This window comes from Corvus moneduloides, chromosome 1, assembly GCF_009650955.1.
Source record: "Corvus moneduloides isolate bCorMon1 chromosome 1, bCorMon1.pri, whole genome shotgun sequence".
NCBI lineage: Eukaryota > Metazoa > Chordata > Aves > Passeriformes > Corvidae > Corvus > Corvus moneduloides.
Genome location: NC_045476.1, coordinates 128,199,760 through 128,321,655, shown reverse-complemented (window position 1 = coordinate 128,321,655; position 121,896 = coordinate 128,199,760). Strand labels below are relative to the sequence as shown.

Genomic DNA, 121,896 nt, shown 5'->3' with positions numbered 1-121,896 from the left:
CCGTAAGAGCGCTGGGTGGATGATGGATGAGACCCGCGCTTCCCGCTCCTCAAGCACGCGAGCAACCACAGGGCAAGGATTTTCCGGCAAGGAAGGGAGGCGGGAAGCGCTGCCCTCGTACGCCGGGAAAGCTCGCGCCCGGCGCGGGAGCGAGATGGGCCGAGAGCACTTCGCCCCCTGCGCTGACGGATCCACCGGCAGTAGGGCCGAGGGTGCGGGAGGCGCCGCTGGACTTTTGGGCCGCTCGTAGATCCATGTCTCCGTCCCGAGCGCGTCTCTATGCTCCAGCTGTTCCCGGGAAGGGAATTCCAACACTAGTTACGGCGTACATCACCGGTGGCACCGCCAAGAAAGGCTTTATACCGTGCAGCCAGCCCCCTCCCCAGCTCCCTTCGATAGCTCAGCTGGTAGAGCGGAGGACTGTAGAGGCGCGGCCCGCGGGAATCCTTAGGTCGCTGGTTCGATTCCGGCTCGAAGGAGACGCTCGGTTTTGCCGCGCGGGGGCGGCCCCACCGTTACCTTTTCATTCTTTTGCCGTCGGGAGCCGCCGCCGTTGCCGCCGGCGCGGGGGCGGCTCGCGGGTGCTCGCGGCGGGGCGTTGCGGGGCCACCCCGCTCCCCCCGCCCCGGCCCCGTCACATCGCCCGCCGCCGGCGCGAGGCCCCGCCCCCTCCCGCCCGGCGCGCGGAGCCGCGTGCGGTCGGAGGCGGCCAATGGGGCGTCAGTCCGCCTGCGCAGATTCAAACGGCGGCTCGCGGGGGGGAGGCTGCGCGCGAGATTCGGGCGGCACCGGCCGAGCGCGCCGCGAGCGCCGGCGGCTGAGCCCGAGCGGCGGTGGCGGCCGGTGCGCGGTGGGGGCCGGGCGGGCACAGGGCAGGGCAGCGGAGCAAAGCGGCCCGCAGACGGAGGGAAGGAGGGCGGCGGGTGCCGCCGGAACCCGCGGCAACTCTGACAGCATCGGAGAGCGAGGCACAGTAGGGGCGAGAAAGGGGCCGCTGCGCGCCCCGTCCTTGCGGGCAGCGGCCAGGCCGAGCCATGCCTGACGCGCCGGGGCCGGGCCGGGGCTGAGGGCGGCCGCCGGGGCGCTGCAGGCACCGCAGGGAGCAGCGGGCCCTGGGAGGATCCCTGCCCGGCTCGAGCCTTTCTGAGCCGCCGGTGCCCCGCTACGTCCCCTGCCCTGCTGTGAGAAAGGGAGCCCGGGCGGCTCGGGGGCTCTGTACTGCGCCCCGCGGCCGTGGCGGCCCCCCCTATGGTGCGCGCCGAGGATGGCGGAGAGACGGCGCAGGTGAGTGCGGGACCGGGGCGCTCTGCGCTTTCTGTCTCCCATCCCCTCCCGGGCAGTGCTGCCTTCCACGCCGCTGCCGCGAGTCCCGGTGCCCCCCCCGCGCCCCGGGATCCTGGCCAGGTGCTCCCCCCGCGCCCCGGGATCCCGGCCAGGTGCCGCCCCGCCCCTCACCGCTGCTCTCGGCCTCCTACCACTGCCCCGGCGTCGGCTGTCACTGCCCACCTCCCTCCCCCCTCCGGCACTCTCGCAGGTATCTCTTCTCTCGGACTTCTGGGCACCACCTCTTGGGTACAGATCCCGCCTTTGCCCTGGCAGCCGCCCTCATTTCTGCGCTTTCGCTCAGGTCGTCTTTGTTGTAACTTACCTGGGCAACTGAGCTTGTCAGTAACAGCTACGTTGTCTCCGCAGTAGCTTTCCGTGCTGGTTATTTTCCTTCTGGTGGAGTAACCCTTTCTCCTTTTCACCTCCCAAGTGGCTTTGGCACAGCCTTGATGTAAAGTTTGGGCCTGTTGAGTTTTCCCAATGTCTTCAGTGCGCCTACTTTCTCTCGTCTGACATATTCTTTGATTGAAGATGTCATAATCTAGCCTGAAATATTCCTGAGAGATAATGTTCTGCTCAAGAGCTCCAGCAGCTGCCCTAGATGGCTTTCCTACATCTTTTTGTTTTATTGATACGAAAATGGGTGTGTCTTTGCTTTGTATTCAGAAGGTGGGTCTTGGAGAACTGTTTTGTCGCAATGGTTAGTCTTGTCTTAAATCGGTTTCTGAAAAGCGATAAAGAAATGTAAGAGAAGGATTAGTACTGAGAAAGGAAAGGATACCCGGTGAGTTATCTATGGTATCTGGGGTTTATTGTGGATGCATACTTTTAATGGAGTTGGGGGTGGTTTCAAAGTTACACATATTAAAACTGCTTCTGCGTTTTCCTCTGACATGGAAAAAATTATAAGAGAATATTTTTCTGCAAAGCTGCAGCTAAAACAAGAAAGAAATGCTTTGGTGTTCTAGTTGTGTAAGCTGCAAAGGGCTTTGCTTGCAGAGGCTGACTGCTGAAGCTGTGTTTGGCTGTCTCAAAGAATAGCTCGGAGATAGTGTGTTTCTTGGCACTCCTAATCGGCATTTTGTAGTTTAAGGGACTTTCACCTGTGGTATTATAAGCAGTAGTTTCATTTTTGTCAAGCTTAACTTGTATTATCTCACATGGCTGTGGAGAGCCTTGGTTTCATGATTGAAAATACAACGGGTTGTGGATAGCAGAGGAAGCTTTGGTTAGAGACTGACAGCCCAAGGCGCATGCTGTGTCAGTGTCTGATGATGGTATCTCCAAAACTAAATTACTGAAGCTATGAGGTTACATAAAAGTGACTTCAAGACTTTTAATCTAGATGTGGAGTAAGGAGAAAGTGTAATAACTTTGCACGAAATGGTATTAAATTTAATCTTATATTCGTTTTATGTTAAACTGCTCTTGGTTGTTGCATTTGGAAGCTTGATTTTTTTCCTTTAATGGTTCTCAACTCAGAATTGCAAGGACAGCTAGAACAGATCTCACAAAATACGTACTTTATTGTCCCAGATGTCTTATTTGATGAAACTTGGTGGCTGCCTTCCACTTTGGTGCTGTATTTTAGCACAGTTTCATAACTGCAAAAGAATTGTCAAATGAGCTATAACAACTCCACATTTAAAAATCTTGTCTTTTTAATTGAAAGCTTAAAGTAGTAGTCCCAGCCATTCATCTGTATTTGATTTATAGTCTGTTGTAGCACTATTCTAAACAAGACTCAGGACTAGGTGGTTGTTCAGGTGGAATCGAGGTGCAGGAGAGGTTAGTGCCTGCTTGGTGCACAGAGGCACTGTCGGCTGCGGCGGTTTGGCTGTGGGATGCCAGAGCGTTCCCAGTGCAGGGCTCTAAACTGCAGCTGCCCGTGGGGCCCCCACGTTGTCTGGCACCGGCGCTCTCACCAGTGTCACTGGCGTGTATATGGAGCCCCTTCTCCTCTTCTAAATCCCCGTGAGTGTTCACGTAACTGGAGACTGCTCATGAGCTAGTTTGCTGTGTGCTGGGTAAGGAGGTTGTGTTGACAAAGGGCTTAACAAGAAGGCCAGATTTTAGTTATAAGTGAACTGTATGGCTTGCTTGGTATGAAATGGTATTATGAGAAACATATTTTGGTGTTACAATCCTAAAATATATCCCTGAAGTTTGTCAGATACCTGTGGACAAAAGAAAAAAAAAGAGGTGGTAGGGGGAAGAAAACAGTTACTTCTGAGTTTAAGTTCTCTTTTTGTAAGTCTTAAGCCACTTAATGCAAACCTCTTATAGTCATTGTGTTTGCAGCTCATTTTTTTTGAAAGTACAGTGAAGAACTTGCTGTTGGCCTTTCCACAAGTCTACTGCCTTGTCTTTCAGCAATTCAGCAGAGTTTTCATATGTTTATGTTTAACTGCTGCATCATGAAGCTAAGTAGGGCAAATGAACATATGGTGTAGGACATAGAAGCAAGTCTGCAAGAGTTGGGCACTTGCTATCCTGTGGTAATGCTTTTGAGTAAAGTATGTTCTCTGTGGCTAACAGGAGCAGACTTAATGGGAAATAACAAATAATGTGTAAGTGGTTAATCAGCATGCTGTGCTGATCATTGCGTGTTTTGGAAAATAATGGAGAGATCTCCAATCTAATCTGTTCTTAGGACACCAGCACAGGTTAATTTCATTACTGGGGAAGGAGTTTTTTTATACTTGTGGTTGAAAAATTGAAGTAACTGTCAAGGATGAGCACAACTAATACGTTTTGTTTTGAACCTGAATTTATTATATTTTTAGTGTGCTTTGTACCAATAATAAAATGGAGAAAAAATTGCACTGTGAAACTGATTTTAATTTAAGCAGTGTATTTGGATGGGAGTCCCTTCTTTGGGCCTTTGGTATAATTAATGCGGGGGCACTGCAGGCCTTGTTGTTAGACCTAGGTTTCCACATGTGTTTGAATTTATGCTAACATGAGTCACTGACACACGAGTTTTAGCGATGATTCCATGAAACACTTCCCTGTGCCGCCTGTTTGGAAGGCTTTGTTTATCCAGGCTGTGGAGTTCCGCATTTCTCCAGTAGATGGAGCGTCATCTACGTGGAGTCTCAGGGGTGCCTGGCTGCCTGCCCCTCTGGGTCCGCACTTTGAGGCTCAGCGCTGATGTCGAAGTTATTTCTTCTGGAACGTATCTGTCTTCAGAGATTTGTATCTAATTCCTGTAACACTGAGGCAACGCTTTTAGTCAAGTCAGGAGCCCACTTAAAATCTCAAATTGACGTTTACTTATTTGACATTCTTGTTGTGTTTGTTTCAGTCATGGAGGTGGATCATGAATGTGTTTTGCAGCCTAACAAACCACTCTGTTAGCTCATTCATGTAAAAGAAAGATGAAAAAATGTGTTACAAATTCACGAATCCTAAAAAGTAGTTTTTACTTCAAATTTAAGTCTCAACTTGGAATGAGTTATCTGTCCAATGTGTGGCCTTGAAATTAAAATGAATTCTGTACTTTGACATGATGAACTGCTGGAGGCAGACCTTGATATCATGCAAATCCCATATATAATTTTAGAACAATATGTACAGATTGGTAAAAAGGTACAAGTAATTAGAAAAAATAGGTTATTCAGAGGTATTTTAAACTCTCTTTTGATCTTCTTCACTCTTCTGTTGTACTTTGCAGTGAGGAAGACGATGATTTTCAATATATGGATCATGACTATGAAGTACCACAGCAAAAAGGTTTGAAGAAGATATGTAGCAAGGTGAAATGGACCCGTGAAGAGGTAATACTTTTTTTTTTTTTTTTTTGCTTTAGTCTGATCCCTACCTAATCTTCTTAGCTCATGAAATATGTTATTATTGTATTGGGGTAGCATGTAAAATTTATTGGCTGAGATTATGTCTTAACAGGATGAAAGGCTAAAGAAGCTGGTGGAACAAAATGGTACAGATGATTGGGCTTTCATTGCTAGTCATCTACAAGTAAGTTGAATCTCTGTTTCAGTTAAGTTCTCTTAATATTTATTTACTTTGGTCATATGTCTAGCTGGGAAATGAGGTGGAATAGATCAGAAGCACGTAACAGTAAAAACTATTTTAGAGGATGCTTCTAAAATAGACTTGAGATCTAGCTCAGACCCTGAAGAACCTTATTGGCACTGTCTTCAGTGACAGTCTGAAATGATCAGAAATGCTTTCTGTTCACACTTGCTATTTGTTTTCATTATGGAATATATTCCTGTACCTTACTGGTTCCATTACTTGTGGTGGCTATATCCAGAATTCACAGGTTGCTTCTGAGGCAGTTAGAAGAGTGGGTTGCATTTGAATGATTGCTTGAAAGGAGCAGGATGAATTTCTTGAACACCATAGGCAAGAGGGTGCATGTGTTTATTTACTTGTATGTGTTTTTTGGAGTTTTTTTGTTTGTTTGGATTTGATTTTTTTTTTCAGTGATCACTGCTTCTGTGAGGTAATGGTAGAAAGTACCTACAACTAGAATTGATGGTGTTTATGTCTCTTCTGAACAAATGTTATAAAATGCCTGCTGTAAAAATATAGTAGAATCTAAGGCTGAAATCACTTCCTAGAAGTGGCGTCAAATATTAGAAATCAAAAAATTACACCTCCTCCTACCGTTGAGGTTCTTACAATATTGTCTGGGATGATGTGGTTGTATGAAATTCCATTGTAAGGTAAAAAAAGACTTGAATTCTAAATGCTGAACAACTCTAACTTTGCATTGTTCTCATCATATTTTTGTGCAACTGTGATGCTTCTGATTTTTTTTCCAAGTGGCAAAATATAGATATCAGGGAATAAACTCAAAGCTTCTAAATTTAAGTCATGTATAAGCAAATCCATATTCCTTACATGTATGTTATTCCCTAATAAAAATCAGTGAAATAAGTGAATGGCAGAGGAGAATCAAAAAGCTTTTATATTAAGCTGTTTAAAAATACATTTGGTGATACTGATATGCAGGTGTAGTATGAATTTGCATTTAACAGATCTAACAGTTTAATAAAAACTTCTTCAGCTGAAAGCAAAATAATTTGTTCTGGAGACAAAAAAAATGTTGTTCAGTTGGGCTCAAGTGAAGTTGAAAAAACATTCCACAGTTATCATAGGAAACTTGCATGATCAGGTTGCCTACTGCAGAATCATTGATGTTGGAAGGAACTTCTCTAGGTCATCTGGTTCATGGCCCCTACTCAAACAAGGTCAGCTGGAGCAAGCTGCCCAGGACAGTGTCTGTTTGGGTTTGGATATCTCCATGGATGGAGACTGCACAGCCTCTTTAGGCAACCTATTGCAACAGCCAGATAATAGAGGCTGGCATAATTCGCTCTTACCTTGTTACTGATGATCTTTTGCTAGGAAAACCAAGGGTATCTCAAACTGCTGTGTTTTCAAACCCTCATTTCCTTGCTGGACTGGGCACAGGTAAACCTTCCCTCCATTCTGCCCCAAAAAAGTGAAGATGGCTTCAAGGTGGCTCTCAAGAGTGGGAGTGTAGCTTGTAATCACGTTCAGGTTTTTTTTTGTGGCTAAGGCAGACTGAAACGATTATACTGGATCATCCCATCATTTGTTTTGCTTTTCTCTCCAAATCATATTATGATTTCAGAAATGTCTGGAAGATAAAAGCACTAAAAGGCCACAATTTAAAATGTTTTTCTTTTGTCAAAATAGTAACAGCTATTCTATATTGAGTCTTTTACAGCTTGTCTTCACCAGGAAATGATGATGTTTTGTAAAAAAAACTGTAGTGTGCTTTTAATCATAGAGTTACTACTTGTAATTAGCTTGAAGATACTGTGAACAGTGTAATTTCAGGTGTTAGTGTTCTGGGTGTTTTTTCTGGTTCTATAGACTGCTGCTTTGTTAACTTGATCTTAGCATGGTAACACCTTTACTTGGCAGACAAGACCAGCAAAACCTTGCAATTGGTATTTGCTATCCAACAGCTTGTACTGAAGCAAGTAAATAACCATGTCCCAGTAAAAAAGTATGCTGTCCTGGGTCAGGCTCTCAGCTGCATATTTCTAAGCATCGGACCAACCCTTTCATATAGATAGTTTCTAGGAGGCTAAGTGAAAGTTACTTCTCTTTCGTAACTGGGAACAATATTTCAAAAGATCCTTAGTGAAGCTACAGAAAAGCACCATCTGTCCTGACCAGCAAAAGCAATGGTGTTTAATTAGTATGTGTTAACTAAATTTGATATGAATCTGTTTTCCTTAACACTCAAGTAAAGAGCTGAGAATACATTAATTTGGGATTTAGCAAAAAGTGTATTCTTTTATTTGAAAGAAAAAGTATTTCCTTAAAAAGTTTCTCCACTTATTTAAGTTACAGATAATATCAAAAATAGATCAACCACAAAGGTTAGAGAAAGTGTGGAGTAATAAGGGCAAAAATAAATGCACATTTTTCTTTAAAGAGAGTAAGTTCTGAATTTGGTTATCAAGTTAGTACATTGAAGTAATTAGATTAGAGCTTCATGCAAGGTTGTTTTTTTCTGGAGAAGAGTTTTTATAAGCAAATGGAATAAGAAATAATAAGGGAGAATTTAACTATTATACTTAGAACAAAGTTCTAAATAAGTCCTTTAATTTGAAATAAGCTAATAATTCATGCTAGAATATATTTACAGCTTTATGTATTCAAGAGTTTAACAGCTACACTGGTCTTCTAAAACTCTTTCAGAATCGTTCAGATTTTCAGTGCCAGCATCGATGGCAGAAGGTACTAAACCCAGAATTGATTAAAGGTCCCTGGACTAAAGAAGAAGATCAGAGGGTAACAAAAACTAATTGATACTCTGCTCTTTAATAAAATTGGCATATGGCTGCTAAGAATGTGTACTTTTTCTTGGGTTTCATTCCCGTTTAGCTGATGTCTCATAGGTCTTGTGACATGGATACTTATGTTGCATTATGATGTATGAGAAGAAAAAAGTTCTCTCTTAAGTAGATGGAATGTCAGGACTGCTCAAGAATTTCATTTCCCATTAGTGAGAGTCCTGGCTGAATTATTCTAGCTTACCAAGTAGGGGGGATCTCTTTGTAGCACTAAAGATCAAAGGTCTCGTTTACATCTTTTGTTCCTCAAACCCACCAGACTTGAAGGGATTGGGAATAAGGGAAATTATTTCATAATCTATTGTTACAACCCTGAGATCAGCTCATTTGGTTAGAGCATGGTCCTAATAATGCCAAGGTTGTGAGTTTGATCCCTCTATGGGCCATTGGACTCGATGGTCCTTCTGGGTTCTTTCCAACTTGGAATGTTCTGGGAAACCATTTATTTCTGTAAAGAAGCTATCACAATGTTTTAGGCTCCTTTTTTACCCCACTGTTGTTAATCTGTATTGCAGCCTTTTGCCTGCAAAACCTGGACTGCCTGATAGGGAGGTGCAAATACAGCTTTCCTGTGGTATTTCAAATATGTTTCTTGTTCCTACTGTTTAAAACTGTTCTAAGATGTTTTAAATTACTATTTGTCAATTTATGAATATGGTCTTCCTAATCTATTTTTTTCACAGTTCTCATTAGTTTTTTAAGGAAAAGCTTCTAATTTGTAAAAACTCCCAACTTCCATTCCATTTCTAGGTGTAGAAGTGTGGGTTTTTCTTCGTATGTATGTTGATGAAAATAGTCAAATGAAATATCTTTACCGGTTTCTTTTTTGGCCTTTCATAATGTCAGCTTCTGCAGTGCATGACAGAAAGGAAACTTCCAAATGTATGTTTTCATCAATATACACTTATATTCTAAACACAGAAAATTTGGAGTTAGTAATGTTTTGATTTCTTGAAAAATCATTTTTAAACCCCCAAGTCACTGTCTGCCTCCTTAGGCCTAATATCAGTTGACTATTATAATGCTATTCTAAAATGTGAGTTTATCAGTGTTCTCAGCCTTTGATTAGGTAAAATAGGTTTTGAAATTTAAATGTGCTTTCATCTGTATTCCAGGTTATTGAATTAGTTCAGAAGTATGGTCCAAAGCGCTGGTCTCTAATTGCAAAACACCTGAAAGGAAGAATAGGCAAGCAATGCAGAGAAAGATGGCATAACCATCTCAATCCTGAGGTAAAAAAGTCTTCATGGACAGAAGAAGAGGACAGAATAATCTATGAAGCTCACAAGCGTTTGGGAAACCGATGGGCTGAAATAGCAAAACTTCTTCCTGGAAGGTGCTTTTCAACTCTATTTGTGTTAAATGTTGGAATTTGAAGAGTGGTCATCTCAGTACCCTTTCAAATCTTAACTTGTTAGTCAGGGAGTATCTGTTGAAACTTATTATATTATGATATATTTTATTATATTATTATTATATTATATTATGATATTATTAACTTATTTATCTTGATAGATGCTAAAAATCTTTTGAATTTGGTATATATTCTTAAAAAGACATAAAACCCATAGAAAGACCTCTAACACTTTAGAGATATCTTCAAATTCCTCCTGATCACTTAAAAACCCTCTGTAATAGAGTTGAACTGAATTAACTGCAAGTAGTAGTAGAAGAATGATTTGATATCAAACTTGATATCAAAGGGTTTTCATTAATGTGTATTTGAGGGTGACTTTCCTGGTTTAAGATGTGATTTTTTTTTTTTTTGTGTAGCACTCGTTGAACTGGACACTTGTAAAAGAAAGTCTTAGTAACCTTCAAAAGTCCAGGCTTAGGAGTCAAGCATTGCAAAGTTAGTTGGTTATCATGAAGTCTCTAAGTTGAGTGAATCGTATGCATTGTTCGCCTTCTATTTCTTTCAAGTTTGACTTCCAATTTCTATGGTTGTGGAAAACAAAATTTTAGTGTGTGAAGAGTTTAATGAAATAATTCTTTTACCTTGTACTGTTAATTGAAATTCAGTGTTAAGGTTTCTGAATTCAGTTTGTGTGTTCAAGAGGTGACTGTCTAGCTGTGCCTAAGGAATGTCAACATTTGTTATCTTGGCATAATGAGAGATGTGCGCGTAAAAAATTTGCATTTTGATTAAGTGCACAATCCATGGCTCATAGTAAATCCTTCGGAGGAATGAGATGGTTGCATCTAAATAGAATTTCAGAGAGGGAAGATGAGTTTGACAGAAGAATTCCTATTTAGCTTGTTTGTTGTCAACAAATCTGAGACTTAGCTAAAAAGTGCTAAAGATCACAGACCTAGAAGATTTGTAGAGTCCAACACTAGTGGGATGAAAAAGGGGAATACTTCTTGGAGTTCATCTTAAATGAAAAATGGGGCTTTAACCAATTTTTGTTCCTACGTACCTCTACCTGAGGCTGGGAATAATAATGCTAGTATTTTAGACAGTAATGCAGTTATAGTCTACTTTTGCCTTAATGTTTGTTTAGTGTTAAAAGTGATTTCAGCGTGCTTGTCAAAATGCCATGCCTGTTTTATCCTATCCATGATCAAGGGCATGAAGAGATAGTAGGATGTTCTCCCACAAAGCTGCACATAAAACACAGAGTGGGGGTTGCAGGCTGTCAATTTTAGAAGAGATATCTTCCAGTGGCAAACACCAGCCAGAGTGCCTTTATTATGCTGTGGGACAGTAGGGTGATTGTCTTACCTACATGTACTGCAAATTTATAGCAGAGGGGTAAATAACCTTGTGTCCACTATGTTATTCCACATATCTAAGAAAAAAGGTTCCCCCTCATGATTACAGTCAGAACCCATAGAAAGACCTCTAACACTTTGGAGGTATCTTCAAATTCCTCCCGATCACTTAAAAGCCCTCTGTAATAGAGTTGAACTGAATTTAATTTTAATTTCCGGCACACTTGAAGTTTAGTAGAAGGAAGTTTTAAAAAGGGTAGCTTTCTAGTCATTAAGCCAAAACCCCACTGATAATAGAACTTTCAGTTTAAGCTGCTGGAGCTTTCTGGATATGTGGCTTCAGATTAACCTACTCTACAAACCCTGTAAATTGTGTCATATATTAAAATTTGAGATATGGAAGCCAGTCACTGTTTTATACTTTCATTTTAGGACTGATAATTCAATTAAAAATCACTGGAATTCAACAATGCGAAGAAAGGTGGAACAGGAAGGATATTTGCAAAGTGTTATAAAGTCTGAAAGCGCTAGTTCTGCTGAACTTCAGCCCCAACCTTGCCTGACTATGGAACACTTGCACACTCAGAATCAATTTTATGTGCCTGTTCAGACACATGTAAGTTCAAAATTTAGAATAATTAGTATTTCCCAGTTTCAAATAATTGATTTGGTTTGAAATGAGAAACAAACCTGAAAGATTGAAGATCTGTTGAGTATTTTTGTGATTTTATGGCAACTTAGGATTTGTAAATCATGAATAGTTTATGTATAATAAACTAGTAATAATTTTATAGCCTCCTTTTGTTGAGGGTTTGTAAAATGTTTTATGTCTTTTTAGATTCCAGCATATCAGTATGCCTCACCAGAAGGCAGCTGTCTAGAACATGCTCCATCTTCTTCCAACATAGTTCAGGTAAATTGTTAACATCCTTTGTAAATTAAGGAGAATTTACTGCATATTATACAGTAAAATAAATAGATGTGTATCTTCAAAATGTCTGTTAGTCTTTCACTCACCTAAATTTACATAGCTTCCTCTGTAAGTAAGCTTGCTAGTGTAGTTGGTAGTTTTAGGTAGGAAAAATGAAGCCCTCTTTATAAATCCCAGAAACATGATGTTTGTGCTTATTTCTGACAGAAATATGGCTTAAAACATAGTTTACTTGTTAAATCTGGAGGCTAAATCGTGACCTATATTAGTATTACCTAGCTTATGAGAGATTTAAAGACAAGACTTTACTATTTACGTATATAGAATAAGTATAACTCTGTCTGAAAAACTCAGCCTACTGTGACTTGTACTTCTGACTGTGCTTTTTTGTTCTCATTAGGTTTTATTTCTTTCTCACTGATAAACATCTTTCAATCAATTGAAGATGCTCTTTTGCAGCATTCTAAATGCTGAAGAATTAAGAAAATTTAAAGCAAATAGAAGTTGGACATATTATTTCCTTTTGCTTCTTTGGGTTCACTTGGGATATATCTGAAATTCATTATGTGATGCAGAATGAATGTAGATCTTGGTTTCTAATATGACTCCTTGGAAGAATTTTTGTGAATTTGGAATTAGTAAAAAAATGTATTTTGACACAGGGAATAATACACGTTGTGTTTCTGTTAGATAGGGGAGTTCTGTAGAGCTCTACCTAACCTGAAGTTTCCCCATGCAGGTCATCTGTTTCATGTTGCATTTTCTTTCCTGATTTGGTATAAGAATACAAGTCACAACAAAGCCTCATATGGCTTTTGACACTTCGGATTGCCCTACACAGAAAAGTATAAGATACTTTCTGCTCCTTGAAGTACTCTCTAAATTGAGGATAGTGTATATCCTTCCCTATATTTATAGCAATAATGGAAAGTGTTAAGGAGGTTAAGAGCAAACAAACCAATCAAAACCACTTCTTTAATTTTCTTTTCTGATAGTAGTGGTGGGATTGCTTATATAGATACTGTGTCAGCAAATGCTGAGTTGAAACACTTTCTTGCACACTTAGTGAGGATAAATAACACAAAATTTTAGAAGGCATGTGAAAACACAAGCACATAAACCAGTGTGCCGAGGCTTGGTTCTGTTAAAGACAGAATGTAGTGACTTTAGTTTAGAAAGTGTTTTAGCATGCTGATAACTTACAGGCCATATTAGAATCCAGTTAAAATACCACCTTACACACCACTTTTACATCAGATCCATCTCCTGGTTATTGGAGTTGTTTTGCTTGTGAGTGACTTCTGTACTACAAAATATGATACAACCTGAACAGTTCTGTTCACTCTATGTGTGGATTCCTGTTAAAAGTACAGCTGTGTTAAAATATAGAGTCTTTACCGTGAAGGGGTGGTGGAAGTGAAAAATAGTAATGGCTTCTTTCTTAAATTTTTCAGCAGCCATTTATTGATGATGATCCTGATAAAGAAAAGAAAATAAAGGAACTTGAATTGCTACTTATGTCAGCAGAGAATGAAATCAGAAGAAAACAAATGTCTTCTGTAAGAAATGTAAATTTCTCTAAATATTTGAATATGCATTACTGAGGTTAATCCTCAGAAATTCAGTAACGGTTGTTTGGTTTAGTGTGGTATTTTTTTCACCCGACCGTCTAAAATCAAACCTATGGCTGTTGCATTGTAAAACAAAAATCTATGTATTAGAGCTGAGAGAACTTATTTTTAGTGCAGTTTTCTAAACTGTGAAGGCAGCAGAAATATGACCAGCAATTTGGCAGTTCCTAACACCCAGTATTTTAATCCTCTTGAAGATGTAACACATTTTATATCACTGCCATTCAGTTTTATAGATCAGTAATATTGATCATCTGCTTAGTAGAGAAAGGTGAAAAATACATAGGTTTTGCCCCATTTGATTTTGAAATGTCCTGTAGATTATATTTTCCTCAAACTTCAGTGTGAGTGCTTGCAATACTTAATATCCACATTTGGACATGATGAACAGTAAATAAATATTCACTGCACACAAATTGTGTGTAAATTCAGTGGAATTTCCCTAATTCTGTAGAATTAGGGTAACTTGCAGATGACAGTCACTGACTTCCTCAGAGAGCTCTGCATATCAGACACCTAACTAACCCAACCATATTGATCCCTAGTTTAGAATACAGGTGAACTTGAGATTTTATGTGGTGCAGTTATTCCTGGCATTCTTTTGAAACGGTGCAGTGTTCTACTTATCTAGTAGAATCTGGTTTGCTTCTAGATTTCCAGTGAAAATTAAAATTTGTTTCTTGGGTACTAAGCAGGCTACTGAAATGGAATAGCCTTTTAGAAGTTTACTAAACTATTAATGCAAAATCTGCATTAAAAAAACCCAGATCAAACAACTAGTATTTCACGCTCTAGAAACATTTTCTAATCTTAAAATTTACCTATGTTCTGTATTGAAGATGACTTCATAATATATTGGTGTTCAGGTACGCAGGAAACTTGCATCAGAGATGGCTTCCAATACAGCCCATAATTACCTAAGTTATGAGTGTGTATAAGATATGAATGTGAGGTAAGATAAAAATCTTACGCAATTTGAGAATGTTGAGTATGTTAATGTAAAGAGAAGACTAACTGCATTAATTGAAACAGATAATTGGTATTTAAAAATGCCAAAATTAATAGTTATGCTTAGTCTTTCCACACACTACTTTTTTTTTCCACCCTGCAGTCACGTAATTGACTCTTTTCAACCTCTAAGTTGAATAAAATTAACATGTTTCTTCATAACTTTTTAGCAAGCTGGAAGCTTGTCTTGTTGGTCTGGAAATTTTATCATGGAGGATTGTATGCCTAATACACTAAGTAGCCTTGAGGAACAAACAAGTGATTTCTACAGCATGGACGAGACCCGCATCACACCTGTTCAGCAGAATTCACCACCTAAGTATTTGGGTGTAGAAGCAAACAGAATGTTAACACCTCTACAAACCATTCCGGAATTTGCAGAGACACTAGACCTTATGGAAATTGTAAGTTTGTATTCCTTCTTAAAAAGAAGTGTTTAATTAGGAATGACAATTTACACAATATGTGTAAGGTACTGTTAAAATTGCCTTATTTTGTATTTGTCTATAATTTCCACCTTATCAAGTGATTTATTGCCTTTTTAAAAACAATTTTGTTTTAAAATATTCAGTATTTTATGATTGTATGAAAGACACGGGGAGAATAATTTGGGAAGAATATATGGCTTGTGGAGCTAGAGGGCTGATAGATTATCTTGGACATTGTGAAGTTATCTTGGATAAGCCTGCCTGTGTTTTGCATCTTGCCTCATAGGATCCGGTAGCGTGGAGTGATACCTGTTTTGAGCTTTCAGAGGCTGTTGTATCCCCTGTCAAGCCGGCTCCAGTAAAACTAATGCGGCTTCAACACAGTGAAGGGGCTGCTGAGTGCCAGTATAATGTCGGTATTATGCTTGATGGCAAAAACCACAGCAGCATCAGTGGGGATGAGGAAACAATTTTTTCAACAACCTCAAACTTAACTAAGTTCAGCAATCCACCTGCTATCCTGAGAAAGAAGAAGAGATTGCGTGTTGGGCAGTCCCCGGTGACTGATCTGAACGATGGCCTGTGTAACGATGCTGTCAATGTTGCACTCAAGCGGACGCCAGTGAAAACACTACCATTTTCTCCATCACAGGTGAGTGCATCTTTAAATATGGCTAAATGTGAAGACTGTAGTGGGTGGGTTATAAATTATAAGTAGTTTCTTCCCTAGAAGTACGTTGTAGCCTAAATAAATATGTCAAACTAACTTCTTACAGCATCTGCATAAGAGTAAGTATCTTAAAAATAAATCATTAAACAACCTCTGTTTTGAAGACTGATGGGGAGGGTGGCAGCAGCAGTGACAACCTGTGTCTCAGCTCACACTTTCTCATGCGAATAATTGTTGATAGAGACCTTTTGTCTCTGTGACTTAAGTAAGTAGTAGGGATTTTAAGAAGAAAATCAAGGTTTCAGCAATAAGTGTAAGTCAAGAATAGAGTACTGGGGTTTGTCAGTAAAAGTCTTTCAGATATGTGTATATAATTCGGGGGTCTTTGCTGTTCAGCACAGTGGTGAAATTTTGTTCTGTAAGGTTGCTTTTTTCCCCCCCCCTCCCCTTGTGCTTAGTTTTTCAACACTTGCTCTGGAAATGAACAATTTAACTTTGAAAATCCTGCATTTACATCGACTCCAATCTGTGGGCAGAAAGTTCTTATTACGACTCCTCTACACAAGGAAATGACACCACAAGATCAAAAGGAAAATGTGGGGTAGGTTTATTACATTAAACATCTGGTGGTGTTACTAAATTAAAGTTTAATACGTGTGGGGTAATGCTATAGTGATCTCAGTACTTTTCAGGTTCATGGTGCTGATACCTGTTGTGTAAATTAAAAGTATTTTAAAATGTTTCTTAGATTAATTTAATTACATTGCTAATGATAAAATATTAAAATGTGTATATGAATGCTTTTATATGCTTGAATAGTTTTAGAACTCCCACAATGAGAAGATCTCTTTTGGGTTCAACACCAAGGACACCAACTCCCTTTAAAAATGCTTTGGCTGCTCAGGAAAAAAAGTATGGTCCCCTCAGACTTATGGTATGTGATGATACTGTTTCTTTTCTTCTTTGTTGAAGTCTAAATGTCCTCTTGGTTTTGAGGTACTGTAAGCCTCCTTGTGATCCTAGAAAGCATTTTCTTATCCTAGAGAACAACTAGAACGTGAATCAAAAACGCTTTGGATTTGGTTGTTAGGCTTGTGTAGTATGGAGGCATTATCTTCTTGAACAGTAATTTGGTGCATATAATCATTTGATCCACAGTAATCTTAAATGCATCAGTTTCATGTTTGTGAGTTGTTTTAAATTTACCTAGCCTTGCTAACACTGTATCTCTTACGAGGTGGTTACATAATGGCCTGAGATTTTAATACTTTAGGGTTTCTGTTTTTTCAAAAGAAAAATTGTAAGTCGGACAATGAATGGGTGTGGGTTCTCCAGCTGGGTAACTTAGTAAGAGCAAGCTGCTGTACATGAGTTTGACTGACCTCATTATTTTAAACAACTTTCACATTTCACTTGAAAACCTGCATTATCTTTGAATCCTCTGGACTATGTAAGAGCTGAGTTGTTCTTTGGTTTTGGTTCTTCTACAGCACTAGGACTGAAATTAGGTGTTTACCACAGTGTGATAATCTTGAGTGATGTTAGCAGTCTTCTTCATCCGAAACCCCAAAATTTTAGTATAGCAGTTCATGATCCTCTGATTCTTCTGGCTGTCACAGACTTTTTTTTTTTTTTTTTTTTTTGGTTTTGTTGGCTATGGATAATGTTACCTTGTTTGTTAGTTTGTTCCAAATGAATTCAATTTTTGTTCTCTTCCTAGCCTAGCTAAGGTATGTTAATGCATAATAACTTTTGGAATTCAGTAGACATATGCTTTTCAAGTTCTGAAAAAATTCCAGCCAATATATATTGACTACTTCTTTTCTGCAAACACAGAAGGTAGCTCAGACTTTGCCACGGGGCTTGGCACCATCTGTGTTACCCTATAGATTCACAGTCCCTCACTATGCAAATGGAGTGGTTTGGCATTCCTGTTTCTGTCCACTATTAACCTCCTGTTCAAAATCAAATTTTGAGGGCTTAAGGGAATTCTTCTCCTGTTGGTACACAAAGGAGCCATCTGTATGGCTTCTGTGGAATTCTGTACTGTACTTAGGGCTATCAATGTCTTATTCAAAGATTTGTGTTAAAATTGGTGTAAATTCTTTTCATAACAACAGTTATACATTTCTAGCAGAGTTTTTTAGTATGTTTTTATGCATGTATATATACACATATGTGTTTTTGTAGGTATTTAGTGTATATAAATTATTCCATCAGTGGATAACTATTACTAATAAGTGCAAACAAGTAGTTTGTCTTCAATGCTACCTTGCATTTTTGAAGCACTGTGTGCATGTATATGTTTTATCTGGCTAGAAATAATGTGGAGTAAAATGAACTTAAAAAAATCTTCATAGCTTTGAAATGTAGCCCTGTGGTTTTTTAACTACAGTAGCTTAGGTCCTTTCTTGCTATGTTTTGCAAGATCCCTCTTCTGGCCTACATTAGCTGAAAGTAGAATATGGTAGGAACTGGCAACTAATAGACTTCATGTGTTTTCTTCTTCAATTTTAATTAACATTTAGTCACAACCACTTGCCTTCTCGGAGGAAGACATTAGGGAAGTTTTGAAAGAGGAAACTGGAACAGATATATTTCCCAAGGAGGAAGATGACACTTTGTATAAAAACTGCAAGCAGGAGGTAATATGACAGTAGTAATTTCAAATAGGGAATAACTGCTTTTACATTATATTTTACAATTTTTCTCTGCAAAATGTTTCTTTCAGCACAACTTTTCTAAAAAAGTCAGAAAATCACTGGTCCTAGATTCACAGGAAAAAGAAGAGGTTGGGGCCCAGCGCTTAACAGAAGATAATAGTTTAGATGTACAGGTAAGAATGAAATGAAGCTAACTGAAGAGCATCACTGGCAGCAATATTAATATGGAACTGTGTGTCTTCTGTCAACTATAATAAACTTTTGGATTGAAGCTGCTAGATTAATGCATCTAGACAGTGAAAAATACCTTCAGTTTGAAATGCTATTTTATGTACTTAAGAAATAGGTGAGCATTGGGCTTGAATTCATGCATGAATTTTTCCTTTCAGTCCTTCAGAGTAGGTAAAATAATGTGAATGCTTTACAGGTTTGTAGCAAAGCTGTTTCCATGCTGGTTACCTGTAAACTTTAACATACACAGCATGCTGAAGCTCTCTGTAATATACCAGGAAGATGACATTTGCTCTTGTGCTATGCATGCTTGACAGTCTGGCAGATGTGTTCTGAAAATACATAATTGCATGTTAGGCAGCAAGTTTTTCCTGCTTCGCATAGTAGGGGAATACTTTAAGGAATATCAAGCGTGTAAAAGATGAAGTTTGTGTGCTCCCTCTGCCTAAGGGAATTTTAATACTTCTGCCTCAATAACCAAGACATTGAGAAATCGGATATGGGGCTCTTTCGGTCCCTCTGTCCTTTAAAAAGCAGCTCGGTGTTTTTCCAGTTGAATAATTGCATAGCTTATTCTTTAGTCTTGTAGGAAAACTTTGTTCTAATGAGTTCTTAATGTGTGTATGTGTTCAATTCTTAAAGAGTAAATGTCTGTGCTTCTTGATTAGGTTTAAGGCTATATTCAGAATGTAGGAGCCAAGGTCTTTTTTTAAAGACTGTGTAAGGCGCTTAAGTCATGCTCCTTTCTAGCTGGTTCTCCAAATTCCCTTCTGAAGTGCCTCTTAGACTGTGCCAAGCCTTGGGATCTGCCTGTTGGGTATTGGGTGCTCTGCCACCTAGTGGGAATTGCCAGCTTCCCCAAGAACATCTCTTGTGAGGAGCAGCGGTGCTGCAGCCATTCCAGTCATAACGAAAATGCCTGGTGTTCCCTTAGTAATATCTTGCTAAGGCACGGTATATTGTGTATCGCTGATGTCTAGCTTAAGATGCACCATGACGTTGTGGTCTGTTAAAGGCAGGGGACTGGGGAAAAGTTGGTTTTCCGTCATTTTCATGAGAAATGCTGGTGCAACAGGAACATTGACTCCTAGCAAGAGAGACAGTGTAGTATCTTATTTAAAAATGAAGAATATACCAATCCTGAGGTAGAAATTGTGTGTCCATATGATGATAATTTAGGAACAAGGTCTGAGGTAGAATAAATATTTAAAGGTGGTTTAATGGGGTGTTTTTGTAAGAATGCAACTACTTATGCCACTGTTACTGTCATCTAATTTTTGGTCTTTAAAGTTGACATATATATGTCTTGCACTTTCGTATACTGAAGCTGGATTAATTTCTTTTTATTTCCATAGACATTACCAATATATAAAATTCTTCTGGAGTGATCCATCCAGTGCTTATTTCAGTTCTTAAAGCAGTTCCTCCCACTGAAACTGATGTGATCTTACTTTTTTGACTCTAGTCTCCTTTTCCTTACTTTCATGAGGGTTGTCCTAGAAGTGAATTACAAGCTTTTTTCTTTAAAACTGTTCTGTAGTTACCACTTTATCAAATCTTGTTCTTAACAAAATGTTATCAGAGTAGTGTGGCTTTAGAGTAAAGAAACTGTCTACACAGTGATGCCTAAACCATGCTAGCAGCTGCTTGTTGTACTATGCTTAGTATTGACTGTGGATTCCAGTATGGACCAGGCTAGTTCTTCATATATGGCTCATTACATTTTCTTTTCAGATTCTTTCCTAGGGTCTTTCTGATAGTATTTGCTTTGTTTACATTTTGGCTTCTCTGAACACAGCTGTTGAAGTCTTTTTGTATTAATTACTAATTATTATTCCTGTTCCCTACCCTCTTTTTTGTCAATAGTCAAAAAATGCATATACCACATCTTTATTAATGACACCATTGTTGGAAATACAGGACAACAGATGTAACCTGACATCAGAAAAACAGGATACAAATACAGCAAACAAAGCAAATGCAGTAATTAAGAAGAAACTGAATGCATGTGCTACAAAAAATGTCAAAATGGAGAAAGCTCTTCAGGTCTGGATGCAAAGAATTCTGTTAGTTCTGTTAGTGGGTTAATAAAGAAATTTTGTGTTGTTTTGTTTCTGTCTTGCGCTAATGTCTAGAATTGTTGAAATCAGTGATCCAGTTTCAGTCAGTGTTTCCATGATCCTTATTTCTTGTAAGTTGGTCATTTGTCTGCAAAGTGTTTTTCATAGCTAAGTTCCTTAAATACAACCCTGATGTTTCACACTTTGTTTCAGTGAAACAAACTGATGTTTCACTAAGATTTAGATGTGGGGGAACAAAAGCAGGGTAGGGAAGACCTGCAAAACAGGTCTGGGTGCCCAAGACTAGGAGTTAGAAAACTTGGCCTGGTGCAAACTAAACTTCTTTAGGACTTTAGTTTCTCAAATTTCTCTGGTGCTTACTCTTCATAATAAGCCTAGTGGGCTTCATTAAAGCAGAGTTCATCCATGGGTTCTGTTTGGTAACTGTTCTTGTTACGGCCCTGTTCTTGTACATCCATATATTTTCCATACTGGTAAAACCACTGAACCTAGTTTTTCCTCTGTGTAGGTCCCTGACCACCAGCTTTAAGAAGAGATTCTTTGACCTACTTTGTACCAATTCCAGTTTGTCCCATAGGGAGTTAATGTATAAAGTTTTTTTGTCTTCTTAGAATATCTACAGCTCTGTATTAATGAAAAAATAAATTAAAAAAAAAGACAGGATACCTGGAGCCTGATCTTCCATATTCTACTTAATTGCTTTAACAATGGTGTTTTCAAGTACAGAGACAACACTATTACTTTGTGATCTTTTCTTATGAGAAGGAAGAACAAAGTTCATTTAATTGTGATATTAAAATTTAAAAAAAAAAAAAAGAAAAATTTCTTTCGCTGTGAATTGCAGCTAAGGTAAATACATCTATCTGGCCCAGAAGTATGGTGTTTGGAATACTTAAAAGGGAAGCTGAGTTATAGTATACTCACAAATATTTTCATTGAACCATCTTTTTTCTTTTTTCTCTTTCCCCAGAGAAATTCCCTCTCAGTTTTGTGGCCTCTCTAACCCTAAGTCCCTTTCATGAATCAAGTTCTGCTAAATTTACAGAGAAACTCATATAGATAATTTTCTTTGTGAATCTATATGCAGAACTGATCCTTTGGATCAGTTTCTAGCTCGATGTGGGAGGGAGAGGATCTTGCATTGTTCATCATGCTACAACCAGCCAGTGCCAGGTCCAATTTGGAGCTGAAACGAATCAGCTCGAGGTTCAGTACATCATGTGAAGGTGTAGTCTTTGCTTCATGGAAAAAGCAGGACTAGTAGCTTAATTATTCCATTCATCATTTTTATTCCTAATTCCTTTGCCATTTCCTATATATTCCCCAAAAATCTGACCGTTCTTCCATGGCTGCCACTTGGTTCAGTAAAGTTCTTCACAATCTTCTTTTTCAGCTGCCAAATTATTTTATCTTCCTTGGTGTCTCCAGACAGCTGTCAGTAATGTGTTTTTCTGCCTGCTGAACTTAGCACATTTAAAGAGGAAGATATTCAAAGAGAAGAGAACTTAATTAGCTTCCCTTTTATGTATTAATTTTGAACTAGTTAGACTATTGAAGAGTGTTTTTCATTTTGTGTGTTAGAACTTGAAGCATAACCCAGATGCACTGCTTGGGAGCTGGATTAAGGGTGGAGAGGAAGCTTTGTCACAGGTTTTAGGTATTGTACTGTAGAACTGGATCCTCTCAGTAAAGTATACTATTGCTAGGCTTTAATAACTTATTATTACTCTGAAACATTGTATGAGAATTGCTGAAGTATTTAATTTGTTAAATGAACCTTTTTAACAGAATTTTATTTTATGCAGCCAAATCGTGACTGGGAGGCAGTTGTTTATGGAAAAACGGAAGACCAGCTTATCATGACTGAGCAAGCAAGAAGGTATCTGAGCACATACACAGCTACCAACAGCAATTCAAGGTCTCTGATACTGTGATGGTCACTGCAGCTGACAACCATCTCTTTCCATTGAAACTGAAACAATGCTGAAGGCCATTCCCGTGCGATACTTGGGAATTAAATCTTTACTTTGAGAGAGTCTGCCAAGGGAAACCTTAAAGCTACCTTAAAGCTTCCTTTCTTCTTTTGACTGACAAAGAACAGACATGAAGCTCTTACATTCTTTACGAAGGGATACCGCAAACAGTTCTGCAGTGAATTTTTTAAATATTAAAAGAGTAACCCCCTATAATATAAAGAAGGGTAAAATACATTACAGTACTGACAACATACAGTTTTTAGGTCTATTTTTCGTATTTATTCTTTTGACTTGCATCGCTTTTTTTATCTGTTAGAGCATTTTCAATATAGAGTAGGTTCATAGGTTGTTACTGGTTTCCAAACGAGCAACATACATGACTGAATGTGCTTTTGCTTATGTAGCATATTTCTAGTATATAAAGAAACACAATGGAAAGGAGTACAAAGGAAGGATAGAAAGTTGCACTACTAATTTTTTTGGTATGCTGCAAAACAATGAAATTAACTACAGTGTTAAATATATTTATTTGCAAATGGTACTAGAAGTAGGCAGAGGGGGGTGAATTAAGTTTAGTGTAAAGCATCAGTATTTTCTTCATAAATCTCAAAATGAGATGATTGTTGAATGTATTGTACAGTATGTAGGAACAAGGAAAATTTTGTAAATTGGAAAGGAGTCTGTTTTTATAATTTATTTCCATTTCAAAGCTTAAATGTAGATATTTATATGTATGCAGGTTGTCTAGAGGCCAATGTTGTTTCCTGTTAAAACAGCTAAAATGAAAAAAGGACAAGTTTAAAATATATGAAATAGCAGAAGAATTACAGTGGTGAAGTGTAAAAATCTATACTGTATGTTACATCTACATAAAGATTGCACTATAGCCCTAAAATCATGTTGGTCTACAACATAATTACAAGGTATTCCTGTATTGTACAGCAACTGTTCCTGTACTTTGTTTAAATATATTTAGAAAGAAATGGTGGGGTCTTATATGAGACCGCGGAGTACTTTGTCCTGCATAGGAACTAAAAACTAATGCATTTTCAATATATATATTTTATTCTTTTTTTTTTTTTTTTTAAAGAAACTTGGCACCTTGGATCTCAAAACAATTGTATCTGCACTTAACTTTGACCATTATATACTGACTAAATGTTTGAAGAGCAAAGAGAACATTCTTTTATTTATGAAAAATCTTTGTCCTTATTTAAAGGTATACAGGTCACAACACTTGCTTTAGTTGCCTATTTTAGGTATTTGCACTTATTTTATGTCTTTATTTTTGGTTTTGAAGGAATGTTTTGGTTTGCTTTTGTTGTAGAGGTTTTTATGTAGTTAATTTCGAGCAAGTTATAATGGAGTGCTCTCAACAGATACTGACAGGTAAATAGAATTGTACACTGTAGTTTTAGTTATTTATAATTCAAACACTCTTCCTCTCCACTCCCGGGTGTGCTGCTACAGATCGTGGCAGAATCGGCTTGCTGCTATGAGAGATGGAAAGAGCGAGCATCATATGCACTGTATGTAAAATTACATGATGTCAGGTTCTCTAGTTAACTTTATGAGATCAACCAGTACTATGCAGGGTGTGGAAAGTGTTCCTAACACTTTAATATCAAAGATGGTAGAGAAGAATTAATTAATGGAGAATTTTAACATGTGATGAGTGGCACAAGGAAGGTAATGGGTTCTTAAACTTTTTTTAAGCATCTCAGAGCTTATACAATCCTTGTTTTTATGAGCTTTTTGATATTGGCTCTGATAGTAGTAGGCACAAACATTTTTAGCAATTTTTAATTCACATCAAAATTTTAAGGGGGGGCGGGAATCTTATTATAAGCAAGGGATCAGAAAAGGCCCATCATGCCAGGATTACTCCTCACCTAGCAAAATTTAGAGGAGCCAATTGGAATTCTTGGCAATACTAGATTTAGGTGTGCATTACCAGAACAGATTTAACAGCAACATGTAACTCTGGAGACAGCATTTAATTCACAAAAAATGAAATCAGACATTAAGACAGAATGACTATCTAGAATCTGGCTGGTATATTGAAGTAGAAATGGTATCATCAAAACTACCTATACCAAGTTTAAGCATAGATTTATGGTAAGTAGTAATAATTTGTGTTGGTATTGGTTGGATCGTTTAGTTAACTCCTACTTTGTTGCTTTAGCAGGAAGGTTTTAATCTTTCATGTGTCAGGCATCTTATTACTTTTTGAATGTTGTGTGCATTTGCATTTCTTTCAGTTTATAGGTAAATTGTACATGCAGCAGCCAAACTTGCATGAAACCTAAATACATATTACACCATATTTTTGTTCTAAGGTTTGACATAATGTGCAACAAATGCCTTGTTTATCTTAGTTTTTGTTGTACTACAAACTTTTCTTTTATGTAAGAGAATCTCACAATACAGACTGCGTTAATGTCAGAAATAAAGCATCTATGTACCAGGTTACTGTAAGTGTCTTTTGTTTGAAAACTGTAACACACAGTGCTCGTTAAAGCAACATGTATGTGTGCCTGTGGAACTGCAAGAGACCTGTGTTCTCTGAACTGGGCAGAGGCAGCAGACATGGGAATCAGTGGGTTACACAGCAGGTTGGAGTCCCTTGGCAATATCTACTTCAATCCAACCTGCATGTAAGCCTACTTGTATCTGATTATCAGTTTATATTTGTCTCTCAAAGCTGTAACACAGATTTTTATGTATAGAAGACAATTTGAGGAATGAATGCTGACTATGTAAAGCTTTAGTTACATTCCTTTCATTTGTAGGGTAGAAGTATTTTAGTATGTGTGCCTGAGTCTTGGGAGGTAAATGCAAGTGTAAGTTGTGCAGTGTGATTTTATTTTTTTTCCTCTCCTAAGTAGTTCTCACAAACATGTATTAATCTGAGTTAGTGTAAGACTTGAACACTGTTATTTTGATAGAAACATGGGCATTCAATGCAAAATTTTGATTTCCTTTCCCAGTTTTGTGACAATATAAATGACAATTAAGGTAATCTGTTGAAGGAAAGGGACAAGAGGGACTAACATGAGCCATTTCTTCAGAAATAGGTCCTGGTAGTTTGTATCATCTAGCTTTAAGCTGTATGAGCAAACTCTTGACTGTTACAGGGGCTTTAGCTGTTGTAGCCAGGCCACTATATGAGTAACCTGCAAACCTGCTCATGTTTGTTTGCAAGTGTGAAGTTTTCCATCACTTGGGACGAGTGAGGTGGCTTTTGTTTGTGTCGTGGCTGGCTGCTGTTGTCTGAAACGGGGGTGAAGTGTAGGTAAAGGAAAGCAAAGTCCAATGATGCAGGAAATTAATTTTTCTGTATTGACTTTCCTCAGTGAAACAAAATAGAGCAGATGGACAGCCAGCAAGGCAGGTTTGGCAGGATCTACAATCCTAAGTTTTATTATATGAAAACTGGAAGCTTTTCTTATGGGTCTGCCTTTTACTTGGAAGAAGTGGTCTTTAAGGAATTGATTGGTGAGAATAATCCCAATTCCTACTGCTGTTACTCAGATTTTACATGAGAATAACGCTACTAGATTTGCACCAAACTAAAACTGATCGAATGCCTTGAGTGAATCAAGCATTGTGAAATAAGGGTTTTAACACTGAATATTAATGGACCAAGGTTGCACCATACCTATGACCAAGACACAATGCCAACAACAAAAATTTTGAAACTGAAGTTGATTCTTGCATTTGGTTTTGTGATGAATACTCTGATATGGTTCATTACCTAGGCAGAAAATATACACTGATGTCTTCTAACGCTAGACTTCATTTAATTTTTTTTCATAAGTTTCCTTGACATTGGATAAGCTGAAGCTTTATGGGCTTAAATGCTTACTTTCATGAGGAAGCTGTGGATTACTGTTTCTGTGCCAGCAGAGCCAAAAGATTGGTCTCTCTTGAAGCTGCAGCATACTGGTCTGTGTGGCTTCCCCTGGAGACAGCCAGCTGATCCCTCGAGTGGGTTGGATTCTTGCCCTGCAGCTGAAGGGAACAATGGGATCCTTGTAGTTCTGCTAGCATGATGTGTTGGAAGAACAGGTAAGCTTTGGACATGTATACACAATCTTACATTTTTGTATGAAGTAAAAATCCAAATGCTCATACCCACTGTGTCACCTTAATGAAGAAACCGCAGTCGTGCAGCTTCTCTGCATCTGGAGTAAGAGATGTGGAATATGGCATTCTTCAGTTCCAGCTTGTGTTGGTGGTGTGGTTTTCTTCTTTAATTTCATTTTCTCTTCTGCTTCATTGCTGTGTGTGTTTTTTATGAGGTACAGAACTGAAAGGAGCCCTCTGACAGTGCCCACTGTTGGGCTGTAATCACCTCAGTGATGCAGTTGCTATTGCAATGGGAGTTCTGTCTACCTGCTACTATGTTTTACAGAAATTTTGGGTTCTAATTTGGATTTATTTTTAGAGTCCTCTGGATTATTTACCTGACTTCTGATTTCCTGTGTCATCACACCCCCTGATTATGAGAGAATGGATGTTAATGGCCTTAGTGCAAGCAAGATGGAAATGGGCTGTGTATTGGCTGGCAGTGATGGACATGTGTGACTGTCCCGTGTCATGGTCTGAGGGGAAGGGGTGCTTTTCTCTTTTGGAGAGAGAGAATTCTGCTTAGTTAGCATTTACTTCCTTGCCCACCGTTGGCCAGTTACTTGGTCATAGTTACTCCTTGTAAAAGTGATGTTTGGTGGTTGCACAACCATCAGAGTTTCAGAGCACCCCTTAAAGTGTTGTGCACTCTGCTTTGAAATGGTCTGTCACATAGATCGAGGAATATTTGCTCAGCTTTCTGAGGGCATCAAGTTCTTACACCAGTAGGCATTAAATAAAAAATAATTCAAAAATTATCAATAGGACATACTGGTAGAGCAGACAAAGAAAACTCGGGGAAAAGTGCTTATTGAAGGACTTCTCCTAAGCAGTGATGCAAAGTATCTCAGACGTCTTTGTAGGAACTGTCTGAACAGCTGTGGCCAGCTTCAAACCATGACAACAGCACGAGCTATGCATACACGTTAGGTGGAAAGAGTTTGGAAAAGGAATCAGCTTTGTACATCGGAGCAGCTGAGGATGTGCTTCCATGTACGCGTAGGGATGAGTCGGCTTGCGCTCATCTCAAAGCTGAGCGGTGTGCGGGCGGACAGCGTCCTTGTTGCGTACCTCTCACGCTGGCAAGTGTGTGCTTGTGGCAACTCGGTGTCCGAGAGGACTCGCCCCGGCGCCGAGGCTGGGCCTGCACTGCTCAGCGAAGGGGAAGCGCGAGCTGGGCTGAGCGGGGCCGAATAGCCGGATAAATCAGCCGCCGGCAATTTACAAATGAATGCCACGTTCTCCTCAGCCATACGGAAACAGGAGATCAGCGGTGTCTGGAGGGCCCGTGTCACCAGAAGTAGGCCAGTTTGTGCGTCGTCCTGCGCTGGCAAACGGCCAGGCTTTGTGTGCTCCAGACACCAGATGGGAAGCAATTATGAGTGTGACAAGCGGGTCATCTGGCAGACACTCTGTGGACCTGCTGCTGCATAATTTTTGGCGGGAAGAGGAGAGCTTTTTCTTAGCTTTTTCTTTTCTTTCCCCTGCCTCCCTCCCCCCCCCCCTTTTCTTTTTTTCTTTTCTTTTTCTTTTTTTTTTGTTGTTGTTGTTATTATTGTTAATACAGCATCTCCTTTAGCAAACTTTCAGTGACTGGGTGGGTGTGGAGCATCCTGTGTTTGCTGAGCTGATGCTCCTTTTGTGCCTTGTGGTGAGTGCTGCAGAGTGCAAGCATTTTCCCCTGGGCCAACAATAAGTGGTGGTTATGCTTGTGTTTGTACATCGTGAAGTTTGCAAATACTGGCCCACAGTGCTGGCACGGGTGTTTTATCCACTTGGCCAGCCAATCTGGGGCAGAAGACTTCCAGTGCAGAACAGGAGAACGAGAGAGCCTGAAAGCTCCTGCAGCGTGGACCTGGTTGCCCAACAGTGACCAAGAAATTTCCAGTCTCCCTGTAGGTCCAGGTGGAGGGGGTGGACCTTTTGGCAGCTGGGGCCAACATGGGACCTCATCGGTTTGTCCTTTGACTGTAGTCATTGGCCTGTGAAAGGGGAGTTTTGCGAACACGGACAAATCAGCTTAGCTGGCTCCAGCTGAGTGTGACAATGCAGCCCCTCGGCTAAGAGCCTGTTGCTAATTGCATTGGGCAAATGTGCAAAACATATTAAATCTTCCATTGCTTTTGTCTGTCTGGCTGGAGAAAAATGGCAAACATGGCCTGGGTCACCCGAGGTCGCCCTTTTCAGGCTGCAATGGAGGCAGCAAAAGTCTGAGCAGGCAAAGGGACTCCATTGGTCCTGGCCCCAGAGAGGAGAGCCAGGGCTGGCTGGAAGCAGATGCCTCTCTCTTTGCAGAGCTCCTGAGGACTTTGGTGAACAACGTGTGGCATCTGGCTCCCTCCCACAGCAACGGCTCAGGAGCAAAGATGGGTACAAACAACATGTCAAGTGGAATTTCCCTTCACCTGAGGTCCTCCCATCTCATGCTTACAGTGAACGGCCCTCAACCATGTGTCTGTGAATAGCTGCAGAATTTGAATCCTCTGGAAATCATGTTCATTAGAGCTTTTAGGTCCAGAGCCTCAGTTCAGCTCATAACAGACACTGTCAGCAGTTTTATGGATGGTCCTGTGCAGGGCTGAAAGTTGGACTCAATGATCCTTGTGGAGCCCTTTCAACTCAGTGTATTCTGTGATTCTGTAAGGTTTCCTGCTGGTAAATATTTGCCCAGGAGTCATCAGCATCTGTGTTTATAACCCAGCCTGGCCCTGTACGGGTTAGCATTTTGTTCCTTGCCCTTGGGGGAGGCAGGAGTAAGCATGCACATTCCTCTTCTTTCCAGCTTTAAATGAGCAGGTAACAGCAAGGTAAGAGAAATATTGCCCTGAAGAGAATTAGTGGTTGTAAGAGCAATTTCAGGGAAGGAGCACCTGCAGCCTCTAATCCTGTTCATCTTCCCGTGGTTCAGTGCCAGGCTCTGTGACAAGGGAGGTGTGAGCACCTCAGTTCCAGCCTGCCTCCCTGTCCCATAGCAGCTCAGCTCTGCAGGTGGAAAAGCACTGGGTCTGGCTGTCAGCAGCAATCCTTGTCTACCTCATCCTTCTATGTCCTTTAAACTCTATTGCTAGAGACTGCTTGCATTCACAGCAAAGGCATGTTCTGCAAAGGTGCTTGGAGCCAGCTCTGCTTAAACAGTCAAAAATGCAAATAATTAAAAATGTTGAAAAAATTCACCATGATTGTACAAGGTCTGACTATGGCAGGATGGGAGAAAAAGATAATGCTGATTTAGTTGAAATATGTAGAGAGCTAAGTGAGCAGGACCACCTAGAGTGCCAGCACGTCTGTGTGTCTACTGATTGCTGACATTAGATGTCATGAAGTTTGGAGTTGAACTCACATGCATGCAGCTGTAAAGTTCAGGTAGTGGCTGGACCAAAGCACTTGCCATTATACCCTGGTAACTTTTTCCCCATTAGACTTTATTTTTATTTTTTTAATTGAATTTTTAAAATTTTATTTAATTTTAAATTTAAAATCTGAGAGGTCATTTGGGAGATGTTTGTATGTCTAATGACTGTGGAGAGAATATTTTCAGGCAGAGTTTGTTGCAATTTTTTGTCTCACAAAAGTGTGTGATGGCAGGATAGAAGTGACTACATTGTAGCATGATGCTTATGAACCACAGTTTTTCTTCTGTGCATAACCCCAGAAGAAAATCTTTCTGGCTCTTTATGGAACATGAATGAAGCTATTGGCTACTGATTTACTTAAGCAATATGACAGCTGCAAAGCAGGTGGAACATAGATCTTGGAGGGAAGAAAGACCTTCAGACACCTCAATAGCTTTATACCAGTGACCTTCATTTGCTGGGTTAGCTGCCAGACTTGTTCCCTACTCTGGATGCCTTGCTGTGGCCTCATACCCAGCAGTATGCTAAAAACTCTCTTTGGGTTTGAGTGAGAAAGGAGGAGGTTGGTTCTGAAAATCTGGTAAAGGTTTGAAATGAACCGGGGAGGTGAGGGATGCAGGCACTGCCCTGACTCTGCTGCTCAGTCTGTCCCAGCAGTGCTCAGGGGCACACAGGTGCTCTGACAGACCTGGCCTGGAGCCTGTGCAGGGGGAAACACAGAAATATTTAGTTTTTACTTTTTAAAGTTGTTTAAATCCACACCTGGATGCCTTATAGCACTGGAAGATGTTGAAGCATTTGTGGAAATATTTTTCTTATCACACTGCACTGTGTGAAATGTTTTCCACGAGGAATTTCATGCATGGACCACGCACTGAGAACTAGCTGAGGTTTGTGCCACCTAAATAGAACATAGACACTCAGAGCTGGCTGTTCACAAGGGTGCAGACATGAGGGCTGTTCTTGGCTTGCTGTCCCTGCCCTGCAGCATGTGGTACATGAGCAACTCCAGTGTCCTGAGGTGCAGTGCTGCCCATGGGTCACAGTGCACAACCAGTCTGTGTTGGTGGTGACAGGCACCCTCTTACTCAGCTGTGCGCAGCCTAAGGTGCCCAGCTATCCTGGATGTTTATGGAACAGTGATAAAATGAGTTCGCGTAGTACTGTTACCATCATGTGATGGAAGTCCTTTCATTTCCCAGTGTGTGACATCTGACAGGTCTCCATGCCTATGCTGGTTATCAAGATGCAGGAACCTGGATAATAGTTGTGTGCATTTGCCCTGATTAGATGGGCTTTGGGCTATTTTCTCATGGGAAATGAAAGGAAATAAAGCAGTTACTTTTGCAGTGGGTGATGGTGGTTTGTGGTAGGGTTGCTGGCTGGGAGAGGGTAAAGCCAGGTGTCCCCTGGCTCAGTGCCCCAGCAGGACACCTCTACACTGTCGTTTGGGAGCAGGTGTTGAGCCACAGGGGAAGTGTGTGTGTCAGTGGTGGTTTTGTACAACATGTGCCCTCTATGTAACAGGCGCGAGGCAAGATCTCCTTGACCACGCGACGTGTTTCTCCGTAAGGTAGCTGTTGTGTCCTGTGTCTCAGACGGATGTTGCAGGCCTCATGCATGTGTTACTTTCTCTCTGAAATAAACTAACAGCCCTCCAGCTGGGAGCACAACTACATGCTGAGGAGATGACTTGGGAGTTTTCTTTCTGCTGTGGGCTCTGTGGCAGAACTACTAAAGGGGTTTTGGTGCTGACCTGATGATTTCTAGGGACAAAAGTGATTGCTGTAAATGGCTGACCTGACTATTGCATAATAAAACTGGCTCCATAATCTCATTCATCTCTAACTTCACCCCAAACATCTGTTAGTCTATTAATGTGCATCATAAAAGAGATTAGAGGGCAGAGGGCTTTTTAGCATTTGTCAGATCCTGGAATAAGGAAGTGTTCAAATTGCCTTGAAAAATATTGCTCCTCATGGAAACTATCAGGTCCAAAACTGTGAGCAACTAAACACAGACTATGCTGAAGTTTGCACAGCTGTGTCCCTTTTGTGAAGGCAAGTGTCCTCCTTTGGCATAAAGTGAGCCCCCTCCTTGAGCCTGTGGAGAAGGCTTCCATGGCAGCAGGGCACAGTCAGAGAAGTTAGGACTGGTCAGGGCCTCCTTCAGCATTTTGATGACTGCATCATGTGCTGGCTTTGTGTTTCGGGTGGACTGCTGAAAACTGAGCAGTCCATGGGCCATCAGGAGCTGTGTGTCAACTTTATGCCTGTTCTGTCTGGCTTTTGAAACATACCTTCCCCCATCTTATATTAATAGTCACTGTTGAAGTTTTCAGCTCAGTGGCTGTGATACAATTCTGTGACTTTATAAATACACGTGGGTTTATCACAGCAGAGCAGTTTTTGTACTCTATTTTTAGGCACTTGGATTAGCTGGAGTAGATTTTTATTTTGTTGATGTCTGCTTTTACTGAGCCTTTAAATGCCCTGCAGAACAGCAATTTGCAAGCTTGTTAATACCAACACTCTCCTGAGAGAAATGCAGGCAGCTATGAGTCAGAAGGTGATGGTGCCAGCCAGGTTAGCTGGTGACATAGAGAGAGATGCAAAGATGGAGCCTGTGTCTGAGTAAAGCAGCATTTACCTCTGCACACCTGGGTGGTTGCCTGCCTCTCTTCTTCATTAGAGGATACACAGAAAGGAAGGGCAGGGATTTCCCACCCACTGGGAAGAGCATCCACAACCCTCTTACATCTCTGCAGGGTTTCTGAGAGGTGGTACACCCCCAAAAGCTGGTTATGGACCTGGGCAACCCAGTGGGGTGACCTGAAGGCTGAGAAAATCTGTGAAGCTGACTGAGTGTCAGAGCCATGCTCTGTGTTGTGACGATGCTAGTGTGTGATGTTTGCTCTGGTAATTCATAGAATACTCCAGATGCCTGCTGGGGGCTGCTGTGTAGTGGCAAGACTGCTAAAAGCCAGCTGTTCATGGCCAAAACCAGGAGTTGTGTGAATAAGCCATTTCTCTTGCTTTTGCACAGAGGTTGTTATCAGCTGGAACGTGCAGTCTTCCTCTTTACACTGCTATCTGTACAGAGCTGCTGGTGCCAGCTTTAGCAACTGGGCTGGGTGAGGAAGGGTTTAACTGGCCCTTTACTGATGGGGCTGAGACTGCTGACCCCCGCAGTGCTTGGATTCAGAGGGTTTCCATCTCTACTGATCACCCTGGTTAAGCTTTCATTACACAGGTGTCTCCTGCCTGGCAGTAGGGGGGGGGGTGTTAGCCCTGGGAGCTGAAGCTGAGACCCTGGGTTGCAGAGAGGCCCTTGATGTGTCCAGCTGCCATGGCTGGTGTGCAAATGGGGCAAGACCCTATTCCACATGTTTGCTACAACTGATGTGCGAGCACTGCACTGACCCGTCCTCCCTGGCATGAGGAGACACAGGGGGCTGGCTGTGGCATGGCTGGGAATGTTGTGAGCCACAAGGAAGGCAGAATGGGCCAAGTCCTTCTGCTCCACAGGGCCTGTGGAAAGGGACTGCATGGCGGTTTCCCACTCCTTACCCACAGGGAGGACTGACATGGGCAAAACAGGTGCTGGAATGATGGCAACCAGACCGTAGCTGTTTTGCACAGCTGGGGTGACTCCTCTGTCACACTGTCTCATTTCTTTAGGTGGCAGAGGTCATAGAAGGAAGGGCATTACCTGAGGCACTGCACAGTCACTGAGCATCTCTGCTTTCCACACGGAGACCCTGTGTCTGGTGAGAGCCTTGTGCCTGGCTCCAAAACAGCCTCACAGCCAGAGTGCATGGGTCAGGTGTCAGCTGAGGTGGGTGCAACAGTCACAAAATAAAGGTCCTCTTGCAAAACCCCAGCATGGATGACAGCAACCTCCACTCGCAACCTTGCCTGCCATGCATCAGCTTTGTCTTTGCTGCATGTGGCTGGTGCACTGAGGCACAGAAGCCCAGCATGACAGCTGCTGGAAGTTTCCATGTCAAAGGGTTTGTCCATGGAGGAAAATTATTTGAGGCTTATTTCTTATGCCTTTTTTCCCCCCCTAGAATATTTGTGTCTCTTCAGCAATGGGATGACCCACTTCAATATGTTGTTAGCTAAATAACTTGGTATTTCTGTTTGTAAATTATTTTAAAAAATTGTTAGCCAGGTTTGGATTTTTATGTATTGCAATTGAGACTAAATGAATAGACATTGTAAGAGTCTGAATGTTGATGAACACCATTTAGAAGGGTACGTTATACATAAGTAGTGTGAAACCCGATCTGGATTATAGTGTCCAGTTCTGGGGCCCTGCAACATAAGAAAAATTTGGATGTGCTGGAGCAAGTCCAGAGGAGGTAATGAAGATGCTCAGAGGGCTGGAGCACCTGGAGAGAGGCTGAGAAAGTTGGGGCTGCTCAGCCTGGAGAAGCAAAGGCTCCTGGGAGACCTTAGAGCAGCATTCCAGTACCTAAAGGGAGCTACAAGAGAGCTGGAGAGGGTCTTTTGACAAGGGCATGTAGAGACAGGACAATGGGGAATGACTTTAAACTGAAATAGGGTAGGTTTAGATTAGATATTAGGAAGAAATTCTTCACTGTGGGTGTAGTGAGGCACTGAACAGGTTGCCCAGAGAGGTTGTGGATGCCCTGTCCCTGGAAGAGTTCAAAGTCAGGCTCGTTTTTAGCAACCTGGGCTAGTGGAAGGTGTCCCTAGCCATGACAGGGGCTTGGAACTAGGTAATCTTTAAGGTCACTGCCAAACTGGGCTGTCATTTCGGAAATTTTTGCTGTATGTACAGTGGTCCTTGTTACTCAGGCAACAGCTTTGATGAGGAGGCTGTTTTTTCCTAAGGCCCACCTTTGCTTGTGCTGGCACATCACAGGAAAAGTGTTTGGTTTTGCAGCATCAGCCACGCTGGGAGCTCATTTCACCCAAAAGTGCCTCGTCAGACACAGGGGTGAAGAACTCTGCATGCTGCAGGGGCCTTTGCATGTCTCTTCTGCTTTATGGTCCAGTGAACCCCATCCTCCCCAAAAAAGGGAGCATCAGACAAATAGATTGTGTGCTAGCTCTTGCTGTTTCACTGCTATGCAAAACCTGACGGCTCAGTAGGAAAATATCAGTCTAAAATAAAGCAGAGTCAAATGTTAGGCAGGTGAATCTGCAGGACAGGAGGTCTGATGTGGTGAAACACCTGGCTGGGACTGGGGGCTGCCAGCAAGTGTCTGCACTGAGCTGCCACCTTTGGGCCAGCTCTGAGGCCCTGCACTACTCCACAGGGCTTATCAATTAAAGGCTGTTAAATATGATGTCTCTTTTAGTAGGGACCCCAGCCTGATGGCTTAAGAAGAGGCACATCATTCACACTGCTTCCATTTCATTCTGAATTGTCCCCCTTTGAACTCAACTCCTGAGGTTTTCTGGGCCTTCATCTAACTGAATTATATATTCCACTCCTTTTTTTCCTTCAAAACACTTCAGTATTTATATTAGTGATTTGTGTGCCCCTATATTTAAATAAGAGTTCTTCCACTTAAAAGAAGTTCTGAATACCATGTAGCTTAGGGTTAGGGTTGAGAGAGTGAAAGAGCCTATGACTCCAGGAACACTGGTGCTGGAAAAGCCATGCCAGGGTGATTCCGGCAGGACCCCAACGTTGCTGCTCCTACATGTTTCTAATCTGGACCAGCTGTGGGGATGGGGACCTCAGCCCCAGTGACAAGATGCCCTGAAGGTTAGGTTTAGGCTTCAGAGATCTACAGAGCCTACAGCTCCAGGGACACTGATGCTCAAAAAGGCATTACAAGGACTTCAGGGCAGGGTACCACCATTGCCAGCTCCACATTCTTTAATCTGAGCCACCTGTGGCAGTGAGGACCTCTGGCCCAGTGCCAAGCTGCCAGTAGGGCTAGAGTTAGGGTTAGGGTTGAGAGAGTCAAAGAGCCTACAGCTCCACAAACACTGGGGCTGGAAAAGGCATGCCAAGGTGATCCTGGCAAGGCCTCAACATTGCTGCTCCTGCATCTTCGTAATCTGGACCACCTTGTTTATTCTGAGGATTTCACACAGGATTCCTCCCTGTACCAATCAGGTTTGGTGGGAGAACCCACTTATGGGAGGCAATTTGGTCACAAGGTTGGCAGAAGGGAATCTCTAAAACTAATGGATGGTCTCCCCTGGGCAAGTTAGAAGAGGTGGTATTACAATGGCTGGACAAAATGTCTGAGAAACCAAGGGCAGAGAAATGTAGTATGATCCTGAGTGCACCCCCTTTACTCAACCTAGGCGGGGAAGAACATGTGCTAAACACGCCAAAATAGGGAAACAAGAGGCTCTGCTCCCTTCAGATGTGCGGGGGAGTGGTGGCTCAGTTTATGTTGGACAGCTCACTGAAGATGGATGTGGAGACATCCATTGACAGTAGCTCCCTGACCCAAAAACCAATTACTAACATTTCTAGTGGATGCTGGGGCTCACATATCAGCCCTGACTCAACAAGATGCCATCACTTGAGGAGTTGTCCCATCCAAACAGCCCTTGCTTGCAGTGAATGTGTTAGGGCTGTCACAACCAGTAACTACCACTGCAGTTAGTCTAATGTTACTGGGAGAAGAGGATAGCATAACTGTTACCATGGCAACAGGGGGCTTCCCTTTAAGCTAACTGGGACTGGATCTTTTGAAGGGGAGAACTTGGCATGACTATCTGGGGCAGCAGTGGTCCTTTGGAACCACCAACCATCAAGTTAGACTGTTGCAGATGGCCCCAAATCTTTCCCATTCAAAACTAACAAGTGTCAAACTCTATCTACTGCCCTTGGGGGCCTGGGAGGGAATTGCCCCAGTCCTAAAGGACTTGAAAAATTGGAAAATTGTTATCCCCACTCACTCAGCTTTCAGTTCCCTGGTGTGGCCAGTTCAAAAGCCAAATGGCAAATGGAGATGAACTGTAGACTACCACCACCTCGGTGCTGACACAGACCCCTTAAGAGCAGCTGCACCAAACATCGGTGAGCTCACAGCGACCATCCAGGAACAGGGGTATGGCCACTATTGATATTAAAGACATGTTTTTTACGGTGCCATTGCAGCCCGGGGATCGAGATCAGTTTGCCTTTGTGTACAGAGGCAACCATATACCTTCACTAGGCTTCCTCAGGGGTACAAGCATTCACCCACCTTAGCTCACCATGCGCTGGGAAAAGAATTGGAAAAGATACCAGTAGAAGAGGGAGTGAAAGTTTACCAGTACATTGATGATATACTCATAGGAGGTATATGATATACTCATAAGGAGGAGATTGGGACTACCCAGAATAACATCGTTACTCACCTCGAAGGTCTGGGGTTGAACTGCTCACTTGTGAATCATCTACGGTGTTAAAGCTGGGATTTTAAAAACTTCACATAAATAATTGGTCTATTCGACATCTGTATTGTTTGTAGAGATTTTTAGCAGGGATCTCATCTGAGAAATCTGACTTTTTTCAATTTTTGTGTAAGTTCTGATATTTCAACTTTTCTGACTGGGTAACTTACAGAAGTAAAATTATTCTGCTGATGTCAATGTTTGAGTTTAAATACTTTCTGTATAAAGTATGTGGTATTCCCTCAAACAGTGATGTGTCTGACTGACTCTTCTGGCAACCCTGTTTGCTACAGGACCTGTAAGGTGAGAGCAAAAGGGGAAGAAAGGTGGGTGGCATATCTGGGGTGGTTTTTTTCATGCATCAGTAGAAATTATTTTATATATTAACTTAGCCTAAATTCACTACAGTTTATTTAAATAAAGTGGTATGCAAAGTAATTACACATATTTTAGTGAGTAATTCTATCACAAAGATGGTTTTGAAATGGTGAGGAGAAATTAGAAACCTTTTTATTTGTGGGAAATTAATTATAAATGACTATAAGTGGGATGGACTGTCATCCTGCAGTCTCTTTCTGCCAGGTTGGTGCCCTAGTCAGTCTCTAGTTCTGGGGAACAGAAAATTATAAATTGACATGAAACGTCTGAAAAATGCATCTTCTCGCAGATGTTATAAATTATGACAACAGGCTTGTGTCTGGTAGTGTCAGAGGTGATGCTTTTGACTGCACAGTTAACAACTTCTGGCTTTGGTGGAAAAATGGTACAGTTCACTTATTTTTGTAATCACTATTTCACATTTTTCTGACGGTGTGCTGGAGTAAACCCAACACAGCTTTCTGTACAGCTTCATCTGGAAAATATATTGCATGTCCACATTCTCTTCCATACTCATGCTGGTATTTTTAATGCACAGCTAAAGATCAGCTATTCACAGATGAGTTCCCAGCAGAGGCCAGGTCCTGGAAAAAAATCTGTGCCAAGTCCTGTGGTGTGGACACTCACTGAGAGGACATTCCCTAGCTGCTCATACCAAACATAGGTGGTGTCTGTAATGGAAGGACCAGAAACACGACAACTTTGTACTGGACCTGTGTGAGTACGGGCAGTGTGGCAAGCAGGGAACAAGTCATCCTCTAATGGAGAGCTGTGAAGTCTCTGAAGAGTTGGTGCACCATGCCAACACCATATGCTTTCTTTCCTTGTACCCTGAAGTCTTTCCACTTGCAGTCCTGAGTCATCTTGCCTAGGCTGGGCTCCTGCAGTCCTGTGCCATCCAGCTCCGGTTGGGCTGTGGTTCAGCAGGGGCTCTCCAAAGGCAGGGTTGTGTTTGAGGTAAGTTCAGTGACTTTGTTGACAACTAGTAGGATGAAGACAAGGAGCAATTGGTTTTGTTCTCTACCAGAGCCTTAACTACCTTTGAGGAGTCTCTTTCTTGGCACTCTTATTTGATGGGAGTGAGGTGACACAAGTGTCATGTCTGGAATGTGCTCGAAGTCAGGTGTGTAAAGGTGAACCTGATTTCTAACTGCTGATAGTGCCAGGGCTTTTCTCTGCACATCTGATAACAAACAATGGTTCTGCCACCTGTGCAATACTGGAACTGCTCACAAACACACTTTCAGGCTGTGGAGAACAAAGTTTGTGTTCTTTGCTATCAGGTGTTCACCTTTTTTCAGCACCATGCGCACTCCTTTACTTTCCACTAAATGCTTCCCAAAAACTATTGTGTCTGAGACCTGTCTGTTACCACATGCTACTCGTTTATTTTGTTATTTGTTTTTTTTTTTTTAAGAATAGAACATACTTTTTAATCAATAAAATAAATATCTACTACAATACAAAAAATCTCCACAGCAGTCCCTGGAATACAAGGAAATTAAATATGCTTCTTGTAAATGGCTCCTTCTCTTGTAGATCCAACTTATAAATTAAATAAATAAGAAAAATATAAATACACATATCAAGATAGAGCAATTATTAAGAAGAAATATTAACCATCTCCACCTCCATCCTCATACTGCTTAAAGCTATTAATTAACAAATTAAATACTACTACTACAATGCAACTTTCTCAACAGACAAAACTCTTGCTGTCCTGGACTGTGTTTGGGTGCTTTATGGGCCATGATAGCTACAAGGGCAGATACCACAAATGCTCACTCTCTTAATTACACCTAATTCAGCAAATGGACTTTTCCCAGTGTCTGTCCATCATCCTTATTTTTGCTTTGTTTAGTAAATGGGACCAAAAAAGGGACCTAGTGATTGCTGTTCTCCCTACTCTTTGAATGTATGTATTGCTATGCAAGAGAGCATTGAATTTACTAGGTTTACCTACATGTGTAAAAATACACATATGGGTTTCTGACAGGATTTCTATGGGCTGAGGAGGGGGCTGAAGTGTGGTTGGTGATATTTGTAAAAGGTGTTTCAGGAAACTCTTGACCACGGCTCCAACTTGGTTCAGTCATAGAGGACCTGGCGTTGGCAGGGTCAGGGTGCTCAGACCATTGCACAGGGTCAGTGTGGCAGGCTCTAATTTGAAGGTGGGTTGGGTCCCTGTGAGAAATCTGCTCTGGTGCTGTTCGGGTGTGCAGCATTCAGTGGGTGTCGGCACTGCTCTTGCACGCCGGGGCAGAGAACACATGGTCAATACCAGGTCACCACTGCCAGCACGTGGTTCACAAGGAACTCTGTTCTCCTTCTTTCCCAGGAGCAAGAAATAAAAGCAGGAGAGAAGATCATCCCAGTGTTTGGCTGCTGGACCAGAGAAGGACTTTTACTTTTGGTAAAGAGGAGGGAGAGTCTGTGTGATTTCTAGGTGCAAAGTTGTCCTCTGACTAGTTGAGCACCTCTGAAGGAGGAGCCTGTGACTGAAGCAGTGATGGACAGCTGAGCGAGAGGGCTGACAGAGGTATTTCATGAAGGTGTAGTGCTTCTCTCTCCTTGGCAGACTCTGGACTGACCTGGCTCCAGCAGTATGAAAAGCCACAGTACATTTTAAAGTAAGAACTTCCATCCCCATCCTACTACCACTTCCACCATATCCAGCCCTAAACAGGTTTTCCCTGCTGCCCTCCTTGGAGCCATCAGGGACATATTCTGTGTAAAAGCTATTGGGCTTCTCTATTTGTTTTCCCATTCCATGAACTTTGGTTGCTCAGGATGTTAAGCTGCGAACCTTTCCTGTGTGCTGCTCCACCCCACTCAACCAAAAGTCAGAAGACCTGGCTGCCTTTCCCTCCCATTCAGGTGGTCCCTTGGTACTCCTGAGCTGGTGACCCCTGACCAGGGCCAGCTGCCCCTCACTATCATGGCACTGTCTGTGATGGCATCTCAGTGCATTTCACTGCACTGGCTGCAGGCAAGCAAGTTTCAGATGGGAGCTCCTTCCCTTTGCTACTGTCACAGAGTAAGACCTTTATTTTTAATTTACGCTTTGGTGCACTGGCAGTTAGATTAGAGGCCATCAATACTATGAACAACAGGAGATACGCCTCCTCCAACTTTAAATATAAAGTTCTGTATTTAGGGAAACCAGTGGTTTTTTTAATAACTAGGAGAGCACTTACAGAAGGCAACCACTGCTCATGACTAATATAACATTGTCCATAACAGTGGTGAAAGCTTTTTTTGTAAAACTGTTCTGTTCTTTTTTGGGAGAAAAGCTGGAGGGGACTTGACCGGGAATTTCTAAATTGGAAAAAAAAAAAAAAAAGGAGAAATTTTTTTAAAGCAAGTTCCATTAAATCCATCTATTCATAAGCACAGGTCTCTTACATGCAAATATCTCACAGTCACCTAGTTGCACCATTTACAAATTTCCTTCCTCCCAGTATTTTGTGCACTTAATGTGATATTCTCTGCCACGTGGGTAAAGGGTAAATTGCTGACTAGCATTTCACTTAAAAGCAGGTTCTACAGCAGAAAGTATCCCTTGAGGTTATCCTGTTGCTCATAGTTTGATCTGACAGGACACCTTAAAACACAAATCACTTGTCATATAGCAAAACTTGGTACATATGCTTGCAAACTTGCTCAGTTCTGGCCCACTGTTTTAGAATTTTTGCATCTTTTACTCCTGACTTGAAACATCAAAACTGAAGGAAAAAAGATGTTTATCATGTGTCATTCAGCCAAGCATATCACAAGGTGTGGTTTTTATCTCATGATATGAGAGGGGAAAGACGACAAGCAGTGGTAGATCCCTGGGATTTAATGGCACTCTGTAATCAACCTGTTGCCTTGCAGGAATACACAAACCTCTTGGCAGGCTTTTCTTGTGCAAGTCTGAGCTCATTCAGACAGGACATAGAAAATGGTGAATGGGTCAGCAGTAGTCTCAGCATCATTGTGTCAAGATGTAAATCTAGTGGGATAGTTGGGATTTTAGTGTAATGCAACAAGGAAAGGCCATTGAGCTGCATCATGTTCACCATTTTTACCTTAGTTAGCCTTTCTCCCACTGTTCTGAGGCAATGGCATCAAGTAAGAAGAGGATATAATTTTCCTGGATGAGCTGTGCTGCATCTGTTCCCTCATCGATCCTAAAAACACCTTGTCCTGCTGAAGGACCTTCTGCCTTTCCAAGTGATGCTGAGCCTTATCAGTCCGCCTCAAAGGCACTGTTTGTTGCCCCCAGGTACTCTGACTTCTTCTTGTGCTTCATCCACATCTTCCTCAGGAGGCTGGGTGTCCCGCACAGGTTGCCTCCTGTCAGCGGTAGGGAAGCTTCTGCCCCTGGAGGCAGGGCCAGGTCATACTCTGTTGTCTTCCTCCAGCGCTGCCTGTGGCTAACAAATAAAACACAGATGTGTACAGAGGGCTTCTCCCCAGCCCTTCTTCCCTGCTGATGGTGACCGGGCACTCAGAACCAAGAGCTGCCTGGCTAGAAAGGTGTATCCATGCCTGGCCCATCCCTGGGACTGGTAAGTCTGGAATGAGCAGAGGCTCTGTGGGTCTGGGGGCTTGGATGCTGCAGCTGCCACCACTCAGGTTGGTGGCCTTGTTCTCTCAGTGTCAGAGGGAACACTCACACAAGGGAACGGACTACAAATGGGACCACTCTAAGTGCATCCTCTCTAGCAATTGCTACCCAACAAGGACCGGGGGGATTGCCCAAGGAGAGAGCTGGGCCCTTCCACCAAAGTTCCAGGGACCATGTGGCGGTGCCCAGGACTGGTGAGCTCCACTGGCTGAGAGGAGTGTATGGAGTGCGAGGACACTGTGACATTGAGCTAGTTACTGTCCCTCAGGAGACAATGGTGGCATCTCAAATCCCACCCAGATCCATGTCTGGGTTAACTCCCTGCTCATGAGTGCATTTGTACTGTGGTCAAGCTGTTCCTTAATCAGATTTAAAGACATAATATTTTTTTAATTAATTACATTTTATAATTACATTTTAGGGCAAATATTATAGACTTCCTAGGGGAAAAATACTTATATTTTGAATTAGGATGATTTTTTTCTAGTGATAAAGTAGAGCTGTAATGGGCACTGAGATAGCTGTATAAATGGCCATGGCTGATAATAAAATCAGCATATCCTTTACCAATCTCTCCCTGCCTTTGGGAAACAAGAGGTAAGAGGCATGGCTGGAGGGTGGGAAGGGACTTACTCTTCCACAGAAGCGTGGTTGCGTGTGGGCGAGCCTGTGACAGCCACAGCTTTCACTGTGATACGGGCAACTGGAGATGGAGGAATCTGTGGGAGGATAAAGCACATCATTAGGAAATACCACTGATGAGTAGGGACACCGGTTCATCTGAGGAAAGAGGCTGTTTTAAGAAAACCAATAAATACTATAAATCTCTTAACAAGAGAAAGCAGGTTAAGGATTTGACTGCCCCACTCTCACCCACACAACTACCAGTTGCTCACGTGAATGTTCTCATTGAGCTCAGCACAGGCCTTGCATGAGCGAGAGTTACACCTCCCGTCAAAGAAGGGATGCTTGCAGAACTTCTCATTCCCTAGTTTTTATGTTTAGCTTCCTGAGGCAGGGAGGTTTTGTGCAGACTGAGCAGCCCGTCTCTTGCAGGCCTCCACCTCTACGGCTGCCTGGGAAGCAGATGTCTCAGCCATCACAGCTCCTTGGGCATTCAGAAATGTTTCCCTGTTTGTTGGGTGCTGCTCTGTGGTATGGGGTGCCCTGGTTATGCTCCAGTTCTGCCACAGCCCCACAAGTGCCTGATCACCCACTTCCTCCTTGTCTTATTTGATCCTAAATTGCCCACCAGAACTGAGCCACGTTTTCCCATAAACAGGTCTCTGAGAATAGCATATCCTCCAAGATGGTAAATTAAAGTGTGAATTGCCCAGAAACAGAAAAAAATGTCAAAAATTTTGAGGTGATCTCATTATTTCAGGCAATAAGAACACTTACTGATTTTACCCGCAATCCTGAAAAAAATGTTCATATTATTGTCACTACCATAACTGGTCTTAAGCTTTCTAGGGCTATTTCTCTTTGGATTAATCTGAGACTGGGTACATTTAGATGTGTTTTTCAAGTATCCTAAGACTTAGAGACGTTTGAAATCACTTTGGCAAGCATCCTTTGAAATTTAACTGTGTTAATTATTGGTAGGTTTGATTAGATTCATTACACTGAATAACATTAGTTTGAGCCATCCTTAAGTATCGTACTGTCATTTTTCTCGTGTAGCCCAGCTATCAGCTAGAAAGCATGCTTCAGACATCCAAAAGAGTCTCTGAAGCCATAAAGTTTTGATAGCATGGTCTGGTGTTGGCCAGAAACTATTCAAAATAATTTTTTCTCTTTGAAAAAGTTCATTTTTATTAAATGCAAGGACTATGAAAATTAGGGGGGGTTGTAAGACAAAGAAAGGAGGGAGAGCGTTTTAGTAAAGGTGAGTAATTTTTAACCAAAGTATTTTTTCTGTCTATTAGAGAACACATTTTGGGGTTTTGTACAATAATTTTCCCATCAACTCTTTATTGAAGTTTCTGACTTTTGAGATTATCATGTCAGGTTGGTGAACTGGAGAGTACAAATTATTTGATGCTTGTGCCACTTGAGAAATTATTTTTTTCCCAATTTGTGAAATTCCCTGAGAGACAAGAGGCTAGTTTCTCCCAGCTGTTGCAGGTGGCTGAGTATCCAGAAAAGGAGCATGCCTGTTTCCATCCCACCACTCTTCCTGCTCCCTGAGGGGCATCTCTCTGTCCTATGCCTCTGCTCTCAGCTAAGGGATCCTCTGGCATAAATTATGTTTCAAGCTTTAACAAAGGCTGTGAAATCTGCAGGTACTGCAACAGACTGACATGCTGTTACTGTGGGACATGCTGACAGGTACAAGGTTTTAAGATGCATTGGTAGTTGGTCTTGCTCTATTTGCTTACCAAGGATTTTCCGTCCAACAGGTGATTATAGGACTTGGATGACTCTCGTTCAGTAATTCCCACTGCAAAGCATAAGAAACATGATATTATCTGCAATTATCCCATTGGCACAGCTTGTATGAAAAACCTTCTTCCATGCAGTAAAACACAGACATGGACAGAGCCCAGATACAGGTTATAGTCCCACCAGATTTGGTTACAGCCAAAAGAGCAGAGTTTTCTTTACTATGATCATCTATTGTGATGTCAAAATAAGTGATTGTGGGATTACTTAAGTCATTCTGGAAAGTCTCTCAGCTTGCTCCTGGACTTTTCGAATGAGATGACAAAACTGCCCTTAGCAGACCAAGCTAAGTGGGACCCCTTTCCTCCTCTGCAAACACTCATGTATCTCTACAGGCAAAGAGCCCAAATGCTGCTCCTCAGCCCCCACTGCAGGTTTGTCCTGCCTAGGAGATCATTCTCTCCTTTCTGGATTGCCCTGGAGAGTTATTTTAACCTAGGCAGTGATGTGTGCTATGTCTGCCCTGTCACAGGGAGGGATTTCCACCTTTTTGCCTGTGGCTGAGTGACATCTCTCTCTGCTGTCCTCAACTCTGAAGGTTACCCTTCAGTTTCAAGTAATTGCTCATCCAATAACTTATCCCTGGATAAATACTCACTGACATTCCTGCTCACTGTGCCAAAGAAATAAATGAGTGAGGGATGCCAGTTTTTTTCTTGCAGCCAAATGCTCCTATTTGGCTGTGGGAGTGTGGACCTCTCTACTGCTCCCACCAAAGGAATATAAATAATGACAGCAAATATGGAAACAGCCAGGGTGCTGCTTGTAGTGCTGTCTCCAGCACGACTTGGCAATCAGAACTGTCTTCTCCTTCCGGGGGCAATATTTGACTATGATAAATATCCTAACCAGCTTCTTGCTTCCTGCTCCACCCTCCCTCCAGTAATTCCATTAGGTACCTTACTGTATCCCTCACATCAAAGTTAATACAATTACCTCCTCTCATCTTGCGTATTAGGTACTAACAGTATTCAGCAAGTGGATCCAGGCATCAGTGCTTCAGCTAATGCCCATATTTTTTCTTTTTGTTTCGTTTTCTTTTTCTCTTATACTGTCGGATTCTTCCCTTCAGCCCATCCTTCTTATTAGATAATGTTTTAGCGAATTTTTGCAAAATATCTAAGCAAAAGAAAGTCCTCATGGCTTCAGGTTTGTAGTTGCTCCCCTCAGGACAGTGGTGGCTGGATGCAGTATGAATTCCACTTCCAGAAGTACCCTCTCACATGCTGGAATGGACTGTCCTGCTTTGCTCTTTGTGCAGGATTTCTGATGCTAGCAACAAACATGCTAATGGCCTCACCTGTGATCTTTTGTTTGTTTGTTTGTTTTTTGTTCTAATTTAAACGTAGTTTCTAAGTTCTGCATACTCATTTCCCTTTCTCCTCCTATGAAACTTGTTTTCCCCTTTTCTGCTCTTCTTTTTAGGTTCCTACAGCTTTTCTCGTTTGCACCTTTCTGTCATCCTTTACCTCTCATCTCCCCTAACAGCAGTGACCAGCAGTCCCTCCCTTCTGTCTCTCTGGCTCTCTGCCGTCCTTTACCCTGTAGCCAGTCCCAGCCACTCCTCCTCCTGTCCCTGCTCCAGTCCTGAAGCTCCAGTTCTTTTTTCAGCCACATCTTGGCTCTGGTCCTGATTTGAGATCTTTCCTTATGGTCTCAGGCTCAGTTCCTTCCTTCCCAGTTTCCCAGGCCCCTCTCTTGTCTGGTCTGTGTTCTTAATGGGATGGCTTATGTGCAGTGTGGTTGCAGGCTGGCGATATGAGGAACATGCATGTTCATGGACCTGCTTTAGAGATTTTGTACCTTTTAGCACCTAAATGTCCAGTTTCTCTTGGAAAAACATGCCATTGGGATTTCTTTAAAGGCATATGACTTGCCTGCATCTGGGTGACATTGCAAAGGAGAGCAAAAGGTATTTTTGATTAAAAGGCCATCCCATGTGAAACTGCACAGCCCTGCTCCAGCTTCAGTCTTCCAAACATAACACAGCAGTGTTGGAGGAGCTGCATGACCACTCTGTTTATGTTTACTCATCTCCTTGGTTTTGTATTGGCAAGCTCTATTTTTCCTTCATGGTTTCTTACAAATATGCTGAACAAGTATTGGTTGCCAAAAATTCAGGTCTGTGGCTGACATCCAGAATCTGAAATCTCATCCCAAATGATTATGTTCTGGCTAATTCTAAGCAACTGAACCGGGATCTTATACAATAAGATGACTCAGGCAAACTCAATAATTTACAATTTATCATCTCTAAAGTATTGTCAGGGAGTGTTTATGACTCTGCATAAAGTGAGTTTATGACTCTGAATAAATTGAGCAATGCCACGGTCATTATCTCACTAATTCCTCTGGGTATTTTAAGCATGGAATTATCCTCCAGGTACGTAATAAAGTTCCTGCTTTTCTGCAAACTGGAAGACTGCAGTATCTAAAAATGTTCTCCAGGCACGGAGGAATAAAGCCCTTTCCCTGTACTTACCGTGCTGGGCAGTGCCCTTGGCGGGGCAGGCTCCCCGCTGCCCGCCCTGCAGGCAGCCCACGCCCCGCGCCTCCTCCTCGCCCCTCGCCTCGTACAGCACCTGCAGGAGCTCGCCCTGCTGGGGCTGGCGCTCCGATATGGCCACCACCTACAGGGGAGAGGAAAACCACCCCATTACACCCGGCCCTGGGGATTAGGTGGTCTGTCGAGGTCATGGGGGAGCTGAAAGGCTGCTTGTTCCTCCCACTGCTTTACTGTCATCCAAAAGGGATTTTGTCAGGTGGGGACTGAGGGATTTGTGGGATTTTGTTTGGCTCCAGTTTCTGTGCTTTGTATAGAAGTATAAGAAAATCCTGCTGGGTCTTTCTGGGACCCAGCTACTTAGTTGCACCTTTCTGTATTCTCCTCAGGAGACTGAAACGTGCTCTTTTCCAAACTGTACTGTATAGGATATGCCTCCGAGATAACTCAGATTTAATTTCTTATTGCATCACATCTTGGAAAACCAGTCAAACTTATGCAATGTGAATTAAAAGTGCTGTTTCCTTATGGTCTGTCCTGTCTTTTGAACTTACATTTTGTACCTAGTAAATGACTACAGAGAATACGAGGCAGTGAGGAATTGGGCTCCTAGAGATTAATTTTCACAAACATTAGCTCACTCAAACAAAACTCACTGACAGCTGCAACTTTGAGCACCAGCCCTCCCCCTCATATCTCCAACAGTCTTTGAAAACAGGCATGAAAAAAATCAAGTTCTTTTCTAATCAATAAGACACTAAGCCATGGCACTCACTGTGCTGTCACAGGCAACTGGGGAGGCCAGAGCTAATGTGAGTTTGAAAAAACAGGGATGCACCTCAAGGAAATGGATTCATCAGGACTGTTATGGAGGATGGTCTGGAAAGAGTTTTCTCAAGAAGATCAAAGTTCCAAGAGCACGGAAAGAGTGTTTCATACTTTGTTGGTGTTTTTCCACCCTTCCTTAAAGACTTGCTGCTGTCATACAGAGAACCACTCAAACAGGGTGAAGATCCAAACCAGCAAGGAAACAAGACAGATGACAACTATTCAGAGTATTTCCTATTAGACTTACTTGTGTTGGAAGATCATGAGAAAAGCAGTTACTTGCATCTAACTGATGAGTGGTAGTTGCTGTCTACATGTTTTAGATATAAATATAGTTATTTTGTCTCAAGACTGAGACCAACAACTGACCGGCCCACTACTGGCATAGAAAAAGCCTTAATTCTATCTATTGCTCTGCCTTCTAACACACACTCAAGATAAAAACAAGACCCTATTCAAGTATGTCCCCTCACGCCAAATTGTCCATTTCCTCTAATTAAGTTTTAATTCAGTTTGCCATTAATCTGCAATATTCTGTGTAGGTGATTTTTTACACAGACATAAAACCACATGCAAACCCATGTTTTCCAAAACAGGAAAGAAGAAAAATCCCAACCTGACCACTTTTAACTCTTTTGTCTCCATGTACCCTCAGGAGTCTAGAGAAGGCTATACTACCTCAATCCTACTGACTAGTAGGATGAGGAGCAGAAACTGCCCAACAACAGGCAAAAATACTTCTGGAAAAGGCAGGTAAGGCTACCAAAGCCTAATCCAAGGCTGAACAGGACTTTTCTCCTATTTCTGTGGATTTTGACACACAGCCTAACACACTCTGTGTGCTGTAAACTACCTAAAGACATGCTCAGTGTTAAGTTAAAGTTAAAGGGACTACTGGTGTCCTTGAAGACAAACAGATGCCATAGGAGGCTGCAGCTGGCTCCCAGCTCTACTGATCACAAATCTGGAGCTGCCAAAAGAGCCAAGCCCCAGCACTGCTCCAATGTTTCTGAAACGAGGGTGATGCTGGTTGTGAGATGCCTCCTGTTGCTGCTTAAGCTGTTGGCATTGGCTCCCTCCAGCTGCCCCTGGACCAGGTCCAGCACCTCCCCATCCTTCTGCAGCAGCTCCTTGTAGGCTGCAGGCTCTTGTGTCCACACACGCCCTGACCACACAAACCTTGCAAGCTGCTTACCAGGGCATCACCCCCTTCACCACAGTGACACCAGTGGAGACACCTGTCTTCAGTACTAATATGATGAGACTGTGGCTGGCAAGGGTCTCTAATGACAGTCCTTGGAGTCTTCCTCGTGTGAACCGAGCTCTTCCAGCTTTCAAGGAACGTGACAAAGCTCATCTTTTCCCACCATCTCTGGAAAAATGCCCAGTGCTCTTGGACACACTTAGCTGGTGTGTGACAGAAAATGTCATCAAACCTCTGCTGCTGAGACACCTGAGGTCACTTATTTTGCATTGTCATGGAAAGAGCATTTTTGGTAAGTAGCATGCTGGCTGCAGTCACCTCTAACCCTGAAAGTGGCTTTTTTGATCAGTGTAAACCACCACGGACTTGAAACTTAACATTCTGCCTACATGTTGCACAGAATGAAATATGGCTTGGGGAAAAGAAGTAGGATTTTTATTTTGATTAATAGCAAGAATTATTTAGGCACATTGTCTATGTTTTTGAGATTCCTTGTTACATATGATGTCAGTAATGCCAAAATGCCTTCAAGCAGTAGAATCTGTATAAATAAGTTACAGTTTCATTTTCCATTACAGCTGGAGACAACAGTGCAGTCTCTATAACTGTAGTGGTTTGGTCCAAAATACTCATTACTTACTTATTTACCTTATGTGAGATAAGAATTAGGAGAAAGCAAAGCAGGCACAAAATTTAAAAGAATGACAATAACCCATGACAATAACATATCTTCAGTGAACATCTTTGCCGCATTTGGTTGTAGCACACTTGGGAGTTCCTTATTTCCTAATTCAAGATTTCACAGTGACTTTGGCTACCTCACCCATTCCTGTAATATGTAAAGACTTATCTAGGTCAGGAAACTAAACCTGCTGTAGCTTGGTTTTGATCTAAAATGGAGCTGACATTTCTCTAGGGTACCTAGGGTAAGGCAGAAGGATCAACTGGGAGTCACTTTTCTTTTCTAGACATACCAGGAGATTTAAATCTGTGCAAATGACAGAGTCAGCCGAACTATGCGGAATTAGCAAACTGCTCTCTAAAAACCTACTGTTTTCAGAACCTGTAAATCCTTTGACTGGCCCAGTTTGTTTGCAGGACACCGACTCTGAAACCAGAGCTCAGCAAACTCTCTTTGCCATGCACATGAGAGCACTGAGGCCTGGCATGCCTACTGTCAGAATTAGCTGTGTTAAGAGGGAAGGGGCACGGAGGACACAGGATGGTTGCAGAGAGCCTGTTCCAACCATCCTGATCCAGGACTTAAAATCCACTGCCAACCAACAACCATCCAGAAAAGGTGACAATGAAATATCTGGCTTTGGATAAAACTTTGAAAGTTAGAGTCTGGACAACAAAATGCGTGTTAGCGGAGAAAAATCCAGATTTGTAGAGTTAAGTTCTTCTTGATGGCCTAATGCTGAGCTAATTTTTAATATGGCAGCTCTAGCATGCATAGGGGTATTTTCTACTTTCTTGCAAAGTAGCCAGGTACTGGTGTCCAGACAGTTCTACCCAAGGGATTTTGGGGCTAGAAGAAGAAGGGAAGAGAAGGGAAGGATCTACTATCATTGGAAATAATTTTTAATAGGGCAATAGGAACTGCAAATATACATATTGGTGAAATGCTCAGCTAAAATAAAAGGTGTTTCCGCCTTTCTGTCACCCTCCTGCAGTCATTATCATGCTTTTGGGATGGGTTCTTGTATGTGATGGAAGTTACCCCCCACAGTCAGTAATTTGAATGTTAAATCGCTTAATGCTACACTGCTTGAGTATTTCTGCTGCTGCAAAAAAAAAGTCTGGCAGATGTCCACGTTAGTTGCTATTTTTGTCCTTGCTGAGGATTAAAGTTGTGCATCCACTGCAATCACCAGAGCAGAAGACTGTATGTCAGCTGAGGCATTTTTACAGCTCTGACTGCAGGTGCAGATGTAAAAGTGAAAAATAAATAATCATTCTGAGACTTTTCTGTGGGTCTAGAAATTGGCAATCACAACTTCCTCACAGGCACGTCTATTCCAGTATGTGCAATTTATTTCAATGCTTACTTGTGAGCTGTAAGCAGCTGCATCCCACTGAAGAAGAGGAATGTCTAAGAGGTGACTATGCCAGTCACTTTGGTTTGAGAGCCATCCTTGTTTTTGTAGCTGGAGCTGCAGACCATTCCTCAGGCTTGGTGCTCCCACTGCTAATGCGATGCTGCCTGCATCGTGACTAAGAGCCAATCAAACGACATCCTTAATTGGGGTCAGGAAAACCCCAAAGGAAAAAAACCCAATCCTCTTAAAATACAGCAACAAAACAGGGACTTTCTTATCTTATTTTCTTAGGCCTTTACGAGTACAGTGCTGCCACAGCAGGTGATCCAATCCAAATTAAATATTAGATGCTTCCATTTAGTAGAAACAACTATCTACTGAGATTTGAAACATGATAACAGACATAGAATTGCCCTTGATTTTGATGAAAGCCAGCTGAAAATTTTCAGCTGAATAGTTCTATGAGAAATTTTGTCAAAAAAAAAGAAAAAAAAGAGGTGAATTATCTAAGCATTCTGTTTCATCAAGTCAGAATAGTTCACTTTTGGTTTGGTCAATTTCTGCTGTTTTTATATTACATGGAAAACAAAATACACCAAAGGTTTAACAAATAAAAGTGGGATATCTCAAAATGTCTTATTTTGAGTAACACTCCAGCAGTCTGACTCATCCTCATTTGGAATGAAGAGTAATTTTGAAATCTCCGCCTGAGCTGTGGGACAAAACCAATAAAACCAAGACCGTCACAATTTGGGAAAATACACACATGCATAGTTTCTACCCCCAAAAAATGACAGACATGTTACTGACTCTTCCTGGGGACCACTTCAGGTGTCCTGTGGTGTACTGGGATCCTGTGATGTGCTTTAATAACCAAAAGAGGGGATGGGAGTGAGTGTGGTGAGTTTTTTTTCCAGTGCACAGATAAGTGTGGTAATGAGGACCTACAGTTCTGTGGGGACATCAGGGAATCAGCAATACAAAGAAAAGGCTCTCTAAAAATGAGGATGGAGCTGGGAAGTAGGAAAGGGCATGGAAAAAGGAAAGACCGTGGAGCAAAATACTTCAACAAAGTGCTAGAGAGGAGACAGGTCTGTGGTGAGAAGAAATGCTTTGGTAGAAGAGTCCCAAACTTGTAAGAAGTACTTTGATATGCAGAAGAGACTGTCATTCCTGCAAATCAGCTAAAAGGATTGTAGAAGCGGTTGTGAATGGGTCAAGTAGATTTAAGGAGGGAAAACGGTCTCTGAAGGCAAGAAACCTCACACCCATGTGTGAAAGCACCCGAACTTGCAAGACATTTACTCAGAGCATGAAAAATGTTCGGTTATTTGAATCTGGGGGTGCCTCGCCTGCAGGGAGTGGGTAAAGCTTCCTCTGTGCCCTCTGCACTGGGGCTGAGGCAAGGGCAGGCAAGCACTGCTGGGACCAGGGGACAAACTTCCTCCCTGGATGGCTCAGTGCCAACCTTTAGGGTCGAAATTACAGTGTTTTTCTCCCGAATTCCCTAGGATACTGGCTGCTTGATTAGCATGTGTACTGATATGATTTGTTTACTTTTCATTCCTGCATGTCTCTCTGGAATTATTGTGAAGGCTCTGTGGATAAGAATTAAGTCTGTGATTCCCTCAGATGGCCAGTGTTGATAAGCCACTATGTTCATTTTGACTGGCTCTTCATGGCAAGACTGTATTTTTTTTTGTTTCAAAGCGCTTCTGTAAATAAACTGCAGCTTTACAGAAACTCGCCTTTCTGTTTTGCAGCCCACTCCTTGCATCAGACACTGATGCACTTCTTTACCCTGAAGGATCTGCTTCCTTTTACCCACAGCACTTTTAAGGGTAAGCATAGCCAACTAGAATTAAAAAAAATAGGGAGAGGAAAGGAGATTTTTCTTACACTCTTTGTCAGGATGTGCTGCATAGCTTTGCCTCGTCTTCGGGCAGGACTACATGCTGCAAAAAGAAGAACAGGAACATGGTCAGGATGCTGTGGAGGTGGACAAGTGCCTCTAAAAGTCCTCTGTAAGAGCACACTGGGGGCATGGTGGAGAGAGGGGGAACAAGAAAGGGTTTAAGGAAGATTCCAGCTGAAACAATCCAAAAGAAAGTTTTCTTTGATGTCGTCTCAGAGACCATGCTCTAGCTATGGTCTAGCTATGGTCTAGCTACAATACAGACATCTGTGGACACAGGGCAACAGCCTATCCCCAGTTTCTGCACCTCTCCCACAGGCTTCCAGGAGGAACACTCTTTCTCCTTTCTCAGTTTTGATCTGGCCTTCCACCTGCCAATATTTCAGTAGGAAATGAGTAGTGTATACATTAACTTGGAGACTATTATGATTTTTATCTAGTTATAGGCTTTATCAATAAGCTCAAACTCCCTCATGACATTATTTCACTTTTACTGCATGATGTCCAAAGCACAACATTTGCACTAAGCCTAAAGTTTTCTTTTTCAATCCTCAAACTGACCCATTCAGTTCTTTAGCTTGGGACATTTTGCTTAAAGTCTGTTTCTCAATTTTATTTCTTAGATCCATGAAGACACCAAAATCATAGAACAACTAGCCAATAGACACACAGGATGCCAGGTCCATAAGCCAAGTTTTGTCTGGACTGAAGCAATTGGTTTTGGGTGACAGTTTTACTGGACTAAGTGAAGGATCTTTAAACTCTTGTTGTTTGAGTTAGACTTGAAACTGGCCTGAAAGACTGTGATACTCCCAGCTCTCCCTCTCATCATTTCTTACCCAGCCTTGTGTTCAGGCTACTGGAGCTGCAGGATTTAGCTGCCAGTGACAGAAACAGGCTTGCAAAAAGCTGCCAAATGTGGAGAATTAACTCCGTTTCTAAAGGCTGACCCTGGGGGCAAGGCACGTGAATGGGGGTTTCCTATTCAGGCTCTGTGTATAATCCAAAGGCTTTGAAGAGCCAGGAAGGTTTGTTATAGGATGATGGGTGACTCCTACTCCCCAGGTGAGCTTTCCTTGACGTTGTTGGCATACATTTAACTCCAGGACTCGCAGTGCTTATCGCTGCTATGTATTACTGTTTGCAGAGTTTTGGAGCTGTGGAAGCAGCTGGAGGTCATCCAAGGCTGCTTGTTACCACAGCCAAACTCCTCTCCTCAGATGGCAGGAATAACAAGTGACTGGGCTTTCCAGGGCTCTGCTACAAGCAGAGCTGGCAGCGAGAGCAAGGTCACTCTTCCTAGAGAGCCTGTGTGTGTCTAGCAGCCACCCCTCCACACCCCAGTGAGGATCTAAGTACCGAGCATTAGGACCCCACCAGAGAGGAAATTCTGGCCTGTGCTGTGGCTGTAATGGAACTGGACAGGAACATGGGAGGGCCCCTGGGGCAGCCCATTGCAGCACAGGGCACTTCCACACTGAACTCATCACAAGTAAGTTATTTGCCTGCCCAGAGTGTGCTAAGCTGTCAGTACGATTATGGTCTGTTCTGCACGGTGTGGTATCCTCAGGGATCCTTACTGTCTTCTCCTGCAGGACACTTTTTATATTTTAAACCATGGTGAGTGTGGGATGAAAGCCAGACAAACATAATGAAGGTGGTTTGGGGTTTTTTAAACCTAGGAATATGCTGTAAGTTGTTTATGAAGCAGCTTCCATCACCTTTACTTCTGGAATTTCACTGTGTGAGGACTAAACTAGTTACTCATAAGCAAAACACTCAAGTGCAGGAAAGTTTAGTGATGCAAGGAATTATCTATTTGTCTCTCTGGTACTTTAGGTATTTTACCACACAGTGTGAGGAGTACAGTTTTTAGAGATTTCTACCAGAAGCAAGTGCTGTTGTGCTGTTACAGCTGCTACCCAGGCTGTTGCAAAACGAACAACACATAAATGCGCCCAAGAGTAATAAATTTACCTACTTTCAGAGTACAGATGATTCACAGTCCCTCATCGCCTGTCATCTGCCAGAACGATGGCAAAAGGCTTACAGGGGCTGAAGGAAGGCAAGGCATGAAAGGGAAGTCGCAGCACCAGCAAACATGCAATTACTTGAATAGGCATTGAAAGAAGGGTGAATCACAGAGGTAGCCAGAAGTGACCCACTTGCATGGGAATACAATGGCAGCAATGCAAACAGTGGAGCTGCGAGGATGCCCCTGCAAACACGAATTTCTGCAGAGAGTTGGAGAAGGAAGAGAATGTAGGTGGATTTGCCTGTAAAGGGATGTTTGTACGTACAGCCCGGCTTTCGGGCAACAAATACAATTACAGTAATGGTTCACTCTGTCATTTCCACTTATATTCCAAAATTAAGCAGCTGAGAGCTCATGCTCGCAGCTTGCAAGTAAGGATCTGATTTGGCCCCACAATTTGTTTTCCCTGCTTTTCCCTGCTCTCTTGTTGCTGAAATATGCAGCCATTGAGTTTAAACTAATTTGTTCAATCAAATGCAGGCTGGGCTTTGTCCGGTTCTTACTCTTCATTAGAAGCAATTAATGTTAATCATGCATTCATTTCCAGGGCATGGCTTTGGAAATGTTCCACTTATTGAGCCAGCAGACTTAAATTCAACATTCATGCACTTCACCCACTTCTAACTGCTTGCAGAACTTAATTCTCTTTTCTATTACACAGAAAAGCCACACAGTTGCAAGCTGTCACTTTAGCAGTTACCTCATAGGTACAGCAACACCGATTCCAGATCTCCCAATTTTGCCAGAGCAAAGATTTTACAGACCCATAATACTGAAGCACCTGCATGGATTAGCTCGAGAAAGCAGCAGTGTGTGCTGGGCTGCAGGCAGAGCACAGCACGGCAGAACAGATGAGCTGCTCACTTCAAACGTTTCCCCGTTGCTAATCATCCCATCCCTCTAAAAGACAGCACCGTAGCAGTTGTTAGATTTTGATGTACTCACATTTGGATGAAATCACAGTGGTGAAAACTTCTAAATTTTCATCGCTGCAGCTGTAAATCTGGTGCATTTTCCACCTCTCCCTACTGACTGCCTTTCAGCTTCATGCAACCGCTCTGAACTTCTGGTAAATAGGTTTCACTAATCCAATCTGGCTCTGTGATCATTGTCCAGATCTACAAAGGACAGACTGATGCTGTGATCTCATCTCATTCCATATTCTTCATTGCAACATTTTCTGCTCCCATCTGCCTTTCGATGAATAATATTAACACAAAGATTTAATTTAGCTGTTACTTAAGCCTCTACTCAGATAGGAGCATTTTATTTTACATTTCCTTTTACCAGTGTGAAGAAACCTCTGCAATAGAGAGCTAATAATTAAAGTCTAATCTATAGGCAAACAAATGTTTACAGAAGTACTGCAAGGATTTTTGAAATAAGTTCAGTTAAATGTGTACTTTAAAACATTTACCATAAAAATTTGGTCCCTATATATAATGAGGAGATGATTCTAGGTGTATTAAGAAAAGCATTTTGTGCTTTACCTTTTCATTTCATAAACAAATACTGGAATCCTGGGCATTTCAAAGTAAAATTTCAAAAGCAGATGTCTACAAAAGGCAGATGTGCATAGGTCTCCATGCCCCCTACACTTCTGTGGTTGCAAAGGGAGGGAAGGTGTCTCAGTCATAGATGGGTTCCTGACTAGATGGCTCTGGGGCCTAATCCCATATTTATGCACTTCAATAAAGGGGTTTCTTGCCAAAGCTTTTCATTTCTTAATACTCCCATCAGAAATTGTTCCTTTCCACCTCTATGAATATCATCCCCCTCAACTTCTGGTGACTTAATGCTGCCATGGACACCCAAGACAGAGAATTTTGGCTTGCAGGCTCCAGCAACTGATGTAGTTGGAGCACTTTCAAGTGTGAATAATGATATTAAATTATATCAGTCTAATGAATAGCCTTCATTACTACCACGTGTCTGTCTAATTAACACAAAAACAATTAATTAACACGTGTGCTGTCCTCTTCTATAGAGGTCTGCCACCAACAGTCCCAGATGGAAAGTGCCAGTGAACATGGGCTGTCACTGTCATATTGATGAACGTTTCTTATTTGAAATAATAAATATTGGTCAAATAGCCATCCTGAGCCTGGAAGCATTTTGGTTGAGTGGAAGGTATCGCTGTTTCAAGAAAGCAGTGAGCAAAGAGAAGCTGTTGCCACTTGTCACCTCCCAGGGCAGGCTCCTGCTGTCCAGGGGCAGCAAAGCCTTTGCGGGGCTGGCGGCATTGTCCCAGGAAGCCGCGCCGTGCTTGGAGCAGGCAGTGGGACGGCAATATAATCAACCAAAAGTTCAATTAGTTTTTGATTTATTGCGCCACATGTTCTGCTTGTATGACTGATGTCATTAACATCAGGCTCGGCTGGCGCATTCATCTGTCCCTGCCCGGCTGCCTCTGAAGGCGCACGCACTCAACAGATGGGGAGCTGCACGGGTGCGAAGGCAATTGTTTACCCCCCTATTGTCCCTGTGTCAAGCAATCAACCCAAATCCATTACCCACCGAGAAAAAGATCAGCGCACCGTCCATTCAGCCCTGAATGGGGCAGAGGCGGTTATGCAGGAGGCTTTAAAAGCTTTCAAAAGGATAAAAAAAAATAATGAAGACCAACACTGAATAGTCGATTAAAAAAAAAAAAAGCTATAACAAATCTAACCCCTCCTTTATTTCAGCTTCAGATATTCAGAGTTCTATGAGAAGAGGGGCACTTTTGGACCTAAGTCATTGTTTTCCTAATTCTAGGTATGACCTACAGATATTTTCAAATCATAGATGGGGTTTTAACATTAGAACAAGTATTGGGTGCTTCATCCTTTGAGGGTTGGTGGGATGTGGAAACTGAAGTGAGACTCTAGAGCTGGTTACCACCTGGCATTCACTGCATTACAAGGCAGGTACACACCTTTACAAGGCACAGGATGCTCTGGGGACAAATCATTGCACAGAGAGCTGATGAAAGGCACTGACATCACTTTCAGACAGAAAAACAGGGCTCAGGAGGACAGACATAATACTCCACAATATTCAACCTAGGAACTTGCAGAGCCACATCAGGCAGTCTCACATGGTATTTCCCTCCAGCTCCCTATTCCAGTCTGTGGTAGGAGCAGAAAACCAAACAGTTTTTGACTCTGTGAATAATTTCTTTGTTCCCCAAACTAGATAAAATGTCTAGAAACCAGGCTCAAACCTTTCCTTCTCTGCTAAGGTGAAGAATAAGCTATAAACTTAATTCCCACAGTGCCACTGTAGCCATGAGAAGACCCTAAGAAGTTTTTGCACTGGGGCATGTCTTTGACCGGAGACTCCCAAGTGAACACGCGGAATCCAAATTCCTCCCTGGGGGCTGTGATACAGCAGTTTACCAAATACCCACTCTCGGTGTTGATAGTGAAGGATTGAAACATTTCCTGGTGCCAGAACAAGGTTACCAAATGTGAACAGGGACAACTGAGAAGGAGGAGGAGAACTCAGGACATGAGAACAGACACCTGCTGTCTGACTAAACACCCATCTAACCTTATCTGCAGGTCTGGGACAGGGAAGGTATTTAATTCTTGGAAATTTGGGTAGGAAGGAGGGAAAGGTGGAGAGAAGAAATGTTTGCTGAGGCTGAAAGGAAAAAAAAACCAGCAGAAGTCGCATCAAACCTTGTAAAAATGGCAGAAAATCCCATAAACTGGTGAAATGTCTCTGAGGAGGTGGCAAGGGTGCTTTTTCCAAAGCCTGAATCTGTTAGGACATATTTGGAAGAAACTAGTGTAGATGCTTGTCCTGTTTACCAAGTATGCCAGAGCTGGTAAACTTGAAAGGAATCAAATGAAAAAAAATAAAACATGGTTATAAAAACTGTAATTAAAACTTTGAGTTAAGATAAGTATCAGAAACCTCTAGACCTTATTTTTCCTGGCCTCTGTGAACAAATGAATCCCTTTTCAATGCAGTATTCTTCCAGTGAAGTTGGTGGGAAGCAACCTGGTACTCAACATGTGCAAGGGGTATTGCCAAGGGATTCCCTGGCCCACAGAAGACAGTGCTCTTCCCAAGGCACGTCTCTGGCTTCTCCCTGGCTCTTGTACCTTGTTGCATAAGAGGCAAATCTAATCTGTACTGAGCCACTTGAGCCTATTTCTTGCTGTTAGCTGGGCAATATGATAAGGATAAACCCCATGTATTTTTGGAATAGGATTGGGTACCAGAGGGATGTGCAGATAACCATTTAAAAATAAGATGGGATAAAACTGCACATGCATACTGCAGGCATCTACCCTAAACCACTTCTGCATGATGCAATGCCAGCAGCAATTTTTGTGGAAGGAAAATTGCTTTGTTTCAGTTTAGGGCCACAGAATTACAACCACAAATAACTGAAAACCAACCATAAAAGCAAACGATAAAGTCAGTTCCTCATACATAATCTGTTATTTTTCTCTGAATGAAAGGAATAGAGAGACAGATACACTATTAGTAACTCCACCTCACACTTGTAGCAGACAGCAAAATTAGTTCAAAATTGAAGTACCACCGCACAGCTTAAAGGTCTGTGAACAAGTGAAGAATTTTCAAAAGTAACATGTGAATTTGCATCTGTCTAGAAGCTGCTGCAACAGATTTTTCCTGAATGGGAATAAGATTGAGGCATTCAAAAAACATTTTGAGCTTTAAATTCTCTACAGGGAACCAGGAGAGAGAGATTCAAGAGCTGTGCAGTTTGAAAAGATGAGTGCACAGGCTTCTCTGCTAACCAGGAAAGGAAATACCAGCCAGACCTGGAAAGTTATAGAAAGATATTGCAGAATTCTGAAAAAAAGGAAAAAAAAAAAACAAACAAAAAAACCCCAACCACAAAACCCCTGGTTGGCTTCTCTTACAGAAGTTACATATAGATAATCGGGCATTCACAAATTTGCCCTAAGCTTGTAAAACACACTTGAGTAAGTCCATATGATGATTAGGTAGAAACACAATGCCCAGCACCACAAGGTTCCAGGCCTGCAGAGGTTGTGCCAACAGCAGGGATTGCACTAAGCCAGTATTAAAGCTAAGGCCAGGTTGAGCACGTGGAGGCTTAACAAGCTTTCGTATACTGGTCATGCACTGGTAATCCACAGAAAGCATTAAAAATGTCAACAAAGGAGCGATATGTCCAAACTGAGCTGTGACAACAATAGTTTATTAAGATGCTGATCTTTAACTACATTTGTCCTTGATTTATTAATTTTAAGCTAATTGACAGTGACGTCTTTATTCCTCTGATAAAGCACAACGATTTTTGGATAGGGTTCTTTCACTCCCAATTTTTTCCTTTAAAACATTTTAAGATTATTTGGACTATTCTCTCCTGCTATAAACATAACTGGTTTTGGGAAAACAAGAACATTAATCAAATCTTGTCCTGTGGTTCCTGGATTTAGGCAGTGGTAACCCTCTTGCTTCAACTGCAACTGCATACTCACACCATATGCAGTAAAACCTACTCTTGGGTAACCAGGCACAAAATATTTAGGATTTCTCCAATGGATAAGTCTAAAGAATAAGGCAACGAGCTGTCACCTTACATGTCTCTAGTGTGTCCTCACACAGCCATCAAGCTCCTTTTGCCACATGCAACACATGTGCTCCATGGGGATGAAAGGTCTTTGGAGGGTATCAGATGGCACTGCCTCCTCTGGGCTAAACTCTGTGTAAAAATGAGATTAAATTTAAAACAATGACCATCATTATTTGGACTCAGAGGCCACGGGACTAGAAACTTAGGAAGTAGAAGGTGCACTAAAGGCACAAAAGCAGGACCAAATTTAGGAGTCCCCTTTTGATCCAGACTTAAGTTATGCGGCCTGTGTGAAGAAGCAAGGTAGCACAGGAGATGGCACTGTGACAGAGGAGGCTTCAGAATTGCTGTGTCTTTGAAATGTGATTATTTTGAGGTATCTTTTGTGCAACCAGTATGTCAAATGACCATGAAGCACACAGGCAAGAGTCTGGAGCAGGGACACTCTGATGTCAACTATCCTAAACCAGTTTTTGCTGAGATGAGGCAATTTATCTGATCTTCCTGCTGGTTCAGTCTTTGTCCTCTCCACTGACGCTGCCAGTAGGGGTGTCAAAGATCTTCTGCTGTAAGCATTTGACTTGTTTGTAGGAATCTGATTAAAGTAGATCACCTCAGATAACAAGAGGAATTAATGCTGTAAATACATAAGAGAGGATTTTCAAGCTTATAAGCTACATAGAGGTCAGTACTTTTTAAGTCACGCAGCAGCCCCCGAGATCTCTGATTTTTGTAGAACTGATGATCTTTACTTGTCCTTTTCCTCTGTCCTATTAGCCTTTACACTTAAGCATTTGCCTTTATTAATTCGGTTCTACTTGCAATCTGTTCAGTTGCTCTGTCCACTACTAGGAAAGTACCATACAGAGCTAACCCTGGGAGAAAAAAAACCCAAAAGAGAACAGGAAGGAGTTTTTGTGGGCGTTGCTATGGACATGGCACATTCTCCTTAATAACGAAACACAAGTCTAGAATCCTCATCCTTCAGGTCTTTTAAAATATTTTTTAAAATCGTATTCTCATCTTAGATGTCCCCCTGAAGTCTGATGTTTCTGTATCCTCTCAACTCCTAGATTCCTAGATCCTAGCACTCCAACTTTTTTCTCTGTAGTGTGTAACCATGTTATATACTCAGGCTCAACACCTCAGCTGTGAACAACTGTACTCATATGTCTGCACACACACCAGGTTTTCCCAATGCCTGGCTTGCTGTGTGCATGCTGATGTCCCTGGTGAAGGACATGCTCAGACCTTTAGTGCCCATCAGCCAATCCTGTGCTGCCTTTGTCTGGCACATTGGTGTTTTTAGCTCAGCTCTGTTGGGCAGGCCCCCAAATTGGGCTTTACGGTTGGTGACATTATAATTTCTGACATGAGAAGGCACAGTTACTCTACTATCAAAACCTGCCCACCAGCTCTGTGCTCAGTTTTACCAACTGATGAGTCCTAACTTTAGGTCTTCCATTTAAAATACAAGTACAGTAGGTATGAAGTACTCCAGCTTGACCACACCAAGAACTAAACTTGGGAGATGGCTACATGAAAGCTGTGGGACGTGACATTCGAGGATGTCCTAAATGCAAGTGGTGCCACTGTGACTGTGCCTGAATGAGACCTGTGTGCTCCAGAGGCAGAAGCAGCAGAGGCTGCAGCCCTCCAGAAGGGAACACCAAAATGCCACTGCTCACAGCACAGCACTGGCACGGCTTCAATCCTTCCTGGAGAGGGACTGATCCACTGCAACAGGTGTTACAGGGGCTCTGAGATTTTAGTAGTGCAAGGCAAATGTAATTCAGGCTGTTCATGTTAATTCCCATTTTTCGCTGCTTGGATAAGCACCTGGTGACAGCTTTCATGAGGCAGGGACCTGTCCATTGGAAAATGGATTATGACCACCAACTGTTGCACATAAACTGCCGAGCAATCATCTAGTGGTCACTAGTGAGACACCATAGGTCTGTGCTGGTGACCCAGAGGTGAAATTACTTGCTTTGTCTGTCTGAATCCCTGAAGCATTCAGACCCTGATCGGGGGGGAAGTTCTGATCTAAACCACCATTAATCTTTCTTAAGGTGAAAAGGTCAGAAGAGCAAGTTATTCAATGTTAACTGTTTTGGTTTTTTTATGCCAGCAAAAAAGCTTTTTTATTCCCAATGCTGTCTTAAAATATACAGCAACATTTAAACATCCAAACTTTCAGAGTCATTTTTTGAAAGTGAGGTCAGCTTTTAGATAAATGGCAAAGACCATACACAGTGTCAGCCCCCCACAGCTGTGTCCATAACTATAACAACAATGCCACACAATGTTGTCCTTAAATCCCATAAAGGCAAGCAACAATGCCAGAGAATGAAGCGATAACGTATTGGAGCTGCTGACAATCAGTCTTTAACATGTGTTATCCATTTGACTGCAGGTGTAAATCAGCATTTCAATGTCAACTTGCTAATTTAAGGCTGTATGGTCAAACACTCAGAGTACCCCAGAAAAAGCACAAGTACACTGTTAAAGTAGGTCAAAGTCACTGCAAGTCAGAGGAAAAGTTCCCCATCAATAAACCAGTTTGGGCTATGAGATATGTATTTCATGATGAAGTAATACTCGATTAAATTAAACATTTAATGGGAGCTCAGACTACAGTGTTGGCACTACCAATATTCCTTTGCTGCTCAGCTGACTTTGGGGGTGTGTACTGCCAGTGTTTGTGGCTGAGGAACCAAGCTGTGTGGCTCTACAGGGTGACACGAATCAACATGTGAATTATCTCCAAAAGATACAAGTCACATTTCCTCTGCTTTCACTTCACTATGCCACCACATGGATGTAAATTAATTTTCCCTTTTAATTCTCATGTTCAGAGAAATAAGGAAAATATCTGCTGCCATTTGTTGCACTTAAGAGTTCTCTGAAAATGGGGTACATGTAATTTTTCAATAGAAATCAAAGACTGAAAGTATTTTTTTCATCCCCCTCTCTTATTACTAGGAAAGTGGTTAACTTAAGGACCTGATTAACATTCCATTGAGCTGTGTCAAATGGTTCTCCCTCTTATTTTTTGTTTGGACATTTTCTACCAACTCACTTGTGGTAGTTTTTTCAGTACTATGGAGAAAAAAGGAATCTGAATGGCATTTCAGTGGGTTAATGGAAGACTAGAACTGGCAAAGTATAAAATTGCATTCAAAAATTTTGCATCTAAGGGAACTGTAGCCTTCCTAATGATAACCCAGGTGTGGGGCTTTTTTTTTTGGTCTCACTTTCATTGAGAAATTCAGAGCAAACCGTAGAAGCTTCTGCTTATTCTCATGGACCACTACATCTAAAAATTATGCACTAAACATTTTATGATAAACTGACCCTGTGCGATTCCTCACATGTACACTGCAGGTAAACAGAAAGGTTGAAGAATATGCATGTGCAAAGAGAGCTGAGACCTCTGCAAATTCGGTCACTGACCGTCTTGTCATACCACTGCTCAGAGGAACCTCTTCTTCTATAGGTGGCTGGGTGTTATGCCAAAGATTAAATCAGATCTTGAGGCAGGATTAGCAGGGGTGGGAAGGTATGGAAGACCCTCTTCTCACCGCTCAGGGATGACACTGCAGCAGACAAGCAGCTTGCACAATGCTGTGTGAGTTATGGCTGCTGGAGATATCAGGAAAATGGTGGCATCTCTTTCTGCATTCTCTAGCTGGTGCTTGGATTTAAATTAAGTTCATTTTTATTTAGGAAGCATGCAGGGATGGTCTGAGGAAAAATGGAGACCCTTCCTTTAGGCTTTCTGCTGCGTTTCATCAGGATGCCCTTGTCTCCTCTGCACAGACACGCTCAATGCAGTGATGGATTTGTTCGGATGGAGCTGTTGAATCCAAGGCACACTGCACGTGTCCTGGAGCACAGTGATGCTTAAGCAGATTTACTCAGGGGTTATGGAAAGGGTCTAGACAGAGCTTGGCTGTGTCCCTTAACCATTGCTCTTTTTCATCCATTTTTTCAGGTCTCAGGGAGATGGAAAGCCAAGCACAAGATAGAAGATGACAGCCATGGCACAAGACAGTGCAACAGAAATGAGCATACACACTAACCTACCTGTAGTTTCTTCCAAGTTTATTCACACAGGATGATGGTGAGAGTTTTTTAAGATTTAGGCATGTTAGTTACACTGTTTTTTGCTTCATTCTCTTTTTAACTGCTGAGAAAATCAGCACCGGTATGGGAAAAGGCAAGGGAAATTAGGGGATGGACAAACTAATGTACCAGCTGGTCACAGATCTATAAATCCCAAGCAGCAATCCTGCAGGCTCTACCTTGTGAAGTGAGTGGGTTTTCCATTTGGTACTCCAAATAAAACTATACCTGCTGGTAAACTATTTTCACCAGCACTTCATATGCACTTCCTCATACTTGCTCCCCAAAGCTAATCTAAGCAATGTAGATGGATTGAGTGAGTAATCACATGGGCCAGGTTTTAGGTTGTGTTTACCTGTGCAGACTTCAGAGAATACAGAGTTAAATGCTGCTCTCAAACACTTTCAAACAAGCTTAGGTTTATTTTTGTTATTTGCATTTCAGCATCATCTAAAGTAACAGATCCATCACAGAGGGTTTGAGTAACAGAGCAGTAACAGGGGCCACAAGAACAAGCCTCCCAGATTTCACACACATGCCCAATCACCACTGGGCACACACAATTACAGTGTTACCCCAGCTCCCCACAGAAATACCAGTACAGACTAATTGAGTAAAATAATATGTGAAAAATCCCACGTAGCTGGGAATAAAACAACCACTGCCCAGGAGCCAGGGTGTGCCACCCTGTCACTATTTGAAAGACAGCATTCTGGGGCAACTTGAGCTCCCTTGGTTCTTCCTCAGAAAATCTCTACACGTAACTAATAATTGGCAGTGGAGACTGATGTCCGTGAGAGAGATTTTTACATGTAGCTGATGTCTCTTGAGAGAGATTTCACAACAAATTTAAGCCAGTTGAAGACCTTGATGCTGCCAAAGAGGTGTGGAAAACAGAAATGGCCCTTCTTACAGCACCATCTGCTTAGGTTAGGTTAGGTATTACATAACCCCCTTTGTCTCATCTGCAAAATATGGGCATCAAAGGGGGTATTTTAAAAACAATCAGGAGCTGCAGGTTACCAGGTACAGGAAGTTAAGTGTGAGGTTCTGGCAGTTGAAAATGCAGCCTGCCAATAACTGCCATACTGGTATAAAAGGCAGATAAAAAGTGTGCTGGAAGAAGTTATCCTACCTCCCTAACTAGTCCATCAAAGTACTTTGCTGCAGTGATGAAATCACATGCTGCTCAGTTCCCCAGAAAGTATATTCCCCCCAACACAGCATGGCTGCCATGAATTAGGCTCCTGGACAAAAACATTGTCTCTTCTTGAATCTGTACTGCTACTACAGACTGGATAAAGACAGAAGTGGAAAGACAAAACAGGCCAAAAGTTTATATAGAACCATAGGATGGTTTGGGCTGGAAGGGACCTTAAAGATCATCTAGTTCTACCCTCCCTGCAACGGGCAAGGACACCTTCCACTAGATCGAGTTGTTCAGAGCCTCATCCAGACTGACTGTGAACAACTGGGTTTGACAAAAGGTTTTGACAAAAAGGTTTTTTTCCAAACATGGCAGCTTTGCACAATATAATAAAGCGAATCCCTTGCTATTACAACATCAGGCTTCATGATAGAGATATTTGTGGGCAATTTCAGCAGAGGGAAAGGTTCAGAAGGACCTCGGAAATCACATGTGTACCACACAGTGGCAGTGCAGTCTTATGGCCACCAAACCCATTCTGATGCTAAAAATAACCAGTCTTCAACGAGTATCCATCCACCTATTTTTACAGCACTGAAACAGATTCAGTATCAATATCCAGTACACTCTGTCCTCAGATTCTAGGACAGCACTAGTTTGATCAGGCAAATACACAAATGCAAAGGTATAAGCATAGAGCCTTCTACTTCAACAGCATGACTGAAAAGTGCTCCCTCCCCAGCAGAAAGAAATATGCACACCAGAAATCACGGGGTTCTTCTCTCATTTGTCTTGTGCTGTGGTAGCTGCATGAATCAGATGCTGACAGAGTCCAACACGAAGCAGAATCCGATTTAAACAAACTGTGTACACAACCACGTGAACTTTTTAAATGCAGGAAAACAGTATTAAAATTTTAGTTTCCTCTCTCCCTTCCCCACTTCCCTTTCTCAGTTGACAGTCAACCAGCTGGTTGACTGCTCAGAAGGTGCACGCTCATTCCCACACTTAATCACTGCTCCCCGTGGGGCACTGTGCAGCCAAATGCTTCACCACCACTTTTTAATATTGAACCACAGCACACAGCCACTTCCTCAAGCTGGTGACTGCACTCTGAGGGACAGCACCTGCAGGAGCTCAGCAGAAGCAATTGATTCACAGCAAAGAGAGATACAGTTGAGTGCTTCCTTCCACAGAACACAACAGGAAAAGGGAGATGTTGCCTCCAGAGAGACAGAATGATCCTGATGGATGCTGTCTTGCTGTTATATGGTTCCTGTTGAGTATGTGATCATGCTTTACTCCAGTTTTGCTCCTCTGATGAACACCTCATATCAACCATAAAAGGAAAGATAAATACATGACAATTCTAGAGATTATAAGAGGAAAGATAAATATATGACAAAATATGTCAGAATTTTAACCCAAAGCAAATTTTCAAGCAGCCTTTTCCAAACAGCTAAGAAGTGTGTAGATTTTTCTTAACCAAACAATGAAAAAGTGCCCCAGTTAAACAGCCTTCTTAGCAAAGCCAGATGGTAAAAAGATGATAAAGCAGAACAGAATACAGTAAGCTAACATTTTCTGCAGGGAACTTCCCCTCCCTAACTATGACCTTCATTATTTCTTCACTAGCATGACTTTTTAAAACAAAATAATGGATAATTTAAATAGAAGCATAATTTGCAAAATGGTTTGAAATATCCCTTAAAACCTTTTTCCACCTTTGACCACCTCTAAAGCACAAAAAAGCCTTCAGTAATGCAAGAAATCTGCTCCAACTTTTATGCAAGTCAATACCACTGACTACTCAGCAAGCAAGAAACCACAGTCAAGTCCTCACTTCAAAGCACTGTTTAGTTAAAGATGAATTACGTGACTTTTTGGCAGTGTACAATGGAACAGAAGTCAAAGGTACCCAAATTCTTCCATGCTCTAAACAAGTTCAGTCCCATATCTATGAGAACTCCCTCTGTGTTAGAATAGACCACACTTTCCAGAACAAAATGTTTAAGCTAATAAAGTTTCATGGAAGCCTCAAAGAGAGCAGATAAGTCTTCTTCTGTTTGGGGACGTGGTGATAGTTTGGTCACTCTCTCCTGCAAGATGAAAGAAAAACTGGATTATAAATGGATACCAATAAAACTAATCAAACAGTAGCTGAACTATGTGTCTCTATACTAACATCCTTCACAGAGAATAACAAGGTTTTGCAAAGAAGTAATCAAGTAATTAAGGCTGAAGCATCATCAACTGTACAGTACTTCAAGACCATATTAGCTAAAATTTCCTAGAATTAAATACACAGAAGCAAGATCAGAATGCTGTTCAGTTGCAGAGTCAAGCACTGCAAACCTGGGCCTTCTCCATCGCAGATGTCAGTACACTAGAGGACATTATCCTGGGAATATAGTCCATTTTAAAATTCATTTGCCAGCATTGAACTAGGAGTTAGAGTTTTAGGGACCAAGACTTTCAAAATACAACATCTCTCAAGGCCCAGGAGCTGCTGTAAATGGGGAGAATAAACAGCACTTGTAAGTTAGACTCTGAAAAAGAAACACAGCAAGGGACAGTATGAAACTGCTTAATAAACAGCCCCACACCTCTGAGTCAGAACACAAAGTAGCTGTGGTCAGTCTTCATTTGGACACTGATTCAACAGAATTTTCAGGTGCTAAAGCCCCACTGACTGAAATGAAACTCAGGTATGTGCTTCATTGCTCTGCTTGACAAAATAACCACAAAGGTAGGGCTGCAATTTGGAAAAGCCCCGTGCTACTGAGGATGAGGAGCTGTGTTAGTGTAGATACCCAGTTACTGTAGAAACATTCAGCTGAAAGGGCCTAACATCAGTGTACTCATACTGGTTATGACTAGAACTTTCATGTTTTCAACAACCAATGATTTTAACATTTATTAAAATACTGGGGAGAGTTAGAAATGTCTGCAAAGTCCAGGCCTACACTAGGAACACATTATCTTTGGCAAGAGAGAGTTTCTTCTGCTGCAACCTGTTCCAACATCTCCCTTGTGGAAGATGCTGCCCTCCAGCTTTAAAGTTTCCTCCCTTTTTTCACATGTCAGACAGTGGGTATCATTTGCCAAGGTCCTTGCCTCAGGCACAGGGTGGGATGCAGAGGAAGGGACCCCCCCAGTGCCCTGCCTGGGCGGGAGGCTCAGTGGAGCCCCTTGGGAGCAGAGCACACCCCACTGCCCAGGGTGACGCTGCAGCACAAGGCTGCAGCCGCTGCACTTCCCCCCAGCCTGCGGGATGCGATTTGTGGGCACGCTGGATGTGGTTATACAGCAAGCGAGGCCACCACACTGCAAAATCAACGTGAAAAAGTGGTCTAGCACGGTGAGGAAGCCAGCTGTGAGGTATTCACAGTTCATAATCATGGTTAGCATGGCTTGTGAGGAGTCTGAAAAGTGCAGCTCTGCGTGCATAATTTTACCTACAGAACAAGCTCTACTGGTGCATAAGTAGCAATCAAATGGTACCTCTTCCCCCATCCCTGACCAGTGCTGCTACACAAAGAGATCCAGCCAAAGAGAAGACTAAGATTCTTCTATGCAGTTTTGAAACCAAATGGAAAATTCAAATAGCACTAGGGCAAAAGTGTGTTGCTTTTTCAGACTCATAATATGCGTAATATAATAACACAGTGCTCAAGTATTCATAAATTCATCAGGCTTATATTAAGACAGTCTGGGCCAAAGCCAGTTTTGCAGCTCTGCGCACTGAGATGTCCAGGGTTATCTGTAAAATCACACTGGGTGACAGGAGACAGCCAGCCTGACAGCCTGACAGACTGGAGCATTTCCCAGCTCTATCGACAGAAGGCTGCAAATGGATGCTCCTCCCATATGCCTCGACACAGAGGCACCAGCACCACCTCTGCACAAGGCTGCTGATATTTGCTGGTGCCCAGACAGCAAGGCCCAGGCTCCCTCAGTCTGACTCAGTGCATTCTGGTCTCATGCCAAATCGAGCAGCTCCGGACTCATCATTCCGGCTCAGGCCCATTGTAGCTGCCTCCGGGACATCTGCAGGGGGTGGGTGACAGAGAACAGCCCTTCCACCATCTCTCATTTTCAGTGCCCCCATCTCCTCTCAAACACCACCACAGGGCCAGCCACCTTGAACCATGAGACAGCATCTTCTTTGCTAGAATCACTGCTGTCTGTAAATAAGATCAATTTCAATAGACTCACTTAGGAAGGAAAATAAAATTCTCTTTTAACTTCAAGCATAGATGTCTGTCCCAAGAGAGCTCCCACCCCAAATCCCAACAGTCAGATTACTTTTTTCCTTGCAGTCTGCACTTCAGAGCATGGAATATACTTTGCAAACTTCTTAGTGCTATCACCACTGCACCACACTGCTTTGCTGATGTGAACGGGCCATTGTTATATTACAAAGCAAACTTACTGCAAGATGAAAGGTAAAGAAATGATACAAAAATATAAACTGTATGGATTAACCCTGTGGTTATTAACAGACTATTATGGAACACTGATACGTTTTCATCATGTTACATCTGATATGAAAAAATAAGGGTTGAGAAATTATTAGGTCATCTCATTTTACACAGTACAATTAATCACCGATGCCATAAGATGACAGAAAAACCCTTCAACATCTTTTGGTGAAGAACCCTCCCCCAGCTATGCAAAACTTACATTTAGTGATTGTTTTAAAGAAACATGTTTATCAAAAAAACCCCTCTAAATGCCCCATAACAATGTACATGCATAACCTGCTTGATGGGTGCTCAAAGACCTTAGTTTTCTTCCTGGCTTTGCCACTACTCTGTTGTGTGTGATCCTAAAGAGTTGCACCTTTGTGTCACTTTCTCAGGTATAAAACAGGAACATTAATATTTGCTGTTAATGTAACTGCTCTGAGTTGCTCTGAGATTAATGAATGAGAAGAACTATACAGAATCTCCTGTAAAAAGTGAATAATCTTTCGGCCTACAAAATTTTCACTTTCTCCATGGTATATATTTCACTTGCAACTTGGTGGAAAACAAGTACTAGGTCCATAGTATTTGAATAAAACTGTCTTTTTATAAGGAAGACACCGGATTTTGCTTTAAGAGTGGTGTGTTGCTCTTTGCAGTGTCTTTGTAAGCACTGAAACAATAAAGGGTATTACAAGTTTAATCTATATCATCCCAGGGGACCTTATTTCAAATTCTGATGGGGGTCAATGGAACAAAAAAGCCATCTGCGAAGAAAAATGCAACTTCTCAATATGGAAAGTTTAATGCAAAGTGAGTTTGGTCATTCTTACCAGATAGCACTCAGTATTAAGGCTTTATCTATAGACCACCTGCATACATAATTAAGAGAGGTAGTTATGAAAAACCAGTATCTACTACAAAGATCAAAGGCCTATGAAAAACATCCTCTTTTTAAAAACTGTAACATTAAAAAAAACCCCTTAGCCAAACACTTAGCCCTTTTTTTCTGAATCCATGTGAAAACTGCAGCATGCACTCCATACCACGGAAAAGAAAAACCTAAACTGTGGAGTGAAACAAAATACAGTTGACTATCTATAATTTTCTCAATTTAAATAGTTTTCATGTAGGAATAGAAATAAAACTTGCTTGAAAAGAAGCACTTCTGCTTTTGCCCAAATCTGTTCTATTTTATTTGACAAGAAAAACTGTTTTGCTCTCTGTCTTACCTGAGGCAGAGTGCCTTTGACTAATGCAGGGATGTCTGCTTTGGAATAACCAATTGCAGCTAAGCCATCATCAACATTCAGATCAAATAGGAATTTCCGGAGTGTGTCTGCCAAAATAAGCCCCGCATCTTTGATTCTGGCAGTGCGGATGTCAGCTCCTAAAATAAGACATAATGCCTTGACTGTAGGGTGGAGAGAGCAGAGGAAGCCTGTCCTGGACTTAATTTAATCATAATATCAGCTGAATACATATCCATACATAACAGCCACTGCCCTAAAAGCAACATGAAGTAAAAAGAAGAATCAGTCTTCATTTTACAGTTGGAATAGTTTGTGAAAGGTGAAATACAACAAGATCAGAAGCAGGCTAACTGCTGCCAAAAAGACTAACTGCCACATGAGGTTAACTTCCTTTCCCTCTGTGCTTACAGGGAGAAGCACTTTTCAGTCTGACTAACTGTTGGGAGGAAAGAAGCTAATGCATGAACGTCAGTGGTATTTATTTGTACGGACAGTGTGCCAAATGCTAACTTAATTTTAAGGCCTTGAGTTTGCTGACATCTAGAGGACTGTTCTGTTCAATTACACATTCACAGAGAGGACCACAGCATGCAGGCTGAAAAGGCAGGAGACGGCAGGGCAGCTGTTCAGGGGGTTGAGTAAATTCTAAATTTATTGCTGTTTGAATTTGCGCTGACTTCTGCAGGGTACTGTAGAACTGATGAGAAGGAATTGCTCTCTTTGAAACATATACTGAACAGTAATGAAAACATCAATATAAAATGAAAGATTACAAATATTTCTTACAGAATAGCTGGTGTCCCCTTCTTCAATGAATGTTCAGGACTTAGTTAAAAGTAATAATAAAAGTATGTCCAGACAGGAGAACCAAGTTCCTCCATATGATTTCTTTCAAAGTAACTCGAGCTAAATTGGTTCTCCGTGTAACCTCAATGATGTTACGCCAGAACTATGTTAGGTCCAAGTGCCTTACTGAGAGATGAGTAAGAGCAATACATAGCTACAGGCAAAATATTTCCTGTGATCCTCATGCAGCTCAGTGTAACATTCAAAGGGAGTTAAGTGAACAGGAGACCTACAAGCTCACTTGAAGAGCTCAGATACTCAGATAAGACTGGCAGTAATGTAGCAAATAATGTCTGGGAGAAACTGATGAATAAGATATGACAGTCTTGTACAAAGTCTTGTGCTATTGCGACTGTGCCATGAAGTCTGAGTTTATCGTGGGTTTTGCTGTGAAGGGGTAACTAGAACATAAACCCTATCTTCAGATATTAAAGTAAAAGGAAAAGGGAGGAGGGTAAAACATGACAGTAAATGTGATCGGCAGTTTTAAAATATTGCTATAGTTCTAGTACTTTCTTTTCATTCAACCTAAAAGATACATCAGTCTTTGATTGCACTTAGAAAATTTCTGGCCACATGTACACCTATTTCAACTGTATTAGAATCCACCCAGGGAGGTATTAAGCTTTTTCTGGCTGTACCCAAATTCACAGCTGTACATACACACAACATAACTATTTAGTAATCTGCTTCATGTCATAAAATACCTTCTTAGTCATTGCATTTGGCAACATGACAGATTTGAATCAGCTACTGTAGTCAGTTGGACTCTGGACTGGACTCAGAAGTAAACACCCCAGATGGGAATTAATAAATTCAGTTCCACGTGACATGTTTTCAGCAGAGTCTCTTTACAGCAAGGCACACAATGACGTAGTTATAATTTCTACTGAGAAAATTAACAGAACTTTTAGAGACAGAATTTATGGCAGCAGTTAGTACCACAAAACTTAAAGGAACTGCTTTTCAGCCTTTTGTTTTAAAATCAAGAGCCAGAGCTGAAATTTTTTGATATGCTGTGCTGACCAGTTATCCAGACACATTTTCTTCATCTAATTTTAGTTGTGTGTTATTGCTGTAGGAACACAGACATTTATTCGCTTAGTATATGATTCCAGCTAGGTTTGTGTTTCGGTTTTGGCCATAGGCAGGACAGCATACTTTAGAGGAAGCCTGAACAACCTCACAGACTGTTTATGAAATAAACAGAACTTTCACCCAATGTAGTTTTTCTGACCATGTTGTTTTACACCCTCTTTAAAATACTGTAATATTTTCATTGTCTATATAAAAGTCACACTCTTTCTTGAAATCCCCAATGCTTTCAGATTACTTACACAAGCAAGTCATACATGTGACTGGATTGCTGTGACTTGCATACAGAAGGCTGACCATACAAGGGACTGAACACAAATTTCCCAAATACCAGGAGAGTTTGCCTAACCACTTTTTCTTCACTCCCTGCACTGCTGTGCACGTGACTGTGACTGCTCCTTAGCCAGCATGGGTATTAGCAGCAGTTTAGCTACGACACAGAACCTAGTGTTGACAGAAACCCTGACCTTACATGTAAATAAATTAGCTCACTGCAGAGCCATGCTGTCACAGCTAGCTGAGATTACATCACTGAAAGCTGGTTTATTACACATAGTCATGCTGGGGGTGCAATAAAAAGCTATCCTTTCTCTTAGGACACCCTTTGGTGATGGGTTGCACACATAACAAGGCACTGTATGAGAAAATAACCTTTAAATAAGCTGTCAGCTTGCAGCATTCACTTTTATTCTGCTAAAAAGCAGAAAAGGCCACTTTGTTCATTAATCTCTTCTTAGCCATTACATGTGTGTCCACAGAAGAGCTACTCCAGAAAAGCTTTCCCTTGACATCAGCCACTGGGAAATTCCAACGCCTACAAACAACCTTAGGCCTACGTTAGAAAGACCAAAACCCACAGTTGTGTGCCATGGAAAAAGAGCAGGAGTGATTCAGAATATCACTGTTCTAATTCATTGTCACAGCAGGGAATTTGTTAGGAAAAATCCTTCCTTTAGCTAACAAATGCCCGAGTACTAGCTCACTTTATGGTAACTACTCTCCATAAAGCACCAAGAGTTGTGTCAATCACAGCTACTCTTGTTTGATTTGTAACAGACCTCCAGTTAGTTTCAGCTGTCCAGTTTTCTGGCAAGAATCAGATTTCTCCAGGTTGCTCCTCTAATCACAACATTCAATATCAAAATTCAGCATTATTCTATCTAATTTGCATTACATGTAACACCAGAATCTTGTTTTTCAAACTTAAACCCCTCCCAACAACCAATGACAATTGCTTGCATACATTTTTTGGAATGTCATTTTGGAAAGAATTCCATTTGTACATGAGAACTGTACATGAGAACTGTACCTATAGAGATTCCTACCTAGAATCTCTGCAGCTTCTAAATGCCGCTCAGGATGTATCTGTGCTGTGAAAGCAAACACTGCTGGGGATGTCAGCACCACAGAAAGGCCATGTGGCTGGGGGAAAAAAAAAAGAAAAAAAGAATTAGACACTTCAACAGGACATGTACTTTTAACTTCAATGGACTTTAATGCTCATTAATGACAGATAACAGATAATTGAAATGTATAATAAAAACCCCAAAATAAACAAGTTTTACCACTAAAGAGTGATCCACATTATAATCCTTTGGTTTATAACTTTTCACCAAACCAGAAATAGGGTAAGACATTCCATGGCTGGAACAGAGAGCAGAGAGAGAGTGGTTAGGGCAGCTCTACCAGTATTTGGAAAATTTGTGTTCAGTCCCTTGTGTGGTCAGTTTTCAGTATGCAAGTCTCTTCAGTACAGATACTCAGAAGGTATTGAGAGGAATGGTGTGGATATAAGGTACAGACAACCCTCATCCCTCTGCACCTCAGGGACCTAGCTGTAAAAAACAGTACCTCCTTACTTTGTGAGTGTGAAGTTATATTACTTCAGTGACTGGACTGAAAGATGGTCAGTTCTTGAAGTAATACAGACATGCCAAAAATATCACAATCTGCATACCTATGGGTTCACACTGCCTGAGAAAAATAAACTTTAATTTTAAGGTATAATTAAAAGAGTAGACTTGCTCAAAGAAAAGGAATGAAAGGAAGGTCTCTGAAGAGAATGATTGCTAATAACTTCTGCACACAATTCACTTTTAGGCTTTGCTTCTTTGAGATTTTCATCCAAATGAAGCTATATTGCCTTGCAATATTAATTACAGCTCATTTAAGGTTGCTGATTGTCTACCCCACAGACAAACTTCCAGATTATTGCATCAATTCAGGAAAAACTCAGGATTACATCATTGCTGCCTCACTGTGGAACAGCTGGCAGGAAATTTAACATTTTAAATGCCGTTGACTTTTTTTACTCTTGTTTTTACTACCAAGGAAGGCAAAGAAGGCTGTGTTTCGTAATTTTGACGTGACTGGTTTTGAGTATCACAACCCTTGGAGAATACACAATCCTTATACACATAAATGCCAAGAGCCCATCAGTTTGTCACAACACACAGGTCCTTCAGCATCACAGGCCAGGCAACAATCCCTTAGTATACATTCAACAACAAAGGCAACAACATCTTTGACAATCTGAAACAAACACTAGCTATAAGCTGACCTCAGATGGGGTTACTATTTCTCTGTACTCACCAGAGATGAACACCAGCATTGCCAAAGCCAATACCAGCAAAAGCACTTGCCAGGTGCATGTTGGCTCTTGCTTCACGGTCTTCAGGATTTCTGATGGCTCTGTGCACCATGGAGGCAAATGGTACCAATGAAATCACAAACAGACTGGTGATTCAGGAGGGAGACGGAAGAGGGGGCTTCTTTATGGACAGATATAGAACAAATCTTAATGATAAACTGGGATAAACATGCTGGAAATGGAATCAAGTCCCACTTTGGTAAAAGAGCAATCCTGCATCTGGATCACTTAAGTAGATCATACTGGTTCAGTGAAGGGCAAGCTTCCTTTCACTTTTCAAAAAAACAAGTGAATAGAGTGAATTTAACCATATTCACCTCAGTGGTGAATTAAAAACTTCTACTTAGGAGCTTTGGTAATCCTGTGTATGGCTCCAGGATCACTGCAGTTTTCTCACCATCTCATTTGGTGGTGCTCTAGACTCTACCACCTGTGTGGGAAGAAGACAGGATGCCTTGCCTTCCTATGCCTCAGGCTCCTTGTGTAGTTTGACAAAAAGGAGAAAAAGTCTCATGAATAGATTTCAAAGGAACAAAACCCAACTATTTTGACTTGCTAGGTATTGTGAAAAGTCTTCTACAAAAAAACCCCCACATTGATCTTTAATAGAAGTGTGCATGGTATGCAAAAGCCGTAAAGAAGCCAAAACTTTATTGACAGGGATCAAAACCAACTCCTAAGCTAAGTCAATATCTATTCTAAACTGAAGCTCTCCTAAGAATGAACAGGTTTGCAATAAATGCAAAATTTTGCACATTCATAAGTGCATGTCATTACCTTCTTGATGGATGTGTATCTTAATTTCCACAGAAATAACATCAGCAGTATTTTATTCAGTTTGTTACATTTTCCCCTTATACTGTCATAGAAAGGACATTCTTGAAAAAATGTGAAATGCTGTTCCCATATTAACTGAACAGCTTGAAATACCTTTAACTGAGATCTTCTAAAATAGATTCACAGAGGAATTATAAAGCTACCTCCTCAAGACAAACTACTAATCCCAATTTTACTTTAAATTTTATTTGAAAAATACTTTGCTTTATTTAAGAAAGATCCAGGGTAGAAAATGAAAGCTTACTGTTGCAGCTTGCCTTATTCTAGCCTAAAACTTACATCCTTGTAAGCATCCCTTTTTGGGCACTGAAGACTGAACACAGTGCATGGGAGATGGCTGTTAAAGGGGTTACCTTTTCAAATACTTAGCGACGATACGCAGAGCGTGAAGAGCCCAGACATCGCTGACGGGGTTGCTGCCTTGGTAGGCTGGGCGGTTGATGGGATTGGAAGGGCAGGGACTGCGCTCGTTGTAAGGGAGGGCGGTGTATGATTCCAGGGCATGGCTAACAGAAAGATAAGGAATCCATTATTTAAGGGGGGGAGCTCCATTTTACTGCCCTGCTGTCCTTTGAATGCAGGTCCTTACTTATTTCTAGTGTTCAACAGTTGCTGAAACAAGAAATACAGTCTCACAGACAACTGGAAGAATGCTGGGTGGGCATCTCCAGAGCACTTCCCTCTCCAACAAACACACAGAAGGCAATCTCAACACACTCCCTCTCTATCAGCTCACACCATGCTAAAAGCCTGGCTGGATGCACTGGCACCTGTGCTGTTTTTCACTAAAGACGGCTGTACGTGTGCAATGAGTGCATTTCCTTTGTGTAGGACAGGAACCATAAGATGCTTTAGCATTGGAAGCTTCATAAGGTACTTTTCTTTTAGAAGTACTGATCTTGAAAAAATTATGGGTATGATATTTAAGCTAAGTGGAAATGCCAATAGTCTCATCTCCCAGATACTCATGAATCCAACTACATAAAGAAGGGGCACTGCCTACATGGCTCCATTTAGGTGAACAAAACTACAGACAAATCATTTTCATTGATGAACAAATGCCTTTTTTCCTTTACAGACATTGCAGTCCAGGGTCCTTCGCCAAGCTTGAGAAACCGCAGTTTCATTACACATCTATTACTTTAATATACATAGCACCCAGAAGCAAAGTAAGCTCTGACTCTCCAAATAGAAATGTCAATGCATTTTGTGCAGTTAAGCTGTAGATTAAAGATGAAGAAAATTTTGTGCCAAGTGAAAAGAAAACTGAGATTGGTTACAAAGATGACCATAGCTGGGTGAAGACCTGCCAGCATCTCACTAGCTTTTACAAATGTTTATTGACACATCATGGCTTTTGCTAGAAAATTCTTGTTCTCTGCCATGTCTGTGATACATGATAAATGCTATTACAGTTGTGATTAATCATCTATCCCCATGATCTCTTAAAAAGGAACACCTGGACTCTCTTCCCTGACAACAGCTATTCTGGAAGCAAACAGTTTCTCCGGTGCACAGCAAAAACACTCACATTTCTGCAAATGCAGGACTTATTTCCGTACATTCTGAGGGAGGCAGTGAAACTGAGAAAGAGGAAAGCATGAGAGAGCTCAGCTTAACAAGAACAGCAAACAGAGAAAAAAAGATCAGCCTTTTCTGCTCTCAAAATATGTTTTTTCTACAATCATTTTAGTAAAAATACAAAACTTAAATAAACTCAAGTGGCAGCCTACACAGAAAACTCACCAAAGCACATCAAAGCCACTGTTGGCTACTATTCGTTCAGGCATAGACAGTGTGTGTAAAGGATCAATGATACCCAGTGTTGGCTTAATGGCTCTTGAAGCAATACCTGCAATGTGTAAAGGGAGGAAAATCAGTTAAAAATTTTTTGCAACAAAATAGGACAAGATAAGCTTAACGTTCCAAAGATGACAATAAGGAGGGAAAATATATTTGAAACTATGAACATAAAAGCAAAGAGAGAGAAGGGAGGATAGAGTACCTGTGAATGTAAGGCTTGCTGATGATGAAGTCTCTCTAACAAAGTTATATGATTTGAGACTTTTGCCTGATGTGGATTATACCAGACAATGTTCTCTCTCCATTTGCAACCCTCCCTGAGCAGCCTTGCAAAATGTCTGTGGACAGTCAGAGGGCAAAACTGGTTTGTATCTACAATCAATTGCTATTGCCAATTGCTGTCTTCAGCATCTGTAGTAACCATGTCCTTGCATTTTGGTTAAGGGAGCACAGATGTAGCTTTGAGAGAGACAGAGACAGACTGACTGACTACGTATAGACCAGAAAACTCTTGAGCTATTGTCAAACCTCTTTAGCACACCCATCTGGGTCCCAAGTTCCACAGACTGTGTGGCACATAAAATCCACATGTTTAGAAGCAAAACCTTAAAACAGTTATGAAGATCAAGATGACATTTTAGCCTTAATCTTTATTTGCCAGGGATGAAAAGGCTAAAGGAAGACAGTGTCCCTCACTTGCACAGCATCCCAGGCCTGATGTTTCCAAAGTCAGGAAAAGGAACATTTGGTTGCAATTATACAACAAAGAAACAGAAGTCTTAAAAGTAGAAAGAAAAAGACAGAGGAAATAAGGAACAGTTGGTTGACCCTGAATATAAGTAGAAATTTCCTTTGTAATTAACATTTTCTGCCATTTAAGGACTTGAAAGATTTTAGTTTCCTGTTTTGACTTCCAACTATAATCCACTGTATTACATAGGTATTTCATTATGTTAATATGCTATAAATTTAATTCAAGAAGGAAACCTTTGAGCTTTTAAAATTTGCCTGTGGCAGTTGAATCAAACAAAATGACACCTGAAATGACATGCAGTATCCTTTCCTTTCAAGGCAGGGAAATAACAAAGACATTGAAAAAGCAATTGTCTTGAATAACATACAAAAAACCCCACTAAACAAACAAAGAAATCCCAAAACAAAACACCAAAACCTCACCGGTTTTAACTTTTAGTTCTTTGAAGTCAAAAATGGCAACACCAGTGGTTTCACTTCCAGTCCCAGATGTTGTAGGAACTTAAAAGGAAGAATGGGGATAACAACAAATAATAAGCAATATACAATATTGCAAAACAAATAATAAAACCACAATAGTAACACCACCAAAAACACAAGACCCAGGAAATCTTGGAGGTATCCCTGATCCAAAGCCAGCAGATCAAAGGGAAACGCTACTTTGACCTCTTTTCTCAGTAGTCTAACTGAGCTAAACAAGACAAAGTAATGACAAAACCTCTGATTTTACCTCCACTGGAGTAAATAGCAAAATTGCTGCTGAATACAACCAGAGGGGAAGTAAGCCCAAAGGAAGCTGAAACAGTCAGGGTAAACTGATTTCAGTAGAAATATCAGAGAGTGTAGAATGACTCACCTTCCCCTGGCCCCAACTCTCCACACGCCCTCCTCATGCTTTACCTGCAATAAGTGGCTTGAGGGGCACAGTGACAGGCTTCCCTTTCCCGATAGGAGCGTTGACATAATCCAGGAATTCTGATGAAGGGCTGGCTGCATACAGGTTGGCAGCTTTACAGGTGTCCATTACAGACCCACCTCCAACAGCAACATAGGCATCGAACTCTCCTTTTTTAGCAAATTGAATGGCATCCAGGAAACTTGGAACCCAAGAAAGATTTTCCAATTAGTCAGGATGAAACCAGTACACAGGGAAACTATTAAGACCAGCATGCAGGCCACAAGGAGGTGTTTAAACAGCCATATGGAATCCTGTAAAGGCCTAGGCACTACTTGGAGAAGTGCACTATCAGAAGTAAATTGTACCTTTGGTCTGTTGGCTCCACACGGACATTATCATACATTTGAAAGTTTATACCATATTTTGCCAAGGAATTCAATACTGCATTTACAGGAGGGAGTTTGGAGAGGTTTTTATCTGTCATCAAACAAACTCTTCTAGCACCAAGATTCTGCAGGTCCTACAATAACGAATCAAAAAACCAAACAACTGGTATAAAATCAAACACTTCACTATCTAAACACTAATCCAAATCAACCAAACCATTTGATAATAATAGAACTCTGACTTAAAAATAGTTGGTTATTGTAAAATTTTTAAAACCGTATCAGCTGAAGAAAAAGAGCATTAACCACACACATGTAGAATACAGAAAGCAGAATAAAGTTTAAAGTTACCAAATTTATATAGTTGGAGTCTTACGATAGAGAAAACTGAAGTTGCTGAACCAAATGTAACCACTTGAAACTACAGTAAAATGTAAAATACTTTAAAAAATATTTTTCCCTCAGTTCCCATGAGAATAAAAAAGGCCTTTCACAGGTTGTCTCCACTAACTGCCTACCAAAGCACAGCATTAAAATTTTGAAAATGTAATACTGACTATTAATTTATTGACGAAAAATCAAAATGAGGTGGCAAAAGGAAGAAAAATAATACTATTTCCTAACTTTAGCTAAATTAATTGTCACAATAGCTATATAATATGTATAAATAATTCTCGTGCTGTTTAAAGACAGGTTCTGTGTAATTCATTTACTGTCTGACTATAATCTTACTTTACAAATTTGCAAATAAAAAAGAGATCTATTAATGCTAGAAATTCCAAGAAAGGAGGAAAAATGATAAATGAAAAAACCCAGAGATAAGAGTATACTGGAACAATGTACTCAGGTGAACCATCTCACACTGCTGAAACAAAAATTTTACACTTACACAGGGCAAACTGAGAGCTGAATGAATATCTAGATAATTTAATAGAAAGTCTCTGATTTATTTCAATGAGCACTAGAGAGATTAAAGTGATCTTGAGAAAATCCTAGTGAGTCACCAGGACTGAAAACTTTCTGAATTAAATTCCCTGTCAGAGAAAAATATGGTTGCATAATTCTAGCAAATGATCAATGACCCAGTTACCCCCTGAGCTGCATTTCAGGTACTCATACCACAGCAGCACTGATGCACCATGACTCTGCTCTTTAACCAACAGTATGTTCCAACCTTTTTTTACACTGATACATAGGACCACACATAACTGCAAAGCAGTGGAGATTCAGACACACCATATTCCTTTATTAAGTGGATTGATAGCACTGGCAGCCCTTGAGAAAATAACTTTTCACCAGTGATGGACTTATACCATGGCAGCTTACCATGCCAATCTCCTTTGTGACTCCTTCTCCATATCGGATGTTCGAAATGGCCATCTACAAAAAAAAAAAAGAACATTTTTTTTCTCGACAAAAATGGCATCTGGCCCTACTCATTCGAAGTGAAATATAAATATTTAATAATGTAAATATTTTTAAAATGCTGTATTTGTCAAGAAGTATTGTTTATACGACTTTTAAAGGAAATATATTTTATTATTAAATCTACCTCAAATGCATAGTCTGTATTCCCCAGGGTGGGCTGTTCAGGGGCTGGAATGGAAATAAAACAGTAGAATTAGGGAAAAAAAAGTGATTTAAATCTGTTTCTCAGCTCAAGAGTTGACAGATTCCCTTGCTTTTAGAATCACTAATATATTTGCACAGGTCATCTCAGCTTGTCTGGATAGCAGTTAACCATGTCATCCTTTGTTGTTTACGAGACTAAATGATCCAAGTACTTGATCTCACTCACATAATCCAACAAAACAAGTAAGTTTTTTCAAGTTCTTTCAAGAATTAGGTATTGCTTATAAAAACTGAATAAATTAGCAGGAAGGTTGCATGAGAGTTTGTTTGCAGTCCACAAAGACCAGAACGGCACACAGTAAGTAGAACTGAGCATACATACAGCTGCTACATACAAGCTGAGAGGTGCTAGAAATGTGTAGGGGTTACGTGATAACCTTCAGAACATTTAAGACAAATTCATGAGACATCCTCTATATCCACCTGGATAGGGAACAACTTTTGTATGCATGGGAGCAATACTAACAGGTGTTTACCCTTCCTTTTACTTCTGCCTATTCCTGAACTTGAATTACTTGCTAGAAAATTACTGCATGCACTGCTAATAATAAATACGAATCAGTGTGTTACTATTAACTTTACTTAGAAGAAAAGATATTTATAAGGACAGTATTTCAGTCACAACCTCTCTCTGCCATGTCATTTTTGCATGAATTATCACAAAACTCAATTTCTGGCATATCCTGATTTTGCCACAGAGTGAAACAAACTACATCAACTGGAATTGCCCATTCTTCTTCAAGAAAAGATCAGGCGAAGCATTCTGCTCTTCCTGCTGAAGTCATGCCTTACGCCTGCTATATTAATTGAAAATACGCAATTTGGATTCTGATCCAATGAGTGAAGCCATGATAATGAGTCTTGCAAACACTCTGGGGTGCACTGAAGCACTGACCCACAACAGTAACAGATAGATGTATTAAAATCCTTTATGTACTTTCTATTCAAGCACAGGCCAGCTGCTATCAGCTCTTTCATTGCCACCTCTTGCCAGGCTGTACATGTTCGACCTCTGGAGCTGGAGTCTGCTGTACTTTCAGTCATTAATTTGACAGGCTAAGGACATGTCCAAACCATTTACTCTCTTGTTTTCTGATAGTATAATAGACGCCCTGCTGTTACATTCTTGAACCAAACTTAACTTTCAGGGCGAATTTTACTGAGTTCAAAAATTGCACTATTTCCTCAAACACTGTCAGGAAACGCAAAGAACTTTTTTTTTCCAGCTATAGTCACTGTTCAACCTATTCCCACTATTCAGAGATTTACTGAACTGATATCATCTTGCTACACTATAGACTCTATTGCTGCCTAAAACCTTCAGAGAGGGCTCTTAACTCAGGCTTCTGTTTAGCAAGAGCTTAGCTTGGATTGACTGAGTAGGCCATCAAGCAGACAAGCAAAAGAATGAGATTCTATTTCTCAACTGCACTACTGTTTTGCTGTGCGATGGTCTTGGGCAAAACCAGTATCTGAACATATAAATAGCTTTTCCATATGTAAAATGACAATGCCAATTCTTTAAGAAGTGTTTTAAGCATATGAAACCACACTATTTAGAGTTACATATTACTGATGCCCAAACCACTAATTTTTAGTGGATCTGAAGACTGAGCAACTATCTGGAGGCTGACAGATAGTTATTCTTCTAGCCTCACTACAGTCCAGGCAAACAGAGACACCTCCCAGGGTGACTTGGGTTACTCAGCGCAGCTCCCCTGCTCATAGTCCACAATCCTGGCCTAAGTGAGCTGTGTTCTTGGGACTGACTGTATTAAAAGCCTATGGAGATTTTATTGTCCAGGCCAACACAGACCTTCGTGAAAAGCTACTTTTTATCCATATCGCTTCCTGTTTCTTTTCTAATGTAAAAGATGTGTATCCAAAAGCAGATCTAAAGTTGAGATAGTTCAGGTGATGACAGCCAGAGCCAAGTTCAGATCAGCTTGCCCCACGGTATGGGGAGGGAGGGGACAGGAGGCAGTAACTGTGGTTTATGTGGGAACAGTGACTCTCTCCAGCAACAACCACTACCACCTTACAGTTGCAAAGTAACAGGCTGTTTACCTTCTTTAGATTGTTCCTTCCCACTGTTACCTGCACCCTCTGCCCAGGTTACATGGACACATACGGCCCTCTGCAGGGCCATGGTCTCCTACAGAGTTATTTGGGAGACACACATTAAGTCTTACCTTGGGAATAAGCGTGGCCATGGCTCGGGCACCGACAACTAGTTAAAATGTTAAAAATAATTTTAAAAAAAAGTATGGTTAAAAGGGGAAAACTAAAGCAGACGAACGACTACATCCTAAAAGTCTCCTGTAAGCACCCACTGCGAGGGCCTGCAGCTGAGCCCGCCGGGAGCGGGCACGGGAGAACTCCGCAGGGGCGGAGCGGCCGCCGCTTTTCGCTTTCCAGCCGCGGCCCCGGGAGGGAACCCCGGGAGGGAACCCCGGGAAGGAACCCCGGGAAGGACCCCCGCGCCCCGTCCCGCCGCACTCACGCTGCCCGCTCCAGCTGCCGCAGCAGGCGGGACACCCGCGCCCGCCCCGCCGCCATCGCCCGGATCTGGGGACGGGGCACGGGACAGGGACGGGGCCGGGCAGGCGGCAGCTCCTCCTCCCGGGACAGCTCCCGACACACGGGGGACCCAAACAGGGACTCGCACGGGTGAGGGGAGAAGTGTCCGCAGAGAGCACCCCCAGCCCAGGGTCCTAGCGTCGGCAAAACCCCGCTCACGCCTGTTTTAAGGCAAGCAAAACCTGGTTGCTAAAACACACAGCACAGAATGCCAGTAAGAGCAATTAAAACCTAATTAGGACTGAGTGTGTATCATAGTATTTGTCACAGAAAAATATGGGAAGTAATGGAGTTGAAGAGTGAAAATAATAATAAAAAAGCCATGGTCCAGAGCATGGGGCAGTTTAAAATTAAGTGAAATACTTTTCCAATTCTTTTTAGTGGTGCCCAGCAACAGGATGAGGAGGAATAGCCATAAACTGAAACACAAGAAGCTTCACTTCAACGTGGGGAAGAATTTCTTCACATCGAGGGTGGCAGAGCACTGGAACAGGCTGCCCAGCTCCCTCTCTGGAGACATTCAAAACCCACCTGCTCTAGATGACCCTGCCTTGGCAGGGGGCTTGGATGAGATGATCTCTAGAGGTCTCTTCCAACCATAACAATTATGTGATTCTGTGAAATTATGGTAAATTACAGTGCAGGATGGATCAAAATTTTATAACCAAATTTTTACGATGCTGTAAGCTATGCTGCTTAGCTGTCAGCAGAGTAGTATACCAGTATTAAGCAATGGAACAACTGAATTCTGAAAAAAAAGCATCATTGTAACAGATGTAAGTATTTTGCCTTTGCATATTCTTACGTCTTACTAGATGATCTTCAAGGCCCCTTCCAACCCACACCATTCAATGATTCTATGAGCAGATCAGATGAGCCTAAAAGTCATGATTTTTGCAAGGTGCTGAGCTTGGGAAAGCAGGTTAGTGGCCTGCTCAGGCCCCCACATGAAGCTGCAAAACCTTTACCGACTTGTGAGAGCCAGGAAGTGGCAACACCACAGGAACACCTGCACGTCTGCTCAGGTGACCACATTGCGGCTGGAAATGAACAAATTCCACAGGATTTTGGTGGAGAAAGTTGACCAATAGCCTTGTAAGCAGCACAGAATTCTTATCAGGTGTCTATGCGTACAGGAAAAGAACCCTTCTCTCGGGCCCAGCACATACAAAATGTGCCCTATGGAAATGCCTGGAAGATCAGAGGTCTGGAATGCCTCTATGTAACCTTTTCCACCTGTCCAAGTGTTTGTTGCCCCTGCTTTGCCTTGATACTTACACTGAAGGGTTGATAACAGACGGTTGTCTCCACAAGACCATTCCTGCCACTGACAAGTCCAAAGCAGCCTGCAGTGCTGCAGACTGCTCAGCACATGGGCAAGAAGCATCAGAGAGGCAAAGAACACACCTTATGCAAGGCCATAGGCTGGGCACTGGTAAGTCCATCAATGCCATCCAAGCTCCAAGGTGTATATAGACCCCTTCTGCCTTCAGAGGATCTCCCTTCACAGAGGATTTGACTTCTGATGCTTTTTACTGAAGCTACCACCCTAACTGAAGTGCTACAGAATGAGACAGGAGAACTGCTAAAGTCACCCAGCTTTTTCAAAAACTCACTTGCAGTGAGGCATTACAGTATCATTAACCACTCAAAAACATCAAAGTTTGAAAACCTAATTTAATTGAGATTGCTAAAACTTGTTTTACTAACTTTCTTACCGGGAACAGCATCTTTCCTGTATCTAAGCCACACATTGAGACAGCAGATTTTTTTTTCTATTTCAAGAGTATATGTGACACTACAAAGTTCAAAAGAGTAATGGGCAGAAGTCTGAGAGAACTTCTACTACCTGCTCTCAAGCTGCTTGGTAAACACTGTAAGAATATTTCTATAAAATGATGGATTACTGTTACTAGAAGAAATTTAGGTTTTAACCCTTACAATACAAACACTTTTCTGCTGAATTCAATGCCTGGTCTTTATTGACTTTATTTTTTAATCAATAAAATGCTTTAGAAAACCTGTACAATTTCTTAGGCCCTGCAAGAAATCCATACAGTAAATTTCCACGTTCCTTTTGTAACTGAACCTGAATACCAGAGAGCTGAGCGGCAGAAGTTGGCTTACAGAGCACGAGCTCCACCGTCAGGCCACTTGCCCAAGGCAGAGAGCAGCAGCCACATCCTTCAACTGGATCTGTGGCTGCTAGTCATCAAAACTCCAGGTCACGTCTGCGGTCCACCCCCAGCCCAGCTACCTGAAAATGGGACAGCTTTGCTCAGCTTTTGTCCTGGCGAAAATGCTGCAGGCCAACTGTGAAGCAACATTACCTGTGAAACAAGTCACTGTGAAACTGCCAGCCTGGGGGGAACCGGGGCTCCCGACCCCCTTCACAGGACACCAATTTCCCCTGGATGGAGAGCACAGCTCTCCTTGTCTGCTAGCTAAGAGCCAAACGCAGGGTATTTTATAAAGGCCAGAACGCATTTATTGACAGATACGTGTGTGAATAGAGCACGGGGCAGGAGGCTGGCAGCAACAGTCCCTTCCCACGCCTCGGTGGGCATCCCCAGCCCATGCTACACACGGTCCCTCACGCCTTCTTTCTCCTGCCCCCGCCGGTGCCCCCGCCCGCAGGTTTCTGCTGCTGTGGCTGCCGCCGGGCTCCGCTCTTCTTGCCGCTGCGCCCAGGCCGCTGCTGCCGGCGGCCGCGCTTGCCCCGCTTCGACTGCTTCTTGCCCTTGTTGGCGGCGGCCGCCTCGGCTTCCTCCTGCCGCAGCTGCTTGTTGACGGCGCGGGTGATGTCGAGCACCGGCTTCTTGCTGCCCATGTCCCGCAGCAGCTCCAGCTGCCGGCTGCGCTCGGCCGCCAGGTTGCCCAGCAGCGGCTCGAACCGGCGCTTCTTGCCGCCGCTGCGAGAGGGCGGCTCCGCCGGCTCCTTCGGCAGCCGCGGCTGGAAGCGGCCGAGCGAGGCGGTTGAGACGCGGGCGACGCGGGCGACCCGGCGCAGCTCGTCGCGGTCCTGGTGGCCCGTGGGGTGCAGGGGCGCGGCGGGCACGGCGCTCCCGGCGCGGTGGGCTCGGGCCAGGTTGCGCAGCCGGTTCAGCTCGTTGCGCGCCACCCGCTCCCGCTTCTCCCGCCGCAGCCGGGCGAACTGGTCCTCCTCGGGGTCGGCGCCCGCAGGCACCTCCGCCAGCCAGGCGCGGGACGGGTCTCCACCCGCCCGCCGGTAGCCCCAGCGCCGCCGCCACTCCTTGGCCTGCTCGTCCCACACCAACGAGGTTTTCTTCTTGCGGCGGATACCCTTCAGCCGCGCGAACTGCTCCCAGCGCGTCGGCGGCCGCGGCTTCGGCGGCGGCTTCTCTCGCGGCAGGCGGAACGTGGGCTCGGGCAGCTGTGCTACTAGCGGGCCCCCGGCGCCGCCGGCGCGCTCGGCCGGCAGCTCCCAGAGCCGGGACACGAGCAGCTGCGTGTTGTCGCGAGCCAGCGCCCGCAGCAGCGCCTCCCGCCGCGGGCCGGCCCCGCGCAGCGCCGCCGCTGGCGGGGGGTTGCGGTCCACCGCCAGCAAGTTGCCCAGGTCGTACTCCAGCTCCAGCTCCTTTTCCACGGTGATGCTTCGCCGCTTCTCCGCCTCCTGCTCCTCGGCGGCCGCCAGCACCGCCTCCACCCGCACGGCCGCCATGGCGGCGGCTCCACGTGCAACCAGCGCCGCCGCTGCTCCGGGAGCGCGGCAAAGCTCCGCCGGGTCAGCGCACCGGAACGGCCGGGCCCTTGGGGGCGGGGCGGGCGCAATGCCCGCCGGGAGATGTAGTCCCGTTTGCGGCGGCCCGCCAGAGGGCGCTGTGGCTCCCCACAGACCTTCGGGTCCGCGGCCGCCGCTGCGGTGTCACCGCGCCTCAGCTGCTCTGCCGCGGGACCCTGCGGCCGTGGCTTATGGACAGGTGCTTCCAGTCACAGAATCACAGAATCACAGAATCAATTAGGCTGGAAAAGCCCTCTGAGCACATCAAGTCCAAACTGTGACCAAACATCACCATGTCAACTAGACCAGGGCACTGAGTCTTTCCTTTAGGGACAGTAACTCCACCACCTTCCTGAGCAGCCCATTCCAATGTTTAATCACCCTTTTGGTGAAGAAATTCTTTCTAGTATTCAACCTGAACCTCCCCTGGTGCAGTTTAAGATTATGTCCTCTTGTCTTGTCACTGGTTGCCTGGGAGAAGAAGCCGAACCCCCCTGGCTACACCCTCCTTTCACACAGTTGTAGAGAAGGATAAGATCACCCCTGAGCCTCTTCTTCTCCAGGCTAAACAACCCTGCCTCCCTTGGCCGCTCCTCATGGGACTTAACCTTCTGGACCCTTCACCAATGATAGTGATGAAATCCCCGGTGGCTCCCAGGCTGGGGTTGTGTGAGGTTCAGGGTGGCCCCAAATCTGTCTCCTGCTCCCACCACGAGGTGGTGCCGAGGTGGAAAATAAGTGGGAAGAGCCAGCACATGACGGAAGGCCAATGCCAAAAGCAGAGGGGTGGGACCATCGCAGAGTCAACAGGGCCCCGCAGCTTGCCTTGCCTGTGCCTGCACTAGGGATGTGCCATGGCATCCAAACACTGCAACTGAGACACAGGAACTGACTCTTCCCTTTTTTTTTTTTTTTTGTGGCTTGTTAGTTTGTTTGTTTGGGGGCTGTTTGTCTGTTTGTTGATGATTTTTTTAAAGCATATGCTTCTGTCTGATTCTCCTTGCTGTGGAACAGTCCCTCTAAGTGCTCCTTTGCAGGACCAAAATTCAAGTACTGTATTGCAGCTCCACAGAGACTGACACAGGTGTTGTGGGTAAATCTCCCCGCAGAGAAGGGAGGCGAGGAACAGCATTTGGGAAGCAGTATCACCTGGCAGATGTCTCAACAGACATAATTATAAATGAGGTGATCAGGGTGATTTGGCATGCATCTAAAGGTCAGCTGGGTCAAAGATACCTCCGTGATATTTTTAAACAAATGGGCTACAGAAGAATCCTTTTATAGCTATACAGTGATTTGGCTTGTGTGGCCATGACATTTTGAGCTGATCCCTGGTGCCCTAAAGACAAGCTCATGATAGCACTTAGCTGTAGTTGAGGGAAATGATGGGTGTTTTTATACAAGGTACAATTCTCTTCTAAGTTAGTATCTTTGCCTTTAAATTAGTTTTGGAGTGACGGAAATGATTCTGAGTGGAATACCACAGTAGTGTTGTTGAAATTAAAACGAAGTGCCATGTCTGTAAGATGAGGACAAATAGCTGATTCTCAAATTCTAATGGCTAACATAACACAACTTACCCACAGTCTAACTAAGAAAATTTTTTTCCCCAAGTCAGCCGTTTTCAGCATGATTTGTGTACTATGGAGCAACAGAGTCCCTATGTGTTTAAATCCAAGCTGGTTGGCATGGACTATTTTCTTGTTTACCACAAGATGGCATTGGATAATATTTTGTACCCTGTCTTGGACAGCTCATATTTTCACCTGGAATTGCAGATAAAATTAATTTTAAAGACAGTTCTTTGAAGAGATGCATAGGCACTATCTAGATTTAGGCATAAATTTAAACTTTTGTACTGCAAGGTGCCACTGTTTTGGCAGTCTGGTCGGTACCTTTACACTGATCCATGTACCCTCCTGTTTTATCCTTATGCAGCTAACTCTTGGAGTTCTTTTGGTCTGTGTTTTTACGAAGTCCAGAATGCTTCAGGCAGATGCCTTGGGCTGAGGGGACATAATTGGTAATATCTATTGCACTTCCAAAGTTGCTTGAACTGTTAATGATTACCACTAGAATAGCAGAAGGAGTGCATGCCAGGAATTATCTTCTTGTTTTACCTGAGAACATGTAGAGGAATCTCAGAAGGTAAAAATTACTTTCTGGAAACTGCTGTTTTGATCTGCTGTGTTGATCTGAATTCCAGCCTTTTAATGTATTCCAGGAACCTGCACCTCAGAGTGTGACCCTGCTTTTGGCGTTTGCAGTTTGTGATTTCCCAGTGTGGTTGGGAAGGTGGTAGTTGGAAGAATATTGGAATAGATTTGTAAACAAAGATTTGTAAATAGTCATGGATATTTTGGGAAACTGTCCCATTCTGAGGAGGAGCTTCTGAACTTACTGTAGTAATGATAGTCATGCTTTGAGCTTGTGCTCCCAACTTAGAACTGGGGATTACAACCAGATACATGGCTTCTGTTAAGGGAGTAGGTGTGTGTGTGTACTTCTGCAAATCTGGGCTTTCCAAAAGATGAAAGGGTAATACCAATGTTCAGTTATAGAAGCAGCTTTTAGGAGATGAATGTTTTTATTATCTCATGTTTAATTTAGCTTTTAAAAAAGACTTCTCTAGCAATTTTTAAAATAATGAATTTTTAGAAGTGTTTATTCATTTTGATCATCTCTGTTCTGGGGTTCCTGTGTTCCTTTTGGCATATCAAATACCACATTTCACAAACTGCCTGTGGGCTGTGCTTAGCTATAGGGCTTGACAACAGCTAACTGTGGGCACTTACAATCCATAGATAATTAAACAATTTCATCTCTGCTCTCCCTTTCCTTGAGGTGCTTTATCTCTTCTGTATGAACAATAGCCATATATGTCATAGTATGTGCATATATGTGCTTAATGCTGTACTGTTTGCTTGCTTTCTTTACTGTGAGGTGACCAGACAGGGTTTGGATGCTCTTGCAAAGTGCAGTTTTTCTTTGGGGTGAAGAAGGCTGTAGAGTTTTGCGTCTTTTTTTTTTTTTTTTTTTTTAACCACATGAAAAATTTAGCTGCATGAGAAACATAAGATGGCAGAGTATAATTTGCAGAAACGCTTGTCCAAAAGATTATTTGAAAGCATAATGCAGGATATACGTGATGTACCAAAAGAACTACAACATTGGTGTAATATACTGTCAGGTTTGTTTTTCTTGTGAGAAAGAATAAAGAATTATCCTACTTAACTTATATTTTTGTAGTTTTTGTTCAGCTGGGCTACAGCTTGAAGTTTGTGTTTGATAGCAGCTGCTCTAATGTACAGGATTCATGTCTCACTGTTAGTGATACCATTAACTTAGATTAACTCTTCAAACTTTTGCCAATTACCTCTGGATGGCAGTAGATGTAGTTACAAGATGATTCAATCAATTCACAAGCCTGCTGTGAGGATTGTTATGAAGAACACTTTTATCAGGCAAACTCAAAGTACTGATAATTTTGGAAAATAATAGAAAGTGCCCTTAAAATATCCCCACTATCTCCGAATTATTCCCTTCCACTGACTTTGTTCAGTACATTTTGAAGTAAAAATCTGTGCTGTAGGATTTTTTTTGAATAAGGGAGTTGTTTGTTCACTGAAGCTATATTAAGTACAATTTATGGACCCAGTGCTGCTTCCTGATACATTTTTTTTAATCCCTGTATGATACATGTCATGTATTTCAGCATGTATTCTATTTCCTGGGACATATAAGTGCTTTTTCAGTCGAAATAACAAAACATAGGAATACAAATTTGGCTAAAAAAAGGCTCTTTCCTACTCACTAGTCCATATAATGTGAAAAAACTGTCTGTAAGGAATAAAAAAACCCACAAAGATTGAAGGCACCATCTTTTATAAAATGTGAGAGTTGACTTCAGCAGTATAACAAAGATACATCTGGTAGTCAAAGCTCTTCTTATTACAAGAATTAAATTACTCATTGCAGATAATGGGGCATTCCTTTTCATAGTTTCACCACTGTAAGGCCTTACTAGGAACCTCATAGGGAACATGCTTAATTCTAAGCGAGTTATGTTGATGGTGATGATATTATCTGTGCTCACACATTTAAAAACATTTCTGGTTGGATTGTAAATGAGCAGGATTAAATTTCCTGTCCAAAGATTTAACGTGATTATAGCAGAATGCTGTATTTACGAAAAAAACCATGCAGATGAAACTCAGGAGGCTGTAGCTCTAGTTCCAAAACCTAAGACTAGGTAGTTTGGAATGCAGTTACAAGTGGATAGCTAAGCAGAGCCTGATTTTTGGTGCAGAAGCCAGAACATAGATAGCTGGTGAGATAGCAGGGAGATTTGGATGACTGCAGGCACTGTGGAAAGTGAAGGGTGGACCAGAACCTATTTTCATCATTTGACTGGTTGTGACTGTGTGGTTTCACTGAACTGATTTTGGGTAAACAAAACAAAGCTAAGCTAATTTGAGGCCTTCCCAAGTGCTTGATGCCTATCTTGCTATGCATTAGGGAATCAGACTGAGAACAGATTGTGATGTGGTTTGCTTTTTTATGAGCTTAACTGTGACCTGATTTTTGTTTGAAAAAGTTTTCTTGTAGCACAGTCTTAATATTAGAAATACCAGCAATGGTGTGGCTTGGTTTTGTTGGGTGTTTTTTAGGATAATTTGCAGAACAGAACGAGAACTTTACCAGGCAGTGATGGAAAGAAAGGCAACATAGTAACACATTCCTTTTCCAGGGTCAGTCCTTCTTATCATCTGTCTAGAGTAGACCTACTTTTTGGCATAAGATTACTTCTACAAGTTAAAAAAAGCCAATGAACACATTTCCTTCTTTTAGAACAAATCTGTTATGCTCAGAGATTTGTCCTTGATTAAGTGTGCACTTGTAAACAGAAGAACAAAACAAGTTCCTCTGTTCTTGGGTTGGGTTCACGGTTGGAATTATCTCCAACATTGGAAGCGAGATGAAACATATAAGTCTTCATCCATAACACAAAAGATGTGCCATAGTCACTACTGATTTTTGTTGGCAGAAGGACATAAGATAAAGTAAATGGAGCAAGAGGTTCAATACCATGAATCTGAGAGAAGGGTAAATGTATATCTGCTGACAATGACCATGCCAGTTCCTATATTCTCTTGCTTTTGTGAGTCAGAAATAATCCATTTCCCAGCAGTGGCCTTCCTGGGACATGTTTTCAATAGAAAATCTCATCCTTTTATGTGCATGTACAGATACTCCATGCACGTGATTAAACCTATGCAGGTAACATCATTCACTTATTGCAAGAGATACAAATATTGATTTTGGTAAAGGAAAAAATATGAGACCTGATCTTAAAGCAAGACAATGCAATGCACTCAGGACCAGGATTCTTCAGGAACCTATTGGGGAAATTTGTATCTGAGACTAGGCATACATCCAAGCATCATTTCATACACATACCGCAACATTTCACACACCTCAACTGCCTGAATCTTCTCCCAGCCCTTGCTGGATGACATGGAGATGCATGCTGAAGTCCTGCTTGTCAAAGTCAGTCTTCAAAGCCTCAGCACTACTTGACAGCAAGAAAAAGGCTTCCCAAACATGGTTTGTAACCTTTTATCCTCCATGTTTCCATTCATCAGCAAGGCTGATCTGTCAGGATGGAATTTTGTCCTCAGTGTGGTTTTAGACCATTTTGTTCTTAAAGATACATTAAAGACTTCAAGGTCTTGCTAATAGATTTCCAGTTTGTAGTTATTAATGAAATGGGAAAGAAATCTTGGTTTAGATCTTTTTGTATACATAAATAGGGCACTTTAAAGGGTCAATCCAAGATATTAAGGAGGATTTCAACTACATGTAACCACAGGTGACTTTTGTAAGCCAAGAATCATCTGTAAACTTCTGTGATCTTCTACCTAGGATGTATATTGTGGCTTAGAGTAAATTAGGAGAAATTCTGTTAAACAAATGTTATTAATTTTGAATGTCATACAGCCTAGGGCTGTGGCTCTACATCATTACCAAGTGACGACAGATTTGGTTAAAATAGTTCTTATGCTGAAAAAGAAGTCCTAGAGATTAACATAGTCAATTCACACATTTTAGGCCATGCTCACAGGGTAGCTGAATCAGCATAGCTTCTGGGATGGGGTGGGAGTGTGAATTCGTGGCTAGGCGTTTGAGAGGGAACAGCAGTCTCTCAAACTGGTTTTTTTCCTGAGGGAATTAGCCACAGCTTCACTCACAATCAGGGATGTGTTCCCTTGGAGAAGCAATCATGGTTTGTATCTATACAGCCTACCATACCTCTTCTTGAAGACATCTGTCTTGCAAAGGTGGCTTAACTGCTCATGTAGCTGCAGAGATCTCCCATCCCTCTTCCTGTAGCAAACAGAGCTCACAGCTTGCTGTGTTAAGGGAAAAAGGCAGCAATTTGTTGTTACCTTATTATAATATACTATAAACTAAACAAGTTACTACATAGATTGCTCAGTCATTCCTGCAAAAGGTTTGGGAACATCTCAGATGGGTGGGGTGGGAATAACTGGAAGCAGGAATGATGTTGGCCATCACAAGGTAACTTCCCTGCTGCTGCTGCTGCTGAATCAGAGCCCTCAGAGCTGGGGCAGGAAATCCCTGTCCTAATCTACAGTCTTGAGTCCTTGGAGGGGATAAGACTCTCTGAGCTGCTCAGAGCCTCCCTGATGCTGCCACAACCCCAAATCAGCTGTTCTGCACAGTGCATCTTTATTCTTTTTGTTTTCTGCGATGTGCCTCTGTTCCTCAGCAACTGCACTACATGAAAAGGGACAAAACAGGATAGATTCTCAGTTTCCAGAATCTTACAGGTACTGTGAGAACTGCTCAGTCTATAATTTTTCTGAGTTACTGAGGAACTTTTAAAGCAGGGCAAGGCAATTTTGTGTGTAGCAGTAGTTAGGAGCAATAAAAGGAAAATAAATAAATATATTCACACAATAAATTAAAGGCACAAAATGGAAGGTTTGTTTCTTTAGCCAAGGGTGCACAAATTACTTAATCCACAACACTGTTAACTGCTGGGTTAAAACCTGTGGATTTCTCATGCAACTGATGTTCAGTCTTTGCTTCTGGGACTACATGTCAGTGTGTGGAAATACAGGCATTTGCTGGGCTGCATTGCTGCTCCTCGTTGCCCCTTTCTCTATAGCATTTACAGGGCCAAGCACATACATTCTCTAGCTGCCCAAATATCCCTGGCTCTGACAAAGGACATCTTCCTTTTCTCTTGAAGATGATGTTACACTTGCCTCCTCTCTGGGCTTCCAAATTCTTGCTTTGCTTCATCCAGAACACATTATCTGGAGTGCCTTGGAGGTTCTCCACGAAACCCATCACCTGGATCTTTGTTTTCCTCTCGTCACTTTCATTCCCTTCTGTTGTTCCTTTTTCTTCACTGCATTAAAGCATATACAGGATCATAGGATAGTTTGGGTTGAAAGGGACCTTTAGAGGCCACCTAGTCCTAACTGCCTGCATGAGCAGGGAGATCTTCAATTCAATCTACAAAGCCTGTTAAGCCTACTGTATTTACTTACTTGCTCCTGTATTTGAAGCTGTTCTTCATAGCCTGTGTTCTACCCTGATCATGCCCATTAGTGTTTCTAGTTACTTCTTTGATGCACCAAGCTTGAATTCCCATGATCTCTGAGGCAATCAGCCTGCAGCCTGTCTCTGGACTGGTTTGTTGGTGGTCAGAACAGTCATGTGCAGTGTCCAGGTGTGTCAGAGCATGAGTTTCTGGTGCAGGTCTACAGAGCACTTCTGGGAACCTGGCAAACGTACCTACCAAATTGTGTGAATAAGCCAGGCTGAACTTTCCTATAATGCACCTATCTAAATGCGTAATAAGTGTGAATGGTGTGTAAGTGTGAGAAACAGGTGTTGGTAAGTTTGAGAAAGAGCTGATGGTAAGTTTGAGAAATAGTTGAGCTGTGAATGAAGCTTGTGACTCAACCCTTATTGATGTTACTTGTCAATTAGAGGATCGTGGAAAATCCCAGCTGTACATTTGCTGTGGGCAGTGTTTTATATTGGAAAGCAATTGCTTTTCACTCACTTGGTAAGGCCTTTCCTGGGTTTTGTATCCTACACCAATGAAAATACAGACATCTACAATCAGAAAGATTAGATGAAAGAAGAGGAAAGCTACATGGAAAAATACTTCATAAATGCCTCTTCGAAGATCAGTAGGGAAGAAGGAGGTGAGCAACATCTCTTTAAATAAACGGTTTGAATGACCACAGCTTTTCCTTCACTCCAATTTACTCAAGCTGTGCAAAACAGCTCTAGATAAAGCATATTCTCATTATGGTTTTGCTGATTAGAGAAAGAAAAAAACAACCCAGTAGGTGATTTAGGACTGAATGGAGAATATTCACACATCATGTTCAGGCTATGGATTATTATGATGGAAGCACCTGACACTAAGCCTGTCTTTTAAATTAACCCTCTAAACTCAAACAATTTGAACAAAAAGAAAAGTAGATGGATACTATCGAACATCTTATTAGACAAAAAGGCTGGGTTTGGATTGGAAATTCAAAGATTTGTGGTCATCATCTCAATGGATTTAGCAGTGGTTTTCAAGGTGGCATGAAATCTTTGTTTTACATATAAGGGAAAATGCACTTTGACTGCAGTATTGATTGCTGTCCTCTGGGGGAAAAACTGGATCTTGCTTTTATGCTTTTACATCTAAGTTTGCATTTTCTGTGTAAATCACATTAGTTTAAAATTACATACAAATAAAAAATAATATATCCTGGCAAACCTGTTTTCCTGCCTCCCTTCAGCTAGCTACTTTTGTTTTGTAAGCTAGCCACTCGTGTTCTCCCAAGCAGACTATATTAAGCATGAATTTATGAACTTTATGAACTGGAGCTTTGATCCCTTCCTTTTAGAAATCCACCAATTTTTTTATATGCAGATTAGCTGAGATGTGATCAAACAGGACACAGGCTATGCTTCTGTGTTTGTTTCACTATAATTTTGGAAAATTTAGCAGATTGTTGCAAACTTGCTCTTTGCAAAAGCCCAGATGTACAAGCCCCCGAAATGACTTGAAATACTCCTTTGTTTTGCTATCTTTCAGGGTGCTAGCATGACAGCAATTTTCAAGGAAAAGTTTCTATCACATTATGCTTCTGTCTGAAAACTGAGGGGATGGTACAGCTTTCAGGGTCCAGAAAACATTTTGACATTAAATGTGTGGCAGACTTTTGCTGTAGCAGCACTGAAAGCACACTAATACATTACCACTTGTGTTAGAGAAGAGCAAAATTTAGCTAGATTCCCCACATGTGGGCAGTGAGTGGGGCTTGCCAAGATAATGAGAGCTAATGGTAGATGAGAACTGTTCAGACAAATCAAAATATGCTGACTGCTACCTTGCTTCATCTCTCAGCTTCATCTTTAGCTGAACTAGGTGGGGAAATTCCTCTTGTTTGCAGCCTGATTCAGGAAGGTACTCAGGCACATGAAGAGTCCTACTGATTTAAGGGTTTGAAGGGAGGTTTGCATTTAGCTGCAAGTTTCGAAAGCAAAATTCTCCAGTAGTGTATGTCACTGAGCACAGAATCGTAAAACCCTGCATTCTCTCCGTGGTATCAGCATGAAGGAGCATGGGTGCCAATAGAACAGGGATTGTTGGATGTGTGATTTGTTTCAACCTACGCAACCTTTGGGAAGTGCCTGCCATAGACACTTCATGTATTTGTTCTCAGTGTGAGTCCACCTATGCGCCTGTTAGGGTTTCTCAATGAAATTGTTCTCAGCTAACTTTAGTACAACAGAGTCCTTGAGTAACTGCTGGCCATGTACATCACTTTATAAAAACTAACAAATGCAAGGCCAAATAACACGTTAATTACCACTTGTCAAAACAGAAATGCTCTTGTGACTTTTTTCTGTATGGTACAAACTACTTTTTGAGAGGTTATTTAAATTCATTATGAAAGCTATGTGGGACCTGATGCAGAAAGCTTTTACAAACCAAATTCTCTCATTGTTACTGTACAGGTCTACAGCCTGATCCTTGACAGGTGTAACTTGGTGTTGCCTTAAGTTGCATCAGCTTTGCCAGCTATCTGAGCTGCTTTTGTGCACAGCCTCTCAGTGAGACTAATTAGAAGGCCACAGCTTTGCAGCATCTGGCCAGAGAGTTGCTCTGTTTTGTTTGTTTCTGAGGGTACAGTTAGGGCACAGTTAGGTACAAAGATGTTACTAATTGTCTGAGTATCTGCAAGATACTCTGAGGTAGGTACCCTCAGAGAGTACAGTTAAGCTAAGCAGTTGAAAAGGGTGTGGAAGGGGAAAATAATCATGGACTTCAGACAATTGGTGACATTCTCGTAACTTGCATTACATACTCACACAGGCACTGTGAATGAGACCTCAGGAAGGCAGCTTTTCCGACCTATTCCCTACAGTTTCCTGAGATTTTTTTTTAAGTTTTCCCAAGAGAACACATTAGTGTTTGTGGGCTGGAAGGATTGTGTCAAGAATTCAAAAATCACACGCAGCACTGAGAAGGGGAAGGACCTACAGAAGTTTGCAGTGATAATTGTGCCTCTAAGCCATCCTTGTTTGTGGTTGGTTCTTCAGACTTTTTATTCTTTGTGCTGTCCCCTGAAAGCTCTCAAATGTGCCTACATCTTTCTTAGGCTTTGATACCCAAAATGAAAATCAGTAACATAACTCCCAAGTCTGGCCAATGGATGTCCTGCCTTCATTTTAGTACCCCAAAGAGTAAGAATGGCTTGGGATTTTTTCTCTTTTTTCATATGCTTGATTCATATTCAGCTCATGAGGCAGTATAACATCATTTTGTGCACAACTGCTGCCTAATGAGAGCTTCCCCCTTCTAGAATATAATACAATAGAGAATATAATATAGTCCATATTAAATTAAATTGGAAACAGTAAGCTGAGCGTCTCAATGACTTATTAACTCTTGCAGTCCTGACCTGTATGAGATGACTAAGGCCTCATGGAATGGGACCAGCTTTAATTTTCTGATATCGTAGTTGCATTGCATAGATGAATAGAGGAATATTGAACATGTAGATCAAGTGAAGAGCAAAATAGCAAACAGAGTGAGTGAACCCATCTGAATTCTTCACTCAGAAGTGAAACTGGCAGGGAATTGTGAAACTGGCAGAGAATTGGGAGAAAGGACTGCAAAGCTTCAGAATTTTCTAGGGTGCTGCTTAGAAAAGGCAGGGTGAACAATCCCTTTGGCTGCCACCAATGGCAAGTCCTGTAGTGGTGATCAACAACACTTTTTGTGGAAACCTTAAGTAGACCACAAAGTTCTCAACAAAGACAGTTTGAAATGTCAAGAATGCTGCAATTGACAACAGAATGTCACTTGGGAAAAAGCACATCTTGACACTAAAGCAGATGGCAGATGAGACAATTGAGCACTATGTCATATAGCTGTACAATAAAGCAAAGTCATATGAATTTAACCAGATAGCAGCCTAATTTGTGATTTAATAATTTGTCTTCTAATATATCACCAGGTGAAAACAGGGTACGGGAAACTCCTCTACCATGAATAGTTGGGGCTGGCCTGACCTAATGAAAAACTGTGCTCTGTTCCTTGTTATAAATTCAGAACTGGTACTGGAACTGTCTTTCAAGAAGAAGGCCTAAGCTGTCAGAGTTTTGAAAAGTGTGTATGAACAAAATCCTATATATTTTAACTCTACAAAACATGTAGCCATTTAAATGTGGAACACTGCTGCTCATCTCATCTAATTTAAAATTTTCTTACTCTGTTTTACCATTTGTACAGTCCGGTGGATTTAAATGGATTTCTTTGTTTTTCACTTTTGTGTAAATGAAATAGGAATTGACAACCTGAAACAGGAGTGAAAATTTATGTGCAACGGCCTGATTCTCATTTAGTAAGACATCACTTTGAACTTTTCTAATTGTGTAACAGAATTGTGAAACAAATGTGAATGTAATCTATATAGCCAATGAGATGCAAAATAGATTTTGTATCAGAAAGCATTAAGGCTGAAAATGGCTTTGCTCCTTAGGACCTGAGCATAGATGAATTAATTTCTACTTGCATATGCACTGTTATGGTGAGCCAAAATTTAATTGGAGGCCTGGAGGCAGTTAGAATTAGAAATTAGAGTATTTACATACTCAGAAACTTAGTCTAAAAAGAAAATGAGATCCACCTACTTCCTCATTAATTTCCAGGTGTTTTCTTGGTAGTTACCTTTATTTTAGCAAGCACTTTGTAAAACATGATTAGTCTTTACAGAATACTGAAATTTTATAAGAAACTAACTTGAGCTTAATTTGCACAGTAATACATTTACTGAGAAGTATTACTGGGAAGCATTTGACAATAAAGATCTCTAAATATTTAAAATTCAAGTGCCGGAGAGGATCTCATCACATTAGAAAGCAATCAACCATCTTGAGACAGGTTAATAAAAGCATCTTAAACTCATCATCAAAAGGAACTCTTGATTTCCATTATTAGGCACAGGACTTTGAATGATTAATTGATCACATTTTCTCTGTTCAACAAAAATATCGTGAGTTGAAAGGTTTCAAGATATGCAACATGAGAGGATTTTTTTCCTGCCTCACAACTACATTTGACAGATGACCTTTAGTCTTTCTTTCACATTAATGAGATATTTAACAAAAATAATGTAGATACATTTTTCAGCATTATCTGATGCACATGCTCAGAATCCTCTATTTGGTACCACAGATAAACAGATAAAAGAGTCTTCTGTAAATGCCTTCATTATAAATAAATGCCCTGCTTTCTGCTTTCCTCTTCCGGTATGATCACAAGGTTTAAAAGCCTCTGAATGGTTCTATGAATGCATGTAGTTAACCTGATGCTGTTTCACAGGGAGGTTGGTGCATGTGTAGATATACAGGAGGTTTTCAGGAGAGTTGTGTGGTCTGTTTGCATCCTTTCCATCCAGCAAGCCAACAATGGCACTTGGATCTCTAAAGTGCCAAGAGGTTCCATGCATTTTGGTTTACACCTTTGCTGTTGTGCACCTCAGGGTGTGGACTGTGGCTTGCCTTTCCAGCCTGAGCACACCTGAAATTTCCTGGCTGGGGTACAGATAACAAGGGAGCTGTGACGCTGAGGACGTCTGCAGCCAAGTGCTCACCCAGGGTCCTGGGCAGATATGCACAGTCTGTGCAGAAATACTGCTGTCAGTGCCAGAGCTGGCAGCTGAAGGTGACTCAAGTATCAGCTGCAGTCACACCTCTGGATTTCAGCAGTTCCCATTTTCACTGCTTCTTCAGCCCTGGCAAGTATCTCATCCTGCTGAAACTTCAGGTCACAGATGTTGTGGAGGGCACAAGATTGCACAAAAGTGTTAAAAGAGCTACGTCACCTCAGAGTTCCTCACTAGTACATCAGTGATGCTCACTGCACATCCTCACTCTGTTTGCTGTGCAGGTAGAAACTGAAGTTATTCCACTGAAGCCAATAAGCTTGAAAACTATGGCCTGGTCTGTCTGAAGACCTTTCTCTGCAGAGTAGAAGGGAGCAAGGAAAGTTGTTCTGCTGGTATGAGCTGACACCCCTGTGCACTGCAGGTGGGAATGGGGAGGGAGGTGAGAAGTAGGCAGACAGCATCATGGAACAGCTGGCAGAACATGATGAGCTCAAGGTCACTTGGCTGTTGGCCCAAATCCATCCAAAAATACCAAAACCCAGGCTGTCAGCTCAAAAGAAAAAAGAAAAAAAAAAAAGAAAAAAGGAAAATAGCTGAGCCATGTCATTGTTCAGCAAGGGTATCCAGGTTCTGCTAGCAACATTTGGAAGGCCACCATGGATAGAAACTGAGACCATCCCTGTTTGTTGCCTAGCTAATAGTTGTGAATTGAACTCAATGTCATTTTACTTGAGCACCTGCCTGAAAACAGATTCAGAAGTATGTTCTCAAATGGATTAGGGATTCCTGGTAATTTTTCAATTTCTCTTGGGATGAAGAGGTGGATTGATGAAGGCAGCAATACTTTGATGCAAGATGCCTGGTGGAGTGGAAAGTACAGGCTCTGAAGAGAAGCTTTTCCTGTCTCTGAGGCTCTTACAAGGTTCCATCAATTCTGAGACAGTTGAATCTTTCTTCTCCCCCTCTATTAATAAACACAAATGTGTGGAAAATTACCCTAATCTTCTTCCAAAGAGGATGTGCCTCCAGAATCACTTCCAGTACCGGGGACCTCAGAATTCTGCTACCATATTTAGAGGCTATAAAAACAGTCCTTGCATTTCTGACCAAAATCCAAATATAGCCTATTTCTTTCTGCCAACTGAAAATGCACCTTTTTATTTCATTCAGTTTTGTTTAAATCTAACTTTGTTCCAAACTTTTCATTCTATAAATGTCTCTTTCACTATAATTATTTAAATAAAGTCGGATAGTGCCCAATTTAGTGAACTGAATTAGTATGCTACTTAATGTGCCTGCTATTGTCATTCTACTAGGGCTTCTGCTCTGTTCCCGTTACAATTTCTCCCTGACTTCAGTGGATTTACACAAAACCTGAACCCAGCCCGTGAAGGACAGTTTACCGCAGGCAGTTGTATTTTACAAATTTAAGTGGGCCATTTCTACATGATTTTTCAAAGTTTTCACTCTGGGGGGAATACACTGGTTTTTGCTTGGCCAGGCTTTATGGTTAGAAACTGGCAGTAGGTGTCAGTGATACCCTGAGACATCTAAGCCTGCCTGCCTTGCGTCTTGTGGTGTGCCAGGTCCTGGTTTCCAAAACATTCAGCTGATCTTCAGCTTGGCAGCATGACATCTTTCTCTGTGGTGGGCACCTCTTTCTGGGAGGTGGGAGACACGGAGCTCTAGAGTCCCTGGGAACATCAAGAAGCAGAAGAGACCATGCAGGAGCATGGGGTGTATTACAGTGTTAATAACCTCAACTAGCTTTAGGTGCCTACAATCTAGGGAGCCACACACAGCTAGTTGTTCAGGCTTCTTTTAGAGCCAGTCGAGAGAAACAAGAAATACCAAGATACTCTGGGTAACTTCTTTGAGACAAGACAAAGCTTGCCCTAGAAGTGCTTGTTTCTCTTCAGCAATCTTAGTGGCAATTTGAGTAACCCAAGTATAGCCCCCATTAGTAGGTGTCACAGTAGGTAAGATGATCCTATCTTTGTTGTGTGGGACCTCAACAGATAGAGACCATTCAAGGTACAATGTATATATTCCCTATCCAGAGTCTTTTTTTCTCATTTCCTTATTTTTATTTCTTCTGAAAAAGCTATTTTTTTCTCCTCCACACTCCTTTCCTGTTTCTTTTCATCCCTTATTCAAAATTTTTATTCATAGTCTATTTTTCTTTCTACTCTTCAGTGCTTTGAGATGATGATGGTTCTATATAAATGGGTTTGGCAATGAGGTTACTTAAGGAATTCTTTGAAAATATTTGCTCATCTCCTGAGAGTTAAAGGCAAAAAGCAGGCCAGTAAACTGGACAGACTCGTGTGACTGCCCTTGATGAACGTTCCCCTCTTGCCCTATCTGTGTGCCATCCACTTTCAGTCCTTGACCTGAGGTTCTTGACATGGCCAGTTATCCAACCTATGATCTGGAGAAGGGGTTGTGCAGAGCAGTGAAACTGGTCTTACCCAGTGTGCTCTGTGCTCACAGAGGCTCCTCCAAGTGATTTTCTGTCCTATCTGGAGTTTCTCATGGCAGATTTATGTATTTCATCCTCTGCCAGGAGACTCGTGCACTGGAACTTTCAGGGTGTAGTGACGATAGAGCTAAACCCCTCCCCTGGTTTAGGGGCTGGGTGCTGCTGAAAGAGGGTGGTGGTGACCTTTTCTTCCCCTGTCTCCCTACCTGTGGAACCCTGCACTTCCCATGTGCCAGTGGCACTTGTCTGACCTCAGAATGAGTCAGCTCAGGGGATGGACCAGCAGAAAATCACATTAAAAATGAATGAGTTTTTCTTATGAGGGAAAGAGGAGATTTCTGCTCTTTGCTCTCTTTGAAACTGTGGGCTTTCAGGTACAGCACTGCTGGGCTCTGGCAGATAGAGTAAAAGCAGTATATACATCTTTAAAATGTCTGTGAAAAGGTGGTACACAATGATCCAGGTCAGCTCCTTCAGAAATTTCCTGTTGTCTTCAGTGGCTCTGGATTTCATTCTGTTTCCGTGCTGCTGTGTTTCTAAAGTGCTGTCAGTATTCTCCTGCTTACTCTGCATGGTTAGAGACCAAGATACTGTAAAATGTTTCAGTACAACACTAAAACCAGGGATATCCCTGCACAGGAGAGCACTTATATAACATATGCTTTATGTACTGTTGTAACACCAGGCTGCACTCTGCTCCTGATCACACTACTGGAATTCAGAAGTGATTCCTAAACCATCTGTAGATTGGATCTTTGGATCCAGCCATGAAGGGAATGTCAAGGGAAAAAAAAAGGTGTGAAATAGCTTTTACTTTCTCCTCTTGTGTCTTTTGAGGCAGAAATTCAGTGTGAGTTGCCTGAACAATATTGTGCTACTGATGTGTGAGGGCAAGTACTGTCCTGGGCTTTGCAAAAGGGGAAGCCAGATTGTGTCGGCGCCCTCCCAGCCTCAGCCGGGTCCTGTTACATGAGAAAGGGTGGCCACTATTCAGGGGGTTGGCCAAGGCCCCTTCACTTCTCTGCAGTAGACCTGAGCCTGCCCCCTGCCCGAAGCACAACGCTCCCTGCTCACATTTGCTGTTGCTTCTCATTAGAGAATTCACGGGATTGCCTGTCAAAGATAAACTAGGACTGTAATCCCAGCGAATTTGTTCACAAATGCAAATCAATATTCACAGCAGGGTTTGGTTTTTGCTTGCTTTTTTTTTGGTGGTATTTTTTTTTTGTTTTGTTTTGTTTTGTTTTTGAGGGGGGGCTAGTAACATTTGTTCAACTGTATTCCTTACACTTTAGCTATAAAAACCAGAAAATTAAGGCTCAGCATGAAGCCACATAAAATAAAATCAAAAAGTGTCAGCAGAAATGTTTCAGTATCCACCCACCACTTGAATAAAAGGATAGGGAATAGTGACTTGCTTGTTTCAGAAAGACTGTCATAATGATCCAGCCTAACAAACCATAAAGTCCAGTTTTCCTTAGAGTCCTTTACAGTTTTGCAAGTCAAAATGCTTGTTTTTTCCTAGAGTTGTAAAGGAGGATGCAAGGTGGTGCAAAACAATCCAGTTTGAAGGGAAAACACTGTAGTTCCTCCTTCCTCTGACTCTAAAGAAAGGCTTTTGAAATAGTAGATTGAGCACAAAAACTTTCAAGATGTGAACTATCACAAATGCAGAAAATTTCATTATACTTGTCTGCAAGTTTCACATTCAATCAACCTCTTTGCAGATGTGGATGAATATTACCTATGCATTCAGCACATCCTGCTTTCATTGCAAACCCTCATTCTGTCTGCTCAGTTTCCAACAGATCTGGGTGCATAACTTTGGGATAAAGATCCAACAATTTGGTTGGATCTTGGTTCCCCAATAGGGGCCACTTTCTTTTAGTCTGCCAGATCTTTCATTACACGTCTGTGATGTGCAGCTGTGAGGATTTTGGGGATGTCAGAGCTGGACACACTGGGACATTCAGCATCTACCACCTGGACAGTCTGTCCTTGACTCTGTTCCCTTTCGAGAGAATTGCATACACTGAAATTTTTCATTCCTTCCTGTTATAAAATCAATTTCCGTATCAATGTGCTTTGGGAATCAGTCATTTTCCCCTAGCCCTAAATGTATCACCTCTCTCAGAACTGATATGCCAATCCCTTTAATTTTTACAAGCTCGTCTCGTTTCTTTAGTGTAGGGATGTGGACTTATCCAACAGTCTGTGGAAGTAATTCCATTCTTCATGCATACATCCTCCTGCAACGTCAGCTGCAAAAGCCATTTGTCTTCATTTCCTGTAGCAAGGCTGCAGGACAATGTTACTGTGTACCAATTACTGCCTTGTACGGCTCTCTACCTCTCAGGTGCATTTCAAGTCGACCTTATAACTCTGTTTCAATTTAGCAATGGTGCCAGCAGTGGTCGCACATTTGAGGTGACAAATGGTAATCTGTCCCCGCTGCTCTTAAAGGGACAGCCTAATGGACCTGGAGGCAGCTGGAAGCCACTGCAGCGTGCTTTACAGCAGGTTAAGGTCTCGGCTGCACCCCGGTGCCTGCAGCTGCAGCTTGCTTGGGTGACCTCCCAGCACAGGAGGAACTCATACTTTTACAAACTGTATGAAAAAAAATACATGAAGCAAAGATTGTCTTCTGTAGGAGTAGCTGTGCTCACAGAAGATGTTTTTGTGGTGATAAACCAAATGGTGAGAGTTTGAACCCTGAGCAGATACTGCTCTTTGGGACTGTTCATGGCAGAGATGTGGTGCAGTCAGGGGCAACCTGAACTCAGTAACACTGCTTTGCTCGTGTGGCTGCCTGCTCAAGCACATCTCGTGCCTACTGGTGAAGTTCTGCAGTTTCTTCCCACACGACGCACAGAACTGACTAAAAAAGCAGAGCTGTGTTGTAATTCTTCTAAATTAATAGAGTTACAGAAGTTAATGAAGTTCATAACAAATTAAATCCCTCATTTATTTGACTTTTGTATTTGGGATATCCTGGTTTGAGAGCCCCTTCTGTTAGTATGGGGCTTTAGAATCAAAACATCTAATAAATATGTATTATTTTCATAATATTCAAATAAATTATCTATTTAAAAATAATGATTATAATTTTTCATTGGATAATTTTATCTCTCTTTTAATTTTTTTAATATTTTATTTTTTTTAACTTCAGAGACACAAGAAAAAACATCTTGGAATGTACTTCTAGGAAAACAATCCAAAGCTGGCGAGTCAAATGCTCTGTTACTGCACCAAACAGAGGGGAAGTAGAAGAACTGTGATGGCACCATTCATCAAACTTAAAGCAACTCAAAACCTCACAACATAGCAAATTATTTAAGTGCATCTATGTGACTTGATTGTTATGTCTGTACTGCGGTCTAGACCAAAAAACCAAACTCCTAACTCTGTCCTCCTGTGATCACTTCTGAAGTACTTTAGTATTGTCACATCCCCCTGGCTTTGCTGTTTTCATTACTCCTGACAGAACGTTTGGGTAAATGCAAGAGAAAGAGGGGATTGTATAGCAGTTTGATAGCTCTAATTATGAATATTTAAGAGCTGCTTAAATGTGCTCTCTTCTGTCACCTAATTTCCTATCAATGACAGCATTGGAAGCACTTGTCTCATTTTTCAAATCAAAGCTTCCTCAAGCAAAATGCTTGGAGACTGAATAGCTTATGCATTCTATTAATCACAGAGGGTGGGAAAAGATCCATCAAGTGCTTCAGATAGTTTGAGAGTGTTCCATCCTTGTAGAGCTTTCACTTCCCATTTCTAACAGATGAGTGCATTTGCCTCCTTTGAATGATCTTTGTGATTCTTCCTCGTTCAGAAATGGTTTCAGATTTATCTTCCTTCAACATTGCGTCAAATGATGCCTGAATATTTATAAAAAGAGTAAATTCTTCCTGGGATTAGTCATAGATAGGAGGAAATAGTAGTCATATATTGTTTTCCTAAAGAGGGATAGCTCTTACTCTGCTTCCAGTGAGTCAAGTTTCATTGAAAAAGTGTTACATTTTAGGTGGAAAAGAGTGACCACTACAACTTTGAAATGAACTTTCTTGATTTGAGATAGAAACAGTATTGTTGGCTGGTGTTTATTCTGTGATTACTGTTACTTTCTGCACTTGGGGTTGACTTCTGCCATACTGGCAGAATGACCCCAATTAATTTTATGGGAGTTTTGTTCTTTATGCATATAATGAAGTGTCATCTCCTTACTCCATAATGTCCACCAGACTGTTCCCAGTAATGACATATAAATTCTGCAGGATGTGCTTAACTGCTGCAGCTGGAGAAGGGAGAAATCTTCAAAGATATGCAGACCATACCTAGCTAGGTAACAGCTAGGCTGGCTGTTTGCCTCCTGTGGAGCTTGTAATGGCAGAGCTGTGTGATAACGTCCCCAACTTTTGAAGGAGTTTGTTTGCAGTGCTTGTTTCCTCCTGTTTTGTTGCTTGTGAATTTACATTCCATGTACTACTGGAAGATGACACGGAACAAAAAAACCTCAATACTTCACTGAGCAACACCTTGTGGTATTTCCTGCTGTTACTAGAGGAGAATATCATTCCTCCTGGTCTCATCAAATTTAGGAAGAGGGTAGCAAGAGGAGACAATTTCCAGATGAGAGATGTATGGAATCAAAGTCATGTCTGCCTTTGTTAGATAAGAGCAGAGGATAAAAGGTTTAAGTTGGGAAGCAGAGAAAAAAAAGAAGATTAAAAGAAATAATTTGGGAAAATGAAGAGCAGGTTCAGAACATCTTCCCATACACTGACACATCTGGATAAAAGTGTCCTTGAGCTCAGAAATGCATAGTTTCACAACTCCCATTTAAATGACTAAGATCTACATCGAGTCACCTAAGAGTGACTATATTGCCAAAGACACCCACAGCTGAAAATTTTAGACTTTTGTTTTAACAGTGTTGTTTTATATCCTATATTTAGTTTACATCTTCATGGGTCTAAACTTAGAAATATTTTTGTCCAGCTACCAAGCTAGAGGGAGCTATAGAAAAATAAGGATGCAAACCTTTCAGAGTTTTGCTATTAACTGTTTCTAACACTTATGCCATTGATTATGTTTCTACTTTTCCAGAAAAATGGTTGTTTTAATTTGCTTCTGATTCACAGTCAGCTTTCATAGCACAGCAATTTGTTTCTCACCATTTCTCCCTTTTTAAGGGAGAATCTGTGTACAATTCTATACTCCCATTGGTATGTGCCTTGCTGTTAATGCATTCCTTCCAACTGTCTTTAAAGACACCTTAAAACAGCGCTACAGCTTTAATTATGTAAGGCTTTTGTTGAGGAAAGGAAAACCGCCTAACAAAGAAAAACAGGATGCCCTTTGTTGGAAGGACAAACTGTGTCCTGAAACAACTACTAGGATTGTGGATTTCCTGCTGAGTGACAGGTGAGATTTTAAGAGGGCAGGTTGCAGCCAAATACTGAGCTTGGCCTCAAAGAGAGGAGATAAACCTAACTGCACTTCATGGATTGACAGAAATTAATAGAGACCCTGTGCATTTGGCTGTGAGGAAGAATATGAGTCTGCTTACATTTTTCAGTCAAAATTATTAGTTTTTGTTAATTGAAATGATTAGCACCCAAGGCATATTAACTGTGCTCTTCAGCCTAGTGTAAATGAGCTCACAGAATCATGTCCTTTTTACAAAGTTTAAAGTGGGTCAAAAATAAATTGAATCAGTGACCTTTTCCAGTAGTTTTCCCAGGGGCAAAGCAGAATTTGTCATGTGCCTCAGTAATCTATTTTCTTTTTACAATGTTCTCTCTTCTGTGGGGATTTTCAGCAGTTTTGAAACTTTGGCACCCGAGTTCTGCTGGTCACAGCTCGCGTCGCAGCCTGAAAGCACTTCAATAACCCTACTGACACCACGCAACTGGTGTTTCTCCAGACCCAGAGAATGAAATAAGCACAGGATCACAGAATGGCTGAGGTGGGAAGGGACTTAGAGGGTGCCTGTTCAATCCCTTGCTCAAGCAAGGGTCACCACATTGCCCAGGACCATGTCCAGATGGCTTTTGAATATCTCCAAGGATGAAGACTCCACGACCTTCCTGGACAACCTGTGCCAGGGTGTAGTCACTCTCACAATGAAAAGGTTTTCCTGATGTTCAGAGGGAGCATCCTGTGTTTCAGTTTGTGCCATTGCCTCTGGTTCTGGCACTGGGCACTACTGAAAAGAGTCCGTCTCTGTCCTTGTTACACCCTCCACCTTTACATCACTTAGTGCCAAGATACTGTGTTGTTGTATTAATCACCTTAACAAACTTCCAGTCCTGATTAGTGGGGGTGTGTGATGCAGAGAGCAGGAAGAAATATTTCAATAGGCTTTTGATGAGTTGATGTATTAAGAGGCAAATGAATTATGTAATTTCTACTGATTTTTCACTGGGATCCATAGTTACTTGGGGTATAAGAACAAGAACAAAGAACTTTGATACCACAACTCTCCATGCCAATTAATGTTTGTAGTTTATATCAGGCAGCCATTTGACAAAATAAATAATAGCTGATGCAGAAACTGAAGTGCTAATTTCTCCTCTCTCAAATGAGTGCTCTACACATCTGATTAGATGCTCTCATGTATTCTTTCTGTCTATGTTTTCTTCTCTCTGTCTTTGGAAAGGGCTCTGGAGAAATAGTGTGTGGAGCTGAAGGTGGGTCACCGAGCCCAAGTCTCCCACCTGCTGACTGATTGTTGCTTCAACTAAATTACTGGAAAGAAATGAGGAAATTGCTCCTCTTTTCTGTTTTTGTGGGGCCCTTTATGTATTAGGGCACACAGAGATTTTCTTCTTGAGTGATTCAAGTGCTGCAGACAAAACAGAGAGCTGTTGGTTTGTAGCTCCTGAGAGGATGCAGACAGGAGCCAAGGAGCTGCGAGTTAACTTTGCCAGGGCTGGGGTACTTCTGAGAAGACCCAGATGCAGATTTTTACACTGTAGCTGTATGTGCAGTGTTGCTGCCCTCAGTGTTAGTTAGTCCTTGCACTAGGAACTTGCACTAGGATCATGTGCTGCAGTCTTTAATTATCTCTGGCACAGCCACATCTCTGAAAAAAAGTGTTGGGACAAATCTCATCCCACTTTAGCTGGTTATTAGATAACTATCTTGAGGCTGAGACCAAGTGTATGACATTCAACAAGGTAAACTGCCAAGGTCCTGCGCCTGGATCACAACAATGCCATGCAATGCTGCAGATTTGGGGCAGAGTGGTTGGAAGGTTGCCCAGTGGAAAAGGACCTGGAAGTGCTGGTCAATAGCAGCTGCATGTTAGCCAGCGTATGCCCAGGTGGCCAAGAAAGCCACTGCATCCTGACTTATATCAGGAATTGTGTGGTCAGCAGGACCAGGGCAGTGATTGTCCTCCTGTACTCGGCAGTGGTGTGGCCGCATCTTGAATCCTGTGTTCAGTTTTGGGCCCCTCACTACAAGAAGGACATTGAGGGACTGGAGTGTGTCCAGTGAAGGGCAATGGAGCAGGTGAAGGGTCTGGAGCACAAGTCCTGTCAGGAGCGGCTGAGGGAGCCGGGATTGTTTAGCCTGAATAAAAGAAGGCTTGGGGGGACCTTATAAACCTCTTCAACTGCCTGAAAGGAGGTTGTAGTGAGCTGAGAGTTGGTCTCTTCTCCCAGGTAACAAGTGACAGGACAAGAGGAAATGTCCTCAATTTGCGCCAGGGGAGGTCTAGATGTGGCACATGAAGACATGGTTTAGCTTTAGGTTGGATGGCAGCGCTGGATTAATTGCTGGACTCAATGGTCTCAGAGGGCTTTTCCAACCTTAACGATTCTATGATTCTGTCTAGATTCCTCTACACAAAGATGGGAGGCACCTCTACAGAGGCATTTGTCTCACCTAAAATGAGCCAAACTGCCTCTGGAGCATCTCTCTCAGCACTGCTGGCAGACGGAGCGCAGGCAGTTAGCTGAGCAGGTCACCTGGAGTGTGATTTGGGTGCAGATTACAACTGCGTGCCTACAAGTAGGATGCTCTGTGGTGTTGCCTGGTGCCTAAACTCCTGTATATAGCTACTTGAAATCCCTCAGAGAATCAAATGCATTTGCTCAGAGCTGGCAGATATGCTATAGGACCCACAGGAGACACCAACCCTTCTGAAGCAGCATGACGGTACACTAGGACATGCTGCAAGCATAACAAGATGTCAATCCTTGACACAGGAATCAATCTCCTACTTAGAGCAGACAGTGTAGCTTACTGTCAGGGATATGTGCAAATCCCTCTGAATCCTGGGGGTTTGGCAGCCTGGGCTCAGGACCGGTTTACATGCAGTTATCCCTGTGGGATCAAAGGGCTCTTGGCTAATGCTGGTTTCCACTACCATGTCTGCTCAGCTCTTCATTCCTGGATGCTCCAGAAAAGTGCCCAGTGTCAGCAAGGCTTCCACCCTGCCTATCCTGCTTCTTCTACCTTTGGATCCCAGCTCCCCTTCCAAAGCAGATCCATTCTCGCTGTTCCCTGACACTCAAGGTGTCAAGTGATTTAGCCCACCAAAAAGTAAACAAATTCTATCTGGGCAGCTCTTTACCTCCCCTGACTGTATTGATTAAAGCTCTGCTGGCAGTCATGGAAGGCTCAGACACTTGTCTCCCATGGCAACATCTGTCACAGCTAAATTTAAGTGTCTGAAACCAAAAAGGAATTTCACTTTTACCATATACACAGTCAGTGCTCAGTGTAGTTTCCTTGGCATAGGTGTTCAGAGATGACCCATTCCATGGAAAGGCTGGAGGTATCCTGCAAGAGCAGTGGGGAGTCTGTGTCTTGCTGGAGCAATGCAGGAGGCTGGGTGGCAGAGCCTCAGGGACCTTACGTGGGACCAGGCACTCACATTCAGGCAGATGGCTTCTGCCCTTAAAATCAGTTGAGGTGAATCTCTCATGGAAAGCCTGAGGCTCTTGAACTCACATGTTCTTCTATGCAAACTGAACACAAAATGCCTTTGCACCATCTGCTGGGGGTCAAATTCAGAATGACTGCGTGGGGCCAAGCAGTGGGGAACCAGCTGGGGACCCACTGCCCCAGCCAGCAGCCCAGCAGCTGGGGGACACTGGGGCAGCCCTGGGCTTCAGGCACATCCCTGGAGATGGGTTGAGGCTGGGACAGCGTGTTAGTCCAGAGTGGGGGTCAGGATCTGGCCCAGTGGGGAAACTGTAAACAGACACGGCCCAGGATGGCCAGGTTGTGTTCTGGCCATGTTCTCCTGTGGGCATGGGAGATCCCGTGTCGGCTGTGCCAGCACTGAGCTACCCTGAGCCTGTTGGCAGCACCCAGAGCAGGGAATGCCTCGGGGGGGGGCGGGGGGGGGGGGCCCTGCTACTGTCACTGCGGTTCCTTGTAGCTCTACAGCTCCTTTCCCAACCATCTGTGTGTGCCCACTGCACCCTTTAAAGCACCCCAGCAGCAAATTTCTGCACCAAAAATGCACCTACTCTTCCTTTTGAACACAGTGAAGATCACAACAAAATCAGAGAATCTGCTTTCTCAAATGGTAAACTTGCTTCAGACACATTTCGTTGTTACTGACATAAATGGCAGTATAAGGGCATGTACTTGTTTGATGTCCTGTGTGTGTAGAGCAGTGCATAACATTTGAATTCTGCTTCATGATAATTTTTGCAAAAGGAGTGCAAAACCCACCATCAGTCTGCATAATTTCCAGTTGTACATTTCTGCATTATTAGTGAGATTTTGCAACAGATCTCTGGTGAAGATGTTCCTAAAATAACTGTATGGATCCTGCATCTTATCCACAGATGTATCAGGGGATGTGTGGGAGGTGTCAACAAAGACACTAGGTGGATTTGAATGTCTAATTAGTGTAGTGGGAACTTCATAATTAATTGCAAGAATGTAATTATTTGGAAATATGTTTAAGATAGGTCTTCCATGTTCAGGGGTTTTTTGTGTCATATATTATAGAGAAGATAATGGCACTGAGGAAATTGGCTGGACACCCACCAAAGGCACTTGCTTGACCACTAGTGGATCATCTTACTCATTCTTCTGTATAGAACAATATGTTGCTTTTATTTACGTATTAAAACATTTACTCTACCTCAGGATCCTGCTCTCCTTCCTTGGAAAGGAAAATAAAGCCAGTCTTCAACGTAATTCAAGAAATAAGACAAACGAATCAAAATATTTGGGCATTTGGACAGGAGATAATTTCAATATTTTATGTAGGTGTATAAGCCTTAAGTTGTATTTGTAATGTAGGGTCATTCTCTTTTCTTTTCAGATGTATGCTGAAAGACCTGACACAGTTTTGGTAACAAGCAATTTTGTAAGAAGAGTGAGGTAATTTTTGTGGGTTTAAGTCAGCAGGAGAAGTGATAAAAACTTTCATAGCTAACTTTTCTTTTCCTAGTGAATGGGCTTTTGAGTAAATTTTTCATATTTTTAAGCAGTATTTACAAAAATTTTTATATTGAAGATGGTGCAATATCTTTTGAACATCTTTGATTCCAAATGCATCAATACTGGCCTTCAAAAGTGGTCTAAATTAGTTAATGTTTTCTGCTGGAGAGTTGTGGAAGACACTTTTTTTATACATTTTTTTTTTAATTGCTAGTTCAAATAGGACTTCAGTATCAAGTTGATACTCTCTCTGGTTTGGGTGCAAATCTTCATTTAAACTTGGTTGAGTTCACATTTTCAATAAGCAAGGTTTTATGAAAAGATTTGCAAGATGGCAATAAGTGAAATGATGAAGTGCTGAAATCAAGGAAAAAAAGAAGATGCTTTGATTTTTGGGATGATGGCCATATTGATCAGCTAAAAGTAGAAGAAATCAGAAGATAGGTTACTTAGCTGGCCTCTGGCCAGTGTTTCCCTGCAGCCCCAGGAAACCCATGAACAAGGAGTGACCCCAATTGATGTTGTGACCTCGGTTCTACCTCCCACTTTGGGAGGATGTGACAAACAGTGAGAACTCACATTTAAAAAAAAATTAGAAGATCTATTAGTGCCAGAAAGTCCGGAGAGACCTGAGATTGCTACCTGCCACTTCAGGTGAATGAGAATTTATCACTTCCCAAGTGTGGTGTTTCCTCTTTGTTGGTATTAGCTGCATTTTAAAAAAGTTAATTTTCATGGTGTGCTTGGCACTGATATGTAGCAGTCATGTTCAGTCATGCTGCCTAGGTTTAATTCAAGCTGAATTTTCTCTAACTAGTCTTAAGGATAGTTTTATGTGTTTGCTCTTCCTATTGCCTAGGTTGAACTCATTTTTTTTCCACATCACTTGGGCGAAGGGGATCAGATCCATGCCACATCTCTTCACTGAAACAGCAGTCTATATCAAGCTCTCTATTATACCTCACATGTAATTACTTGTCTAGGGTAGGAGGGAGGGTGTGGAAGGACAGCGTTACTTATGGGTGAGTCTCCAAAATGAGTTTTTCTAGCCTTTTTATTTGTTAATTTCCAGTTTTCTTCTGCAGCTCGAGCACAACCTTTGACGGACTGCTGACACTGCTGACAGTGTGACCATTCATTGCTCTGACAGGTCCTTTGCCTCCTGATTACTTCTCTGTATTCTTTGCTTGTGGAAAAAACCCCTTCTTCTCCTGTGCTTAAAGACCTTTCTAGTTGTCTTACTGTGCTTGGCTGGAATTTGAACAATAATCAAAAAAAAAATTTATTCCTAACCCAAGCTTTAATTATTCAGTTAAGGACTGCCTGCCCCACTCCCCCCCCCCCCCCCCCAAAAACCCAACAAACTCAACCAAAAAACACCACCAGTGAAACAGGCAAACCCCCACAAATTCTAAACCCCCTAAACCCAAAGCAGGAAATGTATTTAAACATTCCCATAAGCTAGGGGAAGGTTAGAATAAATTAGGGGCCAGGTGAAATATACATTGGCTTTGAAGAGAGGTGTAGTGTGGAAGGTCATGTGGACTCCATGCAGTGGCTGTTTCTGTGCCGTGTAATCCAGCATGCTATGTCTCATGAACAAAATTGACAAGACCATGTATGTGCAAGAGATCATGAGACTGGACGTAGCAGGAAGGGGCTGCAGTACTTCAGTAAAGGGAGGCAGCAGGTCACAGACTGCTGGAAAAATTTCTCTGGCTTCCAATCTGAGCCTGCCAACATTTCTGTGTCTTTTGCAGAAGATGGATTAGTCTTCAGGCTGTCTGGCTCTAACCCAAACATTCTAGGCCAAGTGCCCCTGCTATACACCATCTGCAGAGATGTTCAGAAGGTCAATGAGGCAGGCAGTTTGATACCTATAGTAGCCTCTGGTCCCTGATTGTGGGCTCTCAGGCTGAGACTCCCAAGGATACTTGATCTGATGTCGCATTGGGGTAGGGAAAGCACAGATTCCCAGTGCTCGGGCTCGCCTTTGCAGATGGTTAGGGTTAGCAGAACTGTGCTGCTTTACAGTGCTTGAAAATCTGGTGCCCCATAAAAGGAAAAAGGCTTGCATAGTGACAGGACAAGACACTACAGACACGAGTTATTTCAGGGCAAATTCTCTTTGTAGACATGAAAACAAAATTCATTATGAGAACAGTTAAACATTGGAAGAGGGTACACAGAGAAGTGGTGACATCTCCGTCACTACAAGTGAGCTTCTCAAGCCTTGACTTGATGGCGACTTTGGCAACCTAATCTGAAGCCTTGCTTTTGAAGGGCAGTATGATCAGATCTCCAGAGGTCCCTTCATGCCTTGGTTTCTGTATGTTTTGCAGTTGTACCATAATCTCTTTGAAAGAGGGACAAAACTTTTGAAAGTAGAAGGAACAGACCAGGAATAAATCAGACTAGTGAAATGAAAAGGGCAATATTGCTGTGGTACTACAAGCATGGGGTGAACTGTAGGTGAAAGACAGATAGAACTGTGCAGAGCAGGGTTCAGAATTAAATATGACATTTCCCTGCTTGTAATAAAAATTATTACCTGAAGTTAAAGCAAAAACTTCTTGATAGGACTGAGCCTCCTGCATCACCTAATTAGTCTTTATAATCTTCTGCTCTTTAGATGCTGATTCTCTCACAGCTTATACTTGCAGTTGCAGCAAGACCAGATGAAAAATTGAGGAATGAAAGGGATGCACATAGAAAAACTGCCTTCTTCCCGTAAAGAGTATGTATCATGGAAGCCACTTTGATTATATTGTCCCATTGCTCATGTTGAGTCCCGTATCTAAAAATAGAAATCCCATTAATAAAGATAAATAAGTGGCGCATTTAACACATCAAATTAAATGTATAAGACTTAAGCAAAGATCCTGGTAGCAATGTTAATTCATTAAACTACAGGTGGTCTCACCATGAGGACATTATATGAAAGTGTCACTCATTAATAATCTTTTCCAGTCACTTTTGAATTAAATAATTTATAGGGATCCTGTGCATTTCCTCTGCTGATTAACCAACTTGCTATTACATACTACTGCAGGAGGTAAAAGTCCTCAATATTATCAAACCTTAAGTGATTTCTGATTTACCTGAATTGCTTCCTGTTCTTCATGTTTCATATTACCTTGTTAGTAAACTACAGCTGATACAGGTTTAGATTTAGAACACAAAGACATTTTCATTTTAAAATACAAAAGATTTCAGAATTAAAGCTTTCTTAATCTAACTGACGAATTTCCAGAGTAGGATCTCACGTAGGTATAAATCCAAGCAACTGCTATTTAAGCCAGTACATCAGTGACAACTTATTCCTGCTGACTGTCCATGGTTAGCTTACAGCTACAGGCACAAGCACAGCATGAGAAAAGAGTGGGAAGTGAGTTGTTAGTGGAGGCCAAAGGCAATTTTATTATTTAAAAGTTCAAATGCATTTGTAGCTATCATGAAGTTACACCCTGCTCGTGCTGATGGACCTACAGCAGTTTGGAGTTCTAGAGTGAAGTCAATGGCAAAACCACCTTCACCCATGACCTAATCACTGAATTACAGTTTGAATGGTGCCAGCCATTGTTCTGCTGCTCTCCTCCCAGCTGTTTGTTCCATTTCCACTTCCATGTGCAGTTGGCTCCAGTTTCTCTTTCCGTAGCTTCCTCATGGCAATTTGAGGCTCGCTGACTGTAGGTCCGAACAACTTCACAGTATCTACTAAATTGTTTTAATTCCACCACTTCCCCAGGCAGTCTGTTCCAATGCTTTACAACCCTTGCTGTGAAAAAAACCCATCCTAACATCTAATCTAAACCTTCCCCATTTCATCTTGACAATATTTCCTCTTGTCCTATCGTGCGTTACCTGGGAGACCCTCACCTGGCTACAGCCTCCTCTCAGGTTGCTGTAGAGAGCGACAGGGTCCCTTCTGAGCTTCTCTTGCTTCAGCCTAAACATCTCCAGCTCCCTCAGCTGCTCCTCATGAGACTTGTGCTCCAGACCCTTCACCAGCTCTGTTTCCCTTCTCTGGACCCACTCCAGCATTTCAAATGCATTCCCTGTAGTGAGAGGCCCAAAACTGAACACCGGATTCAAGGTGTGGCCTCACCACTGCCAAGTATAGCGGGATGAAGATGTCCTGACAGCTTACCTGCTTTCTCCAGCTCTCACAAACCCATCTCATGAGAGTTTTAGCTTCCTGCCTGCCAGGGCCCCGAGCACATTCCCTGATGCAGTGCTGAGGGCAGTCCCTAGCCCTGTGGTCATGGAGATGATGTGGCCAGAAGTGAGCCAAACCACTCTGGGCATGTCTGACCCTGTTTACACTCACTGGATCTGATCTTGATCCCTGCCTGTGGGCTGACATCCTGTTCTAACCTTGGCCCATCCCCAGGGAGGTGCCCAATGCCTGGAGCTGGGGCTATCCCAGTGCCCCGAGTGCCCTGATCATGGCTGGGGTTGGACGGGGTGGGCTGCCAGGGTCTGTCCTGCTGTGCAGGGGGGCTCCCACTGCTACCCAAAGAGCCCCCAGGTCCTGTAGTGCCCTGGCAGTCCCCAGCTGTCATCTTCTACAAGCTACCTTGGAGATACACACATGAGTGGGGACCATGTACATCAGCCTTCATGCCCACCTGTATTGTTAGGAGCAGACAGAATACAATACATAATACTCGGTTATTATGCAGCCTGAGCACCCTGGGCCTTCCTCTTTCCCCTCAGCGTGGCAGAGACCCTGAACTACCACTGTCAAACTCATGAGTCTACTTGTGACCGAAAGGAGATGTGGAAAGATCATCCTTGTCACCTCTTTATCAACAGCAACGACATGTTGTAGGAAACTGCTGTCTGTCTTCAGCGAGGTAGCAAGAAACTCATGAATTATTTATTAGTTCAATTAGTTGACATGGGCAAAGAGTGGTGAGGGCTGTAAAATAATTACTTATTGATTTGCCTTTTCTTCCTCGAACCGCCTCATGATTTTGGTGCGAGACAGCAAAAGCACAAGGGCTTGGGAGCCTGGTTGCTGTCCCTTCTGGTTACAGTGCAGCTGGCATTACAAATAATGAGTCTTCAGCTCTGGACATGTCCAAATATTGGTGCTGGCACAACAGACAGAATAACTTTATTTGCTACAGCACAGATGCTGTTACCCCATTATTTTCTACAGGCATGTTAAGCAACAATCAATAACTCTCTGTCTGCTTATGGCATTTGGAAATCTCTGGGGACTACTTATGACACTCATTTGTTTTTCACACTTGCCATTAAATTGTATTCAAAATGCCCCAGACCTTCAAAAGGTGGCTACGTGTTGGCAGCATATTAAAAGGTATTTTTGGTGTGTAGTTAGGAGGGGACTAAGTCTTGTGCATATTAATACTAATAAAAAAAGCCTACCCAACTTCACAATATGACAGACTGTGATACTCTTACAAAGAACAAGGAAGGGCTAGTAGCATATTTTTAGATCATTCAGAATTCTGCACAACTTCAGTAAACTTCTACAGCTACTTCATTTTCATTGCTATAGGTAGTGGTTTTGTTGCTGTAGGTAGTTAGCAATGTTGGTTACGGTTTGTATCAATCCCTGTGTCATGAGGTCATCATATAGGAGTCTGAGAGTGATGCCTGCTACTTGCTGGTGATGGTATAGATATCACAAACACTCCTTTGCTGATTTGTCACCATAGGCCGCTGCATTTGGCTGGGGGAGCTCTTCACGGAGTCCTTTAATTAATTCTTTTGAAATCTGAAGTAAATTGCAAAACAGATACAGACCAAATTATGAGTTATTTCAAGTAAGTCCAAAGCTTTAAGAACATTGGAAGTTAAAAAATCAATTCACCTTGTAATCCTGTTGGAAACTCATGTCCTACGGTAGTGGTATGACTAAGAATTTGTATCATGGCTCAGGACTTCCTGCACTTTGAAGCACAATAGTTTTTGAATTTTTTGACTGTTGTCAAACTGCAAGTTAGAAAATGACATTAGTCATCCCAGTCTATGGTCAGGAAAATGTCAGGTCCACTGAAAATCATTTCTAAGCACAGAAGAATATGGAGATGTTTCAATCGTAGGACTAGCCTGAGGTGGGCAAAAGTGGATGTGACAAGCACTGACATTTAAACCTTGAATCAAAGTTATAGGTTTGAAGAGAGGAGCAAGATTTTCTTTAGCTGGTGACTACCATCTCTTCTACAACCTATTTGCTGGCTACTCAGCTCCTAGATTCCTGTAGCACAGGGATGTTTGCTCTTCTCTACTGGTCAAAGAAGTGTCCTGATCAGATTCTGCAACTTGCTTGAGTAAAAGCCAGCAAGGTGGATTCTCCCCACAGGCTTTACAGAACCAGCAGTGCCATTTTTCTTGATGCTATTGTTGGTGTGGTACAATGATGAATGACCACCTTGTATCCAGCTCTTGCGCTAAGTAACCGCTGACAGCAACAGGAAAATCAAGCTTCTGTGTTCAGTTGATCCTGGTTAGCAACTAAGTCCCCACCCAGCTGTTCATTCTCTCCCTCCCTTCAGTGGGATGGGGGAGAGGAGAAAAAGTGAAAAAACTGCTAGGTTGAGATAAATACAGTTTAGTCAGTGAAGGGATGAGAGAGAGAGAAGAAATAAAATTATGTGAAGGATAATC

General features: G+C 42.1%; 4 protein-coding genes and 1 non-coding gene across 12 annotated transcripts; 2 read left to right on the top strand and 3 right to left on the bottom strand.

The window, feature by feature from the left end:
* Positions 1–389: 389 nt before the first annotated feature.
* On the top strand, positions 390–479 carry TRNAY-GUA. Its single transcript is given in 2 exon segments — positions 390–426; positions 444–479. It is a non-coding gene; the product is annotated as a tRNA-Tyr (tRNA).
* Positions 480–838: 359 nt separating this feature from the next.
* On the top strand, positions 839–24,995 carry MYBL1 (MYB proto-oncogene like 1). 7 transcript variants are annotated; one of them, XM_032126809.1, is made up of 16 exons: positions 839–1,284; positions 5,003–5,105; positions 5,233–5,304; positions 8,035–8,127; positions 9,305–9,525; positions 11,337–11,520; positions 11,743–11,817; positions 13,293–13,403; positions 14,645–14,878; positions 15,189–15,554; positions 16,031–16,173; positions 16,392–16,506; positions 18,101–18,217; positions 18,304–18,408; positions 20,333–20,512; positions 22,353–24,995. In XM_032126809.1, the coding sequence occupies exons 1-16, from the start codon at positions 1,265–1,267 to the stop codon at positions 22,479–22,481; spliced, it is 2,268 nt and encodes a 755-aa protein (XP_031982700.1). In that variant the 5' UTR covers positions 839–1,264; the 3' UTR covers positions 22,482–24,995. The 7 variants fall into 7 exon arrangements, with proteins under 7 accessions (XP_031982700.1, XP_031982710.1, XP_031982689.1 ...); XM_032126819.1 differs by having other exon boundaries at positions 13,290–13,394; XM_032126798.1 differs by having other exon boundaries at positions 13,290–13,403.
* Positions 24,996–39,130: 14,135 nt separating this feature from the next.
* On the bottom strand, positions 39,131–56,463 carry VXN (vexin). Of its 2 annotated transcripts, XM_032126784.1 has the most exons (7): positions 56,294–56,459; positions 53,298–53,353; positions 47,350–47,451; positions 47,304–47,319; positions 44,758–44,819; positions 43,010–43,095; positions 39,131–42,182 (listed from the first exon to the last, which is right to left on the bottom strand). In XM_032126784.1, the coding sequence occupies exons 1-7, from the start codon at positions 56,358–56,360 to the stop codon at positions 41,996–41,998; spliced, it is 576 nt and encodes a 191-aa protein (XP_031982675.1). In that variant the 5' UTR covers positions 56,361–56,459; the 3' UTR covers positions 39,131–41,995. The 2 variants fall into 2 exon arrangements, with proteins under 2 accessions (XP_031982675.1, XP_031982666.1); XM_032126775.1 differs by having other exon boundaries at positions 47,304–47,451; positions 56,294–56,463.
* An 8,978-nt stretch (positions 56,464–65,441) lies between these two features.
* ADHFE1 (alcohol dehydrogenase iron containing 1) lies at positions 65,442–85,415 on the bottom strand. Its single transcript, XM_032126761.1, has 14 exons — positions 85,315–85,415; positions 85,004–85,041; positions 82,732–82,775; positions 82,506–82,559; positions 81,159–81,313; positions 80,796–80,992; positions 80,319–80,396; positions 79,086–79,191; positions 77,693–77,845; positions 76,445–76,543; positions 75,418–75,496; positions 75,178–75,274; positions 71,891–72,048; positions 65,442–68,288 (listed from the first exon to the last, which is right to left on the bottom strand). The coding sequence occupies exons 1-14, from the start codon at positions 85,368–85,370 to the stop codon at positions 68,205–68,207; spliced, it is 1,398 nt and encodes a 465-aa protein (XP_031982652.1). The 5' UTR covers positions 85,371–85,415; the 3' UTR covers positions 65,442–68,204.
* Positions 85,416–87,351: 1,936 nt separating this feature from the next.
* On the bottom strand, positions 87,352–89,151 carry RRS1 (ribosome biogenesis regulator 1 homolog). The gene has a single exon (XM_032126751.1). It carries the CDS (start codon positions 89,071–89,073, stop codon positions 87,985–87,987), a length of 1,089 nt encoding a protein of 362 aa, XP_031982642.1. The 5' UTR covers positions 89,074–89,151; the 3' UTR covers positions 87,352–87,984.
* Between the last annotated feature and the right edge of the window lie 32,745 nt (positions 89,152–121,896).

Bases quoted from the DNA above. Each gene is read 5' to 3' on its own strand.
- VXN (XM_032126775.1), bottom strand. From the start codon at position 56,360: ATGCACCAGATTTACAGCTGCAGCGATGAAAATTTAGAAGTTTTCACC. The intron at 53,354-56,293 runs GTGAGTACATCA...TTCTTTTTGCAG, and splicing joins CACTGTGATTTCATCCAAAT to CATGTAGTCCTGCCCGAAGA. The intron at 43,096-44,757 runs GTAAGCAAATAG...ATCCTCCCACAG, and splicing joins TGTTGGACGGAAAATCCTTG to ATTCCTCCATCTCCAGTTGC.
- RRS1 (XM_032126751.1), bottom strand. From the start codon at position 89,073: ATGGCGGCCGTGCGGGTGGAGGCGGTGCTGGCGGCCGCCGAGGAGCAG.
- ADHFE1 (XM_032126761.1), bottom strand. From the start codon at position 85,370: ATGGCGGCGGGGCGGGCGCGGGTGTCCCGCCTGCTGCGGCAGCTGGAG. The intron at 77,846-79,085 runs GTGAGTTTTCTG...TCTTTCTGTTAG, and splicing joins AGTGGCTTTGATGTGCTTTG to CCATGCCCTGGAATCATACA. The intron at 75,497-76,444 runs GTGAGTACAGAG...TCTCTGTTCCAG, and splicing joins AATGCTGGTGTTCATCTCTG to CCATGGAATGTCTTACCCTA.
- MYBL1 (XM_032126798.1), top strand. From the start codon at position 1,265: ATGGCGGAGAGACGGCGCAG. The intron at 5,305-8,034 runs GTAAGTTGAATC...AAACTCTTTCAG, and splicing joins TCATTGCTAGTCATCTACAA to AATCGTTCAGATTTTCAGTG. The intron at 11,521-11,742 runs GTAAGTTCAAAA...ATGTCTTTTTAG, and splicing joins ATGTGCCTGTTCAGACACAT to ATTCCAGCATATCAGTATGC.